We start from the raw sequence: 128710 nt of genomic DNA, 5'->3' as shown, positions 1-128710 counted from the left end.
ATGTCCTGAGACTTGACTTCAAAAGCAACAACAATAGATTCCAAGCAGAATCCCATCATGGAGCTTGAGAATTACAATTCCTGTTCATGTCTGTCCCCAAAATCAAGGGGAAAAAAGGAAATATAAGAAATGAGCTGCCATTGCTATATCTCACTGACTCAGGAGGAAGTGAAGACTGGGATGGACAGACAACACTGTGCAGGTGCCTCTCAAGGAAAGGAGGGAAACATGATGAATGCCCTGGAGGTGCAATGTTCCATCCTGCCTGTCTAGTCTCATGGGCCAAATCCCACCACGTTCATATGTCTGATCTACTCAACCTTACAGAAACGCACTGCATGTGGGTACCATGTGTTTACATGTGACCCAGTGTGAAGATCCAGCTCTGAGAGAAAGGAAGTTAGAACATGATTAATAGACATGAAAGTTAGTGGGATGAGATAGGAGAACCAGGCATTTTCCCTTCAGGCTCCATTATATTTTGAGCAACACTGTGTAGCTTTAGCTGCCCCAGGATTTCATAAATAGCCCAGTGAGGAAGAAAATTCACAGAGATCTCTCTACCTTTGGGTCTTGCATGCTGGGATTAAAGGTGAGCCCTACCGTGCACGCCCAGCTCAGTCTCCATTCCTAATGACTACTTTGTCCTTCTAATGGAAACAGTCATGAGTATGTCCAATCAATGGGTGCTATACCTACTGTGGTAGTCTGGATGAAAATGGCCCCCATAGACTCATGGGGGGTGGCCTTGTTGAAGGAAGTGTGTCACTGGCAGGTGGCCTTTGAGGTCTCAGAAGCTCAAGCTCGGCCAAGTGGCTCACTCACTGTCTCTTCCTGCTGCCTGTGCATCCAGATGTAGAACTCTCAGCTACCTCTCCAGAACCATGTCTGCCTGCATACTGCCATGCTTCCCACCATGATGATAACAGACTGAACCTCTGAAATGTAAGCCAGCCAGAGTTAAAGGTTTTCCTTTGTGAGTGTGGACACGGTCATGGTATCTCTTCACATCAAGAAAATCCTAAGACACCTACAGACACTCACCTTTACATGCGACTATGCCCATTTATAGTGAGGTTTCGTGTTAAGCCCTGTGCCACAGAGCACATGCAACACAGGACGACACATGGAGAACTGAGTACTGTGCAGGTAGGGATGGTGAAGTGTTGATGATGACCTCGGAAATAGCATCCTTATTGGCTTTCAGCTTTGCTTGCTTTCTTGATGGTGGCCCTCAACATTTCTCTCAGGCTTACTGAGCCTGGTCTGAGGTTTGGCCTCCAGATATGTTGATGCTGGGGGCTGAATGCTGAAATTGCTCAACAAACATCAGACTTCAATGGATGTCCTTGCTTTGTGATGTTGGGGTACATAAGACAGATGAAATTGTGGGAGGGAGAAGCCTCTCCTTCCTGAAGTCAATGGACAGTCTATAGTCCAGGAGGATCAAAATTTCTTCACTCCATACAATCCCTCCTCTTTCTCGCCAATTGGACTCCTGGAGCTCCACGTGGGGCCTGTCAGTGAATCTCTGCATCCACTTCCATCAGTCATTAGATGAGAGTTCTAGCACAACAGTTAGGGTGTTTGGACATCCAGTCACCAGAATAGGTCAGTTCAGGCTTTCTCTTGAACATTGCCAGTAGTCTACAGTGAAGGTATCATTGCGGATTTCTGGGGACCTCTCCAGCACTCTGCCTATTCCTGTTCTCATGTGGTCATCATTTATCATGGTCTGTTATTCCTTGTTCTCCCTTTCTGTTCTTGATCCAGCTGGGATCTCCTGCTCCCCTAAGCTCTCTTTCCCTCGAAACTTGCCCTTCATTACCCCATTCATCGTCCAGATTGTTCATGTAGATCTCATCCACTTCTCTGTCATTGGTCAATCCCTGTGTCTTTCCTAGGGTCCTGTTTTCTAGGTAGCCTCCCTGGAGTTGTGAGTAGCATTCTAGTCATCTTTGTTTTACGTCTAGTATCCTCCTATGAATGAGTACACACCATGTTTGTCTTTCTGAGTCTGGTTACCTTACTCAGGATGATTTTTTTCTAGATCCATCCATTTGCCTGTAAACCTCATGATGTCTTTTTTCTCTGCTGAGTAGTACTCCATTGTGAATATGTACTACATTTTCTTTATCCATTCTTCAGTTCAAGGGCATCTAGCTTGTTTCCAAGTTCTGGCTATTACAATCAATGCTGATATGAACATAGCTGAGCAAATGACCTCGTGGTATGATTGAGCATTCCTTGGGTATATGCACAAGATTGGTATATCTGGGTCTTGGGGGAGATGGATTCCCAATTTTTTGAGGAAACCCCATATTGATTTCCAAAGTGGCTATACAAGCTTGCATTCCCACCAGCACTGGTGGAGAGTTCCCCTTGATCCACATCCTCTCCAGTATAAGCAGTCTTCAGTGTTATTTATCTTAGCCATTCTGACAAGTGTAAGGTGGTATCTCAGAGTCGTTTTGATTTGCATTTCCCAGATAATTAGGGATGTTGCACAATTCCTTACATTTCTTTCAGTCATTTGAGCTTCCTCTGTTGAGAATTCTCTGTTTAGATCTATAGCCCATTTCTTAATTGGACTGTTGGGCATTTTGATGTCTAATTTCTGGAGTTCTTTCTATATTCTGGATGTCAGCCCTCTGTCAGATGTGGGGTTGGTGAAGACCTTTTCCCATTCTGTAGGCAGTTGTTTTGTCTTGTTGTCCATGTCCTTTGCTCTACAAAAGCTTCTCAGTTTCAACAGGTCCCACCGATTGATTGTTTCTCTCAGTGTCTGTGCTACTGGGGTTATATTTCGGAAGTGATCACCAGTGCCAGTGCACTCAAGACTACTTCCTACTTTCTCTTCAATCAGGTTCAGAGTAACTGGATTTATGTGGAGGTCTTGATCCACTTGGACTTAAGTTTTGTTCACGGTGTCAGATATGAATCTATTTGCAGCCTTCTACACGTTGACATCCAGTCATGCCAGCACCAATTGTTGAAGATGCTTTCTTTTTTCCATTGTACAGGTTTGGTTTCTTTGTCAAAAATTATATGTTCATAGGTGTGTGGATTAATGTCAGGGTCTTCAATTTGATTCCATTGGTCCACATGTCGGTCTTTATGCCAATACCAACCTGTTTTTATTACTTTAGCTCTTTAGTAGAGCTTGAGATCAGGGAACGTGCTGCCTCTAGAGGTTGTTTTATTGTACAGGATTCTTTTGGCTATCCTGGGATTTTTATTTTTCCATATGAAGTTGAGTATTATTCTTTCCAGGTCTGTGAAGAATTGTGTTGGTATTTTGATGGGGATTGCATTGAATCTGTAGATTGCTTTTGGTAAGATTGCCATTTATACTATGTTAATCCTGCCTATCCATGAGCGTGGGTGATCTTTCCATTTTCTGACATCGTCAATTTCTTTTTTCAGGGACTTAAAGTTCTTGTCATATAGGTCCTTCACATGCTTAGTTAGAGTAACCCCAAGGTATTTTATATTATTTGTGGCTATTGTAAAGGGTGATGTATCTCTGATTTCCTTCTCAGCCTGTGTGTCTATAGTATATAGGAGGCCTACTGATTTTTTTTTTAGTTGATCTTGTATCCTGCTATGTTGCTGAAGGTGTTTATTAGCTGTATGAGTTCCTTGGTTGAATTTTTGGGGTCACTCATGTATACTATCATGTCATCTGCAAATAGGGAAAGCTTGACTTCTTCCTTTCCAATTTGTATCCCATTAATCCCCTTATGGTGTCTTATAGCTCTGGCTAGAACTTCAAGTACTATATTGAATAAGTATGGGAGAGCAGACACTCTTGCCTTGTTCCTGATTTTAGTGGAATTGCTTTGAGTTTCTCTCCATTTAATTTTATGTTGGCAGTTGGCTTGCTGTAAATTGCCTTTATTATGTTTAGGTATGTTCCCTGTATTCCTGATTGCTCCAAGACCTTTATCATGAAGGGGTATTGGATTTCGTCAAGTGCCTTTTCTGCATCTAGTGAGATGATGATCATGTGTTTTTGGGTTTTTTTTTTTTTGAGTTTGTTTATATGCTGTATTTCATTGACAGACTTTCGTATGTTGAACCACCTTTGTATCCCTGGGACGAATCTACTTGATCATGGTGGATAATTGTTTTGATGTGTTCTTGGATTCTGTTTGCCAGTATTTTATTGAATATTTTTGCATCAATGTTCATGGGGGAGATCTGTGTGTAGTTCTCTTTCTTTGTTGCATCTTTGTTTGCTTTAGGAATCAGGGTAATTGTAGCCTCATAGAAGGAGTTTGGTAATATTCCTTCTGCTTCTGTTGTGTGGAACAATTTAAAGAGTATTGGTATTTACTCTTCTTTGAAGAACTGGTAGAATTCTGTGCTGAAACCATCTGGTCCTGGGCTTTAAACCATGGTGGTCTGATAGAACGCAGGAGGTTATTCCGATTGTTTTGTATCTGTTGAGGTTTGCTTTGTCGTCAAATATGTGGTAGATTTTAGAGAAGATTCCATGGGTTGCTGAGAAGAAGCTATATTGTCTTTTGTTAGGATGGAAAGTACTGCAGGTACTGATAAAGTCCATTTGAGTCATAACATCAGTTAAGTCCTTTATTTCTCTGTTAAGTTTCCATTTGGCAGTGGTGAAAGTGTGGTGTTGAAGTCTCTCACTATTAATGTGTGGGGTTTTATATGGAATATAAGCTTTAGTTATGTTTCTTTTACACATGTGGGTGCCCTTGTGTTTGGGCATAAATGTTCAGAATCGAAACTTCATCTTGGTGGATCTTATCTGCGAAAAGTATGTAATGTCCTTCTTGATCTCTTTTGATTGATTTTAGTTTGAATTCTATTTTGCTGGATATTAGCATGGCTACACCTGCTTGCTTCTTAAGACCATGTGATTGGAAAGACTCTTACCAGCCTTTTATTCTTAAGTAGTGTCTATCTTTGAATTTGACATGTGTATCTTGTATGCAGCAGAAAAATGGGCCCTTCTTTCATGTTCATTCTGTTAGCTTGTGTCTTTTTATAGGTGAATTAAGTCCATTGTTATTAAGAAATATTAATGACCAGTGAATGTTCATTACTGTTATTTTTGGGAGGGGGGTATTACTATGAGTGTGTACTTCTCTTCTTTGGAGTTTACTGCTGTGGTGTTATATATTGCCTGTGTTTTCGAGGGTGTATCTGACTTCCTTAGTTTGGAATTTTCCTTCTAGTGTGTTCTGTAGGGCTGGGTTTGTGGATAAGTATTGTTTAAATCTGGTTATGTCTTGGAAGGTCTTGTTCACTCCATCTATGATGATTGAAAGTTTTGCTGGGTATATTAATCTAGGCTGGCATCCATGGTCTCTTAGTGTCTACATTACATCTGTCCAGGTCCTTCTGGCTTTCAAAGTCTTCATTGAGAAATCGGGTGTTATTCTGATGGGTTTGCCTTTATAAATCACTTGGCCTTTTTCCTTTGCTGCTCTTAATAATCTTCCTTTATTCTGTATGGTTTGTTGTTTAATTATTATGTGGTGAGGGGACTTTTTTCGGGGGTCTAATCTGTTTGGTGTTCTATAGGCTTCTTGTGTCTTCATAGGCATTTCTTTCTTTACGTTGGGAAAGTTTTCTTCTATGATCTTGTTATATATATTTTCTGTGCCTTTCAGTTGGTATTCTTCTCCTTCCTCTATTCCTATTATTTGTAGGTTTGGTCTTTTCATGGTTTCCCAAATTTCTTGGACCTTTTGGGTCATGACTTTGTTGACTTTAGTGTTTTCTTTGACTGATGAATCTATATCTTCTACTGTATTTTCAATGCCAGAGATCTTCTCTTCCATCTCTTGCATTCTGTTGGTTGTACTTGCATCTAAATTGCCTGTTTGTTTACTCAGATTTTCTATTTCCAGCATTCCCTCTGCTTGTGTCTTCTTCATCTTTTCTATTTCCCTTTTCAGGTCTTGGACTGTTTCCCTCATCTGTTTCATTTCCTTTTCATAATTTTCTTTCAGGGATTTATTGATTTCTTCTGCTTTATTTGTCCTTTCTTCGAGTTTTTTTATAGCATTCTTCCCATTTTTTTGTTTGTCTGTTCCTCCACTTCATTTTTTATTTCTTCTTTATAAGCCTCTGCCCTGTTCATAATATTATTCATAAGGTTGTTTTCTTCTGCTTCTTCCATTTTGTGATGTTCAGGTCTAGGTGTTGGAGGAGGGCTAGGTTCTGGTGATGCTGTATTGCTCTTTATGTTGTTGCATGTACTTCTGCTTTGACTTCTGCCCATCTCCTCATGCACTTGTTCTTGGTCTTACCAGCACTCTTGGTCCAGACAGAGCTGACAGATTCAGGAAGCCTCTCTTTGGTCCAGATAGAAGCTCTCTTGTCCAGATCGGAGCTCTGGGGCCCGATAGGAGTCTCAGGAAGTTGCTGAGGTCTCAGGCGGATGGGTGTGGGGGCAGGGTGTGGAGATTGCAGGTTTTGCCTGGGTTCTTCGAAAAGGTGAACCTTCCTGCAGTGCCCACCTGATGGCCAGAAACTGGGGCCAAGTAGGGCAGGTCTTCCCGGGGATGGCTGGTGCCCAGGGAAGGGACCTAGGGTCAGGCCTCTCTGCATATGACCCCAGGCACTCACCTCTCCTGGGCTGGTAATTTAACTTCTTTGTTGACTCTCTGGGAGTTTCACATCATGAACCCAAACTCTGTTCACCTCCTCTTCCCCCATATCTTCCCCTCATCCCTGCCATGCCCCCCTCACATAAGGAAACAAATCAAAGCACGCAAGAAGCAAACAAAAGCAAAAGAAAACAAAAACAAAACAAAAAAACTCCAAAACCAAACCAAACCAAACCTCTTCTCCTTCTTTCCTGCACCTCTTCATTTGTCCCGGTGGAACTGGAGACTCCAGTGTGCCATATAGTATATCTCTTTGTCCCATCAGTTTTACTGACAATTGTTTACTGCAATGAAGCATTGGTCTGGTTCAAGGATTCTGGGTTCTGGGCCACCATCATCATTGGATCCTCACCAAATCTCCTCTGTGATATCCTGTGGCTTCCATGAATCTGGGAAATCTTGTGGGTATCGTTCCACAGGACCAGTCCCTTAACCTGCCCCAGCAGGTCCTAGATGGGGTAGGCTCTAGGGTTGGCCAGCCAAAGACCCAGCTGTGGGCCTGGAGAGAGGGGAGCAGCTCCCCTTCATGCATGTCCTCAGGGTCGGTTCACCTTGGCCTATGGTGAGAGGTGAGGGCCATCTCTCTGGAGAGCAGGGACCGACTCTCTTGCTATAGTATCCAGCAAGAGGGAAGGCCAGCTTTCCCAGGGCCAGGGAAGAGTGTAGCCAGCTCAGCAAGGCCCTCTGATTTAATCTCACACGGTTCCTAAGTCCTCCTGAAATGACACAGGCCACAGACATCCACACAGACCCCTGCTGTAGCTGGACCACTGACCCAGACATGGCCTTTGGAAGCAGCTTGGGGCCAGGCAACACCTTGGCTCTAGGTAGCAGGCCTGGCCAAACAGGTGGAAATGGTTGCAGCCCTAACCTTGAACCTCTATGTGACCTTTGGTGGCACTGCAAGAGCTGGACTTCTGCACACACCCCAGCCATGTCAGAACTATGGACCCCAACATGGTCCTCGATAGTGGTTGGGTCTGGATGTCACCACCCCAGTGGCAGTATAGCCCTGAGACACCAACATGGCCCTCAATCTCAGGTGTCTGCATATCCTCTGATGGTAACGGGTGCACTGGACATCAGCACAGACCCTAGCTGCAGTAGGGCCACAGATTCTGACATGGCACTGGGCTGCAGTTCTGGTCCTGATGTCATTATGACATTGAGTAGCAGTGCAGGCCACTCAGATCTGGATACATCCTGGCCCTCTGACACCAATATGGTCTCAGGTGGCTGATCTGTCCCTAGGATTCCTCCTGTCCTCATGGCACTCAGTGACAACAGGAGCCAAGTATGTCAATCAGGACCCTGGCTGCCCTAGGGCCTGGGACCCAGACATGGCCCTTTGTAGCAGCCTGGGTGCAGATGTTCTCATAGCCCCAGGTTGTAATGCAGTGTACCTATATCTATAAGACCTCTGCTGTGGCATGGCCCTCAAACTCCAACCAAGTCACAGGCTCAGGCCCTGATCCCCGGACTCTGTATTGGCCCTAGTGGCATCCTGGGCCACAGACTTCAACACAGAGCCCAGCTGCAGCTGGTCCAGTGGTGGAGACATGAACTTCAGGCTGCAGTTCTGCCTGGAAGACATCCTAGCTCCAAGTGGTAACCCTGGCAACTCAGATCAGGCTGGCTCTGGTAGCAGCATGGCCCCTGGACACCAACAAGGCCACAGGCTATGGCCCAGACCCCAGGCTTCATGTGGCCTTTGGTGGCACCATGGGACATGAGCATCAACATAGACTTTGGCTGTGTTAGGACCACGGACCCACACATGGTTCTCAGCACCAGGTGGCAGCAAAGGCCACCCCATTGGTATAATGGCAGCCTAGATCAAGGACCCAAACACAGACCCAGGAGGCACCACAGGCCACTGGAATCAGCATAGCATTCCACAGAAATAGGAGCCGTGGACATCAACACAGACCCTGGCTACTGTAGGACCAAGGACCCTGATAGCCCTTGGCAGCAACCTGCCCAGACATCCTGGCACCAGGTAAAAAGCAGACCAGCCCCTCAGTGTACTCCTCACCGCCATCACCATGATGGATCTGGTTGGCAAGCAGGCCTCCAACCTCGGCCAATCCTCATCATCTTCTTTTCTCACTTTCTGTTTCTTTCCACAGCACTGAACCATGCCATTTTTTAACTCTTCCATTTCTCCAAACATATTTCCTTATATGAAATGTTATAGGAATAAGGCACACACGACCGACACCAAAAGGTACAGGGTAGGCCCGTGGCTGTCTTGCCGCCAGGCAAGGCCTAGCGGGTCCTGGGCAGCTAGACTCCATCTGAGCAGTTAAGCATCAAGTGGGGGTGGCTGTCTCCCTGCGGGCCTGAGCCTCGAGGAACACTGGTAGCTTCTTCCCAGCAGCCTGGGCCTTGAAAACACTGGGTGGCTGTCATCACACCAGCCTGGGTCTTGGGGGTCCCTACCGGCTGGCACCCATCTGAGAAGTAATGTATGAGGCCTGGGGGGTGACGCTTCCACTGGCCAGAGCCTTGTAGACCCGGATGGATTCTTCCCGCCAGCCAGGGCCTTGGGGGTCACAGCCAGCAGGCACCACCCTGAGCATTTAAGCATCCTGCTGAGGTGGCTGTCTTCCCACAAGACTGGGACTAGCGAATCCTGGCTGGCTGGCTGGCTACCTGTGTGAACACTTAAGTATCAGACACGGGTGGCTTTCTTCCCACAATCTGGGGAACTTGGGGCCCTGATGGCTGCCCCAGGCTGAGCAGTTAAGCATCATACCAGGGTGGCTGCCTGTTAGCCATCTGGAGCCTTGAGGATTCTGGGTGGCTCTAATACCGACAGCAAGGGCCTTGAGGACCCCAGGTGGCCTTTTTCCTAAGAGCTGGGGCTGTGGGTGTTCCAGACAGCTTGCCCCATCTAAGGAGTTAAGCATCAGTCAGGGGTGGCTGTCTACCCTGCAGCCAGAGTCTTGATGACCCAGGGTGCCTCTCTTCCTGCCAGCCAAAGTGTAGGTGGGCTGTCAATTCAATCATTAGGCAATTTTGGCAGTCTTCCTACAAGCTGGGAGCCTTGTGGATCTCGGGTGGCTGTCTTCCTGAGAGCTGGAACCCTGGGGGTCTCTGCAGGATGGCCTGTCTGAGAAGTTAAGCCTCAGGCTGGGGTGGCTGTCTTTCTGCCTGCCTTGGAAGTCCCAGCCAGCTAGCACCCATCTGAGCAGTTAAGCATCAGGCAGGGCTGGCTCACTTCCCATCAGGTGACGCCTTGAGGACCCTGGGTGGCTGTCCTGGTCGGCCGGTACCTGTCTCAGCATTAAACATCATGTATGGCTGTCTTCCCACCAGCCAGGGCCCTGAAGAACCTGAGTGACTGTCATCCGTCCAGCAGGGACATGGGGATTCAGGTCGGCTGGCCTCCATGTGAGCATTTAAACATCATGCAGGGCTGCCTGACTTACCACCAGCCAGAGTCTAGAAGACCCTGGGTGGCTATCTTCCCACCAGGTAGGGACCTCCACATTCAGGACTTCCAGCACACTTCTGAGCATGTAAGCATTAGGTGGGTATGGCTTTCTTCAGGCAAACTGGACCCTTGAGGATACCAGGGGGCTGTCTCCCTACTAGACAGGGCCTTGAGGACCCTGGGTGGCTGTCATCCCAGCAGTGGAGACCTTGGTGTTCCCAGCCAGCTGGCCCTTGTCTGAGCAGTTATGCATCAGGTGGAGGTGGCAGACATCCTACCGGCCAGGTCCTTGAGGACCCTGGGTGGCTGTCACTTCTCACCACCCAGGACCTGAGTGACCCCAGGTGGCTCACTTCCCCCCAGCCAGGGCCTTGGGGTGCCGGAACCACTAGAACCCTTCTGAGCAGTGAAGCATCAGTTGGAGGTGGCTGTCATCCTACTGGCCATTGTTTTGAGGACCCTGGGTGGCTGTCATCTCACCACACAAGGCCCAGGTGGCTCACTTACCACCAGCAAGGGCCTTGGGGTTGGAGAACGTCTAGCACCCATCTGAGCAGTTATGTATCAGGCAGGATGGCTCTCGTCCAAATAGCTGGAGCCTTGAGTACCCCAGTTGGCATTCTTCCTGCTGATGGGGACTTAGGGTTCCACTGGCTGGCAGAGTCTGAGAGGTTAAGCCTCAGGTGGGGGTGGCTGTCTTTCAGCCAGCCTGGGCCTTGAAGGTTCCCGCCAGCTAGCACCCATTGAGCAGTTAGCACCCGTTGAGAATGGTTGCTGTCTTCTCACAAGCTGGGGCCTTGATTACCTCAGGTGGCTGTCATCCCACCAGCCAGTTCCTTGGAGGACATGGTCAGTTAGCCCATATCTGAACACTTAACCATCAGGCAGGGGAAGCTGTCTTCTTGCCACCAAGATCCTTGAGGACCGCGGGTGGCCTCTTCCTGCCAGCCTGAGCCTTGTGGGTCCCAAAGGCTAGCCAGTGACTGAGCAGTTGAGCATCATGGATGGATGTCTGAATCTCCACCAGCTGGGTCTTCAGGGTTCCAGCAAAGTAGCCTCTGCCTGAGCATGGTTGTGGGGGAATAAGGGGGTGTTGTTGTCTTCCCACCACCCAGAGCCTCGAGCAACCCCGTTGTCTGTTTTCAATCCTCCCAGAGATATGGTGTTCCAGGAAGCTGTGATATTTGACTTCCTGCCAGCAGGAGCCTTGAGGATACCCGGGAGAGTCTCATCCTACCAGCCAGGGCCTGGAAGACCCCAAGTGGCTGACATCCCGCCAGACAGGACCTTGAGGACACAAGGTGGCTTTCTTCATAATGGCTGGAGATATGGGGGTCCCGCCACATGTCTGCACAGTTAAGCATCAGGTACAGTAGCTGTCTTCCTGCTAGCAGGTGCCTAGGGGGGCAGTAGGCTAGCTCCCCTTGAGCAGTCAAGCATCAGGTCGAGGTAGCTCTCTCCCCACAAGCCGGGAACCTCGAGGACCTTGGGAGGCTGTCTTCCTGAGAGCTGGGACCCTGGCATCTCAGCTGGCTGGTCTGTCTGTGCAGTTAAGGGTCAGGCTGGGGTGGGTGACTGTCTTCCAGCCTGCCTGGGCCTTGAGACTCCCTGCCCACCAGCACCCATATAAGCAGTTAATCATAAAGCAGGGATGACCCTCTTCCCATCAGGTGGAGCCTTGAGGACCCCGGTTGGGCATCATCCCACCGCCAGAGGACCCCGAGTGGCTGTCTTCCCAACAGCCAGAGATATGGGAGTCCTGCCGACTCTGAACAGTGAAGCACCAGGCAGGATAGCTGTCTTTATGCCAGCCGGAACCTTGGGCACCCCAGGTGGCTCCCCTTCCACCAAGCAGGTCCCCAAGGTGGCTGTTCCCACCAGCTGGGGCCTTGGTGGTCCCAGCCAGCTTGCCCCCTTCTGAGTAGTTAAGCATCAGGCAGGGCGGGCTTTCTTCCTTCCAGCCAGTTCTTCGGGGTTCCTGTCTTCTATCCCTGGTGTGAGCATTTAAACATCATGCAGGGCTGGCTGTCTTCCAACTAGCCAGATCACTGAGGACCCTGGGTGGCTGTCTTCCCGCCTGGTGCAGACCTGTGGGTGCAGGCCAGCTAGCACCTTCTGAGCACTTAGGCATCAGGTGGGTGTGGCTGTCTTCAGGCAAGCTGGACCATCGAGGATCCCAGGTGGCTGTCATCCCACCAGCCAGGCGATACAGGACCCTAGGTGGCTTTCAGCCCCACCTGCAGGAGTCTTGGTTTTCCTGGCCGGCTTGCCCACATCTGAATAGTTATGGTTAAGCCTGGATTGGCTATCTTCCTGCGAGCTGGAGACTTAAGGACGCCTGGTGGCTTTCAACCCACCAGCTGGAGCCTTGAAGACACTGGCTGACTGTCCTCCCACCAGCCAGAGCTTTGAGGACCCTAAGTGTCTGTCATGTTGTCACCAGGGGCCTTAGGGATGACAGCCAGCTGGCCCATGTCTGAGCAGTTAAGCATTAAGTAGAGGTGGCGGTCATCCTACAGGCCAGGTCCTTGAGGACCCTGGGTGGCTGTCATCCTACCACCCAGAGCCCTAAGGACCCAGGGTGGCTCTTGTCCCACCAGCCTGGTACTTGTGGTTCCTGGCAGGCTAGCACACTTCTGAGCAGTTAAGCATCAGGTAGGGTTGGCTGTCTTCCCATCAGGTGGAGCCTCGAGGACACTGGATGGCTAGCATCTGGCCAGCAAAGGCATAGGATAGGAATCCTGGTCGGCGGGCCCACATCTGAGCATTTGAACATCATGCAGGGCTGCCTATCTTCCCACCAGCAAGAGCCTTGAGGACGCTGGGTGTCTGTTATCCCGCCAGCAGGGGCATAGGGATCCCGGTCAGCTGGCCCCATCTCAGCATTTAAACATCATGCATGGTTGCCTGTCTTCCCACCAGTCAGTCTTGAGGACGCTGGCTGGCTGTCTTCCCGCCAGGCAGGGAACTGGGGGTCCAGGCCTTCTTGCACCCTTCTGAGCAAGTAAACATTAGGTGGGCATTACTGTCTTCAGGTAAGCTGGACCCTTGAGGATACCAGGGGGCTGACATCCCACGGGCCAGGGCTTTGTGGACCCTAAGTGGCGGTCATCCCATCAGCGGGGTCCTTGGGGTTCCCAGCCAGCTGGCCCTTGTCTGAGCAGTTATGCATCAGATGGAGGTGGCAGTCATCCTACCGGCCAGGTCCTTGAGGACCCTGGGTGGCTCACTTCCCACCAGCCAGGGCCTTGGGGTGCCGGAACCACTAGAAGCCTTCTGAGCAGTGAAGCATCAGGCAGGGGTGGCTGACTTCCCACTAGCCCGAGCCTTTGAGGACCTTGAGTGTCTCTCTTTTTGCCTGATGGGGCCTGGGAGGTCCCGAAGGGTGGCCGATTTTGAGAGTTGATGGCACAGGTGCAGGTGGCTGTCTTCCAGTCAGCCTGGGCTTTACAAGACCTGACCCAGTAGCAGCCCTCTGAGCAGTTAAACATCAGGCAAGGGTGGCTGTCGCAAGGCTACCTGGAGGCTCGAGGCCCCCTGGATATCCTCATCCTCCAGCCAGGACCTTGAAGACCCGGAGTGGCTGCCATGCTGTCAGATAGTGCCTTGATGACCCCGGGTGGCTGTCTTCCAGCCTGATGGGACCTTTCCCCAAAGGAAAGGCCCCCAGAGGGAGGCCGAGTCTGAGAGGTTAAGCCTCAGGTTGGGAGGGCAGTCTTTCAGCAAGACTGGGCCTTGCATGTTCCGGTCACCTAGCAACTGTCTGAGGATTTATTCATCAGGCACGTGTGGCTGTCTTCCCACTGGCAATAGCCATGAGGACCCTGCTTGGCTGTCTTCCTGCCACTAGGAGACATGGGCGTCTGCGACCCTTCCTGAGGAGTTCAGCCTAGGGCAGGGGAGCTGTCTTCCATCCAGCCAGAGCCTCGAAGACCCCGGGATACATTCATTCTCCAGCCAGGGCCTTGAGGAACCCAGGTGGCTGTCTTCCTGCCACCCGGATACATGGGGGTTCTGGCACCTGACTGAGCAGTTAAGCGTCAGGCAAGGCAGCCCTTTTCCTGCCAGGTGGAGCCTTGGGGACCCCTGGAAATTTTCATCCTCCAGCCAAGGCCTTGAAGACCTCGGGTGGCTGACATGCCCCCAGACAGGCCTCGAGGAACCCAGGTGACTCTCTCCTGGCCAGGAGGACATATGGGTGTTCTGGCCCATGTCTGAGCAGTGAAGCTTCAGGCAGGGTAGCTGTTTTCCTGCCAGCCCTAGCCTTGAGGATCCCGGGTGTCATTCATGCCACCAGCCGGGCCTTGTGTGTCAGTGTCAGCTCGACCATGTCTGAGCAGTTAACCATCAGACAGGGGAGGCTGTCTTCTTGCCACCAGGAGCCTTAAGAAGATCAGGTGGCCTCTTCCTGCCTGCCAGAGCCTCGGGGATCCCAATGGCTAGCCAGCAACTGAGCAGTTACTCATGATGCATGGATGGCTGGAATCCCAGCAGCCGGGTTCTTCAGGGTTCAGACCAGCTAGCATCTGTCTGGGCAGTGTCTAGGCGTTGAGCATCAGGTGGAGCGGGTGCCTGTCTTCCCGCCAGCCAGAGCCCTGAGTACCCCGAGTGGCAGTCACTCCTCCAGCCGTGGCCCTGAAGAACCTGGGTGCCTGTCATCCCAACAGCCAGGGCCAGGAGGACCCTAAGTGGCTGTCATCCCATCAGGGAGACCTTGGGGTTCCCAGTCAACTCACCCTTGTCTGAGCAGTTAAGCATCAGGTGGAGGAGGCTGTCATCCTACAGCCAAGGTCCTTGAGGACACAGGGTGGTTCTCATGTCACCACCTAGGGCCTTAAGGACCCTGGGTGGCTATCAGCTCAGCAACCAGAGCCTTAAGGACCTCAGTTGGCTCTCTTCCCACACACGCCAGGGCCTTGGGGTTCCCCAATGGCCAGCACCCTTCTGAGCCATAAAGCATCAGTCAGGGTTGGCTGTCTTCCCGTTAGCCAGAGCCTTGAGGACATTGGTTGGCTGTCATCCCACCAGCCAGGGCCTTGAGGACCCCATTTGGCTGTCTTCCCCCCAGGCAGAGCTATGAGGGTCCCAGGCCCTGTTGACCAGTTAAACATTAGGCAGGTTAGCTGTTTTCCTTCCATAGGGAGCCTCGAGGACCCTGGGTGGCTGTCTCTCACCACGCAGTGCCTCAAGGACCCCGGGGGTTCTCTCCCACCAGCCAGTGCCTTTGGTTTCCCAAAATAAGTCAATGAAATGATTCCTAATCATATTCTGCTATACTCATAGCCCAAATGTCATCAGAGACACCTCACACAGCAACTTATGGAAACAGATGCAGAAACCCAGAGCTAATCATTTAGTAGAGCTTGGGGAATCCTGCTGAAGACAGAGAGGAAGGATTGTAGGAGCCAGAGGGTCAAGGATATCCCAAGAATATCCGCAGACTCAACTAACCTGGGTTCATAGGGGCTCACAGAGACTGACTCAACAGCCAGGGAGCCTGCATGGGATTGACTTAGGTACTGTGCATTTATGGTACAGCTGTGTAGCTTGGTCTTCTTCTGGGACTCCTAACAGCAGGAGCGAGTGCTGTCTCTGACTCTGGTGTCTGATTTTGGGACCTTTTCCTCCTACTGGGTTGCCCTGTCCAGCCTTACTAGGAGAGGAGGTGCCTAGATGGCATGCAACTTGATATGCCATTGCTGGCTGATAACCATGGGAGGCCAGCCCATTTCTTAATAGAAATGGAGGAGGAGTAGATGGGGGCGGGAGGGGGAAGAGACAAGACAAACCAACAGAAGGAAAAGAGCCAAAGAGGAGGCACAAGAATCAGAGACCCACTCCTTTACACACTCAGGAGTCCCATAAAAAGACAAAGTGTAAGCCACAATAAATATGCAGAGGACCTGGGGCAGACCTGTGTAGACTCCTGTAGGCTGCTTTCGTCTCTGTGTGTTTATATGGACTTTAAACAGGAAAATAGTTTCTGATCAAACCACAGCGTAGGCAACTGTGCTCATGAACTCATGAAAGGGAACTCATGAAAGTAAGAAGCTTCTGCACAGCAAAGGACACTGTCTTTCAGACAAAGTGGCATCCTAATGAATAGGAAAATATTTTGCACAGCTATACATCAAATAGAGGGCCACTATCCAAAATACATAAAGCATTGTATAAAGTAGATGTCAAGAAAACAAATGACCTAATTTAAAAGTGGGGTACAGATCTAAACAGAGAATTCTCAAAAGAGAAAACTCAAATGGTTGAGAAACACTTAAAGAAATGTTCAACATCGTTAGCCATCAAGGAAAGCCAAATCAAAACTACTTTGAGATTCCATCTTGGACCTGTCAGAATTGTTAAGATCAATAAAACAAGTGAGAGATCATGTTGGCAAGAAGCGGAGAAAGAGGAACCCTCTGCCATCACTAGTTGGAATGTGAAATTGTTTCTTTCTCTTTTTATTAAATAATGCATCTGTATTAATTCTTGGAGAATTTCATACACTTTATTTTGATGATATTCACTCCCATTCCCGTTCCTCACTTCTCCAAGCTCCATCCCCCCTCCTTCCTCTTCCCTGCACATTTTATTAAAGATAGATTCTGTTCACAATATATCCCAATTATAGTTTCCCCGTTTACTCCTCCCAATTCCTCCTCACCTCCCTCTCCTCCAAATACACTCCCTTTCTGTCTCATTAGAAAGGAACAGGCTTCTAAAATATAACAACCAAACAACAACATGAAATATAACAAGATAAAACAAAAACAATCCCACCGAATTTGGACAAGGCAACCCAACCAATGGAAAAGAGCCACAAAAGAAGGCACAAGAATCAGAGGCCAACTCATTCACACACTCAATAGTACCATAAAAATACTGAAAACCAGAGGCTATAATGTAGACAGAGGACTTGGTTCAGAGCAGTGTAGGCCCCATGCGTGCTGCAATGTGAGTTGATTTAGAGGGCCTATTTTCCTGATGTCCTCTGGCTCTTACACTTTCCACCTCTTCTTCTGCTGGATTCTCTGAGCTCTGAGGGGAGGGATTTGATGCGGATGTCCCATTTAGACCAGTGTATTCCAAGGTCTCTCTTTGTCTCCGTCTGCCTCTGTCTCTGTCGCTCTGTCTCTCTGTCTCTCTCTCTCTCTCTCTCTCTCTCTCTCTCTCTCTCTCTCTCTCTCTCTCTGTGATGTCTGACTGCGGGTTTCTGTATTCATTCCCATCTGCTGCAGAAGAAATGTTTTCTGATGATGGCTGAATAAGGCACTGGTCTATGAGCATAGCAGAATATTATAAGAGTTATTTTATTGTTACTTGTTTTTTGTTTTTGCCTTTAGAACAGTAGTATTTGGTTTTACCCTAGGTTTCTGGGTTATCTAGCCTCGGGTTCTGGTCACCCAAGAAGTGTTGGATATGGGTACCATCTCATGCAGTGTGCCTTAAGTCAATTCAGACATTGGTTTGTTATTCCGACAAGCTTTTTGCCACCGTTGCCCTAGCATGTTTTGTTGACATGACAGATTGTAGATCAAAAGTTATGTGTCTGGGTTTATGTTAAGTTTGGTAGCCTGCAGAGTCCCTTCCTGCACCAAAGACACCAGAACTTTGTGGTGAAGGTTCTGTGTTGGCACCAGCTTGACCTTTCCATGTTCAATGAGTTGTGTGTGTTGTCTCCAGCAATGGGGCCTTGCTGCAAATTTCTGGAAAGCAGTCTAATGTCTTGGCAGCAGCCTGGGTTCTTTGGCAATTCTCATGGGACCCCTTTTGGTCAACTACAGTCCTGGTTACTTGAAGTTAAGTTTGCTGACAAGTCATAGCCCGCTGGAACACCGTCTCCCTCATTATTTGGCATCTTCATTATGATCTCCTTCGTATAATTTAGGAAGTTTCCACTGGACTAGGTTTACATACCACCCCTCAAATGTTCCTCAGTTCTAGCTAACTGCAAACTTGTACAGCCACTGTGCAAATCAGTGTGGTGGTCCCCCAGGAAGATGCGAATAGATCCATCTCAAAATCCAGCTATACCACTCTTGGGTGTACACCCAAAGGAGGTTTCATTCAAACACAGAGACACTTGCTCATCCATACTCATCGCTGCTCTATTCATAATAGCCACAAATTGGAAACAACCTAGATGTTCCTCAACATGGGATGGATAAAAAAAATGGTTCTTTTGTACAATGGAATATTTATCTGCCATAAAAAATGACATCATGAAATCTGTAGGCAAAGAATGGAACTAGAATGAATCATCCTGAGGGAGGTAACCCAGACTCAGAAATACAAATAAGATATGTATTTACTTATATGTAGATACTGCTCATTAAATAAATCATAACGAAGCTACAATCCATAGAACCTCTGAGGTTAGGTATAGATTGAGGGACCTGGAATACAGATATACCTCATTAGGAAAGGAAAATAGAACAGATGTTTATGAATGGATGGTAGGGGACTGGATTGGGAGGATCAAATGAGGAGGGGGAAGAAGTCAAGATGGGGGAGGAATAAAGTGAGAGACAGTTAAAATTAAGGACCAGTTGAGGGGAAGTTTGGAAACCTAATACAGTAGAAGTTTTCTAAAATATATATGTATATGAAGGAAATCTAAATGAAATCTCAAAATAATGAGGGAAACAGAGTACCTACTGGCCATCTCTTGTCAACTAAATGAAGCTCCCACTACTGGGATTTGGTTACATCTGCTTGAACTGTTTGCCAAAGACTCCCAGGAGAATGAATCTCCAAACAATCTGGGCTGTTGCCAAGGCTTATAGTTTGCTCTCCACAAACTGACAGCAAGGCCACTGAAATGTAATCCTAATTAGTCTTAATAATAGAAACCCACAGTCAGATATCAGAGTAAAAGCTAGAAAGATCAGAGAAGCAAAGGAGTAGACATAGCCACCTCTTACCTCTCCAACTCCTCTGGCCATCAAGGGCCAAACTCCGTTCTCTGTCCCAACTTATCACTTCCTCTCTCTGCCCAGCCATATCACTTCCTGTCTCCTGTCTCTACAGACCTCCAGACTATTGGTGGAAGTATTAAGGCAACTCCACATAGTTAAAAGGGAGGTTTATTTTGTGAGGTAACTTACAAGTAAAGGGGTAGGTAACAGGATCCAGGAAAGATGTAGAGCAGTCCAGAGGTGTTCTCTGGAGAACATCGCTCAGTCTAACTCTAGCTTCTGAGATCCAGGAACCAAGAGAGCCGCCACATCAGGATCTCGGGTCTTAAGGGCTCCTCTCTTGGCCCCACCTCATAGACGTGGAAGTTACCAGAAGCCTCAATGGGGGTAGTACTTTCAGGTCAAAGCTGGAACAGCTACCCATTACACGAGACCTCAATGGTTAACTAGTGGCTAGTTTCACCCTCTGATCTTCAGGCAAGTCTTATTTGTCAGAACACAAACAGAATATCACAACATGTATTAGGGCACAAAATATTTAGCTGGACACAATATATCACCAAATTTCCCCTTTATTATCTAAAATAAAAAATTTAAAAATTTATAATTAATATAAGAAAAGCTATATACAATAACTATACACAATGTATACAAGCAATAAATACATCAACAATGTCTAGTCCATTTGCATTTGACAAAATCAGAGAAAATATTCCATTATCTATCCTATTTTTGTGAATCCAAAGGATTGTATCTAATTTACATTCTATCTTAATCTGCATAACCAAAATTATCCTTTGATGTCTTTCAAACTTATACACTTTATACCACTTTAGTGAGTTTTTTTTTTCTTAATTTCTTAACATAGGAAACTATAACTACCTAATCTTCAACTTGCTCACAGGCCGGAGAAAGAAATTATATTAACTGAGTAAGAGGAAGTGCAAACAAGTGACTTCCAAAAATTTTGAGAAATGACAGAAACAGCTGGCTGCCTGGACAGTCACCAGAGGTTTCTCTGAAACGTTGGGGCATCGTCTTCGGCCTACAGGCCTGACATATCTGACAGACTCATTTGTGAAGCAGGATTTTTCTAAAGAGCCTTCCTGCCTTGTCTTGGCAAGGATCAGCAGTCCTTTGTTTTGTGTTCTGCTTGTCCATTTTGGACAGCATACTGTCAGCAGTCGATGCAAGGGCACTTTCTTGCCCATTGGCTAAATTTGCCAAAATGAAAGTAAGCTCTATGTGGAGTTTCTTCAATGCCCATCATTTTCTCTCAAGTGGATTGGTGCTCCCAGGAGGAGACATGTCTCATTGTCATAAAAAAAGAAAAAAAAAATCTGTTATTAAAACATCTTAAATGCCATAATCTACAGATCTCTGAAGTGTTTGAAGATGACCTGTCTATCTAAAATATATCTCTGCTTGGCCTTGAAAACATACCTAATCTGACTACAAGTATGATTTTAATGATTTTCTAAATTACATTTCTTATATCCTAAATAGTTGGTAATAATTACTTTCAAGGACTAGAAATTTACATTACATTGTTAAATGAACTGTATAGGGACAATACCTTGAACAAGATTAGAAATGTATGTACAATATATTCTAACAAAATTACTCTCAAATTTGTATCAATATACAAAATTTGTATACAGTATTCAAAAATCCAATCCAATGTAAAATATTGAAAGCTAGTAAATATTTAAAAAGCCTTTTAAAAGTAGATTCAATAATCTACCTTTTTACCTTATCATATCTATAAAATCAATCTCAAATTTGTATCAATATACATAATTTATATACAATATACAAAACTACAATCAATGTAAAATATTAAAAACTAGTAGTTGCCTGTAGATTCAATAATCTACCTTATTATCTTATCAAAGCTAGATAAAATCTATAGCAATATACATAATTTGTATACAATATACAAAAATCCAATCCCATGTAAAGTATTTAAACTAGTAAGTAGTTAGTTGCCTTCTGAAAGTAGATTCAGTAATCTTTTTATCTTATCTTATCCATATCCCTCTTTTTTCCTTTTCAGAGTAGAATCAATAATCTACCCTTTATTCTATCATTTCTATATCTTTTTTTAGAGTAGATTCAATAGTTTACTTATTGTCTATGTCCTCATTTTTTTTTCAAACAAGAACCCTAAATCCAATCTCCTTTGTTTAGCCTTTTTCCTGACCATTAACAATAACAACTTGTAACCAACCATCCTAAACAATGACAATTATCCAAAACCCATAGAATACCCACCCCACCTCTTGGGAATGTGGGCATCATGCTCTGAAAATTACTTCATGCTGTCTGGGGGAGAAGGCATCTTTAGGGGATTCTGGAAAGAAAAATTTTTGAGCTAATTGTCAAGTTCTGGGAGAGGTAGCTGTGTTGTTTGTTGTCCAGTCTCTGCATAATGCAAAAGTGCAGGGCTTATCTCAAGTCATTGATCAAGTAGTCTGTGAGGCTGGATCATCTCAGCTAGCCATCTCAAAATTATCCCGAGCAGTTTGTAGTCCAAAGACCATCTCTGGGTGCTGTTTATCAGCTTAGTGGTATTATCATTGGGCCATGTGGAATTGTCATTGTGGGGCCCCATGATCAATTTTGGAGACTTCAAATTTGTCGTTAGGCATGGTCATGGTTCCCTGCATAAAACTGATAGAGACTCAAACAAGAAAACATGTACAGGCAGCTAGATGAAGCCTTTTTCTAGAATTAGTTTGTACTCTATATGACCATTAATATCATAACAAAAGTTTTAATTGGATATTGGATATTGGCTTGGTATATATTGCCTTTATTATGTTTAAATGTGCCCTTGTATCCCAGATCTCTCCAAGCCTTTATATCGTGGAAGTTTGTTGGATTTTGTCAAGGGCTTTTTCAGCATCGAATGAGATGATCATGTGGGCTTTTTTCTTAGTTTGTTTATATGGTGGATTACATTGACAGATTCTTATGTTGAAACATCCCTGTTTCTATGGGATGAGGAGAGGTTAAAAGGGCTGACAGGAGATACTAGGGGGAACCTGAGTCCTGTTTTTATTTTGGGCTTTTGTTTGCTCTTTCTGGAGAATGAAATCAGGGCCTTTGCTTAACAGGTAAGAGCTCTAAAATTAAAATTGAACTGGTAACCAACTAGAATATTCACCTCTACTGACTATACCTCATGGTGCTAAAAGGTACTCTAAAGCCTACCAAAGGAGAAAGGTAATCATCAGCATCATCCAGCTAGCAAAACTGGGACTTACAACAGCAACCAGTCTGTAAGATACACTGGTGTGATAGTGGCATAAATGTTATGGGAGTGATGAACCAATTTTGATTGATTTAAGACCTACTCCATGAAGTGGAACCCAAACCTGGCACTGTTAAAGTGTCCAGGATTCTGAGACTGCTTAGATCACGGGTCTACAGGAAAAGCTACTACTATTGATCTTGTAAAGGACCATAGCTATAGGTATAAATTGACTCCTGATGAGATACTGCTAAACCCACAGATCAGTCCCTACTCAACACACATTGGAGAAGCTTTTTCTTGCAGCATATGAGAATTAACATGGAGAACCATGAATGGACAGTGTGCAGAGAGTGAGAGACTTTGGAGCACTTAGTGCAAAATGTGACGTCTTTATCAAAAGCTTCTTCTCAAGGCTCAGGGATGTATGTAGAAGAGGAGGAGAAAAGATTGTAAGGGCCAGAAGCAAAGGTGACTCAAAGAAGAAAGTGTCTTTTGGATAAAACAGGACAAATACACATGTGAATTCACTGAGACTGGGGCAACAGGCACAGGACCTGTGCAGGTTCAAGCCAGACTGGGTCCCAGCACTGAGAAAGGGAAGAGGACACAGGGTCTCACCATTAACCATGTAGCTATTTGCAATTGATATCTGCTGGCAAAGGGAAAACCAGTTTTCTACAATGGATTATCATTGGGTGTATCAACCACACTCCAGGGCAGGCCCCATGCTATGGAATAGCTGGACAGGACAAGGGAATCTGGGAGGAGTTGGAGTAGTGTCAAAACATGATTAAAAAATGTATTGTAATGGAGAAATTTTAAATCAGCACAAAAAGAAAAACAAACAAACGAATTCTAAAACCTAATGCAGCAATGTACAATGACAAGCAAAACAAAACAGGTCATGACAAGACAACAAGCAAACAAACAGAATAGAGTGAGGTCCTGGGCACTAGAGGGGAGCCCAGTACTGCCCCTTCCCTAGACCAGGACACTCTCCACCTGCATTCTGAATACATATCCTTACATGCACAGATGAGCTTTGTTTTGCAGCAGTGGGAGACTATTACAGAAATGCAGAACCAGGGAAATTGTTGAGAATAACTTACTGTGGGGGGCTCCTCTCCATGACTATATCTACAGCACAACCCCTTAGGGAATATGTTGAAAGATAGGGCAGAAAGATTGTAAGAGCCAGAAGACCAGGACATCTGAGATGAAAAGGTGTCCTCTATATTGATGGGGAAGCTATGGTCACCTAAACAAGGCCTACACAATGACAGTATCAGTTTGCATACCAATGTGGATGGTGAAAAATCTCACCAGGCCCCACACCCAATAAAGAAATCACATGCACACGTACACATGCCAACACATGAATCTGTGTGTACTACACACAGAAACAAATACAAAGAGATATTGCATCAGTCAATAATGTTTCTCCCTTGTTAGGATGCATTTTAAATTGTCTCCCTCTCTGTGATTTTCACTCAGCAGAGACCACTAAAAGGGGAAGTGCAATTTGCAATAGCAGTGCAAGTGTGTGGAACCAGATCAGGTGTGTGCATTACCCCAGTGAAGTGTGTGTGTGTGTGTGTGTGTGTGTGTGTGTGTGTGTGTGTGTGTGTATGTGTATGTTCTAGCGTATTAAATACATATATAACTTCTAATGGTATTACTTTTGATTGTATATTACTTCGTGAGGTTTTAGGATTCTTTCATTGGTTTCATTGTCTTGATAGAGACTGAACTCATGGTCCTCTGCATGTCAAGTAAACTCTCCAAAATTGATCGATATCTCTAGCTCAAACTTTTTTTCTTTCTTTTTTTCTTTCTGTCTTTCTTTCTTTCTTTCTTTCTTTCTTTCTTTCTTTCTTTCTTTCTGTCTTTCTGTCTTTCTTTCTTTCTTTCTTTTTTACACTCCTAACCTTCTGACTAAAATTCTACTGTACACCATATACACCTTTGTTTATCCTCCAACAGTTATTGAAGGCAAAGGGGCCAGTGTTTTTAATTGGCCAGTAAAACATTTGCATATTGGATATATGTAGCAGGTGTTGTTCCCACAGTCCATATTCTATGTCCCACAGTTAATACAGAGGCCAGGCCCCCTGAATGGTTTTCTCCCTTGTCTTTCTCTTTATTTCTTTTTTTCTTCTTCTGGAGAGAGGGTATCTAGTTTTACCAGCCCTGGCTCTCCTTGAACTCACTCTGTAGACCAGGCTGGCCTGGAACTGAGAGATCTAATGCGATAAATCCATGGGAGTGTGGTTAAGGAGTATTCAGAAAATTTATTAGGGTAAATCGGGGAAATACACTCACGAATAGAGAAGAGAGTAAACAGCTGAAGTCGTCCTCTTATCTCACTGGGAGCAAATCCACCTGGCATTTGGAACAGACCAGGCAGCAGGCAGCAGGGACAAGAGGCTGGGGACCCTTCTCCCTTTTCTTTTAAAAGGTTACCTACAACAAGAAGCACCACCTACTTTGTGCCCTGTGGCCCAAGGTCACGGGCAGAGCAAATACCACTTCAGAGATCCACCTGTCTCTGCCTCCCGAGTGGTGGGGTTAAAGACTTGTGCCAATACTGCGGGCTCAGGCCCCTTGAGGGTTTTTTTTTTTTTAATTTACTTTAATTTTTGTTAAGAAAATTTTTTTATTCCTATTACATACCCAAATCCCCCTCTTCCCTCCTCCCACCCCATCCAGCCTCCCCCTCCCAGCCCAACCCCCATTCCCTCCTACAGGAAGGGAAGGCCTCCCACTGTGAAGCACATTGAGTAGAGGCAGGTCCAAGCCCCTCCCCCTGCCCCAAGGCTGTGTGAGGTGTCCCATCATAGAAATGGCCCCCTGAGTTCTTTTACAAGTGTTTTGGATGGTAGTTTAAATCAAACAAAAGAAAGTCTTGCCATGTCACCCAGAGATTGTACTTTTGGATCTTCGTCCTGTTGAAAACTTCTGTACACACAAAACTTTGCATTCCATTGTTTATAGCAGCTTTCTTTGTAGTAACTAGCCAAAATCTGGAAACCAAAGTGCCCAACAGATGAGTGAAAACAAGAACTGACAGCACGCCCAGACCATGGTATGGCACACAGCCAGGAAAAGGAGTAGCCGGAGAGAGTCCATCTTTGGTGGTGGTGGTGGTGGTGGTGGTGGTTGTGTGGAGCAGGGGAATCAAACCTACACCCCATACATGCTGGGCAAGCAGCTTGCCCACAAGCTACATTCCCAAAGAACAGAGTTTTGATATACTCAGGTGTGTAGAATGAAGGGCATGGTGATGAGTGGAAAAAGCCAGCCCACCATTGTTGCATGATGTTCTTGAAACGATTGTGGGAATAGTGAGCAATGCAGTGTCTGTCCCGGGTTAAGCATGCTGCTGGAGGTCATCATGAGAACTAGCATGAGTAAGATATTTCTGAAGGAACGGAGATGAAACCGGATTGCAGAGGTCATTGCATGCATTAACACATGTGATTCAGTGACAGAAAGGTCTGCACACCCAGTGTACCAGTGTGAGTGCCCTGCTTGTGCAAGGCAAACTATGAGGGGGACGAATTAGATGAAGAATGCTCTATATGTTCTGATTCTTCTCTATCTGTAATGGTTTTGAAACACAAATATCACACACACACACACACACACACACACACACACACACACACACAGGCACATCTCCACCACACCTAGTGCTCCTTCCCGGCTCCAGTCAATAAAGTGGAATGGAAGCAGTTTTGAAAAGAGCAAGCCAGAAACTCTACACTGATGTTTTAACTTTATTGGCAACATTGTAAAGGAGGAAAAGCCGAGGCCTGAGGAGGGAAATTGGTAGCTCACCCCATGGGGACAACAGCATGGGGAGTACAGAACCATCGCTATCTGGTTGCCCTAGCCAGGGAGCATCTGTTCCCAGAATGCCCCAGAGGGGATGCCAAAACCACTAAGAAAACGACTGTTACATTTCTGGAATAGGTTTGATACTCGCCATCTGAAGGTATTATTGTCATCAGGCTGCACATTTTTACTTCTTCCGACCATGCTCCCAAAAAGATGTCAACCCAGGGATTGGTGATGTTGACATTCATGATCCTGTAGGTTCCGATCTTCTTCGCATGAGGATAACAATGCCGGAGTTATTCTGTCCATTCGCGGAGAAGGCTTGGAAACATCGTTTTGCTTTTCTGCTGCCAATGCGTTTTGTTCTTTTCTCTCTTTTGTATTCTTTCATGCACAAGAGGGGGCTGGGTGGTATCAGGGCTGAGTGACAAGTTACTGAGGTCTAGTATCAGATTTTCACAGGAGGGTGAATGAGAGGCTGCTTCTGTCATGGCCCCCGTCCCCATGGAGACCCCAGACATGTTCCCCACATCATTCTGACAGTAGCAGCATTCACATTTGAACATCTCCTGATCTGCATCTCGATGGGAGGAAGCTCTTCTTTTTCTCTCAGTTTGGTGAGGTAAGAGAAACCTAACACGTTTCTTTCTCTTGATTTCATTTAGCTTTGTTTTCTTTTGGGGCGATTGTGAACTCTCCCAATGCTGATCTTCTTCCATCCTTTCCAAGAAAGAAAGCACACATTAGAAACACAGAGGGTCTATTGAAAACAGCTCATGCTGCCCACAGGCCTGGAGCACCTACCAACATGTGCAGATACACATCTCAGAAGGAGACCATAATGGCTTCACCAATGGAAATCTTAATTTCTAACTGGTTTGTGCAGCCATTTTGTGTTTGTTTTGTTTAGGAGTACCCACATATCAACAAGCAAACGGTGTGTTCTTTGCATTTGAATTACTGGTTTTTAGCCCAGTTTTTCTTGTACTTGATTATGTGTGCCTTGAGGTACCCCAGGACAGAATTCATTCACGGGGAGCCCACAGATCTCTACTTCTTAGTGTAAAGTGCTGATGTCTTTAGAAGGGATGCTTCACACAATACCCTCTTCTTTATCTTTTCCATAAAGCTCTTACTCCCTCCACATAAATGTGATTTGAGGCAGTCCCCTCTCTGAGGACGTCTTTGAGGTTTGAGGCTCTTCAAATACAGGAGCTCCTAACACTGGTACTTAGGCCTTAAGAACAGTGATGCAGTTGCAGGCCCACTTGCTTGGGCAGGAAAACAGGGCCAGTCAAAGAGACCTCCCTTAATCCAACTGCAAAGCACCCCTCTGTCCATCATCCACAGCCACATTAACCAGAGAGGGATAAATGTGCGGCGGGACGCCTGGGCACAGTATGTGCTCTGTGTAACCTGCAGCTCAGGCCAGTTTACTCACACCCCTTGCTGAGACAAATAGAATATCAGAGAACAGCAAAATGAACCCAAGGAGAAAGCCCCTGGACACAGATTGAGGTTGGTCTGTGATGTGCCACGTCTTCCGATCTTTTAGTAGAACAGGTCAGATCCTAGACAGCACAGAATGCCATGCTAATAGCAGCAACAAAGGCAAGGCCATCTTTCACATGCTGGAACCCTGTCCCTAAAGCTGGTAGCTACAATGATTCTTGGGACAGAACCGGGGACCGGAGGTCGGGTGTGGGGGTGTGATTGTGGACAGAGTGGTGTGATTTCAACAGATGCATGCACTATAAGAGTTTAGATAATTATAATTCCTAGCTATGGGTGCATTTGTAGGGGACAGGTTTGGGATCCAGATGTGAAAGGGTTGGTGCATGGAAGAAATGCTGACTGTTTTAGCAGAGGAAAATTTGGTTCCTGCCAAGATCTTTACCTCTGTGAACTCATTTGCCTCCCGCATTAAAGGCTACTACAACCTACCATTCCCGGGTACAGTGCCTATGAGTGATAGCACAGGGGTTATGCACTAAAGGAGTTTATTGGGAATGACAGCAGTTTGCCTTTGAAACCAAGGAAATAACTGGACTGGCATATGAAGATTTGTGGTCAAACATGCTTAGGCTACCTCGCCCCCCCCCCATGTTCATAGAGGGCAAAAAATGAAAGCTAAGGCCACATATGGGACTTGGTTCAATGAGTTAGAAAGGCTTTGCACCAGGATATGTAAATCAGTCTGACCATTATGGAGACAGTTATGGAGGCGTCTCAAAACCTTTAAATAGAACTTCCACATACATAGTCTAGCCATCACACTCAAGGCTATAATGCAAAGGAATCAAAAGTGCCTTACTACATTCATAGCTGAGTATCCATACTACTAGCAGAAGCCACATAATGGATTCAGCCTAGGTGCCAGACAATGGATGAATTGATAAGGGAAATGTGGTGCCCATACAAAGGCAGTTTCACTTGGCTGCAAAAAGGACTAAACTACAGTGTTTGAGGATGGATCTTGTGTGAAATAAGCCATATTTGGAAAGACAAATATCATGTTTTCTCTCATGTGAAAGCCATAAAAATCAAAAGTAAGCTAAAAGCCAAAAAAAGGAACATAAAATTAAATTGGAACACTGGGGCTGTAGGAGGGGATTGGGAAAAGGGGAGGAGAAGGGATAACACAGAGTAATAACAGGGTAAAGACAGCCGGATTCTACTATGGCGCATACAGAACTATCATAATTAAGCCTCCCTTTGTATGGTTAATATACTCTACTATAAACTGAAAAATACAAAGCTGCTTTGGATGGGTGGCTGGGCACTGTGCCCTCCAAGCGTGCTTTCGAGTTATCAAATGTAGCAAGTGATGTTTGACTCCTGAATAAAACAGATGCGAACAACAAGCTTTATCTCTTTTGACTCCCAGTACCTAGCACATGCTGCTGTGTGGGTCCTTGGGAGACTTCTCCCACACACCCGCTGCTCCCTGAGTCCAGCAAAGCATTAGGTGTCCACTCACAGAGTGACCAGCTTTTCCAGATTCCACCCCAAGTCTTTCCTTACATCCAACAATATTTACCATCTCCACTTCTATAGTTAGCTGCCTTCCCACCAAGTCGATGTCTTCCCCTGCCTAGCATAATGTTGGCATGCCTTGCCTCAGACTCTGAAGCTCTCCTGGCTCTCCTGAACTCATTCCTCCTGTTCTTACCATTCGTCCAGAAACCTTTACGCCCCGATGCCTCCCTGTCTTGATCTATCTGATCAGGTGGGACCTTCTCAGTAAGGCTGGTTCTGAACACTTCATTTAAAAGTGCAGGCTGGGCCAGAGTTGGGCGTGGTGGTGCACAGCTTTAATCTCAGCACTCTAGAGGCAGAGGCAGGTGGAACTCTGAGTTCTAGCCTGGCCACGTCTACAGAGCGAGATCCAGGCCAGTCAGGGCTATGGAGGCAGTGTACCTTATCTCAAAAACGAAAGCAAAACCACAGCAACACAAGTATAAGCCCTGGCATGACAACCCAAATGGTGTCAAGACACACATACCTTGGCTGTAAACATCAGCTTTCAAATTAGACTTAGGCCTCACTCAAAACAGAGAAATCATGCCTGCTCCCAGAAAGCTAGCCAAGTATCCACGGTCTGGTGAGGTAGGTCATGAATCTTGAAGCAGAACCTACAACTGCCGTTTTACTACAACAGCATAACCCCCAACTACATTCTAAGTATTTTCCCTCATACCCACAGACAACTGTGGTCCTCAACCCTCACGAAGGAAACCTCACTTTGCCACAGACAGAGGTCAATACAGAAAACCACAGCCAATCAAATTGCAGCGTTGTGAAGCCAGGTCCCAGCAGATACATCTACAACAAAACTCCTGCAGCTAAGGCTCAGGGACCATTGTGGAAGAGGGTGCAGAAAGAGGGTAAGAGACAGAAGACCAGCGAGATAGCTGTGAGACTAGACTGTGCCTCCTGGCAATGTCACCAGCTACACATATATAAAGGCCCCCCAACATGACCGCATAAACATGAGCTGAATACAGATGACCCCAAAAGACATGCTGGCATGGATAGGGTCAGGGGTGGGGTGGGCCGGTGGGGATCCTGGAGTCTTGAAGAACTACAGGCAACTCAGCAATGCTGAGACTAATCTAATCCCATATGCTCAGCCTTGAAAATATATTCTAAACGTAACGTCATACAGACTGAGCAGGTTGTATTTACGCATTTAGGAATACACATACATATATGAATACAACAACGATTCAGGAAAAAAGGGACAATGAATTTGAAAGAGAACAATGGAGGAGTATATGGGAGGCTTTGGAGGGAAACAAGAGGACAGGAAATGATGCAATTTTAACCTAAAAAATTCTTTTTTAGTGCACGCCCACCAATCACCACTGGCAACACCCACCCCAACCACCTCCCACCCCCAGCCCTGCTCTGCTTTCCGAAGAGCAAAACTCTGCCTCCTACTGCACTACACAGCATGGCATTTGATTCAGTAAGTTCAGTGTCGATTTCTGTAGAGCACAGTACCACATAAACTCCACAAGGGCTGACATTTTCAACAGTGCTCTGGATCATGTCCAGCTCCTCGGCCACTTCCTGCCACGTGTCCAGCTCTTGAACCACTTCCTGCCACATAGAAGGCCCTCAGAAAATGTACCTGGAGTAAAAGAAGTGCCTGGCATGGAGAAAGCCTCCATAAATTACAGCCTTTGTTACTATTGCCCTCCCTCCCTATTGGGTGAAGCTGGAGAACAAGAAGAAACAGTGAAGGAACAGAACAGTCTGATGAACCACAGAGGGAGAGCAGGGCTTTAATGGGTCACCACGAGCCACACACTTGTGCAGACCAGAGTCCTGGAAGTTATTCTCCTTTGAGCAGGCGTCTCTCGCTCTCCAGAGAGGCACACCATAAGTGGTCATCATCCATATCACACTCTTGGAAAGGACTTGGAGAGAAGCCTTGCCGTAGAAAGCAGGAGCTGAGCCCCCTTGGCTCTTCCCCCAGAGCACCTGGACAAGTCTCAGGCTCACCTTCTAGGTGCTTCAAATTCCCGATTGCCCATTGTTCAGTTGTGCACACCAGAACCAGAGCTAACACCCCGTGAAACTGCAACTGCGTCCGTCCTGGCTACTAAGGAACAATGGAGAACAATGTCCAAGACTGCTATGTCCAGACACATGTCCACACTATAGTATTATAGGCCCTGCAGATAAAGGAAATGACAGTTTAGCAGAAAACGGAGGCAAGGGTGAGGGAGCAGAGCCAGTTACAAAGACAGCATTGACTGGAAACATGGATGGAATAATTCCGGAGCCTGTGAACTTTCCATCCCATGTTTCAGATGGAAACATCTACATTCATAGGGGAAAATGTATGTATCACAGTGAAGGGTCAGTGTGGGTGGGTGGTTAATACACTTGAATGACTTGAAAAAGAACATCACAAACGGGGCTTAAGAGTAGAATCTGTTTCTGAGTGGGGTGGTGGTGGCCCACACCTTTATCTCAGCACCCGGGAGGCAGAGCCAGGCGGATCTCTGTAGGTTCAAGGCCACCCTGGTCTACAGAGCGAGTCCCAGGACAGCCAAGGCTACAGAGAAACCCTGTCTCAAAAAACTAAAAAGGAAAAGAATGGAATCCGTTCCTTTTTAAACTCTTTTCCCTTCTTTTGAAAATAGATTGTTTTCTCACAAAATAAATCGCGATTAAGGTTTCTTCCCCTCACTCCACTCCTCCCAGTTCCTCCCCACCTCCCCTCTATCTACATCCACTCCTCTTCTGTCTCTCATAAGAAAAGAGACAATGTGGAAATACAACAAATTAAATACAATAAGGGAAAACAAACGCTATCCCATCAATGAACCGCATCGAAAACAGAATTAGAACACCTACCAGAATTCCACAAACAGTGGCTCCGGGGAACTCAGTGTGTTCAGACGCCTGATGTTAAATGGACACAAGCCGTTGCAGCTGAAGGCACAGAAAGAAGATGGAGCCACACCCAAAGCCACTGGCTGGTACCACAAGGCCAGTGGTGGGAGTGTGTGAAGGCAAGCAGGGAGGAGAACAGGGCAAGATATCTGAAATGTAAGCAGCTGGGGACCAACCGGGATCCACCAACCCTGCACCACCCACAGACCATGTCAGCGGTGCTCTTCCCTTCTAGTTCTCACTGAAGCCACAGTCACTGGGCTTTGTTTGCTTGCTTTCTAGAGCAGGTGTCTCATTTCCACTGCTGGACTTGGACTAACTACCTAGTGAAGGCCTCACGTGGATGATCTTGAGCTCCTGATCCTCCTGCCTCCACCTGCTCAATCCTGGGATTGCAGGTGTGCACCCCCATGCAGGGCTTCATGCCGTGCTTGTGTTTCCTGCGTGAGAGGCAGGCATCCTAATCACAGGGCTACATCTACAGCCCTCGTTGGATATTTTCTAGGCCAATTTGTCTCGTAGAATGGAGTAGAAAGAGCACGCACGTCCACTTCAGAAAACTATGGTCCATAAGAGGTTCCAAGGACGCTAGTACTGGAGATGGGAGCTGAAACAAGGACTTGGACTCTTTATGAGTGCAGACAGTGGTGGAGGCCGATGGTGTGGGAAATGATAGCTAGCAAGGGCAATCCCCTCTCATGAATGGCTCTCATAATGCACCTTTGTGGGAGCAATAACACAGATCAGGATGTGAGCTGTTCTGAGCCCTTCATATGTCTTCCCTTACTCACGGCAATGTGACCCGTGAAAAACTCACAGCTGGTCTCTTAAGTCTTTCCCGTGTGTCAGTTCTCTGCCTCTGTGATCAAGGAACATGCCTCAGTGACAGAGACGGAGCTGTCTCTGGTTCTGCCTTCATCCTGACAGATCATCTGGCAGAATGGATAGACAAAGCATTTGAGTTCACAGATGAAAACGTTGACCTCACGACATGCTGGGCCTTCTGCAATGACTCAGGAGAACTGAGAAGGCTGCCTGGCAGTGGAGAAAACACTGAAGGAAAGAACAGCCTCAGCCTCAGCTCACCCAAAAGTTTATCCTGGGAGCACTCTGAGAAACCAGAAAAATGGCACAGCCAACAGAACAGGAGGTAGAAAATGCATAGGAAGGTGCTCACAGACATAACCCTGAAGACCATTCCTTCATGAGGGCCGCCAGCTCTGGGATCACATTGCTTGTGTCTATGTCCCATGTACACCACTTGTAAGCTTGTGTCTATGTCGCACACCACCATCTGTGAGCTTGTGTCTACGTCCCAGCTCCAGCATTTGTAAGACATGCTGTGTTGTTTTCTCTCAGCCCTCCAATGTGCTACTTAACCCTACCCATGCCCAGAATGTTAAGTAACTCCCACAAGAGGGGTGTGTGGGGGTGCGGCGGGGGGGGGTGGGTGGCAGGCAGGAGAACATCTTACAACTATGTGTGTCTAAGTACAGAGCCTTGCCGGGCGGTGGTGGCACAAGCCTTTAATCCCAGCACTCGGGAGGCAGAGGTAGGCAGATCTCTGTGAGTTCAAGGCCAGCCTGGTCTACTGTGTGAGATCCAGGAAAGGTGCAAAGCTACACAGAGAAACCCTGTGTCAAAAAAACAAAAAAAGAAAACAGAAAGAAAGAAATGAAATGCAGAGCCTTTATTTACCCTGGGAGACTGTAAGCAATAGCCCCACCCAGAACTGTTCATCTCTTTTCATTCACATGGACAGGCATCTTTGCTCCTTGTCCTACTCTTCCCCCTTCTACACTCTTCAGTCCTCCTCAGTATCGAAAATAGGAGCCCTCTCACCACATAAGGGATGCCATGCATGTGACCTCGACCTGCGCCTGGCTTGGACTGAACCTGAATGCTCTGCTGGGTATCAATACAAGTCCTTTAAAAATCCTGTCCACATGCAACCATCAACAGGAAACCCACAGCTCCTGCAAGTCTGTACACAACATCCTATGGTGGGCAGTTCATCAAAGGCCCAATGTGGCCATGCACCAGATGATGATGTCTCCTCGTTTGCCCACTTGTGCATGGCAGCTGCTGGACTTTGTTTAAAATACTGCTCATCTGGATGCAGAGACAGCCAAACAAGTATACACACAGGGACCCCAATATGGAGATCTGCATCGGGTTCCGTCCCTGGGAGCTCAGAAAATTCCCTCAGAAGATGGGAGGGTGGGGGAAGAACTGTGGGAGCCTGGGGGCTGTCAAGGACACTAGGAGAATAGGACCCACAGAATCTACTGAGCAGTGCTCGTGGGGGCTCACAGAGACGGAAGAAACGTTCACAGAGCCGGCCTGGTTCCGTACAAGGTCCTCTGCATGAATGTTATGGGTGTCAGCTTGGTGTTCTTATGGAATTCCTAACAGTGAAGTGGGCATATCTCTGACTCTTTTGCCTGCCTGTGGGACCCTTTTCCTCCTGTGTTTCCTTGTCCAGCCCTGATGAGCAGGAGAGTGCAGGTGAGAGAGGGTACAGAGAGGAGAGGATGGAGGGGTGACTGCCCTGCTATGGTCAGGATTTATCCTATGACAGAAGAGCAAAAACAACTAAAGAAAAATAAGAAAACTCGTGTGTGTGTGTGTGTGTGTGTGAGTGTATGTGTGTGTTTGTGTGTGTATGTGTGTGTTTTTGTGTGTGTATGTGTGAGTGTATGTGTTTGTGTATGTGTGTTTGTATGTGTATGTGTGTGTAGGTGTGTGTATGTGTGTGTGAATGTGTGTATGTGTGTGTATGTGTGTGTTTTTGTGTATGTGTGCTTTTGTATGTGTGTGTGTTTGTGTATGTGTGTGTCTGTATGTGTATGTGTGTGTAGGTGTGTGTATATGTGTGTGAATGTGTGTATGTGTGTGTATGTGTGTGTTTGTGTATGTGTGTGTTTGTGTATGTGTGGTATGTATGTGTGTGTGTGTGTGTGTGTGTGTGTGTGTGTGTGTGTGAACTGCTGGACAACCCTTTGTATCTTTCTTATTTTTCTTATTTGGTCGATGAAGCCAAGGAAAGCTGGGACCCCCTGATTGTTCTGACACGTCTCTCAAGTCACTCAGATTTCTAGTCACATTGCAGTTCCAGTGGTCACCACCATGCAGGAGTCTGGTTCCCCATGGTGTGGCCCTCACTAGATATTCTGGACAAGCTTGGTTAAACCACAGCCGGTGCAGGAATGCAAATGCTTGCGTCATAAATCCTCTGACAACACTTTAAACTTTCCAGGACAAGGGCTCTCTGATTGCTTACATCCAGGGAAATATGCCTTTTCCAACCCAATTGGTTTTCTGTCAATGCTATGCCAATCAGCCACCAAAGCTGTGACTTCAGGGGACTGAAATTTATTATGCAGTCGTCTCCAAGCTTCAGAAGGCCATGCAGGGTTGGCCATATGCCCTGCCTTGGGGGTTAACAGGCCCCAAGGCAGATGGCCCTAGTGCTGCCCTCAGTCCAGGAGGTCCTGAAGGAGATGCCAGGCCCAGGCTCACTCTGGTTGCTGTGGGAGTTTAGCTCCTTTGACACATGGACGACAAGACCCCAGCACCCTTGCTGCCCAGCAGCTGAGCACAGCAGGTGCTGCTGGAGAGACTGAACCCACCCTCCCACCCCCCCCCCGCCCCCCCCCCCCCGTTCCCTCCTGTGCTCTCCTTCAGCCTCCTCCAGCAGCCCACTCCAGAGACAAAGCACTCTCGCTCTATGCCTAGGTCCTGTCACTTGTTGCACCCGAGACAAAGCACTAGGTCCTGTCACCTGTTGCTTCCAAGGTCCAACAGAAGCATAAAAGTCTCATTGGCTCTCCAAGGACATCCAACCTGTGGAGGTCCAGTTTCCCCAACCAGAAAGGGACCAAAAATATTCTGAACAGGGCTTTAGATCATTAGAACAAAGCCATGACCCTAGGAACAGGATACAACTCCTTACTTGGGAAGCCCATTGTGGTTGATAAAAAAAGACCTTATATATGTGCCCAGTCTCGTGAAACACCGAATCTCACCTGATTGTAGGAGATCACCTTTGGCTGTCTCTGGCCCGAGTCCACGTTGCCTGGATGTCAAACTCTGCTTCAGTTCTTCCTGCTACTGGATACAGAGAGCTCAACTCCCAGAGCTGAAGGCCTCCAAGACAGCGCAGAGAAGCTGGGCCCTCCTTGCTGAGGTCTCTTGGGAACTGGAGCCTGGCTGTGTCCAGAGCCTCTCTGGGGAAACAGGAGTCTATAAGTTGGGGAAAGGAGACAGGACTGGGTGGAACTGGTGATCAGCTTCTTACCTTGAGGAGCCAGCTAGATTTCTTTTTTCTTTTCATGTGAAATCAAGTTCCACTCCCTGATTGAGGGCCCTGAGACCATCAGCCCCCCGACACCACTCCCAGCCCCAGTGGACAGTGCGGCAGCCCTGGAGGAGACCTGCCAGAGGCTCTGCGTACTTGCTGGGACTCATTGTGACCAAAGAAGAGTTTCCAAGGTGCTGAGAGTGACCTAACAGTGGAGGGAGGGACAAGCTGCTCCTAAACACTGGCCTCGGGGCGGTGGTGTAGGGAGAAGTGTCCATGGCTAGGCCTGCCCATTGAAAAGGAGGGAAAACCACTGTGTGACAGGCTGGGATTGCCTTTCTGTTAGAGTCCAAGGAAACGTGTAATTCCATGTGAACACTCATGCATTCATTGAAATAAGTTGAATTTGTATATTTATCAGGGTTTGGAGGTCCGGGTCTCATGTAGCTGAGTCTGGCCTCAAATTCCCTTTCTAACTAGGATGATCTTGAGTTCCTGATCCTCCAGCTTCCACATTCCAAGTGCCAGGATTGGAGGCCTGTGCCACCACACCCATTTTATGTGAGGCTTGGGATCAAACCAAAGGCTTCCTGCATCATAGGCATCTTTGTCGAATGAAATGCAGTCCCAGCCCCATAAAGGGTTTGATAAGAACAGAAATTATGGGTTTCTTCACAGCAGTGCACACATGAAGAGCATTGTACCCAGCCTATACTCACCTGCTTCCCAGTCCTCACTGGTCCCCTTCAGCCCTCCTGCTTAGCCCCTTCCTCAACAAACCAGCATCTCTGTAGAGCCAATCATCGTCTACAAAGGCAACACTATCGTTCACTAGGTGATGGCGGCAGCATTATGGTCTTACCGTCACCTCTTTGTTCCCATCTCTCCTTGAGACTGTGAAATGGAGGAGGCACAGAGGGCTTTGACATGCTGTACCCAGTGAAGGATTTCACAGGTCCTGGAACCCCCATGCAAACCAAGGCATGTTGGGTCTTAACTGCTGTGCTGTGTCGCCATCTACTGATGACTCCCAGCTCCACAGCTGCACCTCCATCTTGGACATGGTCCTCAGTTTCTAGTGTCCGCCCAGTCCACTCTTACCTGATAGTCCCAGGGATCCTGGACACTCTGTGCACCGACTTGAACTCACCATCGCCAAACACTTGTGAACATCTGTCTCCTCCAGTCTCGGTAATCTGAAAGCCTCCACCATCCACCGGACTGGCCCACTGCCTCACAGTCCTCCATGCTCCCACTGTCCATTAGACCTCCAGACTGTCTAGGCGACCTGCCAATTCCTCTTTCGCCCACTCATCGTCCTCTTCCCCTGCTTCACTCATAGCCATGCAGGGAGTGACGCAGCGAGAGAGACACACACACACACACACACACACACACACACACACACACACACAGAGGGTTCCTGCCATACAGAGACCTCTTCTCAGGTTGTCATGTCATTGTTACTTGGACACAGTATGTAAGCATGCATGGTGAGTATGTAAGCCTGTGTGGTGCCTGTGCAGGTGTGAATGGATGTGTGTGTGTGTGTGTGTGTGTGTGTGTGTGTGTGTGTGTGTGTGTATGTGTGTGAATGCATTCTCCAAGAGCCTAGCAGATGCATGTGCACAGTAGCCTGGAATCCCCAGACCGCAGCACTGTGTGGGAGGTTGAATAAGGTTTGTTGCAGTTGGAAGTCCGCTGGTGAGAAGCAGATGCACTGTGTGCAGATGAAAACCATATCTGAGTTTGCACCTTACACAAAGGTGGTCAAGACTGGATGAAGGACAAAGGGGAAGAAGGATGTGAACCCTTTACAGAGCAGACTGCTGAAGAGGCTCTGCCTTCCCTTGACTGGACTTAAGAGAGGACTCTGTCTCAGTGTCAGCAGAGCCTGCTGGTTTCTGGGAATGCATCCCTTGCTCTCGGTGTGAAATGCACAGTGAAGAATGGACTCCACGTCAGCCACATCACGCTTTCCACTTCCCATTGCTCTTCATGAACAAGGTGGCAAGGGAATAGGTGAAGAGGAAAAAACCACACCGGATGTGATTCCAATGACTGGAGAAAAACTCTGTGCACGGACACCATATCATCACCGTCCATCATGGTTTGAATCAGCCCCCAGTCCAGATGGTATCTTCAGACATATGGAGCTGCACATCTGAGAATTCTCATTCTGCTGGAGTGGCTGGGTGCCTATTCAACATGCGTTTCCAAGAAGGAGAGAACCATCTGCCTGACAGCTTCTTGAGTGCCATTCAGAGACACAAGGAGGCCTCAGCCATTACACTGGTATCCTCTGAATGTACCACTCACTCATGACAGCAAAAGTCTCATTTCCAGTGATGGACATGCAAAGCCTGTCTATGGCAGCTTCACTCATAGTCTGTCATTTTAAACCACTTAGCACACGACGCCTAAAAGTGGAGAGGTATAGAGAATCAAAATTACTGACTGGCACAGATGCTGTACTTACAGAGATGCCCTTTTCCCTGGACACGGGTATCCAGAACTCTGTGCCTGGGCCAGCATCCTTCTCCTCCTTGGAGTCCACTGTCTGTCCCAGGGCCTGGGGGTATAACAGACCCTGAGAAGCCACGTTGGACTCGAAAGAAAGAAAGAAAGAAAGAAAGAAAGAAAGAAGGAAGGAAAGAAGGAAGGAAGGAAGGAAGGAAGGAAGGAAGGAAGGAAGGAAGGAAAGAAAGAAAGAAAGAAAGAAAGAAAGAAAGAAAGAAAGAAAGAAAGAAAGAACCAAATCCTCACTTGGGTCCACAAGATAACTAACTACAATGAAGGAGGAAAGGTCTGGCATCCCTTACCTGTCGGTCTCCTTTCCTTTGTCAGATGCTGGCCTCACCCTGCATACCTACCACAGTCACTCAAGGATCATCTGTGTGAAAGAGACATTTGTATCCAACCCTGTCCTCATGCCCATTCACACTGAAGACCCAAGTGGAGTCGTCCTCCTAAACCTGTAGTCACCCTGGATTCTAGGAAGAGCAGAGCCCCACAGCAGAGGGATGATTACACTCCCTCGAGGCCAGTTATCCATGATGGCGAGGCTACACATCCTGCAGGAGCAAGATCCATGTCCTGGAGGGGGGCGGTATAACAATTTCTGCAGGTAGTCTTACAGAACAGGACCTGGGCAAGACAAACTCAGCTTGACCTTTGCTCTGGACGTCTTATTATGGACATTCCTTGACTCTTTTCCCAAGTTCTTCCTCTTGCTAAGCTCAAAGCATATGTCAGGATCAGCAGAATGACCTTGTGGTCACCAAATCCGTTTATCTAGCCCTCTGCCCAGCACAAACTGGATCACCACTCATCTCTTAAGTGGTCCTGGTCTGGGTAGCTGAGCCTAGAATTTTGAAGTAGCTGTGGCTGGAGGGATTAATCTGAGCTCTGATTACAGCAGAGATGTTCGTATCTCCATGCCTCCCATCGCAGAGAGAGGGTAAGGAGGGAAATTAGGTCTCAGGGTCTTAATGAGTCCTGACAGGTGTGGATCACCACGTATAGGAAGCACAGGACAACAACAAAAATGTTCTTTCATACTCTAGATTAGTAGACACCGCCCGCCCCCGCCCCAACCCAAAGCTCCCTGAAGGAAGAAGGCTGGGAGAATGTTTCAAGTGCTTGGAAGGAGCTTGTTTTCCAGGCAGGCAAGAGGACATTTACATTCCTTTTGACTCAAAAACTGTGATGTTGGAGAAAACCAGCTAGGCTGCCTGCAGGCCCTCCCCTCTCTCTTTCCCCCCAGATTCAGTTTCCCAGTCTGGTCCCTGGTGCTGCAACAGGACACCAGCTGGAGCATCCCCTCTTCCCCTAGGACTCCTACAGACCATCCCTGCCTAGTCTTCCTCCCCCCACACATTCCTGTGTCCAGGCTCCCAACTCCAGCACGCAACCTCTGCTAAACCACGCACAAGGCTGCCAGAAAACAATCTAGCAGGAAAGCTGCCTGCAGATTTCTCCTCTCTCTATGTTCATCCAGATGCAATCCCCAGTCTCTTCCCCAGCTCTGCAGCAGAGCACCCATGACTGCCTTCCCGGCCCCCTGCATCCATCTACTGGCTTTCCCACAGAGCTTCCCCTTCCAACATCACCCCCCCCCCACACACACACACACTTGTTGCTTTGGTCCAGAAACCAACTCCAGCAGGCACCCCTGCTAATCCAGGCCAACGAGTAGGCTGAAGGCAGACCCACACCTCTCCTGCTGCTCCTGAGATAAAATCCCCCCCCCCAGCTCTCATCCCTATCTCTGTGGGGGGAAACATGCTGTGGTCATCCTTTCCTCTCTGACCCCATCCCCAACAGTTTATTAAGACCTTCTCCTCCAACCTTCCTTCCCCCAACTCATCCAGTATTCCTCAGCCTCGAACACCAGCAGGCATTCCCTGTAAACACACCCATTGAGCAGGCCAGGAAAACAGGCAACACACAGCCATAACATACTCTGAAAATCAGAGAGGATACAGACACCGAGGAACAAAACACCCACCCAATGAAGACAACACCAGATATCAGCATCCAGAATTGCAAACTTCCCAAATGCAGATGCCTAGATGCCAGTGTATAAACACAACCAATAGCACCCAGTCAACATGTCTCCACTAGAGCCCTGCTGTCCTTCCATACAGGCCCTGAATATTCCAACACAGCTGAGGCACAAGAAAAAGACCTTAAAACAGCCTGTATGAAGATGACCGAGGTCCTTAAAGAGGAAATGAATAAATCCCTTAAAGGAATCCAGGAAACACAAATAGTGGGAGGAAATGAATACAACTGTGCAAGACCTGAAACTGGAAAAAGAATCAGGGGAGAAAACCCAAACCAAGGTAATTCTACAAATGAAAAGTTCAGGAAATCCAATAGGAACTACAGAGACTAACAAGCTTCACCATCAGAAGACAAGAGATGGAAGACTGAATCTCAGGCATTAAAGACAGTATAGAAGAAATGGATACATTGGTCAAAGAAAACGTCCTCTGGAAACAAATTCCAGACACGAGACATGCAGAATATCTGGTACACTATGCAAAGACTTGACCTAAGAATAACAGGTATAGAGCAGTGGTTCTCAACCTTCCTAATACTGTGGCACTTGAATACAGTCTCCCATGTTGTGGTGAACCCCAACCATGAAATCATTTTGTTGCTACTTCATTAGTGAAATTTGGCTACTATTAGGTATCATAGTGTAAATATCTGATGTGCAGGACATCTGCTATGTGACCCCTGTGAAAGGATCTTTTTACCACCCCCCAAAGGTGTCACAACTCACAGGTTGAGAATTCGTGGAGGAAGGAGGAAGAAACCCAGCTCAAAGGCCCAGAAATTTGTTTTTAAAACAGTCATAGAAAAACATTCCCTAACCTGAAGAGGGAGATGCCTATTATAGTACAAATAGTATACAGAATACCAAGTAGGTGATAGTGAGAAAGAAAGTGAACTCACCACATAATAATCAAAACAATAAGTGTACAGAACAAGGGAAGAATAATAAAAGTGTCAAGGGAAAATGACCAAGTAACATACAAAGGCAGACTTGTTAGAATTACACCTGACTTCTCAATAGAGACTCTAAAAGCCATAAGGGCCTAAGCAGAGGTGCTACAGACACTTAAGAGACCACAGATGCCAGGTCAGACTACTATACCCGGCAAAACTTTCAATCACCATACATAAAGACAGGAAGATATTCCATGATAAAGTCAAATGTAAACAACACCTATCTTCAAATCTGGCCCGACAAAACGTGCTAGAATAAAACCTCCCACACGCAAAGAGGCTGACCACATCCATGAAAATACAGACATAAATAATCTCACGCCAGTAAAGTCAAAGGAAGAGCTCACACACACACACACTCACAGGCTGCACCACCATCAACAACAAAGTAACAGTCAACCATCATTGGTCTTTGATATCTCTCAATATCAATGGTCTCAATTCCCCAATAAAAATACACAGACTAACACAATGGATGTGAAAACAGCATCCATACTTCTGTTGTAGCCAAGAAAAACACCTCAACATCAAGGAAAGACCTTGAGTAATGATTAATTTACCTCAGTGTAAATGGTTTGCAAAAGATATTCCATGCAAATGGACCCACAAAGCAAGATGGTGGAGTCATTTCAATATCTAACAAAATAGACTTCAAGTCAAAACCAATCAGTAGAGATAGTGAAAGGCACTATATACTCAAAGTAAAATCCACCTAGAGGACATTGCAATTCTTATCATCTCTGCAAACCAAACCCAAGGGCACCCAAGCTGGTAAAAAGAAACACTACTACAGTTTAAATCACACATTGACCCTCACACATTGAGAGTGGGAGACTGCAATATTGCACTCTCACCAAAGGAAAAGCCATCTAGACAAAAACTATACAGAGGAATGCTGGAGCTAACAGAATTTACAAACCAAAACTGGCCTAACACATACCTTACAGACCATTTCACCAAAACACAAAGGAATCTATCTTCATCTCTGCACTTGATGGAACTTTCTCTAAAACTGACTACATCCTCGATCACAAGGCAAGTCTCAACAGATACGAGAAAATGGAAATAAATTCCTGCACCCTATCTGACCACCAGAGATTACAGCTGCATATCAACAACAACAGAAAGTTTACAAACTCATAGAAACTAAACAAAAACCCTAATGAATCAAAAATGCCCCAGGAATGAATTTCAGGAGGAAATTAAAGACATTCTAAATTCAATGAAAGTAAATACACAGCATTGCCAAAACTTACAGGACACAATGAAAGTAGATCTGAGAGGAAAGTTCACAACACTAATTGTGTACATAAAAAAAATTGGAGAGCTCACACACTAGCCATTTATAATAGCATAGAAGAATACTCTAGAACAAAATTAGCAAGCACACTACTCTAGAGGAGCAGATGGCAAGAAATACTCAAACGGGGTGGGGGGGAGGCTGAAACCAATAAAACACAAACAAAGAGAACAATACAAAAATATATGAAACAAAGAGTTGGTTCTCTAAATCTCAACAAGATTGACAAATCTTTATACTAACTAATGAAAAGTCAGAGAGAGAGAAGATCCAAATTAACAAAATCAGAAACAAAAGGTAGATTTCTAGAACAACAGACACACAGGAAATTCAGAGAATCATGAGGACATAGATTAAAATCCTGTACTCCACCAAATTGGAAAATAGAAAAGAAATAGATCATTTCTCAATAGGTATCACTTACCAAAGGTAAATCAAAATCAGATAAAAAATGTTAGTAGAGCTCCCACTCCTACAGAAACAGAAGAGGTCATTACAACCTCCCAATCAAAACAGCAACCACCACCTCAGTGTTGAGTGGTTTTAGCACAGAAGTCAATATCACCCTTTCAAAAAAGACTTTAAGCCAATGCGCTTCAAATTATTCATACACTACAAAAGAAGGAACGTTTCCCAATGTATCATATGATGCCACAGTTACCCTGATATCCAAACCACATAAAGTCTAAAAAATGAAACAGAACTGTGGCCCCAGCAAACAGACAGCAGCATCCTCCATTGCATCAGTGACCCCAGGAGACACAGTCCCCACCTGCACCACTTGGAGAAAAAGCGATATCCGGAGACACAGGCTCCACCTATACCAATTGGAGAAAGAGATGGGTAGATGACAGTGTAAGAATACATTCAACAACATAAAAAGCAATATGGCATCACTAGAACACAGTAATCCTACAACAGCAAGACCTGAATATCCCAATGCAGATAAAGCAGAAGAAAATGACCTTAAAAATAACTTTATGAAGATGATAGAAGCCTTTAAAGAAGAAATGAAAAATTCCCTTAAAGAAGTTGAGGAAGGGGCTGGAGAGATAGCTCAGAGGTTAAGAGCACCGACTGTTCTTCCACAGGTCCTGAGTTCAGGTCCCATCACCCACATGGTGGCTCACAACCACTTGTCATGAGATCTGGAGCCCTCTTCTAGCCTGCAAGGACACATGCAGGCAGAATATTGTATGCATAATAAATAAAAAAAATCTTTAAAAAAAAGAAATTGAGGAAAAGACAAACAAAAATGGAATAAACCAATAAATGCTTTAAAGAAAACCAAGAAAAAACACATAGGTGAAGAAAACAGTTCAAGACTGGAAAATTGAAAGAGAAGAAATAAAGAAAACACAAACCGCGGTAATCCTGGAAATGGAAAATCTGGTTAAGAGAACACAAACTACAGATGCAAGCAGAAACAACAGACTAAAAGAGATGGAAGAGAGAATCTCAGGCTTTGAAGATACGATACAGGAAATAGACTCATCAGCCAAAGAAATTGTTAAATCCAAAAAATTCCTCACACAAAACATCCAGGAAAGTTGAGACACCATGAAAAGATGACACCTAAAAATAATAGAGAATAATAGAGATAGAAGCAGGAGAATTCCAGCTCAAGGGCACAGAAAACATATTTAAGAAAATTATAGAAGAAATCTTTCCCAACCTAAAGAAGGACATACTTATAATGGTACAAGATGCTTACAGAACACTAAACAGGCTCAAGCAAAAATAAAAAAAAGTCCCCTCACCACATAATATCCAAAACACTAAACATACAGAATAAAGAAAGAATATTAAGAACTGCAAAGGAAAAAGGCCAAGTAACATATAAAGGCAGAACTATCAGAATTATACGCGAATTCTCAATGAAGACTCTAAAAGCTAGACGATTCTGGACAGATGTTTTGTGTACACGAAGAGACCACAGATGCCAGGCAGACTACTATACTATACCCAGCAAAACTTTTAATCACCATATTTGGAGAAAACAAGATACTTCATGACAAAATCAGATTTAAGCAATACCTGTCCAAAAATCCTGCCCTATATCCTGTACTGGACGGAAAACTCCAACCCAAGGAAATTAGCTCCAAAGCTACACTCGGCAGGTTGTGGTGGCACACACTGGTTGGTTTTGCTGAAGGAGGCAGAGGCAGGAGGATCCCAATTTCGACGCCACCCTGGGAGGCTTGCTAAGGAGAAGCTAAGGCCAGCTGAGGACTAGCTACAAACGATGGCAGTGGGACCATGGAGGCAGAGGCTGCTGCTCCGGGTTGCAGGCTGCTTCTCATCATGTTGGTGACTGCGGTAATGCTGCTACCTGAGACAAAGGGTTTACTACTGCTTGTTCAGAGAAGAATCGCCAGGACCATCGTGTTACAAGAGAGCATCGGCAAAGGTCAGTTTGAAAAGTTTGGCAAGACAAATAGTGGGGAGAAATTGCTGTGAAGATATTCTCTTCTAGGGAAGAATGTTCAAGGTTCCAAGTGACAGACATTTATCAGACTGTGATTACTCCAAACCACAGGGGAGGCACACACACACACACAAAGTCTACAGGGAATCATGACCACACCTAACAGCAACTTTGAAATCTTCAAAAAGATGGCAGGAGCCCACAATGATGATTCCACATGGACTATGATAAAGCCATTAAGCTGATTAACACCACCAAAAGATAGACTTTGGACTACAAACTTCTTAGGACAATTTTGAGATGGCTTGCTGAGATGATCCAGCCTGACAGACTACTTGAACAAGGACTTGAAACAAGCCCTGCACTTTCTCATTATATAGCGGCTGGACAAATGATACAAGACTTGACATTTAACCCCAAAATTTTCTTTTCAGGATCCCCTAAAGATGGAAGTAATTTTAAGAAAACAACGCCCACATTCCCAAGAGGTGGGGCGGGAGGTTTTCAGTCATTTGATGAGTTTTGGATATTGTCATTGTTTACAATGGTTGATTACAAGTTGTTAATTGTTAATGGTCAGGAAAAAAGCTGAACAAGGAGATTAGATTCAGAGTTTTTGTTTTTAAAAGGAAAAAGAGAATATAGATATGAGGAGGATCATCGAATCTACTCTGAGAAAAATTATAAAGAATAATAGGATAAATGGGTAATCAATGTATCTACTGTAAAATGAAAAAGGGAAAGATATAAAAAGGATAAAAGATAGACTACTGAATCTACATTTAAAAAGGAACTACTTATTCTAAACAGGATAAGTAACAAAAAATTTTTTGTCTGAGTTTATCAAATGTTACTGGACTGGACATTGTTATATATTAATGGAGTTTGTATCTGAATCTGTCAAATGTTAATGGACTAGACATTGTTAATGTAACTCTTTTTTATGAGAAAATCAGTTATTTTAATTCAATATCCTTTTCCTTAACATTGGTTTCTCTTTTTTTGCATTTTTTATTATTATACTTGTGTTTTAATTTTCCACATCAGCCATGGGTTCCCCTGTCCTCCCCCCTCCTGCCCCCCCCAACCTCTCCCCCTCCCCTCCCCTCTATTCTCATCTCCTCCAGGGCCAAGACTCCCCTGGGGATTCATTTAAACCTGGTGGATTCAGTACAGGCAGGTCCAGTCCCCTCCTTCCAGGCTGAGCGAAGTGTCCCTGTGTAAGCCCTAGGTTCCAAACAGCCAGCTCATGCACTAAGGACAGGTCCCAGTCCCACAGCCTGGGAGCCTCCCACACAGTTCAAACTATTCAATTGTCTCATTATCCAGAGGGCCTGATCCAGCTGGGGGCTCCACAGCCTTTGGTTCATAATTCATGTGCTTCCATTCGTTTGGCTATTTGTCCGTGAGCTTTTTCCAATCTTGGTCTCAACAATTCACACTCTTACAGTCCCTCCTCTTTCTCGACAGTTGGACACCTGGAGCTCCACCTGGTGCCTGGCTGAGGATCTCTGCATCCACTTCCATCAGTTATTGGATGAGAGTTCCAGCTCAACTGGTAGGGTGTTTGGCCATCTGATCACCAGACTAGGTCAGATCAGGACAGGCTTTCTCTCGACCATTGCCAGCAGTCTACAGAGGATGTATCATTGTGGATATAAGGGGACCTCTCGAGCACTCTGCCTATTCCTGTTCTCATGTGGTCTTCATTTATCATGGTCTGTTATTCCTCATTCTCCCTTTCTGTTCTTGATCCAGCTGGGATCTCCTGCTCCCCTAAGCTTTCTTTCCCTCAAATCTTGCCCTTCATTACTCCCACTGTCATCCAGGTTGTTCATGTAGATCTCATCCATTTCTCTGTCATTGGGTGATCCCTGTGTCTTTCCTAGGGTCCCATTTTCTAGGTAACCTCCCTGGAGTTGTGTAGCAGTCTAGTCATCTTTGTTTTACATCTAGTATCCTCCAATGAGTGAGTACATACCATGTTTGTCCTTCTGAGTCTGGGTTACCTCACTCAGGATGATTTTATCTAGATCCATCCATTTGCCTGCAAACCTCATGATGCCTTTTTTTTCCTCTGCTGAGTAGTACTCCATTGTGTATATGTACCATATTTTCTTTATCCATTCTTCAGATGAAGGACATCTAGGTTGTTTCCAGGTTCTGGCTATTACAAACAATGCTGATATGAACATAGCTGAGCAAATGCCCTTGTGGTATGATTGAGCATTCCTTGGGTATATTCCCAAGAGTGCTACAGCTGGGTCTTGGGGGATATGGATTCCCAATTTTCTAAGGAAACCCCATATTGATTTCCAAAGTGGCTGTACAAGCTTGCATTCCCACCAGCAGTGGAGGAGAGTTCAGCTTGCTCCACATCCTCTCCAGTATAAGCTGTCTTCTGTGTTTTTTATCTTAGCCATTCTGACAGGTGTCAGGTGGTATCTCAGAGTCATTTTGATTTGCATTTCCCAGATAATTAGGGATGTTGAGCAATTCCTTGAATGTCTTTCAGCCATTTGAACTTCCTCTGTTGGGAATTTTGTGTTTAGTTCTATAGCCCATTTCTTAATTGGACTGTTGGGCATTTTGATGGCTAATTTCTTGAGTTCTTTATATATTCTTGATATCAGCCCTCTGTTAGATGTGGGGTTGGTGAAGATTTTTTCCCACTCTGTAGGCTGTCACTTTGTCTTATTGACCGTGTCCTTTGCTCTACAAAAGCTTCTCAGCTTCAACAGGTCCCATTGATTGATTGTTTCTCTCAGTGTCTGTGCTACTGGTGTTATACTTAGAAAGTGATCTCTGGTGCCAATGCATTCAAGAGTACTTCCTACTTTGTCTTCTATCAGGTTTAGAGTAACTGGATTTATGTTGAGGTCTTTGACCCACTTGGACTTAAGTTTTGTGCATGGTGACAGGTATGGATCTATTTGCAGCCTTCTACACATTGACATCCAGTTAGGCCCGCACCGTTTATTGAAGATGCTTTCTTTTTTCCATTGGGCTTCTTTGCCAAAAGTTATATGTTCATAGGTGTGCGGGTTAATGTCAGGGTCTTCAATTTGATTGCATTGGTCCACATGTCGGTTTTTATGCCAGTACCAAGCTGTTTTTATTACTGTAGCTCTATAGTAGAGCTTGAGGTCAGGGATCGAGATGCCTCCAGATGTTGTTTTATTGTACAGGATTCTTTTGGCTATCCTGGGTTTCTTGTTTTTCCATATGAAGTTGAGTATTATTCTTTCCAGATCTTTAAAGAATTGTGTTGGTAATTTGATGGGCATTGCGTTGAATCTGTAGATTGCTTTTGGTAAGATCGCCATTTTTACTATGTTAATCCTGCCTATCCACGAGCATGGGAGGTCTTTCCATTTTCTGACATCTTCTTCAATTTCTTTTTTCAGGGACTTAATGTTCTTGTCATATAGGTCCTTCACATGCTTAGTTAGAGTAACCCCAAGGTATTTTATATCATTTGTGGCTATTGGAAAGGGTGATGTATCTCTGATTTCCTTCTCAGCCTGTTTGTCTATTGTATATAGCAAAACTTTTAATCACCATATATGGAGAAAACAAGATATTTTATGACAAAATCAGATTTAAGCAATACCTGTCCAAAAATTCTGCCCTACATAATATACTGGACGGAAAACTCCAACCCAAGGAAATTAGCTAAAAAGACACGGGAATACAGAATGGATATGAAACAGGATCCATCCTTTTGCTCCATACAAGAAACACACCTGAACTTCAAAGACAGACATGACCTAAGAATAAACGGTTGGGAAAAGATTTTCCAATCAAATGCACCTAAAAAGCAAGCTGGTATAGCTATCCTAATATCTAACAAAATAGAATTCAAACTAAAATTAATCAAAAGAGATGGAGAGGACATTTCATATTCATCACAGGAAAAATCTATCAAGATGAAGTCTCTATTTTGAACATCTATGCCCCAAATACAAGGGCACCTGCATTTGCAAAAGAAACATTGCTAAAGCTTAAATCAACACATCAACACCCACACATTAATAGTGAGAGACTTCAACACCCCACTCTCACCAATGAACAGGACTGCCAGACAGAAACTTAACAGAGAAACAAGGGAACTAACAGATGTTATGACTCAAATGGACTTAATAGACACCTACAAAACATTTTAACCAAACACAAAAGAATACACCTTCTTCTCAGCACCTCATGGAACTTCTCTACAATTGACCACATACTCTGTCACAAAGAAAATGTCAACAGATACAAAAAATGGAATAAAACCCTGTATCTTATCAGATCATCATGTGTTAAAGTTAAGAGTTCAACAACGACACAAACTCCAGAAAGCCTACAAATTCATGGAAATTGAACAACTCTCAACAGAATCATCACTGGGTCAAGGAAGAAAGAAATGAACAACTTCTTAGAATTTAATGAAAGTGAATGCATAACATACCCAAATTTATGGGACACTATGAAAACAGTGCCAAGAGGAAAGTTCATAGCACTAAGTGCCTACAGAAAGGATGTGGAGAACTCTCACATGATCGACTTAACAGCACATGTGAAAGCTCTAGAACAAAAAGAAGTAAACACACCCAGGTGGAATAGACACCAGGAAATAATCAAATTGAGGGCTGAAATCCATAAAATAGAAGGAAAGAGAACAATACAAAGAATCAATGAAACAAAGAGTTGGTTCTTTGAAAAAATCAACAAGATAGAAAAAAAATTATCCAACTAACGAAAAAGAATTACAGAGCAATCTCCCTCATGAATATTGATGCAAAAATACTCAATAAAATACTGACAAACCAAATCCAAGAACACATTAAAAAATCCACTATGATCAAGTAGGCTTCATCCCAAAGATGCAGGGATGGTTCAACTTACAAAAATCTGTCAATGTATTCTACCATATAATCATACTGAAAGAACAAAAATCACATGATCATCTCATTAGATGCTGAAAAATCCAATACCCTTTCATGATAAAGGTCTTGGAGATATCAGGGATTCAAGGAATATACCTAAACATAATAAAAGCAATATATAACAAGCAGAGAGCCAACATAAACTAAATGAAGAGAAACTCAAAGCTATCCCACTAAAATGAGGAATAAGACAAGGCTGTCCACTCTCCTTCTCTGTTCAATACAGTAATCCAAGTGCTAGCTAGAGCAATAAGACAACAAAAGGAAATCAAGGGATACAAATTGAAAAGGAAGAAGTCAAACTTTTGCTGTTTGCTGATGATATGACAGTATACATAAGTGACCCCCAAAATTCTCCCAGGGAACTCCCACAGCTGATAAACAGTATCATTAATGGGATTGGGTACAAGATTAAATTTAGAAAAATCAGGAGCCCTCCTATATACAAATGATAAACTGGCCAAGAAGGAAATTCGAGGAACATCACCCTTTATGATTGCCACAAATATTAAATATCTTGGGGAAACTTTAACCAAACATGTGAAAGACCTGTATGACAAGAACTTAAGTCTTTGAAGAAAGATATTGGAGAAGATATCTGAAAATGGTAAGATCTCCAGTGCTCATGGATCGGTAGGATTAACATAGTGAAAATGGCAACCTTGCCAAAAGCAATCTACAGATTCAATGCAATCCCCATCAAAATTCTAAAACAATTCTTCACAGGTCTCAAAAGAAGAACCCAGGGTCGCCAAAATACTCTTGTATATTAAAGGAACTTCTGAAGGTATCACCATCCCTGAATTCAAGCTCTCCTATACAGCTATAGTAGAAAAACAGCACTGTACTGGCAAACACAAAACAAAACAGGTGGATCAACGGAACCAAATCAAAGACACTGACCTAACTCCACACACCTATGAACACCTGATTTTTGACAAACAATCCAAAATTATGCAATGGAGAAAAGGAAGCATCTCCAACAAATGGTGCTGGCGTAGCTGGATGTCAGCATAGAGAAGAATGCAAATAGATCCATATCTATTGCCATGGGCAAAACTCAAGTCCCAGTGGACAAAGACCTCAACATTAATCCTTTTACGCTGAACCTGATAGAAGAGAAAGTGGGAGGTAGCCTTGAAAGCATTGGCACACGAGACCACGTCTGTTCTGAATAGAATGCTAGTAACACCGACACTGAGAGCATTAATTTATAAATGGGACCCCCTGGCATTATAAAGGTTCCCTAAGGCAAAGGACACTGTTAATAAGACAAAACGACAGTCTACAGAATGGAAAAGATAGGCACCAACCCCACAGCTGACAGAGGGTTGATCTCCAATATATATAAATATATAAAGAACTCAATGAACTAGTCACCAAAGCACCAAACAATCCAGTTAAGAAAAGGGGTACAGATGGCAACAGAAGAATCTCAAATGGCTGAGTTACACTTAAAAAATTGTTCAACATCATAGCCATCAGGGAAATGCAAATCAAAACAGCTCTGAGATACCATCTTAGACCTGTCAGATTGGCTAAGATCATAAAGACTGATGGCAGCTTATGTTGGAGAGGATGTGAGCCAGGGAAACATTCCTTCACTGTGGTGGGAGTGCAAAATTTATACAGCCACTTTGGAAATCAGTATGGCTGTTTCTCAGAAAATTGGGAATCATCTACCTCAGGACCTAGCAAAACCACGCTTGGGCATATACCAAGGAATGCTCAATCATACCAGAAGAACACATGCTCAGCTATGTTCACAGCAGCATTGTTCGTAATAGCCAGAACCTGGAAACAACCTAGATGACCCTCAACAGAAGAATGGATAACGAAAATGTGGTACATTTACACAATGGAATACTACTCAGTAGACAAAACAACAACAACAACAAAAGAAAACCCCCAAAACAATGACATTGTGAGGTTTACAGGCAAATGGATGGAACTAGAAAATATCATCCTGAGTAAGGTAGCCCAGACTCAGAAAAACAAACATGGTATGTTTTCACTTATAAGTGGATATTAGCTGTAAATTAAAGGATAACCAGGCTACAATCCACAGCTCCAGAGAAGCTAGGTAACAAGGAATGTCCTAAGATTAATGCATGGGTTTCCCTGGGAAGTGGAAATAGAAGAGATCTTCTGGGTAAATTGGGGGCAGGGGCTGGGGATGGGAGGATGGGAACAGGATAGATAAGGTTGGGCTTGTTTGGAGCCTGACGGAGAGAGAGAGTAATGAAAGAGATAATTTGATAGGGGAGAATTTTGGAGTTAGGGAGAAACCTGGTGCCAGGGAAACTCCCAGTAATCCACAAGGATGACCCCAGCCAAGACTCCTAGCGATGGTGGAGAGGGTGCCTGAACTGGCCTTCTAGTATAATCGGATTGGTGACTACCCTAATTGTTATCAGAGAGCATTCATCCAGTAACTGATGGAGGCTGATGCAGAGGTCCAGGGCCAAGCACTCTGTTGAAGAGAGGGAGGCAGGGTTGCACAAACCAGGGGGCTCAAGGTCATGAAGGGTGGTGGGAACCCACAGAGACAACTGACCTGAGCGCATGGGAGCTCACAGGCTCTGGACAAACAGCTAGGGAGCCTTCAGGGGACCAACCTAAGCCCTTTGCATGTGGGTGACAGTTACGTAGCTTGGTCTGTTTGTGGGTCTCCTAGCAGTGGGATCAGGACCTATGACCACTATGGGAATCAGTATGTCAGTTCCTCAAATAATTAGGAATCAATCGACCTCAAATTCCAGCTATATCACTCTTGAGCATATGTGCAAAGGATTCTTCATCCTACCTCAGGGACACTTGCTCAACCATGTTCATTGCTGCTCTATTTGTAATAGCCAGAAACTGGAAAGAACCTAGAAGTCTTTCAAAAGAAGAAGAGATAAAAAATATAGTACAATTCCACATTGGAATAGAACTCAGCTTTTAGAAATGAAATCATGATATTTGCTGGCAGTGGATGGAACTAGAAATAAAAATCATCCTGAGTGAGGTAACACAGACACAGAAAAATAAATACATATGTACTCACTTATAAGTGTGAATTAGCCTTTAAGGTAATGATAACCACCAGGCAGTGGTGGTACAAGCCTTTAATCCCTACACGTGGGATGCAGAGGCATGTGGATATCTATGCATTCTAGGCCAGCCTGGTCTACAAAGTGAGTTCTAGAACAGTCAGAGCTACACAGTAAGATCTTGTCTCAGAAAAAAAAAAGAAAGAAAGAAAGAAAGAAAGAAAGAAAGAAAGAAAGAAAGAAAGAACAAAAGTAAATGATAACCAAGATTCAATCCTTAGACCCAGAGAGGTTAGGTAGAGAGGAGAGGTCTAGGTGGGAATGCACGGATCCACTGGAAGATGGAAATACAGATTTTAAGATAGGACTGGGGGCAAGTGGGGACAGTGAGGAATTAGGTGGGGGGTGTGCTGGAGGGAGAGAGTAGGGGAGGGAAGGCTGGATTTGGGGGACACTTGGGGAGTGGTATAGAAACCTAGTGCATTGGAAACTTCCTGGAATCTATGGAGATGATCCTAATGAGGACTCCTAGTAATTGGGGATGGACACTCTTGAAGCCAGAAAAGACTTTCACAGGAGGGACTGGGTTGCATTCAATAGAGTTCTGGGCCAAAGGGAGCCCATGGAAATTAAGACAAGGGTTGCACTCTGAAAACAGACAGTGGGACGCTGTTGCTGAGGACACCCAGCTCATTGAACATGGAGAAGTTCAACTACTGCCTACAAGAAACTTTCTCCCCTGTGTTCTGGTCTCTTTGGTGTGGGAAGGTATTATGCAGGCCAATGAAAGATAAACGTGGATGCCAACAAAGCCACAAAACTACTGACCTACAGTCTGTCCTGCCTGCAAAATATGCTGGGGCAATGGTGGCACAAAGAATGTCAGCGTAGCCAGCCAGTGTCTGATTTGACTTAAGGCTCAGTACGCAAGAAGGAATTCATACATGACATTATTTGGATAACCAAGAACCAGAGACTAGAGAGCCCACAGACCTAGGGTAAAACCAAACACTACTGGACTAAAAAAAATCAATAAAATATTTTCTAATGATGATCTTGTATACTCATAGATCAGTGCCTTATCCACTCATCATCAGAGGAGCTTCCTCCAGCAGCAGATGAGAACAGGAGCAGAGATTCACAGCAAGATGTTATGAAGAGAGAGCGTCTACATTGGAGGTCTCCATCAAATCTCTCCCGTCAGACCTCAGGAAATCCCAGGAGGCTAAAGGTTGTAAGAGCCAGATGGGCTGGAGGACACCAGCAGAATCAACTAAGCAAGGTGCATAGGAACTCACAGAGACTGAAACAGCAAGCACAGGGCCTGCCTGGATCTACACCAGGTCCTCAGCATAGGTATTACACCTATTGGGTTAGTGTTGATATGGGACTCCTGACCCTGAGGACATGTGGGTCTCTGACTATTGTGCCTGCTGTTGGGACTCTTTCCCTCCTGTAGGAACAACATGTCCAATTTGACATGGTAGTTTTGGATTCATCTTTTTTATTGATTTTCTTGTTTGGTTGTTAACTCTTAGAAGCCTGTTTTTTTCTAATGAAGTATATATAGAGAGTGGATCCAGAGGAGAGGGAAGGCCAGGAAGAATTGGGAGGAGTAGAGGAAGAGGAAACCATCATCAGGATATATTATATGAGAAACAAATTTATTTTTTGTAAAAGAAAAAAACTGGGAATAAAGATATTGATGTTTGGAGTATATTGGACACTAACTGAATCAAGAGAATACCAGTTTTAAAAAACCACTTATTTCAATGTGTGTGTGTGTGTGTGTGTGTAAGGGACTGGATCGGCATGTAAGTACAGTGTCTGTGGAGGCCATAGTAGGGAAGTAGGGAATAGGATTCCCGGAAGCGCTAGGCTTCTTTGCATTTGTGGGGTGCCCCATAAGGGTTTCTGGAACCAATTCCCAGTCCTCTGCAAGAACAGTACATGCTGCTGTCCACTGCCAGGCCCTCTGCATTTTATTATGTTCACAGAACTTCTTGGGCATCCTTTTTTCTTTACCATTACTCCAGGCACACTGCACTTCCTCAGGATGGGCCTGAGAGAAAGTGGGACGAGCTTTGTTAATGGAACACAAGGAGGATCTGAAGAAGTCATGACTGGGAAATGAGGCTCCATTGAGTCTGAAGGGCTTTGGACTACAAATGTGCAAGCAGATGGAACCCATCTAATGGACACATGGTCAGATACCGTCAGGGGCTCCTCTCTCCATTCTGTTCCCCTCAGTGGCCAGATATTACCCATGGGACTTTCAATCAAGCACAGCACTGGAGCCTGGCCCAGTTGTAATGTGACCCACACCAGCCCAGGTACATGCTGAAGGCAAGGCAAGGGACCCTTCATTGTGTGTACAGCAAATACTCAGGATGGTATAGACATCTTGCTATATTTGCTTAAACGCCACAGTGAGCTCTGTGGATTTATTGTAGAATGTGGAGACATCCTAGCATAGATGTTCTTGTGAATAAGTCAGTCACAGCATCCTATACCTGGAGTGTGCTAAGAACCCCCTTAGCCACCTGGGAAAATGGAGAGTGTGTTCATGGGGATTTTAAAGTCTTCCCTGAGTTCCCCATGCTTCTGACTAAGTTTGCGAGGGAAGGTGTAGGAAGTGTAGGAAGCAGAGTAGTATGTGAGATCTTGCGGGGGGTGTGTGTGGGGGAGGCAAGAAAGAGGAGGGTATCCAGAGCCAGATGGGCAAGAGACTTGTAGGGCAAAGGGGAGGTGTGCCAGAGTAGTTTCATGTTGAACTGGGAGACATGGGTGCACAAGGAATGGGTCATCAAGGATGTCTTCTGGGGCTAGCTCTAGGGCAGAGAGGCGACAGTGTGGGGAACCTGGTGAGGTATATATGGCATCTCTCATTCTTGTGAGTCTTGCTCCAAGGCTATGGAGTGTGGAAAAGAGAAATCTCATGGTCACAACATAAATTACCACAGAGAAAGAGCAATTCAGACACAATTAGAGGTCAAAGTGTTATGGAAGGTTCTTGGGCTGGGAGCAGGTATAACAGACAAACTTTGGTCAAAAGGAAAGTGCTTCTTTTTCCTTTCCTCAGACTGTGGGCATCAAAATGAGACCATATTTGGAGACCATAACCCGGGCAGTGGTAGCAGAGGTAGAGGTTTTGAGAACCAACTGCTTCCTACCAGAACTACAATATCCTCTAGCTGAACGGGGCCATCAGGGCAATACAGGACCTCCCTGTTTGGTAGGGGTGGGAGCCAGTCAGATTCTGAAGGTCTACAACCTTCCTGGGATTCTCAGGAAGAGGACCCTCTTGGTCACAGATGAGGTAGGAGTGAATGGGGATCCGAAGGCAGAGACGAAGGGGAAAACGTGGTGGTTGACTGTGGGTCTCTTGGATCAGGAAGCTTGGCTGGGAAGAGAAAGACGCAGGGGAACCGAGCATCGTAGCCATGAATTCTGCTCCCTCCTCTTCTGAAGAATGGCAGCAAAGGCTGGCTAGCCTGGGAAAGGGAGTGAGGCAAGAGCAGGGAGAGGGAGTTCTGAAGACACATGTCCCTTTGCCCTGGATGAGCTGTCACTGTCCCCACACCACACTCTAAGGGGAGGGTAGCTTCCAGTCAAAAGAAGAGCAGCTCCTTAACCTGGGGATGCTACTGGATTGTCCTCCGTTGCCATTGGCTTCAGGTCCCACCAAAGTGGCAGCATGGCCAAGATGTGTCCACTGCCAAAGGGAAGTGCTTCTTTGCACAAAGAGCCAAAAGGAACTCCAGAGCTCTGTCTTGAGGTTCAGGGACTGTGATCTGGATTATTGGATCTGAAAAGACCAGTCATCCCTCCTGAGACTGACCATTTGGAGAGCAGTTCCAGGAGTCATTATGAATTAGCCTCTAAATTGCTTAAATAAATAGAACGCCACAAGCCATTGGGTCACTTCAAAGAAGAGTCTGATGGTTGGAGAGTGGCAGGATTTGCCTTTTTTTTCCTGTCTTTCTGTCTCTCTACATCTCTTTGCCATGCTCTCCAAGAACATCCTATACCACACAGAAGTGATGGCTGTGGTTGAGGGTGTCCCCTAATGCTCACAGGAAAGAAGCTTTGTCCTCTAAGGAGCCGGGAGAGGAGTTGTTGGGATGCTTAGAGGTGGAGCAGTAGAGGAAGAAGTGAATTTCATGTCAGTTTTCCTCCAGAAGGTCTTTGACATATGTCTGTGTTGTGTCTATGGATGTCGTCTGTGAGCAGACACATGTTTGTGGCGGGGAGCACATGTGCCCAAGGGGAAGTGTGTATTGATTATGACACCCACACATGCTTCAGGCATTGGCCACCTTTTTCATGGAGACAGTCTTTCTGGTGGATTGAAGCTCATGATTAGTCTGGCCGATCTACCCACCAGTCTGTGCCTCACCAGATCTAGGATTCTGACAGAAAGCCACCATGCCTGACTTTCCCCACTGAACTCAGGCACTCATGTTTGTGCTGCAAGCACCATTAGTGTCAGTGCTAACCCCCAGACTTTTCAAACTGGCGTTGCCCAGTGCTGCAAGCACCATTAGTGTCAGCGCTAACCCCCAGACTTTTCAAACTGGGGTTGCCCAGAACACACGTGAGTCTGCACTGGTTTGGTACTTGCTGTCCGAACTGCTGTGAGTTCATTTGTGCAGCTGCTCTTGGCTATGCACACATCCAAGAAAATTCGGGCAGCACACATTCATCTTGAAGGGCTTAAAAGAAAACAAAGTCCCCAGATTTAGGTGAATGTGGAAGGTTGGGTGGATCTGGGATGAGTTGGGGGAAGGAGGTGGGGATGATGAAAACACATTGTATGGACACCTCAAAGAACTAGTAATGCTAATTTTAAAGGTATTTGATAAAGGTCATCTCTCCGCAGATTCTCTCTGATTTCCTGGCTCCATCTGAGTGTCCTCTCACCTGTCCTGTGCACTCCTGCAAGGAGCTGTAACTTTGCTTCTTGGACACTCAGACCCCCAAACTGTGACCGAAATAAACATTTGAATGAGGTATGCAGTGCAGTCATTCATCACTGGAAGCAGAGTTTCAGTAGCAGTGAGTATCTTCATCCAGCGGGTAATAATGCCGGCACATTTCCAGTCACAGTGTATTTCATTTTTCTGGGGGCGGGGACTCCAGACAGGGTTTCTCTGTGTAGCTTTCTGCCTTTTCTGGAACTCACTCTGTAGACCAGGCTGGCCTTGAAATCAGAGATCTGTCTGCCTCTCCCTCCCAAGTGCTGGGATAAAAGGCATGCCACAGTATATTTCTTAAGTCCACAGTGTAAAGGTTTCCTGTGATGCTTACCGAGCAGAGGAATTCTAGGAAACAGAACCCATGAAAATCTGAGACCAGGAACAGCAAGATTGTGTGAGCAAGCCTTTTGACCTGCATACAGTCCCTAGATCCCATGTGGTGGAAGGAGAGAACAGACTCCCTGTGTTGTTTTTAATATTCACATATGTGTGCTATGGAGTGCACATCTGTATACACACACACACACACACACACACACATACATACACACACACACACACACGCATGTATTCACACATACACACACACACACTTTTGAAATGTAAGAATATAATCAGAAAAATTTGGAAATTATATTCTAGAAAGCACTTGGGTTCACAAAACCTCAGAAAGACACCATCGTCAGGTGCCCAGGTGCCGAGGAACATGAGAAAGCTACTTTGGAGACTGATGCTTGCTCTCCCTAATGCCTTTCCTCAGCCAAGCACAGGCAAAGGAAGACAAAATGGTTATGCAGACAGAGGACCTGAGAACTGTTGCTGGTGAGCCCCTTCTTCCTATGCACGTTAACTTTCCTCTAAAATAGGATATTTCTCCCTGGATGCCCTCAATTGTCTCACTTGAGAGAAAACAATGCATTCCATGTCCCTCACATGCAAGAGACTTCGACAGGATCAGAGGTGTTGAGGTCCTCGGCTCTAAAGCTGTCTTTCTTTGTTTTCCAGACTATTTGGAAGTGAGCTCCATGTTTTTTGGATCTAGGGATCTAGGATCTAAGCTTGCCTATTAGATGAGTGTGTCCCTACCTCTTCCCAGAGGACTCCCCTTAGGAGCTGCTAGGAAAAGATGCCAATCAGGCAAGCAGCAGTCCCATTTGGATAGTGAGTGTATGAGCTCAGAATGCCAATAATATTCCTAAAGGTGTATGGGTTGGGATTCACTGTCTTTCTAGAAGGGTTCCTGTTGGGGCAGCAGGATAGATGTTTTGAAGGACTCAAAGCAGAGTTTTTTTTCTCTGTCCTTTCTCCTGGTATCTGTGTTTTTAGTTCCTAATGCTCACATTGTCCTGAAGCACTATAGACTGTCCATTGACTTCAGGAAGGAGAGGCTTCTCCCTCCCACAATTTCATCTGTATTATGTACCCCAACACCACAAAGCAAGGACATCCATTGAAGTCTGATGTTTGTTGAGCAATTTCAGCATTCAGCCCCCAGCATCAACATATCTGGAGGCCAAACCTCAGACCAGGCTCAGTAAGCCAGCAATGGAAAGAAATGTTGAGGGCCACCATCAAGAAAGCAAGCAAAGCTGAAAGCCAATAAGGATGCTATTTCTGAGGTCATTATCAACACCTCACCATCCCTACCTGCACAGTACTCAGTTCTCCATGTGTCGTCCTGTGTTGCATGTGCTCTGTGGCACAGGGCTTAACACGAGACCTCACTATAAATGGGCATAGTCGCATGTAAAGGGGAGTGTCTGTAGGTGTCTTAGTTAGGGTTTTCTTGATGTGAAGAGATACCATGACCTTGGCCACACTCACAAAGGAAAACCTTTAACTCTGGCTGGCTTACATTTCAGAGGTTCAGTCTGTTATCATCATGGTGGGAAGCATGGCAGCATGCAGGCAGACATGGTTCTGGAGAGGTAGCTGAGAGTTCTACATCTGGATGCACAGGCAGCAGGAAGAGACAGTGAGTGAGCCACTTGGCCGAGCTTGAGCTTCTGAGACCTCAAAGGCCACCTGCCAGTGACACACTTCCTTCAACAAGGCCACCCCCTATGAGTCTATGGGGGCCATTTTCATTCAGACTACCACAGTAGGTATAGCACCCATTGATTGGACATACTCATGACTGTTTCCATTAGAAGGACAAAGTAGTCATTAGGAATGGAGACTGAGCTGGGCGTGCATGGTAGGGCTCACCTTTAATCCCAGCATGCAAGACCCAACGGTAGAGAGATCTCTGTGAATTTTCTTCCTCACTGGGCTATTTATGAAATCCTGGGGCAGCTACAGCTACACAGTGTTGCTCAAAATATAATGGAGCCTGAAGGGAAAATGCCTGGTTCTCCTATCTCATCCCACTAACTTTCATGTCCATTAATCGTGTTCTAACTTCCTTTCTCTCAGAGCTGGATCTTCACACTGGGTCACATGTAAACATAGGGTACCCACATGCAGTGCGTTTCTGTAAGGTTGAGTAGATCAGACATATGAACGTGGTGGGATTTGGCCCATGAGACTAGACAGGCAGGATGGAACATTGCACCTCCAGGGCATTCATCATGTTTCCATCCTTTCCTTGAGAGGCACCTGCACAGTGTTGTCTGTCCATCCCAGTCTTCACTTCCTCCTGAGTCAGTGAGATATAGCAATGGCAGCTCATTTCTTATATTTCCTTTTTTCCCCTTGATTTTGGGGACAGACATGAACAGGAATTGTAATTCTGAAGCTCCATGATGGGATTCTGCTTGGAATCTATTGTTGTTGCTTTTGAAGTCAAGTCTCAGGACATGTGTTACCAATTTTACTTGGCATGCATGCAGCTCTGCAAACTTCACCAACATGCACCTCACCATGACAAACAACTTATTTCATCATTGTGAAAAATGATATGGCCATTTTTAGGTTCCACACACAGTGAGGTCATGCAGTATACATGTGTACCTCTAGTCTAGCTCATTTAAGTCAGCATTGCACCCTCTGAGTGCATTTATGATGAATAAAGTATGGCACTTTCCTCTGTTCGGTGCTCTAACAAAAGAGGCTGAGGGAGGGACAGATGGAGGGGGAAGGTGAGGGAGAGGTTCTTTCTGCAATCTTGGGAATTCCTCAGAGCTTGTTCCATTTTAGCCCTTTGTGAAAGCACCCGCACATGTAGCACAAGAGGGCAGTTTGCACAGAAAGCATAGCATCTGTGGCACTGGGACCAGGGCTGCACAGGTGTTCACAGACTCCCTCCGTGTTGCCAGCAGGAGGAAAGGAATTGCCCCATCTGGACACTCTCACTGATAATCCAATGGACCCTGTAGCTAGTGGCTGGAGTCCCTTTCCTGGTCCTCTCTGACTTTGCTTCTCACAAACAGGCTCAGAGCACCTTCAGGAAACTCCTAATGTTGAGACGGCTCTGAAATACTGAGCATGCTCCCCCACACTCTTGCTTCAGGTCTGGGTCCTGCAGAATGAGGCTGGTCACGTGGCAGTCTCCATGTGCCCTGGCGCTCTCTTTCCTGGTAACCTAGGCAACCACCCGCACTCCATCCTTTCAGAAAAATCTCTTTTTCTCCCAGGTTATTGATTTCCTCTGGCACAGCGGTTTCAGGATGAAATTAACAACCCACACCTCTGCCACCGCCTCCCGTCCAGAGTCCTCACAGGGCTTCACACTGAGTCACGACATTTAAGGAACAAGCATCTCCAACCTCTCATGAGAGAAAGTCAGAATGGGACAGTGGGAGAATGTCTGTCTATTTCAAAAGGGCTGGGAGAGGTTGGCACGACACAGTCATAGAGGTAAATCATGTTGCAGTGATGGAAGGTATTCCAATGGCATCACCATGACAACTCCAATCAAGGCATAATTAGAGTCTCTCTTGCAGCACCAGCTTTTGAAACGTGCTTGAGGTTTTGAGAGCAGCAGCAACACAGCTAAGGCACTGGAAAGTGTTTGGGAAGATGCTGCCTGCTGTCTTGTGAGTGTGCAGAATACATTTTGGTCTTCTCATCCAAGAAACACCCCACCAAAGACTGTGAGGCAGGAAGTGGGAGCACACTGTGCCTGGAGGCTTTACGACTCAGGAAAGAGCTGCTGCTGTTTGAAGGTAGATTGCAATGAATTCCAAGTGTACAGCTCAAGGCTGGGGAGCCAGGTGGCTGGTAAAGTGTCTGGCTCATAGGCAAGAGGGCCTGAGGTTGGATCCCCAAGCACTCACTCAAAACCCAGGCCTGGCAGGAACACCCCTAATCCTAGGGCTGCTAGGCACAGAGAAGAGGATTCCTGGGACTCACTATCTACCAGATCAAACAACATTGGTGACTTCCAGGATCTTGGGAGAGATCTGTCTCAGAACACAGGATGGAAAGCAATAGAGCAACACATCCAGAGTCAGCCTCAGACCACCAGCCACACAGGCACGATTGCCCACACTTGCACACACCTGCAGGCACTCAATCATACAACACACATGTATAATTGTACAGTTCAACCCCTGGAGCGGGACTAAGAAATGAAATTAAAGGAGGTGAAGATGATGAGTCAGTAGTCATGGTCAAGTGGCTGCATCAATGGGACTCCAACAACCGAGGACAATGTAAAGGACAATGTTCAGACTACCTCGTCTGAACAGAAGACCACACGGCAGGGAAAGCAGGGAGCATGGGGGAGGGCTGCAGGGACCACCAAGATGCCTGGGGCAGAGTTCTCGGCCAATCCGTCAGTGTTGCTATCCATAGACAGCATGGAGATTCCCAGGGGTGGGGCAGAGGAGATGGCAGCTGAGCCTGGACCATCCTGCCTAAAGTTCCTGCATCCACCCTGCCAGCAGAATCACAGCGGATCCTGGCATTGGTTGAGGTGGCTCACTTGACTATCCAGGGAGGTGGCCCTTAGGCCACATGGTTCAGTGACCTCCTCCTACTCTGTCATCTCTCTCTGAAACATCACCGATGTATATTCTGACGAGGAGCCCGTGGTCACAAGGCATGAAGAGGTGCCATTAAGAAGACTGTCAGGCAGGTGAAGAGTCGTGTAGGGAAGATGTGACAGGAAGAAACCACAGCACCTGCTAAAAGAGATCCACTATTGAAAAGGACAAAAGTAAGCATTGCTGTATCATGGAAAGAATATTGCAAAGTAACAAGGCAAACTTAACTGTAGTGGAAAGTTATCACATCAGTAGTGTGGCTTAGACCGTGTGTTACAAAACTCACAACGTGTTGAACAAACAAGTTGACTCCTGGATTAGGGTGGAGACCACTACATAGTTTCTTCACCTCTCCAGATCTCTGACAAAACCACATGATGACATTCCAGTCCACATTAACAACAGGAGGCAGTTGGTCGTAGAAGAGAACATGTTTTCACATTTGGAACAGGGCATTTCACGGCGTCTGCTGCAAGCACAGGACACTACAGAGTTGAAAAGAGCAAATCATTTTAATGTTGGGGAAGGTGAAACACACTTGTCTGCCCTGACACATCCCTCTGCTCAGACAGAGGTACAGGTGCCCTGTCCAGTGACTGCAGCTCAGGGGGCGGGTGAGAAGTCAGGGCACAAAGAGCACAGAGAGTGACATGTCTCACAGCCTCCCCTTGTTGCCTAGAAGACAACAGGCTCTGCCTCTCATGGCCAAATGACGAGGAAGGTTTATCCTGACAGGATGCCTTCACACTCAGAGCAATCAGGGCACCCCGTAATGGCTGGCAGAGATGTGTTTCTGAACCTCCACCAGCTCGCTCTAGCACTGAGACACTGCACAGTGGTTGCTAAGCAGCAAGTGGAGCCATGGCCAACTCCCTCATTTGAATAAGGCCCCAGCCCGCCCCACCTGTGTGGCATACAGGCAGGTCAAAGGCTGGTCCTCTTGTCAATTCAACAAGGGGTGCATTCTGCCCTCCCATCTGTTCTCTTGAACCATCAGAGTCTTTAGCAGCTAAGAGACACAGAGTACACACAGATCCCCAATACTACCACTGATAAACCTATGGAATACTTTCCACTGCTGGTCCTTGACCTGTAAGAGCAAACTTGAGGGCAAACTGACCTCCCAACTTCCACTCTATAATATGTGTATAGTCAGGCCACAGTTGTTTATACTGTCATTACTGGAAAACTTGGGACTCGTGAAGACATTATGAACATTCGCCACTTATCACCAATTTCTGGTGATAACGATATGTATACCAGCGTCTGGCACTACAATGATGCCACTTAAACCTTCCTTCAGTACAGTCCTTGACCATTCCTCAAACTGTCCATACTGACGCCAGCATGCATACTTGAGCGTCTCTTCTCTTTGTCTCCTCATCTCCATGAGACTATGCCTTTCCTGACCTGGCTGCATGTCTTTAAATGATTTTATTGAGCAGATGAAGAGGCAGCGGGTTGGTTGTGATGCAGTTATGAAATTCCAAGTCAGACTCTGCTATGGAAATAGCTGAATGAACACATGGGTAATTCCGCCAGAGATGAAGGATTTGGTATGGCTAAGGAGGGACTCTTCTCTTGTTCCTTGTAGGTTCAAACCCTGGATATTTTACCCAATACAGTGCATTAGGTTGCTAGCTGCTTTAAGCCTGCGTTCCCGTGCTTCAACTTCTAGAAACTGAACATCAATCTGTCTCTGCTATCCAGAACATGCATCCCATCATATCTGTAAGCCCTTTTCTGGGGCACTCAATAAACTGACATCAAGAAGGCATATAGAAGACATATATATGTCTTATATATACATCACATATACATTTACATATCTACATATACACACAATGTTGGTGCTTTTTAACAGGAAGATGGGGGGCATTGGATTCCACGAAAAATGAGGGAAAACTCTGTGTGGGATCACAAGATGGCAGTTCAGAGATCCCTGGTCCCCAGTTTCTTTTCGTACTGGCTAACACACACCACCATACCCACAAAGGCATGCTTAAAGGCATAAACAGGAAAGTTGAAGCCTTTCCTAGGACAACAAGTGTTGAGACTCATCCAAAGGCAGCTGACTGCCTTGATCTCAGAAGGGTCTGGGCCCCTGAGCTGGCTGTGCTGCACTGTCTGAATCCGTCTTCACCTCCATCCTCTGGGAGCCAACTCCGCAGCCTTCCTCCATCCTCTATTTCAGCATCCTCTGGAACATCCTCATGCTTTCCTGCTGCCTCTCCAGCTGGAGCATCTGCTCTGGCTCCTGCTGCTCCCCATCCCCGTCGGGCAGGGGGCTCAGTCTGTTGGCTCCCAGGCTGAGGGTGAGGCCACTGAGGCCCTGTACCAGCGTCTCCCAGGAGGGAGGGTTGGGAGCCTTGTTCCTGTCTCCAGTCAACCCAGCAATGTTCGGCACGTGGCCCTGGCACTGGAGCTGATTCTGAGCTCTGTCACCTGAGGGAGAGCCTCTGACAACCCTTTCAAGCAGGTAAGGTGCCATGTGATCCCGGTGCCAGCGTCTCGAGTGTCTCAGGAAGACTTTCTTCCTCTGAGGAAAGCCCTGCTTTTCCCAGTATTGCTGCCACAGGGCCTTCTTCTCTCGGGCCTGTTGCTGGAGCAGGCCCTCTGACAGAGGAGCAGAGGCCACTGAGCCAGAGCTGCGGCAGAGGCTCAGGCCACTGAGGCCCATGCTTAGCTTTTCTGAGGAGGAAGGCTGAGAGCCTGCTGAGGACTCCTGGGAGCGTGTCACAGTGGCCATGCGGGAGGGCATGGAAACCGACATTGGATCCCATGTCTGCAGCGGATCCATGGGGCTCTAGTCTGAGCTGGAGGCCACGCTGAGCCCTGGTTCCGGGAGGCAAAGTGAAGGTGGAGGCTTGTGGAATAACTGGGCGATAGTCAGGAGGAATGTGTGCAGCCGGGAAAATGCAGACTGTAACAAGAGGTGAGAAGAGAAGAAAGAAAGCCCATGATTATTCATCTCACTTTGTCTGTCCCTCATCTTCAAAATGGGGCCACCTCCCAGGCTTCTTCCTCGGGTTACAAGAGATGATACATGTCCAGAGAGCTTAGCACAGGGCATGGTACATCAACAGCATTCCTGGATGGCAGCTGGCACTCTTTCTCATGCCTGAAAGCTCATGAGGAAGGGATCATATGGTGAACCACACTGATTCTTGCCTCACTCTCAGCCCCTCTCTCAAAGGCCACTCAACTGCAATGAATGGACAGTGATCGCCATTCTTCATACAGATGTCTACATGAATTCACAGGGCAGATTTTTTTATGGGCTTACAAGGATTTGAACCCTAGTACCTCACCCGTCTCTGATTTTCCCCCTTCTCTGATCATTGGCTTGCCATGCTGTACTAGAATTTGCCTGTGTGAACACTTCCATGACATGCTCTGAGATCATAACCAAATTTCCCTCCTTGTGATGAGAATGATAGAATCTTGGCAAGGGCCTTTCATTCACTCTGAGGTTGCTCTTTCCTGTGTAGCAACATGTGACTTTAGACAAAAGCCTAAAAGTAAACGTTGCCTGCCATTAAGTTTCAGCCATAGATATCCTGATGTAGCTAGCGCTCAGAGCCAACTACTGCTCAGCTACTTGAATATGGTGTTGCCTTTACCTCCTGTTTTCCTACACCTACTCATCAACTGGCCTGTGACAACCATAGCCAAAGTCCGTTCTTGCACTCTGCAATTCCAGGGGTTTTGTCCTTTCACTTGTGCATGCAAACTGCTTCCCCAAAGCATGTCTGACAGCTGAAAACTGTTGTGTTACACACGAGTCTCCTCACCCAAGGGAAAAGCAAGGACGGTGAAAGGCAGGAAGTAAAACCAAAGGGGTATTGGACAATCTGGGTAAAGGTGGCATCAGGAAAAGAGGGCAGAGTCTGCTTAGTTGCTCATAGATGTGGACATGAGAGTCACACCTCTGCCTGCAGATAGCAGCAAGGTGGAGTTGGCCTTACTCTGTCCGAGTGACTGCCTGTTCTGCACACTTGAAAGACTGAGAACCGTGGAGGCTGAGGAAGGCAGCCTTCAGGAAGGTTCCCTATGCTCAGGCATGGGGGATAACTGAAAGAAGACATTCTCTGTATTTGTTCACCTGTGTGTGTGGTGTGTGTGTGTGTGTGTGTGTGTGTGTGTGTGTGTGTGTGTGTGTGTGTTGTGTGTGTGTGTGTGTGTGTATGTGTGTGGTGGTGGTGATGGGGATCAAGTTAAGCTTGCTACTACATGGAAGTGAAGAAACTGCTTCCAGGAAGGAGATACTAAATAATGTCACTTGGCAGCACTGCTAGTCAGCTGCCACTCAATCTTGCAGCCTCCTGAGCATGAGATTCAGGAAATTCAAAGGCAGCCAGGGATGTCAGGAAGGGAAGGGTGCTGGAGAAAGAACGAAAGTGAGGGCGAGACTTTGAAAGAGAAACTAGTCCACATTGTTCATCAAAGTCATCAGAAAATATGCCACTGCTTTTTCACCTCCTCAGGACTTGGTTTTTGCTCTTCTATGCAGCCACTGAGGAAGGTCCCTGGTACAGCTACATGGTCATTGCCCCTTCCACTCCACTTCCCTCTGCTCATCCAACTACGAACGGCAGCCGTGATCACAGCGAACATGGTTAGCTTAATGATACCTGGTGACAGCCCATCTTCAGCACAATGGTTTTCTGGAATATGTCTTCCCCCTTGATGATCAAGATATTCAGAATGCTATGCATACCTTTCTCACCCAACATGTCCGTTCCTGCTTCTTCCCTGGAGGCAATGGTTTCATAGGAAACCAAGTTACTCCTTAAACACCAACTTGTATTTCACCAAGGCACAGATCTCTCCCCGTGCATTAGTTCCCTACTGCATTGCAATCCTCCTTACCAGGCCTATGAGGGCCCATTCTTCAGAAAGATAGCCATTCTACAACTCAACCTGACACATTGTGTGTTTTCAGTGTCTCTCATGTTTCCACTTCCAACAGAGGCAGAGGCAGGCTTAGCTGGGTGGGAATGAGGGATGCAGAGGGCACACAGCTCTCTTTTAGCTTTGCCACAAGAAACTGGAGGAGGGAGACCATTTCTTCGTGTGGGTGCCCATGTGAAAGCTCATCTTTGTGGAGGGCTGCTGACACCTCCATCCCTGCTGTGTGACTAACTCTAGTCCATACTGGAGACCAGGTTTCTGGTGAGGGCACTCACCTTCTTTCTACTGCTCAGTAAGTGATATTCATGGGGGACTTACAGGTGCTCTAGGATCTGAGCTGAGAACCCATATGGATCCTTTTATTCAGGAGGCAAAGTATTTTGGGATGGCAGATATTACACTCAAAAAATAAATATTTAGTTGGCTTTGGTCTTGATACATGTACAAAACTATGATCTATCTCAGGATCAGGTAGCACAGAAACCAAACCAAACAAAGCCATCCCAGGATGCCTTTGCATTGCCAGTTATGGGGGGAGTGGGAATCATCTGGGATAAGGTGGAGGGCTGGTGGGGGTGTGGAACACATTCTGGGTACAAGGACAATGTAGTTGAGGGTTTTGAAGTGGAGAGCAGGGGGTCACAAGATGAGTCTAAAGTGGTAGCCACTCACACAGATCCATGAAGCAAACAATGTGGGATGGGGCAAGGGTTTGGGCACATTACCTTAAAAGCAGTGGCTAGGTTGCTGTGGCTGCTGAGAGCATGCCAGTTCCCTCACTATATCCCTGCACTTCCACTGATATTTTGCACTATTGATCAATTGTGTTCAAAGAAGTATTTCTATAGATGTTCCCAGACATACAGAGAATTCTAGGGATTCAAATGAGAATAATGCCCTTAATTTACTCTTTTAAGAATTCAATGGGCCCTCAATACCTCATGATGGGGTTAGAAGTGATGCCCACAGCGGGGGTGGGAATCTTCCAAGTCCAGCTGAGACTGGCTGATGGGACACTAGTGAAGCTGCAGCTTACTGGACCTAGGTGGAGGGTGGATGAAAGGAAAAGAGCAAGCCTGAGAGCTCTCTACCTATTGGGACAGTAAGACCATGTTTGAAACCGGCAAGCTGGAGATGGTCTCTGCTGGCAAGCTCTGAAACTGGCAAGGTCTCTACCTGTTGGGAGCGGATATTCACGATGTGGCAGAAGAGCAGTTCCAGGCCAGGCAGGCGTATGCATGTGAAGCCTCTTGGCACAGACATAGTGCTCGGGCCAGTGGACAGCACTAGTGAGATGAGATCTCCAAACCTAGGTCTTGAAAATGCCACAATGCAAATGTCAGGTTTGGTGGCCTGGCTAAACTAAGAAGAAAAGGGCAAACGGAAATGAAATACAATGGATGCCATAGCCACACCATCGTTTAAGGACAGCAATGTGGCAGCATAGCCTCACATCAGTCCTGCTGTCCCCCTTATTTCAGGAAACACGTCCTGATGACTGAGTCCCCCTGGTGCTCTTACCTCCAACAGTAGCTACCCTGTCCTGGAAGCTCAGTGCTGGCAGGGCAATCATCAAGTCAGATAAGAGGATTTCGGTGGCCCTGGGGTGTAGGCAGGTGTCCTTCACATGAAAGCAATGGGACTAGGACAACTGCTCCACCACCCACTGTGGCTGCTCCATTCTGAAAGCATTATATGTCCTTATTAACTTACTAAAGTTCTCCGTTCAGAACACAGATTTACACATTCATTTAAATCCTTCATGAATTTATTTATTTATTTTTAATTTCTTACTTCAGGTCTCACTTGTAGTGCAGTTTGGCCTGGAACTCACTATGTGACACAGAATGATCTCAACTTTCTGGCCATCTTCCTCCTTTGCCTCCTCTGGGATTATGGGCATTGGCCACTATGCTTATTGAATATGTGTGGATTTGTCTGTGTCTTCCACACTTACAAACATGCTCTCACATGCAAGCTCCATGTGTGCAATGATTGCCCCTTGTGCTGGGTCTCGTTAGGCAGCCAAGGCCTGTCTCCAACATCTGACGATTTTGCCTCTGCCTCTCAAGATCCTGCATGAGAGACTAGCTGACACCAATCTGCCTATCTCTAAAACTTACCAAGGCATCTAAGTTCTTAAGCTGAAAATGGAGAACATGGCTCTCCCAATGTAGGGAAATAAATCCCCATCGCTCACTACTGGATTCTTGGTTCTCTGCCTAAATTACACATTCCCCGGTGGGAATGGGGGCATTCCGACTGATGGGGAAATGCATGTCCTTACTACACTTGACTTGTGCATTCTTCTTTAAACTCTGATAAAACATTCCAAAAATTGGTCTCCAGTAGTTCCAAACAATGTGATCCCCCGGGTTTTACCCTTGTAGGTTCTCAGCACCAGCCAGTCCCCTCCAGATGACCAGATCCTAGCAAACAGATCAAGCATGTCACTCTCCATCCAGATTGAGAACCTTCACCACTTGCCTCCTATGTGCCATGGTCCATTTGCCAATAGTGGCTCCCCAGGCAGTGTTCCAGATTCAGACCTTGTGGGTGAAATGCCTCTTCAAATTATTGTTTATGTTGTAGGTTGAACTGGACTAATGCCTTTCTGGTTCATCTTCCCTCTGATGAGGCCCAAGAGCCTTGGAGGTCCATATTGTGGAGTTTCAGTCTCTGACTTTGACAGACCTAGATCCATGGACATTGTATAAAATGCCATGTAATCAGTCTGAGGCATTAGGGAAGCACATTGCATAATGAACAAGGGCCTGACCTCAGTATGGTGTAGAGCATACCCAAGGACCACCACAGGATCACTACAGTATCAAGTAAACACAGTGCTGTTAATGACTGGATGCTGCCAATCAAAACTAGACTGTTAGTATTTGAGTGAATGAGGCCACTCTGAATGCTGGGAAATCACCAAGCGTGTGTCAAGTCAACGTCAACAATGAAGGCCCTCAGAACATAAAGGAGACATAACTGACTATGCTAAAGATGAGCAGTAGGAAGTTAACGTCCCAGTCCTGGATCACAGGGATACCACCAGATCAAGCCTTGTAAAAACAGAGTGGCAGTGAAGGTCATGATTGCATCTTTTCTGTCCTATTTGTTGAGTAACTTACCAGCATGTTTGTTGTCCCTGTGTGCTACATTACCTCTTTGCAACTTTCCACTAGTAGGAAAGAAGATGCAGTCTGATCTCATACTTACATTGACTCCTGAGGGATGCCTACATAGGAAATGTCTCCCATAAAACTTATGGACACTTTACTAGGATTCATTTATTCATGTATGTTTACTTTTTTCTGTACATTGTATTGAACCTAGGGCCTGATATATAGTAGGCATAAGCTACCACTGGGCTATGTTTACAGCCTTCTCTTTTGGAATTTTCTTTTGACACAAAGCCTCACAGACCCTACACAGGCTATGCTTGAACTCAGTCTGTAGCTCTGCCTTAGAGCCTGTCATCCTCCTGCCTCAGCCTCCCAGCTAGATGGGATGACAGGCTTCCAGCAGCAGGCTTGTGTTTTCATTTCTATTGGAAGGCAAGTCCTCAGACAACTTTCCTCTTCCATGAGAAGAAATCAACAGTAGTGTTTCTCCCCAGAGGGCCATCAATTATCAGGTCTTCCTCTTTAGCTTCATTTATCCTGTATGTGCTATGTGTTTTGAAATTTGACAACTAATTTTTGCTATAACAAGAAATCTTACATATAAAAATGCAGTGTTTGCAAGTGTGGCAAAGGGCAGTCAATAAGGATTGTAACAATATTAAACTTCTTACATAGGTCAAGAATGTGTGTCATGTTTATGAACCTGGTCCCTATCAAATACTATTAAAAAACACATACACACAGATACAAACACAGACACAGAAAGATAGACAGACAGACAGACAGACAGACAGACACACACACACACACACACACACACACACACACACACACACACACAAAGAGACCCAGAGTGTGAGGTCTACCTGGTGAAGAATGCTTGTTTACCATTCTCTAGTCTTAGTTCATTAAAAAACATTTCTTCTTTGCAGAAATCATCCTGGCCACAATCCCCCAAAATTGATCCCAAGCAGCAAAGTAAGAGATAGCAGTCATTATCAGCTCCAAAATCTGCCTCAATTGGTGGGAACACTAGTGATCTTATTACACAACCCTCACATGATATGGGAAACATAATGATGAAGAGATTGGCACAGGCTTCAGAAAAACCCTCAACAGTTAGGGTTTGATGGAGAGCTCGAAGTGTCCTTTGTGTCAGTCTGTTCTGAGTTGGGTCAAGTAGACAGAAAAGGATTCCCCAGAGGAAATGATCTAATGATCATGTTAATCTGCAGCAGGGACCATGTGTGAGTAAGTAGAAAGGATTGTGATATTATGCAAGTGACTGTCATGTCTCTCGAGTGAAAAATCACAAAGGGAAACCAGTGCCATCTGCCCTTGGCCCAACCGAGGAACTTCACAATAATGGTGGTGATAGGACATCCAGGAAGGAATACATAAGAAACTCCTCTGCTCATTAGGACTTGTCCAGGGGTCACTCAGTGGATACAAACAAGGCCTCCATAAAATTTTTCCCCTCAAATTCCTTCTTGTATAAGTCAAGATATCCCTCTTGTCTGTGGCCATGAATAGACAAGCCCATCCTGACTAGAGATGTTGAACTCCTCCATGTATCTAGTAGTAGTTGTGCATGAAAAACCACCAAGGGGATGTGTACTTCAGGCCCAAATTCTTGATTAGGAGAGGGAGGGAGTAAAGTCAGGGAGAGAGGGGGGAAAAAGAGCAAGAGAGAGAGTGAAGGTCTGAGATGGAGGGAGACAGAGTGTGTGAGAGAGAGGCAGGTGGGGGAGACAGAGAAGCAGAGGGTAGAAGAGAAGAAGAGGGAGAGACTGTTGCTCAGTCTCTGGTCCACTGTATGCATCATGGATGGCATCACTAGGCTTATTAAATACTGTCTAGTTGCACAATGCAATGAGTGGGTATCTCCTGCGGAAGTGTCTAGAATTAACGGGCCTTGCCTAAAACAGCCCAGTTACATTAGAGGAAAGGGAGCTTCTACAACGTTGAAAAGACCCAGTTTTCAACTCTGGTGTTTTCCTTGCAGTTGTGTGCCTTAAGCTGCTCATGGACTCCTGTCACTTTCTTCAGGACCTGATTCCACAGGTGGATGACTTGTGTCAAGTTGCCCTCCCTGCCTGTGACTTCTACAGCTCATCCTACTTCTGCCTCAAGGGGTGTTGGGAGGAACTCACTGGGGTGTAGCCCATACTAGGTTGTTCCTAGAGGCCAGTTAGGTCCTTACTCCCTAAAAACAACCCCTGTATCACCCTTGGCAAAACCTTCTTTCCTTCTTCCAGACACTTGATTCTTCAGTGGAAAAGGATCCCTTCTCTTGCCTTCTGGTTACCTCAAAAATACTTGTATTTTACATGAGGGACATTTGTGGAGGGTGAGGTTACAGCATTCCAATAAAGACTTGGGATCTGTTAGGACATAGGCTGATGATAACCAGTTAAATAACTTGAAAAGACAGTAAGGTGTTGAAACAGGACAAGAGATGAAGCAGGCAGATTTTTCAGGAGTTTGAGTCCACCTGGAGGTACATAGTCATTCCAGTTCCAGCTTGGTCACATGGTCAGAGCCCGACTTTAAAAACAAACACAAATAAACGTTTTAGAAAGATCAAACATGACGGCACAAGCAGTGGATCCTACACACTGGAAGCAGAGGCAGGCTGTCCACCTTCTGTTCCATAACAGCCTGGGTTACATGGAGAGTTTTGGGCTAGCCCAGGTGAAGTGTGAGATGGGAAAAGGAAGAGACAAGAAAGGGAGAGAGGGGGGAGAGAGGGAGAGGGAGTGAGGGAAGGAGGTAGAGATAGGGAGAGAGAGAGAGAGAGAGGAAGAGGGAGAGGGAGAGGGAAAGAGAGAGAGAGAGAGGGAGAGGGAGAGGGAAAGAGAGAGAGGGAGAGGGAGAGGGAGAGGGAAAGAGAGAGAGAGAGAGGGAGAGGGAGAGGGAGAGGGAGAGAGGGAGAGAGAGAGAGAGAGAGAGAGAGAGAGAGAGAGAGAGAGAGAGAGAGAGAGAGAGAGATTGATTTTCTCCTTTCAGGAGGGCAGAGGACCACTTTCTGAATTTTGTAGTCCATCCTCTGGATACATCGACTGGCTGTGAGGGATTGTACTCAGGATGTCAGGCCAGGTTAAAAGCACCTTTATCCCCCAAGAGATCTCACCTGCATGACTGTTACAGCTGCATACTCATGGTGAGCAGCCTGCTGTAGATTTCTCCCTGCAGTATTCTCCTTAGGTGTTCTGGAACTGTGTTGCATGTATGCAGTTTCAGATTTCAGATTCCTTCTCCTCTTTATTATTTGTTTGCTTTACTCATACAGAGAAAATGTTAACCAAGTATCTGTTAACTGTCGCCTGGCAAAAACTCTAGCGTCTTCCCCTAAAGACCTGCTTCTCCAACTTAGGAAACAGGAGCCATTAAAAAATGTCTTTTGCTTTGTCTCCATTGGGGACCCCCTGGCAGTAGGATCACAATCCATCCATTGTGCATAGGGTGGCTTTTTGGAGACCACCCTCTATGGTGGGACAATTTGCACAGCCTTGATGCAGGGGGAAGGTCTTGGACCTGCCTCTACTGAATGTACCAGGTTCTGCTGACTCCTCATGGGGGAGACCTTACCTTCTTATAGGAGAGAATGGGGGTGGGTTGGCGGGGACAAGGCTGGAGGGGCAGGAAAAGAGAAGAGGGGAATCAATGATTGGTATGTGAAATGAATAAAAAATTTCATGAGAAAAAAAACGTCCTTTGCATGGCATGTAGTTCCCAATATATAGAGCTTGGTACCAAACAGACTAAGGCTTTTCTAATTAAATGTTAAAACACATTGTAGCCCTTACAACTATAGGGCAGAAAGCATGATGCATTCTGGTTCCTTGAACACTGACCTGATCATGGAAAAAGTGTAAGCATTAAAGAAGTGAGTCCCTGCACAGGTAGGATTGGTTGCTAGATATGAGTAACCTCAGGGACAGAGTCATCCCTAAGTGGAATGCCTGGTTCTTCTAATGGTGCCTCAGTTCACTCATCACAAGTCACAGTATTTGTGCTGACAGTTATATCACTACTGGGGACTGCCAGAGGGTAAACAGATACTGTTCCACTGGCCCAGCCCGCCCCAAACATCTGTATGAATTTTGGTGATGTGAGATGCCCTCTTCCCCACGAACGAGTTGTAATACCATGGACAATCATCCCACCCAACTTTACAATACCTCTTTAGTCATGAATCATGTCCAGTAGCTTAGACTTTATCACCATTAGACATAATAGATGGAACTGTAAGGAACAATACATAAGCGGTTCACAGGGAGATTTTGCACTTAAGCCACGGCATTGCTATGCACTTCTCTGACAGAATTACAAGTGCTTTGCACAAGGTCTGAAGGGCACACACAGGAGCATTGAAGGAAGAAGGCTTCTCCCTTGGAATACAAAGAGTGCAGTTACTAGACACAGGCTTCACATTTACAACTAACTGCATGGGCTGACATTGGCACCATTATAAGTAGAGACTGATTTTGTAGAACATCTCCCTTCTGAGGCATGGCCCTGTCCTTCATTTCAGAATGACAACAAGTCACATTCTCCCTCCAACCCAATGCTCATTACCGGTTGGGGTTGGCTTGTTTCTTGTTACTGTTTCTTCTTCCAAGTTTTAATGAAAACCACACATTCTTTTCTGGGCCGCTTAGCTTTTCAGAAGGAGTCACATTTTAAAACGACATTTAACACAGAGACCCTAGATGAGTGACTTGGAACCCAACCCGAATTGGACATATAAGTTATTCAGTATCAGGAGAAGTCCTCCTGTTGCTATTTTAACATGAACTGGACAACCAGACTTGACAGAAAACATATCAAACTGTCATGAAGGACCTTTTGAAATCGCCATGGTGGAGCAAAACAGCAAAAGATTACAAATGCCCATTGAACTCTTACTGAAAATACAGACAAAAGCCAAGACTGCTTTATGTGAATGCCATTGCCTTTTATAAACAAGGGAGGAGGACGCCTAGGTGATCATGTCGAAGATTGTCCTCTCTGCTGTAGCTTGTAGAAATGAGCCTCCTTCAAGATCTGGTTAATGTGGGAGTAAGGACCATGGTCTTGGCCCAAAGCATAGTCCTCTTGGGAGAACTCGGGGACATTGGGGTTAAGTTCAGCATGGTCCTGGTTTAAGCTGCTCTCTGGTACACCTTCTCTGTTGGGGTTATTGATGCTGCTGTGGATCCTTTCATTATCACAGCTTGACGACTGGAAGGAGAAAGACAGAAGGAGGATGGCTATTATGATACTGTTCATCATTTCCTGTTCAGCTTGAAGAATACTGGCATCACACTCTACAACAGGCTTCACAGTTCACCATTTGTATTCAGATAAGGGTCATTGTGATCACCTCCTCCCCCTTTGAGAGTATTAAGATTAAAGACAAGCAGTCCATGTGTGTCTGTCTACACAAGTGTGTGGTCCTGTATCTAAGGTGTTGTTACTCACGGTCCATGCATGTGAGGCAAGTACTCTACCATTGAGTTATATCCCTAGTCTACAGAATTCTAAAATAAGTCCTTTTGGCGGGAGAGGGGATCTAACAAAATATCACCAATATGACAAAGTGAAGTTATTTCCATGAATGACATTATTAAGAGCAAACACTATAAAGTCCAATCACTTGGGTAGCTCATTCCTTTCTCACAGCAGCACTATTGCTCAAGCTGGTGTTAATCATTCCCATTTGACAGACCAGGAAAGAGAAGTCCCACAGGCCCAAAGGCCAGTCTCTGAGAATGTCAGGGAGAGGGTTCAAACACAGGCTTTCTCACTGCAAATCCCTCCACATATCCTCTGGCCCTGTTTGTACTGTGCATTCCAATTACCTGCACCAGGGTAGTATGCTGCCATCCTCGGGGAGAAAGCAGCCATCAATGCTGCAGACTGTGATAGGGATTTGGATGAAACAACTAAGATGCAATGCAGATCCACATTCCAATGTGGCAAAGAACTGATGAGGAAAGCTCCATTAACATATACATGCACAGGTACACACACATGACAGGATCTTTCCAGGCCTGTCCCCAGAGTGGACATAATTGTTCTCCCTAAAGCAATTCAAGGCTCCACTCATACCTCGAAATGCCTTTGGTAGTTTGAAATGACAGCTGTATGCCAACACTCAGCATGTCTAATGACTGACACCCCTTGGTCTCCTGTTTGTGGTTGAGTGTGCTTTCTATACTGTGTGTTTGCTCTTACTATTGTTTTTCCTGGATATAACTTTACTGTGTCATATTGGTGATATTTTGTTAGATCCCCTCTCCCGCCAAAAGGACTTATTTTAGAATTCTGTAGACTAGGGATATAACTCAATGGTAGAGTACTTGCCTCACATGCATGGACCGTGAGTAACAACACCTTAGATACAGGACCACACACTTGTGTAGACAGACACTCATGGACTGCTTGTCTTTAATCTTAATACTCTCAAAGGGGGAGGAGGTGATCACAATGACCCTTATCTGAATACAAATGGTGAACAATATTGCTATTGTAAGTTGGGTTTTTTTTTGTTGTGTGTTTTGGTTTTTGGCTTTTGTTTTTTCGTTTGTTCTGTGTTTTTTTCTTTGTTTCTTTTGTTTTGTTTTTTTCTAGACAGGGTTTCTTTGTGTAGCTTTGGATCCTATCCTGGAACTCGGTTTGTAAACCAGGCTGGCTTCAAACTTAGAGATCCGCCTGCCTCTGCCTCCTGAGTGCTGGGATTGAAGGCGTTAGCCACGACTGCCCCAGCGGTATTGTATGACTTATAAGACCATTTTTCATGTTCATAGCTGTAAGAAGGACAGAAACCAAGATGTGTCGTCATTCTCAGGTCATATGGGTCTCCTCATCTCACTACATCTCCCACAGGTATCCAACAGCAAGAAATATGCAATGAGATTCATACATTCAAAGACTGTCCCTGAGAGACACAGAAGGCAAAAGAATCTGTGTGTAACTGTCAAATAGCTTTCCATGGGTTTAAGGGCTATGCTTGTGAAAGTGGTGTCAGGGGAACCCAGACAAACTGTACCCCTCAAAGACTTCCAGTGTAAAAATCCAAATGTAGAAATTATATGGTATGTTTTGCTTATAAATATTCAAAAGCCAAGTAACCTATCACATTGAATAAAATCACCCAGTACACACTCTGCTTTCCCTTAGGTAGATTTCCTTTCTTGGTTGTTTGGTGTGGGTTCTTTATTCTTTCTTTTTCTTTATTTCTTTCCACTTTTTAACTTTTTTTTTCCTTCTGGACTATACTCTGAACAATATGGCAAGTAGGGGAATATTCAGAAACGAGAGCATATTTGGTTTACAATCTTGTGTCATGAAGGTTATTGTATCCTATTCATAGGGGATATAGTACATTAAGGGTCTGAGGATATGGTGACATGGGTAGACAGCTCGCCTAGCACACAGGAAGTACTGGGTTGAAGACCAGTTTAGATCATCAGGTGCTGAGAAGCACTGGTGTGGAATCCGGTGGAGTTTGGAGGATCAGAATATGTCAAAGTTATGACAATCTTTAGCAAAATAGTCATGTAGAGGTGTACTTGAGCCACCTGAGATCCTGCCTGTGAGAACTTACAGAAAAATCCACAGCCCTGAATGGAATTCTTCAGAGCCATTGAGAAGAAAACAATTGATGACCAGCCTCTCATTTCTAGTTGACATAAAATTTCTACCTCAGTCGTGTACAGGCATAATTATTACAATAATGGTCATTGATTGGGTTTACAACTTTAGTGTCTCTGATATTGACAACCAGAAATGACTAAACAAGTAACTGCCAGGGCATGTTAGCACATACCTGATATACCACCACTTGGGAGGCAGAGGCAGGAGGATCAGGAAGCCAGTCTGGATTACATGGTGAGTTCCAGGCCAGCCCTAGCTGTGTATTGAGAATCTGCCGAAACAGAGAGCCAGACAGGTAGATAGGCAGGCAGACAAGAAAAAAGAATGAACAGAAAGAAGTCTGAAATAAATTTAATTAATCAAAATGATATTACTTCAATTACCTAAATGGAGTCTTCTGGCCCATTTCTGGTAACAAGGAAGGTGCAGTTTTGTTTCTGCTGATATAGAATGATGTTCCTGATTTCTTATGGGATGCCTATTTACCAAGACTTGTGAAAATTTTGAAGGGTAGTTAAGAAATGTCAACACTTAAAAATTGGTCAGAAACACACAAATGTTGTCTTAGTTACTTTCTATTGTTGTGAAGACACCATGACTAAAGTGGCTTACAGAAGAGCTACTGGAGACCTACAGTTTCAGAGTTAAGAATCTGTGACCACCATGGAGAGTGCATGGCAGCAGGGAGGCAGGCATGGGCAGGAACAGGTGCTAAGAACTTATCACTTGACACACAACCATGAGACAGAGAGAGACAGACAGAGAGAGAGACAGAGACGGAGAGAGAGACAGAGAGACAGAGACAGAGAGAGCGAGCAAACTAGGAATGGCATGGCATGGCATGGGGGTTTGAAACCTCCCATTCCACTCTCATAGTGACACACCTCCTCCAACAAGGTCACACCTCCTAATCCTTCCCAAACAGATGTAGCTACTGAGGATCAAGCACTTAAATATATGAGCCTATTGGGGCCATTCTTACTCAAACCAGCACACACTTACACAGCAAGAGACGGGAAACCATTATTTCTATTTTATGATATCTTTACTTTCCACCTCATCTATAGCAAGAGGCTTCTAGACAAAGATTCACTTTGTAAGTAACTGAGGCACAGAATACTACCACAATGCCAATGAAAATCTATGTGAGACTCAATTCCTCCCGACTTCAAACAAGAGATTAGAGAAATGAAGTGTAGTGCTGGAGAAGAGACCTTGGGAGGAGAGCTCAGTGTGCTCCATTGTGGCGAAGACAGACTAACCCCCTACTCCCCAGTAGTGATTTCTCCATCCACAGTGGCTATTCATCTAATCAACAGTCCTCCCACTTACAAAGCCTGGACTGTGTAACATTCCTGCTGTGAGAATGACCTTGAGCAGGAATCATTGTTTTAAAGAAATATTTGCGAATCCGGACCAACTATGAATTGGTTTACTGCTTGATCGGCTTGCACTTTTGACAGCCCAAACTGCTCTTCAGATCAATACTATTTTCACCTTTCTCCACCTCAGTTTCAGAGGTGAGTTCTTGTCCCAGACAAAAGATCTGATGCTTCAAGACTGTCCAAAATTTTATGGACACATGGATGATTCTTAGCATGTCCCGACTGGTCCTAGAAATGTCTCTTAAGAATGTCCACTCTAGTAGGAAACCCAGCCCTTTAGGAAAAAAAAAAGAATACTTACTGGCTGGGTGGTAGTGGCACATGCCTTTAATCCCAGCACTTGGAGAGTAAGGAAGTTGGATTTCTGTGAGTTCAAGGCAAGCCTGGTCTACAGACTGAGTTTCAGGACAACCAGGCCTACACAGAAAAACCATGCCTTGAAAACAAACAAACAAACAAAAAAGATTGATTGATTTATGTGTTCTTGAGTATATGCTGTGTGTACCATGAGTCCTTAGGTGCCTGTGCAGGTCAGAACAGGGGGATGCATGCTCTCCAACTGGAGTTACAGGTGGATGGAAATCTCTCAGTAGGGATGTTCATGTTCTCTGAAAGAGAGGCTACTCTTCCCAACTGCACAGCCATCTCTTCAGCCACACAAAGCCCACTCTTGCTCATCTGCACTCTCAACATAATTTAGCACTTGTTTTGGGCACATCCTTGCAGGTCCACACACTCTATAAAATAAAAGCATATTAAGAAGAATCTGGGGAAGAACATCTCACCATTTAAAAATCCCAGGTGTGCTAAACAATGATGTAGCCCAGGTGTATGTACATGGGCAAGTTTATACTTTGTTCAAGGCCTTAATAAAGTCCTCATATTTGCCTCAGAGCCAAAGAAGCTGTGTGGCCAGCAGAGAACAGGTACAGTTCTATTTGAGGACTTCTTTTCTCAGTAGGCTCAGAGCAATACTCACTTGGGCTGCACTTGTGAGAGAATGCCTGGGTAGGCATATGCCCCTGCGATGCCCAATCTACCCAAACATTGTGTATTTACTAATGGAGCAGGAATCTCATCCTGTCCCCAGTGGACCTGACCTAGATGCCTCCTCTCTGAGGAGTAGCTACTGTGGCTGACTACCTTTCTTGAGCACAGCTCTGATGCCTGTGAACCACAAAGACCAGCATGTAAGATAACCCTAAGGGTGCGATAGCGGCACCAACATCAATGCTAACTAACCTACAGACCCTTAACCAGCCCTAATAAGCCCTGATCAATAGGAGGGAATTCATACCTCGTACAGGAAACCTAGCCAACTACCCAGGGTAGATGTAGTAATGGAATCTGGAGAATCAGTAACTGCCTTTTTCCCAAGACAGCACATTCCCTAACTACATTCCAAATATTTAGCTTATACCCACAGAGAAGTGTGGTCTCCATGCATTCTCATGGAAACTTGCTTTTAAACAGGCAGAACCATTAAAGAAAAGCCTAACTAATGAAGTTGCAGATTGTGGAGCCCTGTCACAATAGATAAAACAAAAGTAGTAGAAGATGGGGCAGAAAGATTGTTAGATCCAGAGGACCAGGGAGTGTATAGTGAGACTGTCTTCTTGGAAAGACAGAAACTGCACCTGTAAAGTCTTACCACACAAGGGCCTAAGCATCAACTGAAGAGCAACCATGACAGACATGCCAAAGTGGACAGGAAATGCCCGAGTCACCCAATGCTACAAAAACAAAACAAACCAAAACAAACAAAAATCAAACATACAGTCAACTAAGGGGATACTGAGAGAAAACAGCACACCATCTGGTTATCCAATACCAAATGCACAGTCCAGAAGACATGCAAAAAAGATTACACAGACTCAATAGGTTGTATTTTTCAGTCGCTCTGTGTGTGTGTGTTTGTGTGTGTGTGCGAGAGAGAGAGAGAGTGTAATCACATTAAAGAAAATGAGGGCAAAATTTTGACAGTGAGCAAGAAGGAGACGTATATGGAAGGGTTTCAAGGGATAAAGGGAAGGAGGAGATGATGTAATTGTATTATGATCTTAAAGAATAAAATAAATGATGAAAAGAAAGAATGAAAGGCACCTGCACCAGCCAGTGTAGCACAGTCAGAATATCAACAGGCAGAACAAGAGCCCAAGAATGTGAGGGAGATTTTGGGAGGCAGACACATGATGATAAGATGAGGGTTTGTGGCCCCTAGGGAATTTCTCCAGCCATAGAAAGCACAAGAGCCGTCATGGCAAGAACATGTGGAGGCCTGGGGTACCATGCTGAGAACTCCATTGAGCCGAACAGACTGATGCTCTAGTGGCTGGATGGGAAAGGAGGACAAGGAACACAGAGGCCACCCACACAGTTTTGCCAAGCATCCCCAAACAGGCTGTGCTCCTCTTGATGATGTTGGCAGAAACACAAAGGAACATCAGTGATACCCAGAGAGTGGAGGAGGAAAGAGTCCCTGAGAGCTCTGTACATACACACAAGAACATCCCAGCCACTGCAGAGGACACCTGGCAGGATAAACATACATTCCCGGGGTTGAGTTAGCAGGCTCCCCAGGTTGAGTTCTCCAGTGTACGCTGTGGCCAAGGAAGGGGCAGCTGCAGAAAGTCGGGTGCAGTGAGCATCTTAGAAAAGGAACTGCCAGATAGACGGTGTCTGGAATGCAGAGAGCAGCTTAGAACACAGGAGAGAAGGAAGACAGCACCTGGCAGAAGGATGGCAGGTCTCCAGGCTTCACAGGAGGTGGAAGAGACCTTCAATTGGCTCATGATACAAATGCTGGGGATATGGAAACGGAAGCCATAAGGAACAAAGTTATCATGGAATAGCATCACAAACACTGAATGGGAATTCATGTGTATTCGTGATGTAGAACTGGATAATGCTTCCTAAAGTGAAAAGAAAGTGAATCCAAGATCTTTCTACATTCAACCCCAGCTTTCTATCATACTCCATTCCTATATACCTGAGAGGCATTCATTTCTGAACGCCAACAGTGTAACAAAAATCATCCTTAAACGCGCTGTAACCCGAAATTACATGCTGTTTTTTATTAACTGAAACTGACAAGCCCAACCATGCCCAATGAAGTCTTTAGACTAAGAACACCCAAAGGCTCCTCACATTTGCACTAGAGGCCCACCTTCTCTGATCCCTCCAGAATGATACACACTCTCATGAGTCAGAAGACTGTTGAATCATTACTACTTTGTTCATGAGCAAGAGAATGAAGGACACTCTTGTCCAAAGTTCTGTGTGCAGGTAGCAGGACTAATCCTGGTTTTCTGAAGTCCAGGAAGTAAAATTGGCCAGACCGTGAGTTCTAAGCTGTGTTTCAACTGAAAAATTCAACCTGTGATATAAGTTATTTTGCCTCATGTGTATGAAAGAAGGGAATGGATTTCAAAAAACAAACAAAAGATGACTAGGAATGCTTCACCTGCAGAAAACACGTGGACATGTTTATCTTCAATCCACAACTCAGCTTCTAAAGTGAACTTGCACCTGAGTGGGTTTGCCTTACTTGGGCAAGCTCCATGGACAAGGGTTCTTAAAATGTCTACAACCTATTAGGCCATCTTTGGGCAAGCTCCCCCACCCCGTGCACACCCATCCAATGAATCTGTCTCCCAAGAATATCATTTCAGGGGTACCCTCTTTGCTTAGACTTTGACAACACAACTAATGAAATCTCTTTGGCTCAACAAGATACTCAGAGCCCTCTAATGTTGTCTTCCAGATCATATAAAGAAAGGGAGAACGAGGAATAACAGACCATGATAAATGAAGACCACATGAGAACAGGAATAGGCAGAGTGCTCGAGAGGTCCCCAGAAATCCACAATGAAATATCCTCTGTAGTCTGCTGGCAGTGGTTGAGGGAGGGTCTGATCTGACCTAGTCTGGTGATCAGATGACTAAACATCCTAGCAGTCGTCTTGGAACTCTCATCCAATAAGTGATGGAAGTGGATGCAGAGATCCTCAGCCAGGCCACAGGTGGAGCTCCAGGTGTTCAACTGTGGAGAAGGAGGAGGGACTGCAAGAGTGTGAATTGTTGAATCCAAGATTGCAAAAAGCACAGGGACAAATAGTCAAATGAATGGAAGCACATGAATTATGAACCAACGGCTCTGGAGCCCCCAGCTGGATCAGGCCCTCTGGATATGTAAGACAATTGAATAGCTTGATCTGTTTTGGAGGCATCCAGGCTGTGGGACTGGGACCTGTCCTTAGTGCATGAGCTGGCTGTTTGGAACCTTGGGCTTACACAGGGACACATGCTCAGCCTGGAAGGAGGGGACAGGACCTGCCTGTACTGAATCCACCAGGTTTAAATGAGTCCCCAGGGGTGTCTTGGTCCTGGAGGACATGGGAATGGAGGGGAGGGGCTGGGGGAAAAGTGGGGGTGGGGGAGGGAGGAGGGAGGACAGGGGAACCCATGGCTGATGTATAAAATTAAAACACATAATTAAAAAAAAGAAATCAAGAGAGATGGAAATGGCCCCCTACTCAGTTCATTTCTGGTGCAGTGATAAAACACCCAGACCCATAGCAACTCAGGGTTGAAAGTTTTCCTTTGTCTTGCAGATCCAGGTTCTCATCCCTGACTTCAAGAAAGTGAAAGCAGGAACTTAAGAGCAGCTTCTCACCTCCAGTTAAGAGCAGAGAGAGAAAGCACAGGGATCCTTACTTGCTTGATCGTTCGCTTATAGCTGGCTTTGCTTTTCTCTACACATTCTGGATGCCTTCTCCAGGGAGTGGCAGCACCTGCAATGGGTTGGCTATTTCTACATTCACCAACAATCAAGACATACCCGCCACACATACCCCAAACTGACTGAAATAATTATTCGTTAAGAATATTTGCAAGTCTTTATTAAAAAAAAAAGAATATTTGAAAGTCAACGAACAAGACTGGAAAAAATTACACTGAGTAATGTCACCCAATCCCCAAAAGGACAAACCCCACATCTTCTCGCTCCTATGTGGGTCCAGGTTTCGAATGTTTTTTTTGTGTGCTTATCCTGGAGTCCATTTTGAACCCAAGAATCTACAAACAGGCCATTGGGTTGGGGGAAATCTGATTGAAGAGATGGGAAATAACAGAATACTGGTAAAATGAAAGGAGAGAGCGGAAATCCTGGTGTCTGAAGGATTCTAACAGTTTCTGGAGTGATGGGAATGGGCAAAGGAGGGGTTAGGTAAGGGCTAACTCTTGTGAAATATGCAGAGAGAAGCCACATGAGAACCCATGGCTTTAGACCCCAAGTAAAATATATGTAACAAGAGGAGGTGGTGGAAGGCATGTGATATGAAAGACTGTGAGGGAAATACTGGGGGTTAAAGTTTAAGTGAGAATAGGGGAAAAGGAGTAGAGAAAAGAAGGCAGGATGTGGACATGCTAAGGATGTATGAAGAAGCTTTATGGAAATACACTAGATGGTAAATGAGGTCATACATGCTATTTTTTAATGATATGTTTATCCTATATGCGTTGGTGTTTTGCTCGCATGTATGTCTGTGAAGGTGTCAGATCACCTGGAACTTGAGTTACAGACAGGTTATGCCATGGGGTTCTGGGAACTGAACCCAGATCTCCTGGAAGAGCAGACAATACTCCTCATGACTGAGCCATCTCTCCAGCCCCCATACACGCTATTCTGAACAAGGATACTCCATGTGGGTGAACAATGTAATTCCCAGAAGCAATAGGTCATTAAGTATAATCTCAGCATGGCACATAAATTACCTCCCTATTGTGAGGCCAGCCTCAGAGGTGAACAAATGCTAATGGTCATAGTACCCAGAAGGTATACACGCTGGTTGTTGTGAGGGCAAAGACATACGTGATCTTACCCATTGCTGGACCCTGCACGGTATAATACTGCCTTGCCAGGCATGATGAGTCCTCTGGTGGCATAGTTGCAGTTCTCTGCCTGGAGCTAACTAATTCTTCTCCTGATTAGATCTGAGGCCTGCTCCACATGAATGAGTGTATACCTGGCACTGTAAACATAGTCAAAACCTGTTATTGGTGAGCCCACGGTTCCTTCAAAGAGCTGGGGGGGGGGGGACGACTTGTAGTTGTTCTGCTAAATGGCTGTGTTGTTAAACTGCCTCCTGAATATTTAGTTTGCATGCAAAGGTCTGCACTGCCCTCAACACTGCTTTGAGAAGCTTCTAGTTGCAATGAGTAGCAGTCCATGTAGAAACACATAAGTGTCAAAGTGCTGACACTAAGCAACTGTGAGTGCTCAGCCACAGATGTGACATCCACACCCACGTGCCCCTGCCATTAGGCTCAGGGAATATTGTAGATGAGGAGGCAGAAGGAATGTAAGAACCAGATTACAGGGAGGAATGCTGGGAAACACTGTCCCCTGGTTATGGTACGGCTGTTGCACATGTGAATCCATGGTAGTTGTGGTTACCTGCACAAGACCTGAACATGATGAAGCTAGGTTAATCTCCTGGGAGGTGCTGTTGTGGCTGTCCCTCTAACTAAGGAGCTATTGCCCACTGATGGCTGCTGGAGAAGGAAGAGCCGCTTCCCTCTGGGTAGATGGCCCTGGGAAGAGGGACCTGGGACTCAGTGGATGACCCCAAGTCTCTGGGCACTTCAGAAGCACCAGCTGGACAGAGTAGGTTAAACAGGTACCTGCATACACACTGAAAAGGAGGCTCTGAGGTTTAGAACGATATTGGTTGAGGGAGTCCAGGGGAGAGCTGCAGGCAGAAATTGTAGGAGAAGGTGATCTCGAAATAGCATGTCCATGCACGAAATTTTGAAGAATACAGAAGAGTATTAAAAAGAAATTCTCCTCTCAGGTGGTTCCATGTCCTGTGAGGCTGGCAGTTAAACTAACCAGCATGGACCACAAACTGCTAACACCAGAGAGATATATAGGAGGCTACCAACATTCCAGCAGACAGCCTAACTCACACAGCCTAAAACAGTGGTGTCACAAAGAGCTGTACCCCCAGCCGTTGGGGAAAATCAAGGATGCACAGAATTCTAACCAGATTAGGAGTGAGGTCCTTAATGTATTTTTCCCATTTGTCTTACTGCTGTTTTCCTTGGAACTTGAGCATTAGTTCCCATGTGATCAATAGCAGAGTAAAGGTCTGGGATCTGTACTAGTGACTCACATGTTGTCCTTGCATTGTCCATTATTGTTTTACTCAGCCATCAGGAAAGCACTGTGAAGCCATTGTTCTTTATCAGGAAGAAAGACATGAACTTTGGTCTGATGTTTTCACTACTGTATCTCATACATAACTTTGTTCCAGGAGGCAGATTTATATGCAGATGTGTAAGGATGCTAACCTTGGAAACAAAGGCTGGTATTCATATTTAGGTCATTATATGCAACAGAAAAGTCAGTTTGTCAAGACACTCCTTGCTTGACTCAGGTAGGTCTGGGTACATTTTATCCAAAACCTACCTGTTTGTGTCCCAAGGAAGACCCATGTTCATAGGCCTTGTATTTCTTGTTCGAGAAAGGAAAATTGAGCCATACTTACTCATTACCTAATGAGACTTGTCCAGAAAACCTTTACAATGCCCCCTCCTCACTAAGTTATGCTTCCATTCAAACCATGCGGCATAACCCCTTTCTGGCTGTTAAAGTGAAGACTGTTGAAGTTGAAATGCCAGCTCTTCAGCACAAGCATCACTAAAGCTTTCCCAAATCCCTTCACACAACCCCACTTGGCTCTTAGGTTTTTCAGGGAGAAAGCAAGAAGAGCACTGTAGTTAGTAGCATGCCTCTCTGTTCTTGCAGTTTATTTCTGTCCTAACCATAGAAGGGGGTTTTATTCTCCCTCCCTATTTGAAAGGTGGAGGAATTTCTGAAACCCCATTCCTCCTGGTTGGGCTTGGGAAAGCCTCTCTGTCAGCCCTGTCTCTGCTTGATGCACAGTAAAACAATGCTTATGTCAATGCTTAAAATCCTGCTCTGCCTCAAAGCCTTGCAGCCTAGGAGAAGACTTTCACGAGGGCATCTGGGAGGGTTCTATTGCCTCGTGGAGATGGAAATGAACACCACAGAGCGGGCAATGGGTCAATTGGAGAAGCTGTGTGGCCATAGTTCCTACCTCTATAGCACGCGGGTCCTGAAAGACCTGGTCCTTCTTATTCCTCTTTGAATGATGGGCAAGGTGGGTGTCTTCCTCTTTGTCACCTCTTCTCCTTTTCCTGTAAAGAGTTTTCAAAAGGAGAGGAACATCTGTCATCGTTCTGCAACTGATCTTTCTGGTGCTTAACTTTCAGCCCCATGCCCATACCCAAATCTGCAGCCTTGACTGGGGATGTACCAGTCAGAGCTGCTATGATGGATTCAGATTCTGTAGGCAGTTGGCACTAGGCTGTGGAGGAAATATGTCAAACAGGAATTCTTTGTATACCCAAAGCCCAAGTTCAAGTTCCCCAATCAGAATCTTAATGTGGACCACTGCTTGGGACCAAAAACATAAAGATTTTATGATCAAATGTTAAACTCTACCTGACCAGCCCCATTGTCCACTGAATAACCGTTCCAGATTATATGATTTTCAGCTCTGCCATAGGGCAGCTCTCAAGACAAGTGTGGCTTCAATCGCCTATTTGCTCTTATGTCTCTTCAGCCAGTGGCTAGGAACAGACACTTCCTGTGTACTGGCAGATCATTTCTGTTGCCATAGCAACAACTATTATGTCACTGTACCTGCTACTTCACTGCCATCATGACACTGTGGCTGATTACTTCCCTGAAACTGTGTCTAGAAGTGTTTTAGTATTTCATTCCATTATATCTTCCCCCGATGGACTCTTTCCACATGTAATTAGTTTGTGGTGTTTGACGGCATCATTCTTGACTATTCCTCATAAGTAATTTTAGGGACATTCTTGTACCAGGTATTTAATTAAAGATAATTCCTATGTGTTTGCTTAGTCATTTATTTGTCTGAATTTACTTATTTCCCCTAGTCTTTTGTCTTGCTTTAGTGTCTGTGAGAATAATTCACAGACAGGTATTCCATTTTGTTTAAAGGATTTTCAGTTAAAGGGCTTTTTAAAAAAAATTTAACCTAAGCCTAGTGGTGGTGGCATACGCCTTTAATCTCAGCACTCAGGAGATGGAGTTAGGTGGATCTCACTGCGCTCAAGGCCAACCTTGTCTATAAAGCAAGATCCAAGACAGGCACCAAAACTACATAGAGAAAACTTGTCTCCACAAAAAAAAAAACAAAAAAAGTTAGCCCTAATATATATGCATCAGTTATACCTAGACAAAGAAGTGTTTACACACATTTCTGGCTGAATCTATAGCCAGTTACTTGCAAATTTTTCCTAACTTATCTTTTTATATTGAATGAAATTAAAGTGGACAATTAACTAAATCGTATAAAACACCCACGCTTGTTGCACTTGTGATGTAATGTAAAAACTTCTTTAACAAAAATATTTCATATGCTGAAAAATCATGAAGTGTTACATGTCTAAATTAAATGATATCATCATTGTACAGATCCTATATGAATAAAATTTTTCAGGAGATTTGTATATACTTTTACTTTGTTAAAAAAATAATGTAGCCTGTGTGTGTCTTTCCTGAGGTATGTGTTCAATGCAGACTCATTTTACATACATTTATTAGGTGCATATGGAAAATGAAAGTCTATTGCAATACGTTGAATTCTTCAGTCATAAGCTTTTATGCAAAGGGATCATGTCCACACATAAGAATATGTTCATAAATTAATGTATTCGATATAGTTTTTAAAAATTACAGTTTCATTTATACGTTTATATCTGTGTATGTGTCTCTATGCAGATACATCTTATGGTTTATGTGTGGTAGTTGGGAAACAACATGTAGCTGGTTCTTTCCTACTTTCACATGCAATCTAATTGAAAACAGGTCATCAGGCTTGGTCTCAGAGGCCTTTAACCACTTTTATCATTCAATAATTTCATACATGCACAAAATTTCTCTGAAAAACACTACCATCAAAATTGTCTTCTACCCCTCCTGCTGCCTTTCCCTCCCAGCTTCATGTACTTCGGAGCATCCTCCTGAGACCATGTAATGGTGCCTGTATGTGCATGGGTTTAAGAACTTCTACTGGAGCATGGGTCTCCTCTCAGGAACCAAATCCCTAACAAAACTGGATCCCTCCCCAATAATCGTCTATTGCTCACATCTCCTCAGCTAGGGGTATAAACTCAGGAACTGCATCCTACTCCACACTGAGATTTTTCCAGGCTTGATCATGTCAATGTGTTGTGCATGTGTTCACATCTGCCTTTGAATTCATGTGGGCCACAGTTCTGTCATGTTGGGCAAATGAATTTCCCCTGAAAACATCCACCTCTGACTTTTACAATCTTTCTTTCCCTTCTTCTCTGATGCTCCTTGAAACTTGGAAGGGACAGCTTCATAGCTTAGATGTCCCATTTGGGGATAGTATCCCAAGTCTCTTATTCTTTCAAGTTGACCATTGAAGTTTCTGGTGTTAATTGTTATCTACTGCAAAAGGAGGCTTTGCTATGACTGTTGAGAGATGAAGTAATGCATGGATATAAAGAAAAGTTAGAGGGAAGCTTAATATTATTTCCATTAAGCAAAGTAGTAGTAGTAGTAGTAGTAAATTCTCTTTAAAGTGAAATAATTTAGAGACTTTTGAGTGCATTGAGGTGGTTGGAGGATTATTCCTCAAGGATTTGACCCCCAGTGTCTGTAGGACAATTGAGCCATTATAATCTCTGAATTTCAGCAGCAGCAGAGAGGACCATAGCTAAGGAGCACTCCCAAGTTCTACATTTCTCTTCCTTAGGATGCTCAGTTCCTTGAGGCTAGAATCCCGGCTCTAGGGTCTACAGTGTTGGGACCCTCGGCCCCTAACAGGGGCTATTGTCACAGGTCCAAAACCTAGATTCTCAAGACTTTGGCCCTTCCTGACTCCTGGAACACTTCCAGGGAGGTGGATCTCACCCTTTTCCATCTCTGGCTCCTCACTGATGCTGTCTTTCTTCAGCATCAGTGCTCTGGCTCCTCTGTCTTTCTGTTGTCCCTTGTTGCATCCTCTCCTTCGGCTCCCCATCTTTTCTGCCCCAGCCTGTCTGTCCCAAGAACTCTTCCACTGCCCCCTTGCTGCCAATGGTGCCTCCACAAGGGCTGCTGCCTCACAGGGACAGCAGATTGATTCTAGGAGTCTGCTGTCTCAGCTGCCATCTCCCATTCAGGCTACCAGCTTAGCCCAGGGGGTCATGAAGAACAAAACCCCAGACCCCAAATTGGCAGAAAAGACCACAAGGGACATTCTTCTAATGGACCTAGCATTACAATGGCAGAGGGCAAGCTGACTCAGCAAGTGAATCATGCTGCCAGTTCATACAGCAAGAATGGGGGTGTGGCAAATGTCTTTGCATCAGTAACTTCACAACCCTTCATGCGGATGGAGTGTAGTGACCTGCACCCATGGCAGCCATCCCACTGGGCCACCAGGGCAGGTGTTGCCCTCCAGCCTGGGTGAAGTGGCTGCAGAGCCTTCTGAGGTGTACACCCTGGGCCTGTGATGCCAAAATGCAAACCTGTACAAAAACCTCTTCAAGCTATTTGGAAACACCCTGCCAGGTAGAGCACCTTCTGGAGCTGGACATGCTATGCACATGTCTTTGCACTACAGAGTGCTCAAGGCATCTGTGCACTGTTCCAAGCCACCAGGATACAACCAGGGCATTTTGGTAGGCTTCCAAATCAGAGCCCCTTAAGGCTGACAGGCACAAGCAGACAGACAGCCTGTGACAAAGTCCGGTGTGAGAGTCTGAGTCCCACACAGAGAACATTCAAAGGAGATTTACAGTAGAGTCAAGGGAAGCTCCAGATAGCACTAACAGTTCCAGCATTTAACAGCACTGAAAATTATTTCACAATGATAAATGGGGCTCGATATCCCAGAGCTGGAGTGAGAGGCGGGTCCCTCTGATCTGTCGCAGAAGGACAAGCATTACTTGGCATTTTAACCATAATTGATTAAAAGTAATTGGTGTGGGATGGTAACTGTAAAGGACAGACATTTTAACAGAAGACAGTAAGTGGGGTAGAGTAGGTCTAAAAGCAACCTAAGGTGTAAAAGGACATCTAAAGAGCAGTGGGAAATGCAGCAACCACTGTGCCTCCTATTTTCTCTGCTTTGTGCAGTTAGATCACAGATAATGCAAGCAAAGAGGTACTGTAGAAATCAGGCAGGGATGTTTTTGTTCTATGGCAGTGAGCAAGACTTTAAACCATATGACAGAAATCCTAGGAGACAGCGTGGCAAGGAAGGCTTGGTGCACATATAAAATATTCACACTGAAGCCAGATGTGGTGGTATATGTATTTAATCCCAGCACTCAGGAGGCAGAGGCATCTGGATCTCTGAGTTTGAGGCCAGCAGGATCTACATAGTGATTTCCAGGACAGCTAAGACTAATCAGAGACACCCTGTGTCAAAATAGCAAACAAACTCTCTGAAAGAAAACAAGCAAACAAACATCCTCCCGAACATTCCAACTGAATTCCTTAAGATCACCCACTTTAACAGTGAGTCTTTTGAGATTCAGATGCCTTTTGGGTGGGAGTGGCAATAGTCTATGATGTTTGGAGGGGGAGGTCTATGTGACCCCTTTGGCCAACCACTTAGCAATATGTAGCCCATTTTGGGGACTGGAGGCTTTACTTAAGATGTCCAATTGGGTCAAACTGAGGTGCAAGGAGCCTTGGTAATATTTGGCTTTTGATTATCAGCCATTTCCTGCTGTGAGTTTCTTGTCTGTTATCATAGCTTTTCCATCCTTTATTGGGCACCATTTCCCCTCTATTATTTAGATAACCCTCTGCACTGACAGCTGTGCTCAGCCAGAACCCCAGTTCAAGCCTCCCTGTAATTATCGTCATTGGCAGCATCCGGCCAGGACCATCCCCAGAGGGAGGAAAGTACCTTATCAGAGATACCTCTGTACTCTAAAAACAGACTTAGGCACCCAGGCTATCTGTTTGAGAAGGCCTGGCGGATGTGCTAATTAAGCTTAACTTCCTCCTTTCCCAAATCTTACCTCTAGTTCCAGATCTCCCTTTAACTATCACCAGAGGCATCTACCTGTACACAGATTGCCTAGCGACCTAGCACACTTTCCCCCACCCTGCAGAAAAACTGCAGATAGCTTGGACAGAGAGGAGCCACAGGAAAAAAGAAGGCAGTTTTATTTTCTCCTACTGATCTAGCAACTTATAGATTCTTAATGTTTTCTATCAATTGTGTTTAAGATTATAGTTGAGCATATAAGATCCCTCTTCTTAGATATTACCTGAATCTAGCCTTTAGTTAATTCATTTCCCCTTTAGTCACTTCCCTTTTGGGTTGCGAATGATAATTAACAATTACTGCCCCTCTCTGTGATTCTTACCACCCCTCCATTTGACCCTGAAAACCTGGCTTTGCACTGCCAAGGGATTACTGCTTATAAGTGTATGTATACCAGGATTTCCAGGGCACAGGAAGAAGGAAGAAGAAGATTTGGAAGAACAAATGACTGGACTAAAGCTCTGTGTGCTGAGATCCTATTTCCCGAAAACAGTCCTCACCATTTGTAAAAGACAGAGGAGCCAGAGCACTGATGCTGAAGAAAGACAGAAGGATGTGAGGAGCCAGAGATGGAAAAGGGTGAGATCCACCTCCCTGGAAGTGTTCCAGGAGTCTGGAAGGTCCAAGGTCTTGAGAATCTAGGTTTTGGACCTGTGACAATAGCCCCTGTTAGGGGCCAAGGGTCCCAACACTGTAGACCCTAGAGCGGGACATTAGCCTCAAGGAACCAACCATCTAAGGAAGAAAAGTAAAACTTGGGAGTGCTCCCTAGCTCTTGTCCTCTCTGCTGCTGCTGAAAATCAGAGATTATAATGGCTCGATTGTCCTACAGACACTGGGGATGAAATCCTTGAGGAATAATCCTCCAACCAAAGTACTGGCAGTCAAATATCCCTGGGATGTCTAATACGAAGGCTGGTCCCTCTAATACTATACAAGAAGGGCCACCAAGACCAGGTTCTCAGCACCAAGGAAATTTATTTGCCCCAGGGAGACAAAGGACAGAGAGTAAGAGAGAAGGAGAGGAGATAGAGGATGAGGGAGAAGGGGAAGGAAACAAGGAAGAGAGGTTAGGTTAGGTGTATTTGTCCCAGAGGTACAAAGAACTGCTTCTGTGTAGAGAGGAGACAGACATAGTCCATAGGAAAATGGCAGTTTATAAAGGCACAAGGGGAAACCCCATGTTAGGATGAGATGTTTAATTTTAATTGATCATGTTGAGCCAAATTGTCTTTTGATAGCCGGACTTCAATACTTTGATAGCTGGACCTTGGTGGTCAGCCGAAAAAGGAGGAAGTGGCCAAATAAGGGAATGGACTTTGGTGCCTAGCTTTAGGAATGTAATCTTATGGTTCTTAGCAAGGCAGAGGGAATGGGGGAGGAGGGCAAGGCCTACCAGAGCCATATTGCCATGGTTGGGCTAGCTAGAGTCCCTTCAACACCTGTTCAAAGAAAGATGTGGCACTGCGTGCAGTTCAGGGTGAGGTCAGCTGGAAGGAGATGGCCTACACAGAATTCTTTTGCTCTGGCTATTCAGTATCCTTTAATCTGCAGGATTCCTCCATTGCACTTTGTTTTATGACACAGAAGTGTTTGTTAGAGTAGCTGTTTTGAAGAACACTCATGAACCTCAGCTTGTTTACTACATTTTACGGCTTTTTTTTTTCTTTCTGAATCTGTATTTCCTGGCTATTGTGCTGGTATAAAGGCCAAGGATAGTTCAGTTTGGAGCTCACAGTGCAGCTAGGGATATTGCATTTCCCTGCCTTAATGTGTTTATGCATGAGCAATGTGGACACTTACTGCTCTCACAAGGCAAGGGTAATGAGAAGTACAATCATACATAGACACAAAATGGTCAAGTCACTTTCCTTGTGGGCACCCTTGGGAAAGGAAGTGGAGAGTGTTGGTGTTATGCCCTGGTTTTTCTTTATTACTTGTCTTCTTGTGGTTCACATTCATCACCCTACCTTACCTACAGGCTTTTAATGAATAAGCTCTGGAGAGATGAAGATGACCGTGGCTTCGTTCATATGCCATGTTTTAGACTATCCAATTATAATGGTTTTGTGTGTAGGGGACTGGCCTGGGAGCTGATCACCAGGAAGCAGTTGGTTAGAAGACTGATGATGCTGAGACCCAGGATGATGCTCTTGTCACTTTTGGAAGATGGCTGAAAAGTGATGCTTCCAAACCTAGGGCCCCTTCTAAAGCCAGAGACAGGTACGCACACCATCGACAATGCAAGGCATGGCATGTCCACTGTGAGAAATATTCCTTCTTTGGATACTGCAAAAGTAACTCACTGCTAGTTTGACATCAGATTTCACTTGCAATTAAAAAAAATCTAGTGCAGACCCCTAATGCTTGCCATCAACTATTCCAGATAGAAACAAATTTGGTGAAATCATGCTACCTTATAAAGAAGGAAAATGTTTTCTTAGGTATACATAGAAGTCCTTGAACCAAAGACTGATCATGTCAGCACATTTTTAGGAAGATCTGCATTAATAAACCCATCATGCATTTCTAAGAAACAATAATGTGCATTTTCACAGCACTATTAGGACCATACAATTTCTTATAGCAGTTGGAGTCTCTTGGGCAAATAAGGGAGCACGCATCCTGAGCACACAGGACTTTAGGAGACAATGAGGATGAAAATATCTCCAGGGGTTAAAACAGCCAAATTACTGGCAATGGTCGAGAGAAAGCCCTAACTGAACTACTCTGGTGATCAGACGGCCAAACACCCTAACTGTCATGGTAGAACTCTCCATCCAATGACTGATGGAAGTGGATGCAGAGATCCATGGCCAGGCCCCAGGTGGAGCTCCAGGAGTCCAATCAGTAAGAAAGAGGAAGGATTGTATGAACAAGAATTGTTGAGACCAAGATTGGAAAAAGCACAGGGACAAATAGCCAAACTAATGGAAGCACATGAACTATGAACCAAAAGCCGAGGAGCCCCCAACTGGATCAGGCCCTCTGGAGAAGTGAGACAATTGAATAGCTTGAACTGTTCGGGAGGCATCCAAGCAGTGGGACCTGGACCTGTCCTTAGTGCATGAGCTGGCTGTTTGGAACCTTGGGCTTATGCAGGGACACATTGCTCACCCTGGGAGGAGGGGACTGGACCTGCCTGGACTGAATCCACTAGGTTGAGCTGAATCCCCAGAAGAGTCCTTGCCCTAGAAGAGATGGGAATTGGGGGTGGGCTGGGGGGGGGGGGGAGGAGGAATGAGAGGGGAATCAGTGGATGATATATAAAATTAAATTAAATTATAAAATTTAAAAAAATAATAAAAAAACAAAACCAGCCAAACTAAAATATTTTCCTCCTTATTTTTCAGCCCTAGAAACAAAGCAACTACAGCAGTATTCTATTTGTTCCATATAGACAACTCCAAGCATGGCAGTGTTTTCTCTTTTCTGTATTTAGAATTAACACACATGTGATAGTGGGTCATTTTTCATTGTTTCTGGTCGGTTCATGATTGGTTTTTCCTAAAATGTATACAGTTCTGGCTTGTCAACTGACAGTTTCACCTACATCAGTTCAGCTAGTTGGTTCTGAAGTTCAAGTCTACCATGTCTTTCTTTCAGCACCAGAAAGTGTTTTCTACCACCATCTTGTATCTCAAAGTCCACTGCAGTGAAATCATATGCAGGACTGAAGGTGCCTATAGGGTTTGTTGTGGTGCTTTTTATAACATCCCAAGTGTCGGCAACATTTATACAAGGCTTTTAAAATGAAATTCTGTTGAGGGAGTCTCGAACTGATCTGTTCATGCTGTAGGTGAAGGGAAGCCAAAGGTGTTGGTGAGGACAACATGCAGTCACACTTACACTGTCTTCCTGTTTGAAATCTCCCCTGAATTGCTCACGATAAAGTCTTACAATTTCCAGCAAAGAATTCTTGCTCCTGGTTCAATTGATTCCTAGCAGTTAATGCTACTCCACACTGTGTCACTTGTAATTTTGTGCTTTCTTTGGCGTGGTGTGCAGACCAAACCTTGGGAGATATTAACTATTTTTCTTTGCTTGTTATTGTACTTATTAAATTCAAACTAGTTACATTTTTATCAACATAAACCAACAAAGAATTTTCTTCAGCGTCTTCTCTGCTTTGGCATGACTGGGAACTACTGACAGCTTGAAATTTACCTATTTAGAACAACGCTTCCCATTGGAATCAACTTGATAAAAGTGTCTGGCTCAAACATAAAGTCTGAGAAGAGAAGGAGGAGGTGGAAGAAGAGGAGGGGCGCTGTCTGGATCTGGAGAGATAGCTCAGTGTTAAGAGCTCTTGCTGATACTGCAGAGGACCAGAGTTTCCCCCCCAGCACCCAGAGCCTATGTCTAGTGACTCATAACTGCTTTTATCTACCACCCCATGGTATCTATGCTCTCCTCTCTTCTGGACTTGGTCACCTGAACTCACATGTACACACACACACACACACACACACACACACACACACACACACACTCACACACACACAAACACAGAACTATTTAAAGTGACATTGTGTAGTATATCTAATTTCTCACATAAGCACCAGGTTTGTAGGCTACAGAATTGCTAGAAAGTGTTTGTTACTATGTAGATTAAAAGGGAAAGGACCTAGAAATATATGCTGAGGCAAATTTCATGAAATAGCAATGGCTCACTTGTAGTTTCTGATTGTTACTAGCTGTGTGGTGGCAGAAAGTATATCTATATCCTTTGCACTTCATACTTTTTTAAAGATTTTTTTTATCAATGGCTGTGAGTCACCATGTGGGTGCAAGGAATTGAACTCAGGTCCTCTAGAAGAGCAGGCAGTGCTCTTAACCTCTGAGCCATCTCTCCAGCCCAGAGATTTGTTTCTCTATTTATACGCAGTGTTCTGCCTGCATGTATGCCTGCATGCCAGAGGAGGACACCAGATCTCATTGTAGATGGTTGTCAACCACCATGTGGTTGCTAGGGATTGAACCCAGAACCCCTAAAAGAGCAGCCAGTGCCCTTAATCTCTACGTCATCTCACTAGCCCTGCACTTTATAGATTTGAAAGAGAAGTTACAATATTTGAAACACTGCATGTTAGCTCTGATATACAGATGGGTTAGCACATTATGTTGACATCACAATACAGGTATCTCTCTCTCTCTGTCTTTCTCTGTCTGTCTCTCTCTGTCTCTGTCTCTCTTTCCATTTAGCTGTATTTCATTTTTCTTTTTAAATTTCTCTTACTTTTTGTATTATATCTGTATTATGGGAAACTAGTACTGAATTCAGATGGGACCACAAAACTGTCTTTTTGGTTTTGAGTTTTTGTTGTTGTTGTTCTTTGTTTGTTTGTTTGCTTTTTCGAGACAGGGTTTCTCTGTGTAGCTTTGCACATTTCCTGGAACTCGCTTTGTAGACTAGGCTGGCCTCAAACTCACAGAGATCTGCCTCTGGAGTGCTGGGATTAAAGGCGTGCACCTTGCCTGCTGGTGGTGGCACATGCCTTTAATCCCAGCACTTGGGAGGCAGAGCTAAGTGGAATGCTGTTTGGAGTTGTGTGATGAAAGTGTCCCACTCTTTCCCAGCTGGAATGTGAATCATCTACTGGTCTACACTGTTCATGACCTGTCAGTCACGTAACAGCTACATAGATTATCAGATAAATTGTCATACTGCAATATGTATATAAGGAAGACTTATTTTACTTTATAGTGGATCTAAAGTACACAAGCAATGATACAAAGGAGACTAGAGCATGCAAGAGCAGATTAACTCTGCTACCGTGAAACCATGCTTCAGAGTGTATGGAAAACATAAGAATGGGGTTTGGTACTAATCCAAGATATCAAGCATTCAAGACTCATCACAGACAATGAGGACTTCTCTCAGACAATGAGGAAACCACAATATTAAAATGATTTCCCTTTATCTTTTGCTCAGTATATGTAGTTAAATTTATACGAAGTTAACTGTACATATAGCACAGATGCACCCTATTATCTGCCTACCTACAGATGCATAATGCCTTCCAGACCTTTAAAAGAAAATGTTTCTCAAGGTCTTAGTGTGTTAGAAAATGATCTCATTTTCTTGATGTCATGCCAACACAGTAATTGAAGTGTAGTAGTTGTGAACATGCTACTGTTCTAAAAAATTAGCCAGCAATGATACTCAACTTGTAAAAGTAAAATGTAACAAATGTCCTAGGAGTTAGAAACAAAGGTTCAAATATTGGCTCTCCAATTTGTGTGTTCTGCAACATCTTTGAATTTACTTCTGAGACTCCATTTCCTTACTCATAGCACAGAGATACATTGCCTGCCTCATGAGTTTGTTTTGTGATGATAAAGAGAATGTACAGAAAGTGCTCAGGAGTGTCTGACACTTTTGAATGGCACTGTAATTGCTACTCTAACTATGGTACCACATAAAGGGTAATATTCACCCTTTGAAGAAATTAATTCCATACGCCATTTTGCAAAGAGTTACAGTTAGAGAGCATAGATTTCTGACCTATTTTAGACAATTGTGAATAAGTTTTAGACAGACAATGGCAACCTTGTATGAAGTAGGATTTGACATGTGTCTCTACGTTCAGAAGACTGCTTTGAATATTGTTTCACTACTCCCATGTCTATGCAGCCCTCAGAAAGTTTCACATGAATCAGAAAGCATGCTGGAAAAGTTCAGATAACAGGCTTGGACATATGGTCTTTCTGTTCTTAAACTATGGAAGATTCCTACTGTCGATTTCATTCAGAAAGTAATTGGCATGGATTCTATTCCATTCCTAATATCTACATTGGAAATAACTTCTTGCTTTTGGGGAACACAAGTGTCAGAAGAAAAATTTCTGTTAACAAAAATTTACACTGTCTCAAGTAGGTAATGAAAACTTCCTCCATGTTTCATAGACTCCATCCACAAGGTGTTTTATAATTCACGAGGGGAGCATGTCTTTGCCCATCAACTTTGAAAAGTGACTTCTAACTGGTATTTCCATAGGGTTCCCCTTAGAGCTAAGTGGCATTTCCAACAGGCACCAGAGCATACCTGGCTGTGGTATAAAATACACTCAAAAAGGAGTTCCTTCTTCATTAAGTCTACAGCTTTGCTTCTCAGAGAAAAACCTTTCTCCCCTAATATATAGAATACTACAGTATCGAGGAAAGGAGTTTTCAGGTGATGTAGACGGAAATGCATTTGATGTGTTTGCATGCCCATTCCGAGTCACAAGTATATGACCTTTTGCCAGTGCCCAACTGTTCATTGTAGCTGATTCATTCCTAGATTCATGGCTTGGAAGTAGTCTCTATTTGTAACTCGTGTTTTATCTTCTATTTCAATGACTGTAGCACATCTTGTGTTTTTTCAAACATGAACCTTGTTTTTCCATCATCTTCTATCTCCACACAGAAAGTCTGCACCTCCATTTTCCCCCTGCCATCTTTTGGTATAGTCTATATAAAATTCTTCAAAATTAAGTTTATCAAAAGGGATATTATGATTAAAGAATATAAATGGAGTTCAACTGGAGTCTATGAAATCTGCAGTTTTCAAACAGAATGTGTCATTCTGCCATTCTTTATCCTTTGATACCATGTTTTCTAGTAGACACTGCTTGAGGAAACTTACAGAAATGATCACAAGTCCAACCTCAAACAGGCACAAGCATCTCCATCACCTATATTGATAGCTATATCAGGACCACTGACAATGTCTTTTTGAAAGTACAAATTATTCCAGTGTTGTGGTCCACAGATTCATAAAACATTCTGTCTATGCTGTATTTAGTGATCAGACTGTGGGTAGTGAGTTTAGCACTCTGAAGATCTAATTTCACCTCTGATATCTTGGATAAACAATTTCACTTATCCACGGCATGTATAATCTTACCTCATCCCTGGAAAGGAGGGCCTGCTGTAAGCAGAGATCTGGGTTGAAGGAAGCTCCATCCTCACCCTGGGCAGATGCCCATTGGCTGCAGCCACAGAGAATGTGTGCCTCTGATACTTCTTGCATTCCAGAGCCAGGATGTTAGTACCATTTTGTGACAGCTTCTCCCTATGCATCACTATACTGAAATAGGACGGACTGTAGTATTCTCTATGGCCCAAACTGAGCTGGAACTCCTCCTGCTACCAAATACCCCAAGTGCTGGAGATTACAGACCTGTACCACTTCTCCTGGCGAAGTTTCATTATTCCTACAGATTACTGTAACACTCCCAAATATTTTCTCTCAGGACCATATCAGTTTGCATTTCTATGGCATACACTTTTCCCTTACATGAACTTTTCTAAGAGCTCCCTCTCACAGCTACCATTTGTTTCATTGAGGGAGAGAGGAGGGGACTTCCTCTTGTGCTGAAGCAGAGCTGTGGTGAAAATTACAGAGGTTAGTGACTTCTTATGGCAGGTGGAATCAGTCCAGATTCTGGAAAACAGACCTGCAGCACCAGCTTATGCCCCCTCTACTTCCCTGCCTTGAATGTGCCCTCTTTGGTATGTGACACCAAGTATTTCTCCTAGCTATTAAGAGAATATTGGAATTAACGAGAACTGCCATTACTGGATGTGGTGGCGCACACCTTTAATCCCAGCACTGGGGAGGCAGAGGCAGGTAGATCTCTGAGACTGGCCTGGTCTACAGAGTGAGTTCCAGGACAGCCAGGGCTCAAACACTGAACAAAAAAGAAGCACTACCTGTGAGATGCACACATAAGAGTAACCTTGATATCCTAATTAGCTTGCTTGTATCTGATTCTGCATTTCCTCTTATGAAGACAAACCAGGGATGCCTGCCTTTCACTGTGACAGTGAGCACTCTACCTCGAATGATGCAAGGGATTCTCATCTAAGGCACCTCTTTCTCCAGCACCCTGTAGACCCAAGAAGACCGAACTAAGCAGACCTCAGAAAGCTCCTTGCTCAGCACATATCTAGGCCTTTAATTGAGTCTTGTTTGTCAGCTTGCTGCTGTCAGCTGGCCACTTCTGGAACCAAGACTGCCTGGCATCTCTCTACCTCCACCCTCCTGTGCTGAGCTTTGAGTGCAGCTCTGCACAACCCCCACCAAGGAAAACGACTGATGGACTTGTGATGCTTAGCCAGCCATGCCAAATACTCCTTCCATGCTGGAGACATGGAAGATATCTTTTCTGGCCCTGGGGCCTCCCACATGTTGAACCAGGGCTGTGTCAGCAGTAAAACGGGAACTGACACCCCAACGCACTGGAGAGCTAGACCTCGAAAGTGCTGCCGCTGTTGGGAGTGCCTCCAAGGTATCCTGTGTCATAGCACTGAGAAGAATCTCTAGTTAGAATGAGCGAGAGAAAGAGGCAAAGAGGGATACAGAGACAGAGAGAGACAGATGGCAGAGAGACAGAATGAGTCTGATATAAATTCTATACTGTATTGGAAGAGTAAGTGAAACTTGCACACTTACATTTGTGATTATTCAGGTAAGTGATCAGTGTGGAGGCGTTAAGTTCCTCAAATGTGTTTGTGTCCTGGACAGAGACAGCAAAGCCTAGAGGCACAGGCGTGGGATGGGCTTAGCAGGCAAGGCCCGGGTAGGACTTCATTATGACTAGGACAACCCAGGACCACAATAGGAGCCACTCAGCTCCTGTACCATGGGATGTACCACAAAATTGTCTTCTGCTGAAATGACACCACTGTATCACTGGAGAGTGCTTCCTCACGCAGCATCTTGAGATGACAGGGTGTGGGCAGCATCATGGGAGTGAGGTAATGAGAACACACCTGAATAGACTTCCCCCGCTGGACAGGTTCTCTGAAGATTGCCTTCCTGTCCTTCTCTTTTCTTCGTCGTCTCCCTCTGACCTTCACTGCCACACAAGGCAGCCATCATGATACAGACAAAGGTATATGGCCTGCCTGAAGTCACCCTCTTAGCCCCTTCCACAAGTCTCAGCCTAAAGATGTAGTAATAGAAACAGGACTTAGGGAGCAGAGAGGCCCTGCTCAGCCTAGTGTATAACATGGGTAGTTGGGCTGGTAAACAAGAAATCAAAGGTATTACAAGACCCTAGATTCTCAGTTTCTTTTCAAAAATAATATGATAGTGCCCACCTTGGAGTTTGGAAGCTGTTGCAATCTGCCTCCATTTTTTGCCCTTTCACTTAGAGGGACTCTGAAGTCAAGCTCAGGGCACACATATACTGGAGGATTCATTTGTAGCTACAATAAGTAGCAGGGTTCTGATATTAAAGGCCCAGAGTCAGTCAGGTACTGGTCTTGTTGGGGATTTGTGATCTCTTACTTAATTTAGGGCCCAGTCTCACACATTTCTGCTACTGTATCAGTCTACAATGCAATTGTCTTTTTCCAGACTCTTCCCCAGGGCTTACAATCCACAAAAGATTTCCTTGGCTCAAATTAGTAGTTTGATGAACAACTGGCCAGATTTTGACAAAGTTCAATGTGTGTGAATACTTACATACACATGTGCGTTCGCACGAACACACACACACACACACACACACACACACACACACACACACACACACAAACACACACACACACCACAGTATGGTAACAAAGGTGTTAAAGAGGCCATGACTTCAAAGAGAAGCCGTACTTAATGCAAAGTGCTGCTGGTGCTTAAGTAATCCAGTTGGAGAGATGCTGAAGGCATACAGACCCCAGTGCAAACCTAATCTACAAAGGCTTTGGAGCTTCCAGGAAGACACAGGATGTGGTCAAGATGGGGGGGGGGGGATGAACACTTTCAAGCATTGGGGACCATGCCCAGCCAAAGCCCAGAGGACAGTTAAGAGTTCTCTATCTGCAGGTTATCCTTGAGTCACACTGCTCACACCCCGGGGGGTCAAACAGAGAGGTCAATAGGGCTATTGTCATCTCATAGTGTTAGGTGTCCTCCCACTTATAGGGTATAGATGGGGGCATGGCAACATTTTTTGATCTAACTTGTTCAATAAGCTCTCCAGCCTGTTTTGCTACATGTGTTCACATAGCCATGTGCCCATTTGTTTCTAATTTGCTTGAGTAAGTTTTCAGGTGGTGCCTTCTTATTTGCATGAATACATCATCAGTCTATACCTCATGCTTGATGCTGGACAGACGCTGGTATCCGTGTGCTCAAAGGAGATTCAGAGTCATCCAACCTCTGCATTGACACTCAAATTGGTGTCAACTGCTGTTTGTAAGATGGACTCTTCAAGGGCAAGGCACAGTGTGAGAGCCAATATTTCAGATATCTTAAGGTGGGGCAATAATACCAAAGACAATAGCCAGATTTCACACTGGGTTTCCTGGAAAAGAGCCCAAACACAATGCTCACAGATACCTGGCAATTGTGGGTCCTCATAAGATACCCTGGGCAGATTAGGCCTACTCAGACTGGCTCTAAGAGAAGACCTGTTTAATGGCTACCTGTGCTGGCACATGCTGTCTTTATTTTCCTGTGTACTATGAGATGGGGATGCACTATCATGTCAGGAAACTGGCTGGATACAGGATAGCATATAGTAAAATACAATTCCCATACTCTCTACCTGCAGCTATCTCTGCCCCATCATCTTGCCATTATTGGGGCATAGATTTAGTGTTCTGATTGGAACCAGGACAAGACTCAATAAATGGAATCATGTGCTGTGGATATCACTCTGTATGCTGTAAATGTGTTGCTCTGATTGGTTAATAAATAAAATGATGACTGGCCAGTAGCCAGGCAGGAAGTATAGGTGGGACAAAGAGAGAGGAGAATTCTGGGGACAGCATAACTGAGTCAGGAGACACTGCCAGCTGCTGCCATGAAAGAAAGATGTAAAGTACCAGTAAGCCACAAGCAACGTGGCAACTTATAGAATGATAGAAATGGGTTAATTTAAGATATGAAAACTAAATAGCAAGAAGACTGCCACAGGCATATAGTTTATAAATAATATAAGTCTCTGTGTGTTTACTTGGTCTGAGTGGCTGTGGGCCCAGAGAAAACTCCAGTTACAAAATTTGCCCAACAGCTCAAGTTTGCACCTCAAACCTGAGAAGACTTAATTATCAACTCCAAATAGAGCCAAAACAGCTTCCTAGTTGTGTCTCATGCCGGCGGTGACATGAAGCAACATGCTGAATGGTGGATTTATTCTTTGCTAGTCAAAAAAACAAAAGGTTTCTGGCTACACACTGCCTTCCAGAGTCAGCAAACAGCATGGCTCCCAGTGCTGGCAGTGAATTATCTCCACTATGTTCAAAAGCTAAATTGGGTGGAGCTAGCAGCCAAGGCTTCTGCTTCAGTACTAGCTGCTGCAGTTTAAAGCAACAGGTTCACAATAAGACAGATTCAGATGGAATAAACCTTTAAACAATTTATAATATGTATAAAAATGTACATAGGCTTGGAAGAGAGAAAAATTAATATATTCAATTATATAAAAAATAAATAATTTTAAAAAATAAAGTCTTTAAAGAGAACGTAAAAGTGATATAAAAAATAAGCCATGTAAGAATGGATATCACACAGAGAATCTGGATTGTGTCTCTTTGGAATTTTTAACTGGAAAATGACATTTGATTGTAAAGGCTGTGCAGTTAAACCAACATGTATATTTTAAAGGTAACTTGACTTCAAAATTTGGATGTAAGGATGTGTTACTTTGGAAAGGAGGTTCTGCTTTTGTTTCCACAGAAAGCCAGAGGCTATGAATTTTTTCCAGATTAAGATACATCAGGTTTGACCAACCAAGACCCCCTGAAAGGTCTCCAGTGACACCATGGCCCAGATGATCCCACATCCAGAATGGTTTCAAGGCAACTGGTTCAGATAATGCAGCCTCACAGACTATTTCAGTCAGGACTTGACCATAATTCTTAATTGTCTCAGGATTCCCATTAGATTTCCAGCACCCTCATCCAGCAGGAAGTAGCCTAGAAAACTACACCCACATTCCCAAAAAATGGATTATGGATGTTTGTCTTTGTTTGGGTTGTTGGTTACAAATTGTTATTGGTCATTGTCAACATCTTTCTAAAAGAAGAAAGAGGGATATGATATGGAAATAGAGAATATAGATAAGATAGGATAAAAGAGTGGATTGTAGAACCTACTTTTAAAGAGCAACTTGTTTAAAATGTTTTACATTAGTATAGATTTTAGTTTATTGAAACAAATTTAAAGTTAATTTTGTTATATACTATATGTATACTTCTACTCTTGTTTAAGGTATGATGTTTTCGCAACTCATTTAAATTGTAATGGATAATTAAGAAATACAGATTAATAATTAGTCTTCTATGATAGCCAAACATGTAGCCACGTTTGTTAAGTTTTCTAGGTATACACAGATATATTTCAGATAGATAGGTAATCTTCAAACACATCAAAGACCTACAGAATATGGCATTTAAAACGTTTTAAAATTTTAGACTTTCTGGACAGTAAGACATGTCTGCTCCTGGCAGCACCAATTTACTTCAGAGAGGAGGATGGGCATCAAAGACACTCTATATGGAATTTATCTTCTTCTTGGCATAAATAGCCATTTGTGCAAGAAACAATTCTTGCCTAGACTGCTTGATCAACTGGACATGCAGGACCCATAGGAAGGTGACCACTGAGCTTTGCTTGGCAAGATGGTCCTTCAGGTTCCTGCTTCATAGAGGAAACTGTAAGACATTCTACAGGACACAGAGAGAAGTGACTGAGAGACTCTAGGCCTGTGGGCTAGAGACAGATGCCCCAACTTCACAGAAGAACTTTGCATGACTGTCCAGATTGCCAGCTGTCTCTGTCTATTCTTGCAAGACTCCCAAAAGTTGTTTGCTTCCTTCTCCTGTTTGTCAGGTAATATTATATCCCTCTGAGGTCTTTGATGTGGTTGAAGACTAGATAGTTATTATTTCCTTAGTTATGATAAAAGATGAGTTAGATATGAAACCTTATATCCTCACAAATATAGGATATAAGATAGATAGGATATCTTCTTTAATTTTGCCAAATACAAATAGATTAGATATTGTAACTGCAATTCTTGCTTGATAATTGTTATATTACATGTAATTTTACTATGTTAAAGTTAAAACCTTCCCATTTGAAAACAAAAGAAAAGGGTAAGTGCTGTGGATATCACTCTGTATGCTGTGAATGTGTTTTCTGACTGGTTAATAAATAAAGTGCTGATTGGCCAGTAGCCAGGCAGGAAGTATAGATGGGACAAAGAGAGAGGAGAATTCTGGGAACAGGAAGGCTGAGTCAGGAGCCGCTGCCATTGCTGCCGTGAGAAGCAAGATGTGAAGGCAAAACTGAGAAAAGGTACTAAGCCACGTGGCTAAACATAAATAAGAATTATGAGTTAATTTAAATGTAAGAGCTAGTCAGTAATAAGCTTAAGCTAAAGGCCATACAGTTCGTAAATTATATAAGCCTCTGTGTGTTTCTTGGGTCCCAGCACCTGTGGGACTGGTGGGTGAGAGATATTTGTCCTGACCACTGGCAGCCTGTGACACAGGAAATCTTCAGCTACAGTCATGAGTCAAAAGAAACCATTTTTTCTTTCTAAAGTTAGTCTAATTCACATGTTTTCTTCTAATAAAAGAAGACTACTAGGACAATGGTAAGTAGAACCAGGGGTCAATGGCTAATGCGATACAGAATCAAAGATCTGGGCTTAATGAATAACTAGGGTCAGAGTCCAGGAATGACTATAAATAGAGTGTGGTTCAGGTCTCAGAACTGGATTTATTTCAAAGATCTTATGACAAGGGTGGAATGAATGACCAAGTGTTGACTTAGTGTCTAACCAGATTCAAAGATCTATGGTGCTAATATATCCAGTTTAAATTTTAAATCTGGCAAATACGTATCACCAGGAGTCTAGCAGAAAGTCAACCATCAAATTAGATGAGATAGGGTGCATTTCTGTGTGGTATGACTATAAATTATGGCAAGTATCCAATGGGCAACCAAGTTTTAGCATGCACATATATTTGGATTACAGCTATATTTTCTGGGCCTGACCTGAACATAGACCATCATTGAGAAGAGATTATTGTGGTGACCTTCAGAATAATCTTAATCCCATACTCATGGTTATGGAATAAGCAGAACAATAGTGATAGTTAAGCTTATAGTATTAGTGACAGGTTTAGGTTTTGTTTTTTGTTTTTTGTTCTTTGTTTTTGTTTTTGTTTTGTTTTTTGAGACAGGGTTTCTCTGTGTAGCTTTGTGCATTTCCTGGAACTCACTCTGTAGCCCAGGCTGGCCTCAAACTCACAGACATCTGCCTGCCTCTGCCTCCCAAGTGCTGGAATTAAAGGCATGTGCCACCACCACCCAGCTATGACAGGGTTGTTAACACCCTCATAGTAGGAGACTGGGAGGCAAAATCATAGTACCATCACCAGCAACTACTCCCTCCTGATTCTCAGATGCAGGAGACCTAGGCTGAGTGGTGCTAAAGTTTGTTGGAAGAAGGTAGAATGTTAACTAAAGACAAGAAAGACACCATCAATGCAACATTCCTAAGATCATTGATCACTCGTGCAGGGTGGGACATTTGGGTGATACAGCTGCTTTGGATCAATCATTCTCCTAGAAGCAACTCCTACTCATGGCCCTATAAGTAAGCGTGGTGGTATTGTGTTCCCCCAAATATTGTGCACTCTAATAAACTTATCTGGGGTCAGGCCAGAACAGCCACTAGACAAGACATGGAGGCCAGAAAATGGTGGCACACATGCCTTTAATCCTATCACTTGGGAGGCAGAGATCCGTATGGATCTCTGTGAGTTTAAGACCACCTTGGAAACAGCCAGGCATGATGACACACACCTTTAATCCCAAGAAGTGAGCCTTTATTCCCAGGGAGTGATGGAAGAAAGGAGAAAGATATATAAGGCGTGAAGACAAGAAACTAGAAGCATTTGGCTGGTTAAGCTTTTAGGCTTTCGAGCAGCAGTTCAGCTGAGATCCATTTGGATGAGGACTCAGAAGCATCCAGACTGAGGAAACAGGATCAGCTGAGGAACTGTCGAGGTGAGGAAGCTGTGGCTTGTTCTGCTTCTCTGATCTTCCAGCATTCACCCCAATACCCAGCTCCAGGTTTGTTCTTATTGATATGAACCTTTTAAGATACATGCTACAAGTAAGTCCAATAAACACTCATTTGACAAGCTTGGCTGGAATGGAATCCTTCCTATGTTCCTACTAACACTGTCCTCTCTATCTATTGAAATTGACATCCATTCACATGTCCCCAACAGAAGAAATGTCACCAGGGAGGGTCCTATTTACCCACCCATGGCACACAGGTGGAAGGGGCACAGGGTGGGAAATGGCTGAGCATTCATTGTGGACCTACTACTGTTTGTCAGACACAAGGACAGATGCTGTCACAAGGACCAGAAGTCATTTGCCCTCAGGAGAGGACTATGGCTTCCTTTTCTCCTAGGAAGGAAATGAAGCAACAAGTATAACTTGGGCTGGCACAGGGAGCCAGAAGCATGGCCAGTGACTCTGTTTGCTGCCTCCACACCACTCTGCTGCTGGAGCTGGCAAGCAGTTTGCAAAACTCAAGGGTCTGGGATTGAGAATGGGTTTCTTGTGGGAGGCCCCTCAAGGTCATGTTCCCACTGTTAGCCTTCTCACCCTGGGGCTCAGTTCAAGCCTGCCCCATCTGGACTACCCTATTTGATTTCACTTTCATCGGGGAATATTTTTGATTTAAGTCATTTGTGACCCACATCCTTAAAGCAATGTAAAGAAAGGAGACACCGTTGGAGTTCTTCACACAATGTTATACAGGTAACACCTTCCCTTGCTTTGGTTTCTAGTTGATGAGCTAAAACACCTTGACAAAAGCAACCAACGGGAGAAAAGATCTATTTTGCTCACAATCCCAGGTTACAGCCTTCATTAGGGGATGCCAAAAGTGCCAAGAACTTGAAGTAGTGGTCACATGACATCCACTGTCATGAACAGAGAACCGTGGATTAATGCATATGGGTGCTCATCTTGCTCATGTGTCTCCTATTCATTTAGTCCAGCCCATGCAAAGATGCTGTTACATTTAGGAAAGGTCTTCCCAACTCATTTAAGCCAAACGAGGAAATCCCTCACAGGCATGCCCACAGGCTGACCTACTCTAGACAATTCTTCCTTGAGCTCCTCCCCAGATGATTTGTATACTTGACAAGTTGACCGTCACAACTGTCACACCAGTTCCAATTACTCCTGGCCCCTCCTGCTACATGTGCTCCAACTACTCATGGGGATACTCTATTTTTAATCTTACCTTTTTGATAAAGTTTTGCTTTTGTTTTAAAACTCTGTGTGTGTGTGTGTGTGTGTGTGTGTGTGTGTGTGTGTGTGTGTGTGTGTGTGTGAATTTCAGGTACTGATGGTATCCACAGAAGGGCATGGACTTCATGGAGTGGGAGTTACAGGCAGCTGTGAGTTGCTGGGCATGCATGCTGGGAAATGAAATCCAGGTCCTCTGCAAGAACAACAAGATATCTTGACGACAGAGCATCAGACCTCCAGACCTCCACCCTGCCTCCACTTTCTCCCCCTTTTTTGCCCAACTTTTTGAGCCAGACATTTATATCAATTGTTTTTGGTGACAGTTGTAGCTGAAATTTTCCTGGTCCTACCTGGCCCACGACCAGGACAAATCTCTCCCACTAGCATCCCATAAGTAAACAAATAGAGACTTATATTACTTAAAAACTCTATGGCTGTGGCAGGCTTCTTGCTGTTTTATATATATATATATATATATATATGTTTTTCGAGACAGGGCTTCTCTGTGTAGCTTTGGTGCCTGTCCTGGAACTCACTCTGTAGACCAGCTGGCCTTGAACTCACAGAGACTCACTTGCCTCTGCCTCCTGAGTGCTGGGATTAAATACATATACCACCACATCTGGCTTCAGTGTGAATATTTTATATGTGCACCAAGCCTTCCTTGCCACGCTGTCTCCTAGGATTTCTGTCATATGGTTTAAAGTCTTGCTCACTGCCATAGAACAAAAACATCCCTGCCTAATTTCTACAGTACCTCTTTGCTTGCATTATCTGTGATCTAACTGCACAAAGCAGAGAAAATAGGGGACACAGTGGTTGCTGCATTTCCCACTGCTCTTTAGATGTCCTTTTACACCTTAGGTTGCTTTTAGACCTACTCTACCCGACTTACTGTCTTCTGTTAAAATGTCTGTCCTTTACTGTTACCATCCCACACCAATTACTTTTAATCAATTATGGTTAAAATGCCAAGCAATGCTTGTCCTTCTGCGACAGATCAGAGGGACCCACCTCTCACTCCAGCCCTGGGATATCGAGCCCCATTTATCATTGTGAAATAATTTTCAGTGCTGTTAAATGCTGGAACTGTTAGTGCTATCTGGAGCTTCCCTTGACTCTACTGTAAATCTCCTTTGAATGTTCTCTGTGTGGGACTCAGACTCTCACACCGGACTTTGTCACAGGCTGTCTGTCTGTCTGCTTGTGCCTGTCAGCCTTAAGGGGCTCTGATTTGGAAGCCTACCAAAATGCCCTGGTTGTATCCTGGTGGCTTGGAACAGTGCACAGATGCCTTGAGCACTCTGTAGTGCAAAGACATGTGCATAGCATGTCCAGCTCCAGAAGGTGCTCTACCTGGCAGGGTGTTTTCAAATAGCTTGAAGAGGTTTTTGTACAGGTTTGCATTTTGGCATCACAGGCCAGGGTGTACACCTCAGAAGGCTCTGCAGCCACTTTACCCAGGCTGGAGGGCAACACCTGCCCTGGTGGCCCAGTGGGATGGCTGCCATGGGTGCAGGTCAGTACATTCCATCCGCATGAAGGGTTGTGAAGTTACTGATGCAAAGACATTTGCTACACCCCCATTCTTGCTGTATGAACTGGCAGCATGATTCACTTGCTGAGTCAGCTTGCCCTCTGCCATTGTAATGCTAGGTCCATTAGAAGAATGTCCCTTGTGGTCTTTTCTGCCAATTTGGGGTCTGGGGTTTTGTTCTTCATGACCCCCTGGGCTAAGCTGGTAGCCTGAAGGAGAGATGGCAGCTGAGACAGCAGACTCCTAGAATCAGAATCTGCTGTCCCTGTGAGGCAGCAGCCCTTGTGGAGGCACCATTGGCAGCAAGGGGGCAGTGGAAGAGTTCTTGGGACAGACAGGCTGGGGCAGAAAAGATGGGGAGCCGAAGGAGAGGATGCAACAAGGGACAACAGAAAGACAGAGGAGCCAGAGCACTGATGCTGAAGAAAGACAGAAGGATGTAAGGAGCCAGAGATGGAAAAGGGTGAGATCCACCTCCCTGGAAGTGTTCCAGGAGTCAGGAAGGGCCAAAGTCTTGAGAATCTAGGTTTTGGACCTGTGACAATAGCCCCTGTTAGGGGCCAAGGGTCTAACACTGTAGACCCTAGAGCGGGACATTAGCCTCAAGGAACCAACCATCTAAGGAAGAAAAGTAAAACTTGGGAGTGCTCCCTAGCTCTTGTCCTCTCTGCTGCTGCTGAAAATCAGAGATTATAATGGCTCGATTGTCCTACAGACACTGGGGATGAAATCCTTGAGGAATAATCCTCCAACCAAAGTACTGGCAGTCAAATATCCCTGGATTATTAAGCCGGGAGCAATAATCCTCCACCTCTCAGAACCTGAAGGCTGTGAGACTCTGGGTCTGCTATTCCAGACCATAGGCTTTCATCAGACAGAGCCTCAGCGCTAATTCCAGAAGATCTCTTCTACCTACTCACCACTTCTGTCCAGGTAGAGTAACAAGGACCCTGTCTATGTGTTTTGCAAAACTTTCTCATTGCCTTTTGACTTACTCTGGGTATTCTATCACTTTGATTTTTCTGATTGTCCTGCGAGTCATTTGGTCAAACCAAGGTTTCTGTTGAGAGGCTCACTGGCCACACATTCTCCTCACACATTTATTTGTGGCGGTCAAGCTTGCTTCTATCATAGTGGATATATATTGAAGACGAATGTAAAGATTCCCAGTTGTCTATGTGTTGTCTCTCAGAACAGTATTCTTTTCTCTCTTGTGTTTTTCATAGTGTTTTTTTACGTTCATATAAAGTTTGCTCCCAAGATAGAAGGTATTTAATTATATAAATGATGTTAAAATCCATGATAATTTTTTAATGCATATCTAATCCTGATTTATTGTACAGTAAGAAAATTACCATGCAGACAATTAGAAAAATACCAGAAGAAATTAAATTGAATGACAGCTTTTAAAAATTATTAAATTTTATTTTACACAAGTGAATATTTTGCTTTCATGCATGAGTGTACTCTGCATTCCTGATCGCGTGTAGACCAGAAGAGGGTGCCAGGTCCTCTGATAATAGAGTTACAGTAAAAAACTGCTCTGTAGGTGAAAGGAAGGCACCATGTGTGTGCCTTGGTCCTCTGTAAGAGCAGAACATGCTCTTAAGTGCTGGACTGTCTCTCCAGGATTTACATGAGCATTTTTATTGGTATACCCCACTTCCTAAGAAGTTCCTTCTTTCCCGGCCCCCAAAAGCAAAGTGTTATTGGAACACATGCAAAACTAAAACGTTTTCATGTGACCTCTGGTCCTTTCTCAGCACAGCAGCTGAGCAATACTTTTGATGGAGTTCAAAGCTGCTTCCTGCTGCTTTTCCTAGTGCAAACCTCAGTGAAGCAGTAAGACTCAAGGGCCCTTGAAGTTGCTAGAACCTTGGCATTCTGTTTTACTTCTCTTCCATCGCCTGATTCCACCCAAGAAACTGGAAATGTACCCTCCATCTGCAGTCCTTGGAGACTCAAGAATTCCCAAACCAACAACACTCCTAAAACTTGTCCAAATTAAACCCATGCCTTCCACTGAAGTAACCCATCCCTTATGTCAATGCAGCATGAGGGAAAATGTGCAACAGAGGGGAGACAGGCAGACTGTCTGATAAAATACAATGTGAACAGACTCTGTAGGAATTACTTCTGCACAAGACCAACAGAAATCTGAAAATTTATTCAGTGTACAGTTCAGCAAAGTTAGGAAATAGAAAAGCAGAGCCATTCTGTTCAAATGGAGAAAAAATTCAACAGAGTTGCAGCAGACAGATATTTCCAGATGGCTGAACTGTCTTTAAAGTCACTATTTTGAGAGTGTTCCAAACAGCTGTTTCAAAACACGTGCATGCACGTACACACACACACACACACACACACACACACACACACACACGTGCAGAGAGAGAGAGAGAGAGAGAGAGAGAGAGAGAGAGAGAGAGAGAGAAAGAGAGAGAGAGAGTTAAGGAAGGTCCCAATGGAAATTTTAGAAGGGAAAAGTATGAAACACAAAAGGTTGTGCTGTCAACTTTATACAAGCTAGAGTCATTTTGGAAGAGGAAACCTCAGTTAAGAAAATGCCCCTACAATATTGGTCCATGGGCAAGCCTGTGGTGCATTTTCTTGGTTGATGATTGATGTAGGATGGCCCAGCTCACTGTGGACTGTACCACCCCTGGGCTGGTAGTCCTGGGTTCTATAAGAAAGCATACTGAGCAAGCCAGTAAGAAGCACCCCTCTGCTTCGGTTCCTATTTCAGGTTCCTGCCTTTAACCTTAGTGCTGGAGTGTGACTTGAGAACTAACTCTAAGCTGAAATGAACCCTTTTCCTGCCCACATTGCTTTTGGTCATTGTGTTTTGTCACAGTGATGGAAACCTAACTAAGGCAGAAGTCCAAACACATGTATCTATGAATGGGTTTCAAAACCAGGATGAGGGCCTGGGGAGATGGCTTAGCAGATAAGAGCATTTGCTGCTTTTCCTAAGAATCCGAGTTCAGTTCCAACATTCACATTGGGACCAAAACCACCCTGGCTCAAGCTCCAGGGAGTAGAATGCCTTCTTTTGGCTTCCTCCAGTTCCCACATGCTCATTGGTAAGTGCACATTCACAGACAGATTTTCACATATTCACACAAATAAAAAATAAATATTTTAAAACACCAGAATGGAAACAAATATGGGCGAATGTGTGAATACATCACTAGAAATTCTCAAAGCTGAAAAATAGAGAAAGATATTAAAACAAAAATAGGCAAGCATACCTTTAAGAGCCTGTGAAGAGTACCAAATGCTTATGATTGATTTTGTCAGAGTGTTAGAAAGGCTATGGTGATGTGAAATGGTATTGAACTGCTGGTAGCTGAGTGCTTCTAAAAACTGACAAATGTATAGATTCATACTTTAAAGCATCTTAGGAATCCTAAGAAGAAAAGACACTTAGAAACATACAACTGGACACAGCCTAAGTGACCTGTAGAAAATTACAGCAGTGATAAAAAGCACAGAAAACTGGGGGAGAAAGTAGAAAGTACCTATTAGGGAGCCAATTTTCCCATTGGAAATCAAGAGTATCCAAAATAAACATTTTTCTAAACATAAGAAAAGAACCATCTACTATGACTGCAACATCCAGCAAAGGCATTCTTCAGAGAAGCAGGAGCAAAAATGATACTTACATATGTGGGTGCAGGTGGGTAGAGAATACTGCCTCATGGAGTCAAACTGTGGAAGTTCCTCAGTCAGAACAGACATAACAGAAAACTTAGGACACCTGCAACAGAGAAAGAGCAACAGAAATAGATTCTATTTGGGTGATCATGCAACAACATCTTGTTCTGACCTTCCTTAAAACGTTCTTGAGAGCTGAAAGGGAAACTTAAAATGCTGCTAGAAAAAGGGAAACTGAAGATGTCATATGGTGGTGAGATTTTGATGTTCCATGAGAAGTGGTGAGATACGGAGTCTATGCAGTCTATTCAGAGTTAAATATGCTTTATTATGAGATGGACTGCTTTCAAAGGTTTGCAAAAGAGATACAATAGAACTACAATAGATTAATTTTTGATAACATGAAAAATGCTCAAAGAACAAAAATAAGGCTTATTGAACCCAAAGAACTAAGAAAGAAAGAGAAACCAAGACGAAACAACAGAAAACCAATTATGACATGATATATACCAATACAAACATGTCATTAACGCTATTAAATGTAAAAGGTAGATATTCGTTTCTGTTAAAGATTGTGAAATGAATTGAGAAAAGAGAGACTGAACTGGACTCAGCACACAATGCATTTCACGTACAATACTATATACAGGCTATACATGAATGCAAAACTATAAACCTGGCAAACTTCAGCAACAATTAAAACCAGAGATGATAACACCATCTGATTATGTAGGTGGCACAGCTGGGAAAGATTTCAGAGATGGTGAGGAATGAGTATGAACTAATGGAACTCTTGAACGTGTGGCCATTTGCGTGTGCAGTGCCACCCCAAGGTTAACCATTTGATAGAACGCACGGATATCATGAGGTAGTTGACCTCATAGTGAAGAATACTGCAGTGCAATGAGTTAAGCCAAACTCAAGCAAAGGAAAAGGCAAATGGAGCACAACCAGAAGAAAACCAGTCCAACTCCCTGAAAGTCCTTCCCCTTGTGGAAAAATTCCACATTTTTCAGCAATTAATTGGGACCACACACAAAGCATTTTGTAGGAAAGGAAGCTTGTGACTCAGTGGCCACATGTGCACCCACTGCCTAGCACCTTTGTGAATTCTAGTCAGCCAGGATGAAAATAGGTGTTCCGGTCAGTTTTTGCCACAAACTGGAGTCACTGGGGGAGAAAAAGTTTCTGTTGAGGAATTGTCTCCCTCTGACTGACTTATAGGCAAGTTTGTGTTTCATTTTCTTTTTTTAAAAAAGTTTTTATTCTTCTCTCATACAATTTTCTTGATTGATGATTAGTATGGGAGAGTATAGTATACTGTGGATGGTACCACCCCTGGCTAGATGGTCTTAGGTTGTGTAAGAAAGCAGGCTGAGCAAGCCATGTGGAGCAAGCCAGTAAGCAGCACTCCTCCATGGCCTCTGCATCAGCTCCTACTTCCAGGTTCCTGCCCTGATTTCCCCTCATGATGGATTGGACCTGTTAGTTGTAAAACAACAACAACAATCTTTCCTCCCTAAGTTGCTTTTGATTAGTATTTTATCTCAACAACAGAAGCTAAATTAGAAAAATCATTATTTTCATAAGCCACCATAAGTTAAATCACTTATGTACACTTATATAATGCGCCTTATTAATAACTAGCTTAGTTTCTTTTCCATTGTGAATGTGGCTTTTTTTGGGGGGGGGCATATAATAGATATACAGGATTCCAAAGTTTCAATATAACATAATGTAGTTGTGCGCTTTCTTATCAGTTTCTTCTCCCTTCCCACCTCCCATGTCCTCCCCCCCCCCCCCTCCTCCCATTCCCCTAATCCACTCCTCCTATGTTTCTGTTCAGAAAGGGGCAGGCCTCCCATGGATATCAATAAAGCATGGCATATCAAGTTGCTGTAAGACTAAGCACCTCCCCTTGTATTAAGGCTGGTCAAGGTGACCAAGTGTGAGAAATAGGTTCCCAAGACCCAGCCAAAGCATTAGGGACAGCCCCTGCTCTCATTGTTAAGAGTCCCACAAGTAGACTAAGATACACAACTGTAACATATATGTAAGAGGGATTAGGCCAGTCTCATGCAGGCTCCCTGGTTGTTCGTTCAGAGTCTGCTAGTTCCCATGGGCCCAGGTTAGTTGATTCTGTAGGTTTTCTTATGATGTCTTTGACCCCTCTGGCTGGTACAATTCTTCCTCCCTCTCTTCAGCAGGATTCCCTGAATTAGGCATAATGTTTGCCCGTGAGTCTCTACATCTGTTTCCATCAGTTACTAGATGAAGGTTCTCTGATGACAGGAGATGGCCAGTTCAGGCTATGTATCCACTATTACTAGGAGTCTTAGCTAGGGGTCATCCTTGGAGATTCATAGGAGATTCACTCGCATCAGATTTCTACCTGACCCTGAAAATCCCCCCTTGCCAGTCATCTCTTTCGGTTTCTACCTGATCCTGAAAACCCCCCTTTCCAATCATCTCTTTCAGTACTCCCCCCATCTACCCATCCCCCAACCTGATCCCTCAAGCTCCCATCCACACCTGCCCCCACTACACCCAGGAGATCTCTTCCATTTCCCCTTCCCAGAGAGATCCATGTGTCCCCTGCTTGAGCCTTCCTTGTGACCTACCCTTCCTGAGTTGTAGCATGATTATCCTTTACTTTGTAGCTAATATCCACTTATGAGTGAGTACATGCTATGTTTAGCTTTATGGGTCTGGGTTACCCCACTCAGGATGATTTTTTTCTAGTTCCATCCATTTGCCTGCAAATTTCCTTGTGTCCTTGTTTTTAACAGCTGAGTAATACTCCATTGTGTAAATGTACCACATTTTCTTTATTCATTCTTCAGTTGAGGGGCATCTAGGTTGTTTCCAGGTTCTGGCTATTACAAACAATACTGATATGAACATAACTGAGCAAATGCCCTTGTGGTATAATTGAACATCCTTTGGGTATATGCCCAAGAGTGGCATAGCTGTTTCTTGAGGTAGATCAATTTCCAATTTTCTGAGAAACTGTCATATTGATTTCCAAAATAGCTGTACAAGTTTGCACTTCCACCAGCAATAGAGGAGTGCTTCCCTTGCTCCACATCCTCCCCAGCATAAGCTGCCATTTGTGTTTTTGATCTTAAGCATTCTGACAGGTGTAAGATGGACTCTCAGAGTCATTTTGATTTGCATTTCCCTGATGGCTAAGGAAGTTGAATATTTCTTCAAGTGTCTCTTGGTCATTTGAGATTCCTCTGTTGAGAATTCTCTGTTTAGATCTGTACTCAATTTTGAAATTGGATTATTTTTATGTCTAATTTTGACACAAGATTTCATGGTTTAAAGATTTGGGGCATTAAACTTGAGGACTATATGAACATTATTGTATGCACAAGCGTTTACACATCTACTCAGTGAGGAAGGAGTGAATAAACAATGAGGCTGAGGCTGAGGCTGAGGCTGAGGCTGAGGCTGAGGCTGAGGCTGAGGCTGAGGCTGAGCCTGAGACAGGGGAATCATAGCCTGAAGACTAGTCTGGGCTACATAGATATTTTGAGGTCATTCTCTAGTAAGATAACATTCCATCAAGAAAATCACCTCCATAGAAATCTGTATCTAACAAAAGTGAATATAAATTACTCAACTTTATGGAGAAATTCAGTTAAATACATATATATTCCTTTCTATTTTATACAAACAACCTACACATTCACCATGTCAATTCTGGCAAAAAAAAAAAAAACTAGTCTCAAGATGAAAATATACCGTTAAAAATTTAATAATGAGAAAGAAAAAATACTGTGGAATATGTTGCAATAACAGTGTTCCAGCTCCTCTAGTTATTTCTTGAGACAGGGCTTTGCTTTAATTCCCAGACTGGCTTCCAATGTAATGGGCCCATGTGATCCTCACACCTTAGTGTCCTAAATATTTGGAATTACAAGGGCCCTCTACCACGCTCAGAATACTCCTAGTTAAATTTCACGATTTTATCTTGCTCAAAGTGTAACTGGGCCCCAGACTCAGTAGACCCCCAGACCTTAGCACAACTGACTCCATGATGGAAGTACTATTCAGGCTGTAAAGCTCAGCATGTAGACAGAAGCAGCCACCAAAAGTGAAAACAAAGACCCAATCCATCAAAGTCCACAGTTCTGGGGAGCTTTAAAGGTGCCAAGTTTGCTTTGCTTCTGTACTTCCATTTCTGGCTCACTGTTTTGTTTTTTTTCAAAAAAACAAAAACAAAAACAAAAACAAAAAACTTTTGTTTAGTATGCTGCAGTGCTTTGCCTATATGTATGCATGTAGACCACAAAAGGGCACCACATCTTGTTATAGAGGGTTGTGACCTTACCACGTGGTTGCTGGGAATTGAACTCCAGACCTCTGGAGGATGAGCCAGTTATATTAACCACTGATCCATCTCTCCAGGCTCCTGATTGAGCTCGTTAACTGAAGTATACCAACCCAGGACATGGTTTTGGTGCCTAAAATCTCACCCTGAGAAAGGTCCAGAGCTACTGGGATTCCCAACACCCACTGTACTTGCTGGCAGGCTAATAAAGCCTTTCTATTCGCTTAAACCCATTTTTTTAACAGTCTTCTCTAGCCTATACACTACAGCTCAAAGCAGGATTGGTTTCAATTTGTTGAGAGTGCCTCAGTCTGTAGCTTGGTTGGCCTTGAACTCACGGAGATCTGCCTGCCTCTGCCCTCCAAGTGTTGGGTTTAAAGGTGTGTGTTACTAGCCGCTTGTGGTGGTGCACAACTTTAATCCCAGCACTTGGGAGGCAGAGGATCTCTGTGAGTTCAAGGCCAGTCTGGTATACAGAGTGAGTTCCAGGTGTGTCGGGACTATAGAGAGAAACTCTGTCTCAGGAACAACAAGGTGAGCATTACCACACCATGCTACTTTTTAAATTTAAAGTTATTGGCATCAGGAAACAATATTTCATCTGAGACCTGTGAGTCACTGCTGGATGATTTGTGTCATCTTGGTGGGTGTTTTGATTTTGGCTGAATGCTCTAATGATGTCATTTGGGCCCTATGAAACCCATGAGCCAGAGATCACAAAGCTCAAGAGAAAAAGGAACAGCAGGAAGCATCAGAAACAACACTGCCCACTCCAGGGATGACCTCACCTGGTGCTGGATCCATGTCTCCCATCTCACAGACTTACAGCTTCCCTTGGCTGGAAGATGCCTCTGGCTGTGCCTCAGTTAACCCACATCACCTCCTTTCCACGTTGTCTGACCCATTTCTATTCTTTTTTTTTTTTTTTTTTTTTTTTTGGTGTTTTCAAGACAGGGTTTCTCTGTGTAGTTTTGGAGCCTGTCCTGGATCTCACTCTGTAGACCAGACTGGCCTCGAACTCACAGAGATCCGCCTGCCTCTGCCTCCCAAGTGCTGGGATTACAGGCGTACACCACCAAAGCTGGGCTCTCATTTCTACTCTTGAAACAAATCTTTCTGAAGGCTTCAGCACCCCTCCACCCATGAACATACCCTTAAGGCGGGGAGAGGAATGATTTCTGCTGTGCAGGTGGAGAGATTGAAGCCAACAGAGGCCAGGTACTAGGCCTGCAGCTCCACCTTGGATTAGTGAGCATCGGGTGGGACCTCTCACCTTGCAGTGTAGCCATGGCTCTCTCAAACCACCAGGGTAGTGTGTGTGTGTGTGTGTGTGTGTGTGTGTGTGTGTTGTTGTTGTTGTTGTTGTTGTTATTGTTTTGCAACCCCCTCCTCTAATGTGCCCTGTGGCTTCTAGTTTGTGAAAAAAAAAATATATTCACCAAAACCTAGCTCTCAGCCCAGTGTTTGGGCCTTTTGTGGAGACAAAGCTAGATGCTGACAAAAGTGTGGGACTATTTCCATCCTTACAGAGGAAGGAGGGGGGAGACAGAGAGAGAGAGAGAGAGAGAAAGAGAGAGAGAGAGACAGAGACAGAGAGAGACAGAGAGAGACAGAGGCAGAGAGACAGAGACAGAGAGACAGACAGAGAGCAGGAAGTAGGGGCAAGGTTATAAACCCTCAAAGTCCCCCCTTACCCACCATTATGTACTTCCTCCAGCAAGGCTACACCTTCTGAATGTTTCAGAGCTCCCCACATGCAGACCATGTGTTCAAATACATGAGCCTGTGAGGGACATTTCTCATTCAATGCCCCCATTCTTCCCCTTTGGAATGCAATGTTTAGTCTGTGCTGTTGTGTATTAAAAATAGGTATCTTGTTTTTGGTTTTACAGGAACTTGCATATTAGAGATTGCCTTTAGTAACAAATGAAACTTGGACTTTTAATATTTATTTTACTGTGTGTCTGTATGGTGCGTGCGTGTGTGCGTGCGTGCGTGTGTCTGTGTCTGTGTGTGTGTATGTGAGTATGTGTGTGTATACCTAAGTATATGTATGGGTACCATATGTATGCGTGAGCCTGTGGAGGTCAGAAGAGGCCATCAAATTCCCTGGAACTGGGTTTACCAGGGGATTATAAATTTCCATGTAGGTGACTGGCCTTGAACCTATGTCTTCAAGACCAGTAAGCACTCTTAACTGCTGAGCCATCCCTCCAGCCAAGTCTTTGGAATTTTAGAGTTAGAACTGTTAGGCTTCAGTGACTTTTGAAGTTTGGTTGCATGTGTTTTGCATTATGGGATTGCCATGAGCCTGTGGGGTCAAGGAGTGGAGGATTACTGCTTAAGAGATGTGTTTGGCTATCAAGTAGGCAAGGGGCAGAGATGTGGTGGTTAATATTGATTGTCAACATGACCGGATATAGAAGGACCCAGGAGAAAAACTTATAGGCATATGAAGGATCATACAGATTTGGCTAAGTGAGGTGAGAGGACTCCCCTCCCACCCCTGCTTCCTCAATGGAGGCAGCAGTATTCCATGGACTGGGGTGATGATAGAATAAAATGAGAAAGTCACCTGAACACAACATTCATGTCCCTCTACTGCCTGCCTATGGACACAGTATGACCTCTTGCCACCAAGCTCTCCCTACTGTGAGGGACCATGCTCTCCCTACTGTGGGGGACTTTGCCCTCGGACTATGAACTAAAATAAACCCATCCTTCCTTAAAATATTTTTACTCTTACTTACTTTGAGCATGGTAGTGGGAGAGGCAGTGTGAAATGGTGCATATGCAGAGGTCAGCAGACAGGGTGAGCAGTTAGTTCTTCCCTTCCACTGTGGGATATGGGGTTGAACTCAGGTCATCAGCCTTGGTAGAAAGCATTTCTACTTGGTGAGGTGTCTCCCCTGCCCCTTCACCTGACATCTATTTTTTGTTGTGTTGTTTTGTGCAGGGCATGAGCCAGGGGCACATCGTGGAAGCTGATCCTCTTCTTTCACCACATGGGTTCCAGGAATAGAACTCAGTCCATCAGGGTGGGCAGCCAGTTCCGCTTTCTAGCAATGAGAACAGTAACTAATACAATCAGTGATCCTATTTGGGGTACCTAACTAGATGAAGAGAAATCAAATCAAGACCTCGCACAGTTGTTGCATTCTCGTGTTCACTGAAGTAATAATAGTTAAGATTTGCAAGCAACTTAAGTGTCCATGGACAGATAGATGGATGGATAAATAAAATAAATAGTCACACATATGTGAGTACACATTCATATGTGTAAGAGGAAAATTCAGTTACAAAAAAAGGGAAGAAGTTCTTCAGTATGTGAAACCTCGGATGCAGCTAAAGGATTTCCCAAGTGAAATAAGCTAGACCTGGTATAACATATACTGTATTGATCTCACTTATACGTGAATCTACAATGGTGTAATTGGCAGAAGCAGAGCATAGAAGAGTAGTTTCCAGAAGTTTATAGATGAGGAAACATTGGTCAAAGTTTCACTTATAGGATGAGAGAATTCTGGAGATATAATGTACATCATGGTGACTATAGTTAATATTATTCGATATTATAGTTCAAAAATTCTCATAGAGTAGATTTGAACTATTTTTACTACCAAAATATAGGGGAGTGAGGTAATGGCTATGCTCTTTATCTTGGTTTTGGAAACCATTACACCATGTATACGTATATCAAAAGCTTGTGCTGCATACTTTAAGTAGACATTATTCTCAGCTGTTGATTATAACTGAAAAGTATGTGAGGTTCTGAAAGAAAAATTTTTAAATATCACCCTCTGGGTGATACTGCAGCATTGAGAGTCATCTTTTCTGTCTTACATAAAGCAAACCCTGCCTACGTCTGTACTAGACATAAGTCTTTTCTGTTATTATATATGTATAGCATTTGTTTGTTCTCTTAGGCATCAACTAGTTTATTTTTGTTCACTGAGTGCAGAGATAATCTCGTTGCACCCAATCTATTGTAAAGCAGCACACCCAACATCCAATAAAAAAAAAAAAATACACTTTGTCAGAAGTCCCACTTCAACTCTCCCTGCCTCTTGAGTTTCTAGGGCTGTTCAGTTCCTACGGTGGCCACTGGAGGGTGATATTGCACTTCAGCAAGCTCATATTCTGGAAGAGTCCTTTCTCTTCCCGTTCATGGTTTTAACTCCTTTTTAAGACTACACAAATGAAATGAAACGTACGTGCTAGATGTGTGAAAGAAAATGAAACTATGATGACAGCACCAGTCTGCTTCCCAGACCCCTCTTCATCCCTGGTCCTGGTGTAGACCAGTCTCTCAAGGCTCCTGGTGTATTCCTGCCTGCTTCTGATGCATGACTCCTGTAGCTGATTGTGCTAATAAACCATCAAAAGATGCATTGTTATTTTTTTGTAAGTTAAACGAATAGACCTCTCTGTTTTGCCTAGGTATTCATATGTATTTGGATTCTTACCCCCAAAATGCGTGTAAGCTAACAGTTTAACAACCTTTCTCCCTTAAGAAGCATATTTCAAGTAATAAAGAGTCAATGGATGGACATCAACATGCCAAGGGAATGAACTGCCGAACCAAGGCAGTGTGACATTTCCTGTTCCTGATAAAGTAGACTCAAAGCCCAAATTAGAAAAGAAGAGGGTAACTGCATATTAATAAAGAGAACAATCCTTCATGGTGATAGAAAAATTCTAAAGAGGTACTCACTGAACTTTATTACATCAAATTCCAGAAAAGTAACAGAAACACATGTTGACAGAAACACAATAATCATGAATGAGTTAAACACCCTACTCTCATCAATAGGCTCACTGTTTAGAAAAAACTTCAATAGACATCAGAATCCAATGATTCTATCCATCAGATGACTCTAGAGATGGTTCATCCAATAGCCGCCGGTTATACATTCTTCACAGGAGTCCTTGGCAAGTTCTCTAAAGAACACAGTGACTCAGCAAACACAAGGAAGCTGAAATAGTTTCTAGCATTCCATCTGATCCCAATGGAATGAGAGTAGAAATCAATCACAAAAGAAACTACAAAAAATATAAGCTCATGGATACTGAGTAATCAGTAGATCACTGAATAAACCAGCAGAAAAATTAAGACATTCCTAGAAAAGATATAAAAACACAACACCCCAGAACCTATGGGAAACAATGGAGGTGATTCTAAGCCAGACATGGAGGCAGAGCCTGTAATCCCAGAACATGGCAGGTGGAGGTACACAGATTGGGGGCTCATGGCCAGTCTCTGCTACATATTGTGTTTGAAGCCAACCCAGGCTACATGACAGTCTGTCTAATAAAAACAATGTTTCTAAGAAGGAAATTCATAGCTAAAAATGCTCACACTGGATCATCAGAGATGTCTCAAAAACATAACGTAACAATACGGCTCAAGGTCTTCGAAAACATGTGTAAGCACAACCAGAAATTAGGAGACAAAAGGAAGTGTAAGGATCGGGGCAGAGACTAATGAAATGAGAATGCAAGAGCAGTCCAAAGAATCAGTCAAATGGACACTCGAGTGGGAAAAGAAAACAATAAAACTGGCAAACCTCTAGGCAGCCTAACCAGAGGAAAGAAAGAGGAGACCCAAATTCATGAAATTAGAGATGGACACTATAACAGATAGAGATGAAAGTCAGATCTTTATGGTATTTTTTTTGGCGGGGGGGGGGGATTTCAATAGATTACAGAAAAGGTAACCTGGCTTCCTGATAAAGACAATGGAGAACTATGACTAGAAGGACACAGCTCAATATAATAATACATGATCGACTTTAGGAACATTATACTAAATGAGGGAAAGCAGGAATCATGAACTCTAAAATCAGCAATGAAACAAGATGCTGTCTTTCCATGCTTACTGAAGACTTGGGACAATAGAGGAAGGGAAAGAAACACAAGTATTCTTATTTGCAGATGACACAAGAACACATAGAAATATCACCAGAAAAGTCTTAGAAAGATAAACACTTTCAACAAGAGCAACATCCACCTTTGATTCTTGCCAGCAGATTCGATATTTTAAATTAAGCTTCTTTTGAGAATTTCATTACATTTTCCACTCTCTCTCCACCTCCAACTCCTTCCATGCCTCCTCTACTCCCTCCCAAATTCATGACCTCGTCTTTAGTTATTGTTACACACACACACACCAGCACACACACACACACACACACACACACACACACACACACACACACAGCCTCCTGAGTTCACTTAGTGTTACTTGTATGTGTGTTTAGGTCTGACCCTTTCGATTTGGATCACCTATCTGGGAGCCTGTCCCTGGAGAAAACTGATTCTCTCTCTCTTCCTAGCCATTAATTGCCTCTTAAGGCTATCTAGGCTTGAGGCCTTGTGAGATTTCCTGCATCTAAGTTGGTATGTCAATTGGTGTTGTCATTGTGCAGATCTGGTTTAGGCAACCATATTTTTGAAAGTTCATGGGTGTAGCTTCTCTGTCCTATGGAGAAGGCATTATCTCATAGAAGACTTTGTGGTCCTTTGGCCATTATAATATTCACCTCCATCCCTACCCCTTTCTGCAATGTTCCTTGAACATTAGGATTGGGTTGTATCAGTTAGGGATGGGCACTCCAAAGTCTGTTGTTCTCTGTATTTGGAGCAGTGTGGCTTTCTGTAGTGGTCTACATCTGCTGTAAAAAGAATGACGAGGGCCAAGAGCTAGACTTATATCTGCAGGTATATGGATATTTAGAATGCAGTTACAAATTACACTGGTTTAAGAAAAGGGCACTAATAAGTTCTCTCCTAGTGTCCATAATCTCACAGTCATGGGGAGTTGGCTAGATTTACAGAACCAAGCAGGAATTTCCTCCTATTAGACCACTGTTGGTTCCCCCTAAGATACAAATGCAACTATTGCATCCTTGGGTATATCTTGCTGGGCTGGTCATTTTGTATGGTTTGTGACTTTACAGTCGTGTAGGACCAATAATCGCTTTGCTCCCTTGGCAGCTTGCATAGCTCCTTCAGATACTCGGAGACAGCCCTCAAGGAGAACGCTGTCAGGTCAGTTCCAGCTCCATTCCTCAAACACCTGTGTCTGACTGAAGTGTGTGGTGTCTTCAGTAACAGAGTCCTGGGAGGCAGCCAAGGGCAGTGGTAATAGCCTATATTATTATTATTTGGTAGTCTCTTGGTTTTCCCTGACCAACAACAACTAGAAGGGAGGTTTCTCATGTGTGGTACTGGAGCTTTTTTTCTTTTTCCTTTTTTTGGTTTTTCGAGACAGGGTTTCTCTGTAGCTTTGGAGCCTGTCCTGGACTAGCTCTGTAGACCAGGCTGGCCTCAAACTCACAGAGATCCACCTGCCTCTGCCTCCCGAGTGCTGAGATTAAAGGTGTGCGCCACCATCACCCGGCTGTACTGGAGCTTTTGTTAGATAGTCCAGGGCTCTTGAAGGGAGACTTATACCCCAAGTAGTATAACTTCTTTAGATTTATATCTATGTATTCATATACAAACATACATTATATGCAATCTTGGTGATATGTATCACTCTTCCTGCCACCTCCATTAGTATTGCCCTCCCTCACCCTTCCACAATTAAAGTTCTCCCATTTTTTTCCCATTTCCCCATTCAAAGCACCCGGGCCCTTTAGAGTGCTCCTGCCCCAGTACAATGTGTTTGGGTCCATCCATTTACCTGAAAATTTTATTATTTCATTTTGTCTTGCCAGCTGAATAGATTTCCAGTGTATATATAAACTGATATCCCAAATTTGTGGGACTATTTATTCAGCAATTTAGGATAACTGTGCAGTCATTTGCAGTATGTACCTAAGGATCTCTTTTGTATTTATTATTCTAAAGTATATTCTATATGGATCAAAGATGCAAAAGAAAAAGGTGAAGATACCCAAAGGGTACATGAGAAAATATTTTATAGAGTTTCATGTTTGTGAAAGTAAGACTAATAATATTAGGGGCTGGAGAGATGCCTCATCAGTTAGGCACATTAGCTGCTCTCCCAAGGGACCCAGGTTTGCTTTCCAGCACCCTTATGAAGGCTCACAAATGTCTAACTCCAGCCTGGCTCCGTTGCCCTCTTCTGGCCTCCAAAGGCCCCAAGTACACATGTGGTATGCAAACATACATGCCACCAAAGGCCACAATGATGCCTTGTGTCTGGTTTGCCACCTGTGACCATGTAGGTGTCCAAGGACTACCACCAAAGTTGAGTTGATCTGGGTGTGATCTGGGTGGCCTGTGCTGCC

The 128710-nt window shown here is 44.6% G+C and overlaps 2 protein-coding genes across 6 annotated transcripts; both read right to left on the bottom strand.

Moving 5' to 3' along the window:
* Positions 1-26036: 26036 nt before the first annotated feature.
* On the bottom strand, positions 26037-88680 carry LOC118574332 (protein FAM156A/FAM156B-like). Of its 5 annotated transcripts, none has more exons than XM_036175192.1 (5): positions 88626-88680; positions 36039-36239; positions 32828-32942; positions 31972-32049; positions 26037-26820 (listed from the first exon to the last, which is right to left on the bottom strand). In XM_036175192.1, the coding sequence occupies exons 3-5, from the start codon at positions 32884-32886 to the stop codon at positions 26397-26399; spliced, it is 561 nt and encodes a 186-aa protein (XP_036031085.1). In that variant the 5' UTR covers positions 32887-32942; positions 36039-36239; positions 88626-88680; the 3' UTR covers positions 26037-26396. The 5 variants fall into 5 exon arrangements, with proteins under 5 accessions (XP_036031085.1, XP_036031086.1, XP_036031087.1 ...); XM_036175193.1 differs by lacking the exon at positions 32828-32942 and adding an exon at positions 31111-31210; XM_036175194.1 differs by lacking the exons at positions 31972-32049; positions 32828-32942 and adding an exon at positions 31111-31207.
* Positions 65406-88679, bottom strand: LOC118574331 (protein FAM156A/FAM156B-like). The gene is made up of 2 exons (XM_036175191.1): positions 88626-88679; positions 65406-66357 (listed from the first exon to the last, which is right to left on the bottom strand). The coding sequence occupies exon 2, from the start codon at positions 66232-66234 to the stop codon at positions 65620-65622; it is 615 nt and encodes a 204-aa protein (XP_036031084.1). The 5' UTR covers positions 66235-66357; positions 88626-88679; the 3' UTR covers positions 65406-65619.
* Positions 88681-128710: the final 40030 nt, after the last annotated feature.

This window comes from Onychomys torridus, chromosome X (assembly GCF_903995425.1).
Source record: "Onychomys torridus chromosome X, mOncTor1.1, whole genome shotgun sequence".
Classification (NCBI taxonomy): Eukaryota; Metazoa; Chordata; class Mammalia; order Rodentia; family Cricetidae; genus Onychomys; species Onychomys torridus.
This window is presented reverse-complemented; position numbering and strand designations above follow the sequence as displayed.

Coding starts and splice junctions, on each gene's coding strand:
- LOC118574331 (XM_036175191.1), bottom strand. CDS start 66,234: ATGGATCCGCTGCAGACATGGGATCCAATGTCGGTTTCCATGCCCTCC.
- LOC118574332 (XM_036175192.1), bottom strand. CDS start 32,886: ATGTTCCTTGATCACAGAGGCAGAGAACTGACACACGGGAAAGACTTA. Junction 32,050..32,827: donor AAAGACTTAAGAGACCAGCT/GTGAGTTTTTCA, acceptor CTGTGCCTTCAG/CTGCAACGGCTTGTGTCCAT. Junction 26,821..31,971: donor CCACTGTTTGTGGAATTCTG/GTAGGTGTTCTA, acceptor TTTCTTGGAAAG/GATGGAAGAAGATCAGCATT.